Raw genomic sequence first — 144,179 nt, 5'->3', positions numbered from 1 at the left:
GCTGGGCGCACCCCAGCTGGTGACTCCTGGATGCTAGCCCATGTCAGGGACAGATTAAGGCAGGGCCCCCCAGTGAATTTGCCCCCCACCAGGAAAAATGGGTGCCCCAGCCCTGGAAGAAGCCCCTACTGGTTCAACACAAACCCTGCTGGAACAGCAGGGGGAGGAAGCTCAAGCTCAATGCCTGGAGCTGTGGCAGAAGCTGGGGGGCGAAGGGCGGGGAGACAGAAACCCAGAGCCCAGGCTGCCCTCAGCCCTAGCTGGAGTGGCAGGGGGCAGAAGTCTCAAGCTTGGCACCGGAGCCGCAACAGCAGCTGTGAGGGGCACAGAAGCCCAGAGCCCAGGCTGCCCCAGCTGCAGCCACCAGGAGCGAAATCCTCCAGCCCAGCAGAAGCCACTGTGGGAGATAGCCATGAGGCCTGGACCTAGAGTTGTGGCAGCAGCCACAGCAGGGAAAAGGAAGCCTGGAGCCCAGCTCCTGGGTTGCTGCAGTGCAGAACTGAGAGTGTACCACTCTCATTTCTGCGCTGCCTCTGAAGGTGGGTCTGATCTTGCCACCAAGAGTGGCTGCGCAGGGGAAGGACAATTTTCCCCATCCCCAGCGTGGCTGGACTAGCTGCTGGAAGCCCCAGGCTCTCAGCAGCAGGAGAGATCACATTTCACAGTCCGGGACATGTTTTTCACGGCACTGAAATTGGTAGGGCCCTAGGCATAGGCCTTTGGACAGGGTAGACCTCTGGAGAGGGGCGGATTTCACTCAGACTGAGCAAGGTTACATTGCTAACCTTACACAATACACACTGAATGAGGTATGGACTTCTGTATAGTCTTGCTTTATTGTCTGAATCCATTACAAGATATGCAGTGAATAAGGCACCAGACAGAAATTTCATTTTGAAGATACTATATCCATGTCACAGGGCAAGATTCCCTCACCCCAGATTCCTTGCTGTAAACAGTCCTCATGCACTCTTATGTAGGTTCACCACGGTGTGCTTTTTTTACGATATGCTATACGAGTCCTTGTCCCTCTACAAGATAAGGCTGTTACCCTCTTCCTACACATCAGGAAAAAGGGGAGGAGAGAGCTAACCTCCCAGAGATCCTGGACTTCCTTGGCTCTTCCTGTCTGTCTGAAGTGTCCTCAGCTGACAAGCTGAATCACCTCGTTAATGGGTTAATCACCTTGTGCTTAATCAATTATCTCATCAAATTGGCCCATGTGGGGATGCTTACAAAGCACACAGAATGATGAATCAGCCTTAGACTACTCACTCTATCACAACCCATTTCAAAAATGCTCCCACGGAGCTCAACCTCTTTCAAGGTACATAAAGTTGCATTGTGTCATGCAGGCTTTCATGCATTAGACCGATATACTCTTGATAAAGAGGGTGCATTCCCTAATGCACATATAAGATGCATAGACTACCTTTGCTTTGAACATAGCTAAAAAATGCTAAACAATCATCCTACCAACCTCATTGTGTACAAAGTTGTTTTCAAATGCAAATAATTTTGTTAAAGCAAATCCAGTTTTTGCCAGGACAGATATTTCTCTGCAAAGACCCTGCCAAATGTTTACATACACACCCGTTGACATCCAGAATGAATAAAAGGCTGGGAGAGAAATACCCAATTTCCTCAATCAAACTTGGCCACTGTATTTTGGCTCAAACTTTCACAAAGTTATTCATGTTCATGCAAAGACCAAGAATGGAAAATTTTAGCCTGAAAGATGAAAAATTTGGAAAAGCTATAGGCAGCTGAAAATGGGGGTTTATAGTAAACAAAAACCAAAACAAAACCAAAAAACCCTTCAATGAAATCCTGACCTTCATTGTGACCAGGATTTGTGTCCTTGTCTTCAGCTATTACTCTCCCCAGACACAATGCCTTTATAAGCTGGGGAATTCATTCAAAGGACCCCCAAGAGATTTACAGACTTATTAGACCCCAATCCTGTAAGTGACTCTGAGCAGATGATCCCCTGGATGATAGAGGAGTCAGTTTCAGGATCTGAAACTTAATGACTATATAGGCTACACACAGGGATTACTTCATTTTCAACTGAAATACAATCACTAGTGGAATGAGAGGTAGCAGCTGTTTAATTGCATGCAGCAGTAATTCTCAACAGTTTAGGAAAGGGATTGCATTTATAACTACACCAACCATCCTAGTTAGGCAGAATGTAATTACTGAAATTTAAATTTGGCCAGAACACCAGACCGCTTTTGTGAAAGGTGCTATAGGATCTTAAATGACCAAAAGTCTTTGTGGTTCTTGGCTTTATATCTTATCAGAAACAGGTCATCTCCAGCAACATACGATTCCTCAACATTATGATGGAGCAGTACTTCAATATGAATTCAGAGGGAAGAATGCCACCTGTCAAATCATCCCAGCGTTCCAGTGAAATCTAGCCAAGTAGGCAACACTGCTTGATTATGAAAAGTGGCAGGATCACAGAAATGTGCACTATGGCTGCAGGAACAATAGCTTATTTATTCCTCCTTAATATTCAGCCCAGAAATATTTTTATTGTTTAGTATTTGGATTCAGATAATGCTAATAATTTATACTAATGGGTAAAATTCAAGAAAACCAATTGGTAAGCACCAGGGAACACTAACAAATGAAAAACCCTCCATATACCTTCGTAGGTCCTTGGAGAAGGTGGGGGACAAGGAGGGTGAGAGAAACGAACATAGCCCCTCGGAAGGGAATGTGTTCAGCAGTGTTCATATCAAAGAAAGTAATAAATCACCACACATGCACTGCATGATCCCCTTTGAGAAACAGAGCAGAGGATATTTGTAAATTAATAGTGGTGCTGCAGAATAGGAAAGTTTATTTTTGGAAACGCCAACTCTGTACTTGACTTGGGAATAACTTTGAAGGATGTGGAGATACTGCATGCCCTGTATCACTAAAAAAACCCTTTGAGGACACATTCATCAGAGACTGGGGTGAGAGATTGGAAAGGCAAGAAGTGTCAATGAGAAAGAGAGTTTTCTGCAGAGTGTGTGCCCTGATCTGATGAGAGAGAATGAAAGGGTTCCTCAAGGGGCATCTCACATTAATATTCACTGGAGATGTTTGAACGGTTACACTGTTGACCTCCCATAAGCTACAGGGATTGAGGCAGAGATATCCCAAAGGCCTATGGCAGGAAGAAATGCTGCATGCAAGGACATGGGCATGATGAAATTAAAAGATTCACAGAAGCCCAAGGCAGGGAAGCAGACCCACAGGGAACAGGAGTAGAAACATTCAGGACTGATCGGACAGAAGCTGCTTTGGGCATTATCTTACAAATTGGTTAAAACAAACTCCAGGGCTGGCCCCATACGCTTACTAAATCCTCTAGATGACAAAGTATACACACAAATAACTACATTTAAAATGTAAATGTGTTTACTGGAGTTTTGTCTGTATAGGACTGTTTTCCTGAAAGAGGAAGCCATGAGTTTTACTTGACCATTCCAATATCCATATCACAATCAAAGATATTTCTCCCACAGTCTCAAGGCAACAATACTGTGCAAGAGTACTACACTATCCAGTGTTCACACTCATACACACAGCACCACTTATAACACCTGTAATTATCCTTATTTCTAGTTTAAGCACTGTTAGAGGTCCATTTCAGACAAGTGCAATTTTAGTGACTGGAGCTTTAACAGATGCATCAAACAGTATAGTTGTTGCAATCTGAACTCACATAAAATGCACAGTGAGGTTTCAAGACAATTTTTATGATAATTCCATAAGGGGCTTTTTTTTGGGCCATCCTAGAACTTAGTTAATTTATTGAAGTCAGATTAGATATTTCTTTTAGTTGGTTTGTTTGTTTTCTGGTAAAAGCTTTGCTTTTATTTTAATGAGACCAGACACCATGTGAACTATACAACTCCTTTTAGAGAGTATGCTCTTCTTCAAGAATGCAGGAGAGTGAATTCTTGACTAGTTTTTTCTTCCCAAGTGAAATATTCATTTGTAATTGACTTTGCTATTCCAGTAAATTACAAATGGACAAGACCAGCATAGTTTATAGAGATGGGATTTACTCCAATTTCTGTTAGATTGATATGGGATTCTAGCAGTGAGATACCTGTAAATCAGTGCATACTTTCTGCAATGAAGAGAAGACTACTATCTGAAGAGGAAAAACAAAAACTGTTTAAATGTAAAAGACATGGTGAGGAAGATATACTGATGCTTTTTATCTATTTCATTGAGTGACATGACAAAGTTTATTACCTTATAGTACTTTGGGATGAGTGGCCCCTCTACCTGTATTCCACTGTCAGTGTTCATATGCTCCATGTGCTCGAAGTAGAAGAATTCTTGCAAGCAGTATCCATTGGTCCACACATGCACCCTTGGTCTCCTTGTGCCACAAATGAAGCGTATAAAGGGAAGAGTGGACTGATTACCTATTCAGTTACTTTTTGTACCAGGAATCCAGGAATGATCTGAAGCAGAGGGGAAGGAGGGTGGCATAGGGACCAAGGAATGTGTTGTCAAGTCTAATGGTTAGAGTCAGGGGCTTGGAATAGCCGGAGTGGGAGCCATAGTCAGGTGCCAACTCAGGATCCAAGCGTCAGGGGTAGGGCATATGAGCAGGGACCGACAGTGAGGCAGGAAAGCAGAAACTGGAACAGAGGTGGAATCTGGGATAAGGAGGGCAGGAACCAAGAACAGGGAAGGCAGGGCTCAGGAGTCAGGCAAATAGACAAGGTCCTGTAGTAACAGCCAGCCAGGGATTCATCTAGTTGCATGGACAAAATTCCTGAATTTCTTTCTGGTTTAAATCCTGCATCCTAGACAAATCGGTGGGGCTGGACATCTCTTCCAATCAGGAGCTTAACGGGCAGGGTCCCATGAGCTAGAGCTTTTCTAACCCCCTTCTCCACTGGTTTGGGCAAGCTCCTTGGTGGCAGCCATGGTCTGAGCATGACCTGGGAGCCTGGGTTCCAGGCCTACGATCCCTCACAGGCAGGTAGTGGAATACAGATGGCAGCCACACATCTCAAAGAACCTCCAGTTACTATAAGGTAAGTAACTTTTTCTTCTAGTGCTGGTCCTTATACATATTCCAATGCCAGACAGAGAGTAGTCAGGTAAGAGGAAGATGCAAGAATTCAGGCAGCAGAATAGCTTGAAGGACTGCTGTCCCAAAGGAAGCATCAGTAGAGGAGTCCTGTACTAGAATATCTCACAAATGTGTGGATGAATCTCCATGTAGCAGAGTTGCAAATGTCAAGTAGGGTACTTCCTGAAGCATTGCAACTGATGTTGCTTGTGCTTTTGTAGAATGAGCCTTTACCCCATTAGAGGGAGGAAGATGTGACAGCCATTAGCAGAATAGGATGCAGCCCACGGTCTATTTAGAGACTCTCTGGGAACATATTGCTTGACTGGTGAGAAACAAGCTAAGTGATTTTTTGATTGTTTTTGTCCTTTTGGGTAAAAAGTCAAGACTCACATGTCAGGCAATGAAATCACCTCTTCTCCTGAGATGCATAAAGTTTCACAAAAACCACAGATAAGGAGATGGACCAAGGTGGAACTCTGAAAGTACCTTGTGGGTGAACTTTGGGTGTAGTTGTAATGAGATTTTGTCCTTATGGAATATAGTGTACGGTGGATCTGCCTCTAGGACTCCAAGCTCACCTATCTTTCTGGATGAGGTGTTGATCACAAGGAATGCAACCACTGATAGGTGACACATGGAAGGTGGGACAGTGGTTCGAAGGAAAGCTTAGTGAGTGCCAAAGTATAAGGTTAAGTTCCAGTGTGGGGTAGGCTTCCTTATTGGTGGGAAGGTTCTGATTAGGCCTTTCAAGATTTTGTCAGTCAACAGGTGAATGAAAATTAAGGAACCATCTAATGGTGGATGGTACACACTGATTGCTGTCAGGTGGACTTAGAAGTGTGGGAGAGAAAGATGATAGTCCAAAATAAGAGGAATATCTGCTGACACAGGAGATATGTGTTTCAGCTGTGCGCAGATGGAAAAAACCACTTCCACTTAGTTGAATAGCATTTCCTAAAAGAACTTTTTCTGCTGTTACTAAGGATAGTTTTATGGCTCCACAGAAGGAACATTCTAAAAATCAACCCATGAGTTTAAGTAGAAGTGCTTTGGGGCTGGGAAGCTTGATCCTGCTCTTTTTCTGGGTCGAGAGACTGGGAAAGGAATGGGTGCTAATTGGAGGACGAGATTACATTAGAAGGAGATATGAGACCCAAAACTGTCTAGGTAAACTGGGTGCGATGAAGATGACTCATGCCCTGTTCTATCAAACATTCTGTAGTACTCAAGATAGGTGTGGTAAGGGAGGAAAGGCATAGCTCAGATGTCCTGACCAGGGAGGAGAGCATTGCCCTGAGCATAGATTTAGAACTTCCCTGGAACAATAGATGTTGCATTTCCTGTTTATTTTGGAGGCAAACAGATCCCAAATAGGGGTTCCGCATTGAGCAAAGATAGTTCACTACCATATCATGCATCTCCCATTCATGGTCAATGGTGAAATACCTACTGAAAGTATCTGCCAACACATGGAGTTCCTGAGAAGGTAAGCTGCTGATAGGTTGATTCGATTCCTGATAGACAGAGTATCCCAACTTTGTAAACCCAAATTGTCAATCTGATCTTGACAAATTCATACACCCCTTCACCAGTACCATGAGAGAACCTTTCCTAATGAGTAGAGGCTTGCTCATCCAATTCTGAATTAAAAACAGTTACTCACTGTAAATAACCTTAGTCCCAGATTTGGACCTTAGCGTCCAAAATATGGGGGTTAGCATGAAAACCTCCAAGCTTAGTTACCAGCTTGGACCTGGTACCTGCTGCCACCACCCAAAAAATTAGAGTGTTTTGGGGCACTCTGGTCCCCCTGAAAAACCTTCCCTGGGGACCCCAAGACCCAAATCCCTTGAGTCTCACAACAAAGGGAAATAATCCTTTTTCCCTTCCCCCCTCCAGGTGCTCCTGGAGAGATACACAGACACAAGCTCTGTGAACCCAAACAGAGTGAATCTCCCTCTCTGTTCCCAATCCTGGAAACAAAAAGTACTTTCCTATTCCCCCAGAGGGAATGCAAGGTCAGGCTAGCAATCCAACACACAAATCTCCCCTTGATTTCTTCCTCCCACCAATTCCCTGGTGAGTACAGACTCAATTTCCCTGAAGTAAAGAAAAACTCCAACAGGTCTTAAAAGAAAGCTTTATATAAAAAGAAAGAAAAATAAGTACAAATGTTCTCTCTGTATTGAGATAATACAACACAGGGTCAATTGCTTAAAAGAATATTGAATAAACAGCCTTATTCCAAAAGAATACAAATCAAAGCACTCCAGCACTTATATTCATGCAAATACCAAAGAAAAGAAACCATATAACTTACTATCTGATCTCTTTGTCCTTACACTTAGAAACAGAAGACTAAAAAGTAGAACTACTTCTCCAAAGCTCAGAGAAAGCAGGCAGCCAGAAAACAAAGACCATAGACACTCAATTCCCTCCACCCAAAGTTGAAAAAATCCGGTTTCCTGATTGGTCCTCTGGTCAGGTGCTTCAGGTGAAAGAGACATTAACCCTTAGCTATCTGTTTATGACACTCACCTTCTCCTAACAGTTGGTCTTTGAGATGTGTTGTTCACATCCATTCCAATCAATCAGGTGTTTGCGCACCACATGCATGGTCGTCAGAAAGTTTTCCCTTAGCAGCTCCTCTTGGGTCAGCTGTGGAGTCCCTTAGAGTGGTGACTTCATGGCACTCAATATATGACCCTGCTGACTCCCCTACAGTTCCTTCTTGCTGGCTACTTTGACAAAGGGAAAGGAATGGACATGAACAACACATCTTGAAGAACAGTTACAAGAAGGTGAATAATGTTTTTTTCTTCTTTGAGTGCTTGTTCACATCAATTCCACTCAGATGACTCCCAAGCTGTACCCCGGAGACGGTGTCGGAGTTAAGGAAACACTGACTGGAGCAGTGCCCTGCCGAATGCTTCATCTCCTCTGGCATGTCAGGCGATAGACTAGTGAGAGGTAAACGCATGCACCGTTGCTCAAGTTGCTGTCCTGCAGATCTCTTGTATCGGGACCTGGGCCAGAAACCCAGCTGACGAGGCTTGTGCCCTTGTGGAATGTGCCATAAGGGTTGGGACTAGGACCTTGGCTAACTCATAACGTGTGTGGATGCAGGATGTGATCCAGGAAGATATTCTTTGAGATGAGACCAGGAGTCCTTTCATCTGGTCTGCTACTGCCATGAACAGTTAGTTCGCCTTCCTGAACAGCTTTGTGTGCTCAACATAGAATGCTAGCACTCTCCGAACGTCCAGTGAATGCAGCCTCTGCTCTTGGGTACTGGTGTGAGGCTTAGGATAGAAGACAGGTAGAAAAATGTCATGACCAGTGTGGAATTGTGATTTTGGGAAGGAAGGCTGGATGAAGCCTGAGCTGCACCTTGTCCTTGTGAAAGACTGTGTAGGATGGGACTGGAGGGCAGAGCCTTCAATTCGGACACTCAGCTGGCTGATGTGATGGATATCCAGAAGGCCGCCTTCCCCGACAAATAAAGCAGGGGGCAAATTGCCAGTGATTCAGAAGGGGACCCCATGAGCCTGGAGAGGAGCAGGTTAAGGTCCCATGTGGGAACCGGTTGCCTAATCTGTGAATATAGGCATTTCAAGCCCTTGAGGAAACATCCTACCATGGGGTTGGCAAATATGGAATGTCCAGACGTTCCCAGGTGGAAGACAGAGAGCAGCAAGGTGCACCTCGACAGATGCTGCTGCTACGTTCTGCTGTTTGAGATGCAGAATTTATTACATGATGGGTGGTATAGACACCTGGAGTGGAGGTGTGTGTTGCTGGGCACACCAGCAAGTGAATCTCTTCCACTTGGCTACAGAAGTAGTCTTGGTGGATGGTTTCCTGCTGCCAAATATAACCTCCCTTACTGGCTCCAAACATAGGAGCACCATGGGGTTTAACCCATGTGGTTTAACTCCATGGGGTTAAACCCCATGTTAACTCCAGGCTGTGAGGTGGAGGGACTGGAAGTCTAGATGATAGAGGCGACCGTGGTCCTGAGTGATCAGATCAGGGCAGAGTGGTGTCCACTAACAGCTCCAGAAGTGTGGTGTACTAGTGCTAATGAGGCCATGCTGCAGCCAGCAGAATTTTAAGCAGCAGCTTGTGTACAAGTGGGACTGGTGGGAAGGCATACGTGAGGTGGTCTCCCCAGGATAGCAGAAACATGTCCTCAATTGAACCCAGGCTGTGTTTCTGGAAGGAGCAGAACATTGGGCACTTCCTGTTGCTCCAGATTGACCTGGGGAAACCCCCACCTTTGGAAGATGGGATGAAGAACATCTGGATGGATGGACCATTTGTGGTTGCAGAACGATCTGCTGAGGTGATCCACTAGCTCTTTCTGCGCTCCTGGGAAATAGGACGCCTCCAGGTGAATGGAGTGATCTATGCAGAACTTCCATAGTTGGAGTGCTTCTCAACATAGCGGGGAGGAACGGGCTCCTTCCTGTTTGTTGATGTAAAATAGGGTAGTAGTTTTGCCCATCATCACTGCCATGCTTTGGCCTTGCAGCCAGGACTGGAAAGTTTGGCATGCCAGTCACTCTGCTCTGAGCTCCTGATATTGATATGAAGGGAGAGCTCATCCTGCCACCACAGGCCCTGTGTTTGGAGATCTCCCAGATGTGCCCGTTACTAGGGACAAGGAGGGCAGTGGACTGTTGAAGGGGACATCTTCGCATACCATCTGAGGGTTGAGCCCCCAGTGTAGGGACTCGAGCATGTGCCTTGGTACTGTTATTACTGAGCCCAGACTGTCATGCCCCAGGTGGTATATCTGTGCAAGCCATGCTTGAAGGGGTCTGAGCCTCATTCTGGCATGTCTGACTACGTACGTGCAGGCCACCATGTGTCCAAGGTGACTCAGGTATCCCCTTGCAGTAGTGATCGAATACTGCCTGAGGCTTTGAATAATGTGTGTCGTGGCCTGGAAATGGGTCTCTGGCAGGAATGCCCTTGCTTCTACCGAGTCCACTAAGTCCAGTTCCAATTAATTCTATTCTTTGGGTTGGTGATAAGGTTGACTGGTTCATGTTGAGGAGGAGTCCCAATCTCTCCAAAATGGACCTAACCAATCATACATGAGACTCTACCTGCTCCCTCGTATGGCCCCTGAGCAGCCAGTAGTCTAGGTATGGGTATACCTGCACTTGCCTCCTCTGGAGGAAGGCTGCTACAACTGACATGCACTTGGTGAATACTTGGGGGTGCTGCAGACAGACTGAATGGGAGGTCCATGAACTTGATACTGTTTGTGGTTGAGCACAAACCGGAGAAAATGTCTGTGCTCAGGTCGAACGGCTATGTGAAAGTATGCATCTTTCATGTCGAGGGCTAACAGAGATAACAGTGCTCAGGGAGACCATGTGGAACTTCAACTTCAACATGAACTGGTTGAGTTGTCACAGGTCTAAAACGGGTCTTAGACCCACCCTCTCTTTGCCTTGGAGATTAGGAAATAACGGGAGTAGAAACCCTTGCCTCTTAGCTCCAGAGGAACCTCCTCCACTGCCCCTATGGTGGGGAGCGATTTCACCTCCTGGATAAGGAGTTGCTTGTGAGAGAGGTCCCTGAAGAGGGATGGGGCAAGGGGGTGGGAGATAGGGGAGGAACAGAATTGGAGAAGAATAATATCCCACTTCTACCATGTGAAGAACCCAGCGATCTGGTGACCAAGGATGGTAAAAGTGGGATAGATGATTCAGAAAACATGGGTAAGGATCCAGTGGTGTGACAGGTGCACCAGCCTCGGGTGCATCTTCAAAAGGCCTGTTTAGAGCCTGATGAAGGTTTGGACTGGCTATGACCTTGCCCCAAAGGAGGGTTGGAAGGTTTTCACCTGCCGTTCCTGTGCCTTCATCTACAAAAATCCTGCCTCAGCCGAGGAGGATATATTGTTGTGGTTGGGGCTTAAAGTGGTTGCCCTGGGTTGCCGGTGTGTGCATTCCCAGTGACTTCATGGTCACCCTGGAGTCTTTCAAGCGATGCAGCTTGGAGTCTGTCTGCTTAAGAAGAGCCCCACGCCCTACAAGGGAAGATTCTGCAGAGTTTGCTGCATTTCCGGGGCTAGCCTGGATGCTTGAAGCATGATGTTCTTCTCAAGGCTATGCCTGAAGAAAGAGTACGCACAGCCACCTTCTCTTCCTCTATGATGGCAGAGAATTCGGCCCTAGAGTCCACGGGGATCAGCTCTTTGAACTTTAACATGGAGGTCCATGAATTAAATTTATACCTACTGAGGATAGCTTGCTGGTAAGCCCCTGGTGGCATAGAGCTTTCTACCAAATAGGTCCACCCTCTTTGCCTCCTTAGATTTTGGGGCTGGTCCATGCTGTCCCCAACGCTCTTTCTTGTTAACCACTGATACGACCAGAGAGCGTGGCTGCAGCTGTGAGAATAAGTATTCACAGCCCTTGGAAGGGACAAAGTATTTGCGCTCCACACCCTTGGTGGTCAGAAGAATTGAGGCCGGGGTCTGCCATAGGGTCTTCATGTTATTTTGAACAGTCTTGCTCAAAGGCAGAGCTACACATGATGGGTCTTTGGGAGTGAGAAGATCCACCATGGGGTCCTCGGCCTCCACCACCTTCTCTGCCTGCAACTTGGGGTTGCAAGTGATCGCCTAAGGAGGTCCTGATGTGCCCTATGGTCAATTGGAGGAGGGTCTAAAGCTGACGCCCCAGCACAGCTTCATTGGGGAAGAGGATGAAGTGGCCAGAGGGGGTACTGGGTTCCCCTGCCCCTTTGGCTCTCTGACCTCCTCTTGGTCACTGAATGCCCCTGCAGCAATTACTTTCTGGGGGGCTGTAGCCTGACTCTGTGGCTGGTCCTGTGTTGGAGTCGCCTCTGCTGTGACCAAAGCCTGAAGGGGCGGTTGGGACAGAGTGGCCTCGGATCCCTGAGGCCTGTCCCTGGGAGAGTGGAGTTGCCAGTGTTCTGAGGCTATCGATCTCGACCCCCTTGAAAAGGTATCCTGGGCCTGATAATAAGCCCAAGGGGTCCAAAAGGGCCACTGTGGCTGCCAGGCTGGCAGCGGCTTCCTTCGTCACATCTCGGACCTATGTCAACTGCGCCTTGAGTAGTATGAGTTGGCATCAGACTACAAGGAGGTGTATCTCAATTGCGAGGACCATGGCAGTGCCAAGGCACCATGCACCAATGACTGGTGCCACGATGAGGTGGGCAACTGGTGCCTGGAGAATCTAGCCGGGGACTGGTGCCTGGGATCCAGCGATGGTGACTAGTAGCAGATATCCAGTGCCGGCAATCAAGAACAAAGGTCTGGTGCTGCGGGTTGGTGTCAGTCCTCTGATGTCATCGTGAGTTAGTGCTGGTCCTCTGCTGGTGCTGGGGCTTGGTGCTAGTCTGGCCTCAGTGCTGGGGAGGGGAAGTGTCACATCGCCAGTGACAGAGGTGCTGTTGTGGGGCTCGATGCTGGGGAGTGGTGTTGTGACGAAGGCGACCGACAGCAGTTCTGGGTATGGTGCCAAGCCGGGGACTGTGAGAGCTGCATCATAGCGGGCTTGCCTCTCAGAAGTATTGGTCTTATTGGCACTAGAGGCTTGTCCCTGAGAACCAGGGCCGTGCAGCTCTCATCTCAATGAGGTCTCTGGTGGCTTCAAAAAGTGTCTGGAGTGGAGGTTGTCTCTAGCATCTCTACCTGGTACTGCCCTGCTAGAAATTTGTTATATGCCGGACTCAACAGTTCCCTCTAGGGCACCCAAGTCAACGGTACTGACTCATGCTGACTTGGCACTAGATCCTTTCTGAGGAGCACCTGTGCATCCCCTGACGGTGCCGTGGGTGTCGGGGCTGATGAGTGCCCTCTTTCAGCCTTCTTGTGTCTCTTGTGCAGCACCGGGGAAGTAGATAGGTGCCGGGCTGCTATCCCTGGATGCGGTGCCGGAGAGTGCCAGTGCTGAGGGTCTCTTGTGCTAGAGTCCTTCCTTGGCACCATGTTGCAAACGGAAGGGTCTGGTACCGGATCCTGGTGGTCCGCAGCTAGCTGTGGGCAGAGAGCAGATTCCATTAACAGTTGTTTTAGGCAGAAATCATGTTTCTTTTTGGTTTCTTGGCTGAAAAGCCTTGCAGATGTTCTGTTCCAATGGCCACAGATAATCAGAAGGAACTGAAGGGGAGTCGGGTCGGCAGGATCCTATATGGAGCACCATGAGGGCGCCACTCTAGAGGGCTCCACAGCCGATCCAATGGGAGCTGCTAACGGAAAACTTTCTGACAACCTTGCACAGCGTGTGCACAACTGATTGGAATCAACGTGAACAAGCACCCGAAGAATTTAAACTTTCATTAAAAAATAAATGTGGGATCCTTGAATTTGAGAATCAGGGATTCCAGAACAGGAAGTTTTCAGTCAGAGTGACTAAGTATGAAATCCTGGTCCCATTGAAGTCAATAGGGCTTTTGATACTGACTTCAGTGAGGTCAGGATTTTACCCTAAAACCATAACAGCTGTAAAGGTGTCATAAACAGATAGCTAAGGGTTAATGTTCTTTTACCTGTAAAGGGTTAACACAGGGAACCAAACACCTGACCAGAGGACCAATCAGGAAACAAGACTTTTTCAAATCTGGGTGGAGGGAAGTTTTGGGTGTGAGTTCTTTGTTCTTGGTCTTGGGTCTGTGCCCTCTCGGCTCAGAGTGATTTTTCTATCTCCAGGTTTTCTAATCTTCTGTTTCCAAGTTGTAAGTACAAGGATAGTAAGACAATAAGTTTATATTGTTTTTTTTGTATTTACATGTGTGCAGTTGCTGGAATGTGTTAAATTGTATTCTTTTTGGATAAGGCTGTTCATTCATTTTTTTTCTTTAAGCAATTGACCCTGTATATTGTCACCTTAATACCGAGACCATTTTATGTTCTTTTTCATTCTTTTTATATAAAGCTTTCTTTTTAAGACCTGTTGGAGTTTTTCTTTAGTGGAGACTCCAGGGAATTGAATCTGCAGCTCACCAGGGGATTGGTGGGAGGAAGAAGTCAGGGGGAAAAATCTCTTTGTGTTAGATTTACTAAGCCTGACTTTGCATACCCTCCGGGTGAGGGGGGAGAGAGGTTAGATCTCTCGGTGCTTGTGTTTCAAGGACTTGAAGCAGAGAGGGTGGAATCCCTTTGTTTAGATTCACGGAGCTTGCTTCTGTATATCTCCCCAGGAACCCAGGGAGGGAGCACCTGGAGGGGAAGAAGGGGAAGGGAAATGGTTTATTCCCCTTTGTTGTGAGACTCAAGGAATCTGAGTCTTGGGGTCCCCCAGGGAAGGTTTTGGGGAGACCACAGTGAGCTAGGCACTGTATAATTCCTGGCTGGTGGCAGCAACTACCAGGTCCAAGCTGGTAACTAAGCTTGGAGGTTTTCATGCTAACACCCATATTTTGGACGCTAAGGTCCAGATCTGGGAAGAAATGTTATGACATGGTGGCACCGGTGGGATCGATAGAATCCAGAAGCCAGTAGGAATATTATTTTCTTTTTCTCTGCTAGAGCTTTTATGCAGAGAGAGAGAGGGTGGTTTTAAACAGAGCCAGAGAGAATTTTTTTTTCTGCTCTCTCTTGCAGTTTTTGGCTTGCATGTTAAGCAGGGAACCATTAAGAATTAACAAAGGGTCTTTTGTTAGACAATAGCACTCCAATTGAGAGTCAAGTACCCAGCACAATACACATGCAAATAAAGTGGTTTTTCCGGTTTACTTTACATTTAAAAGATTAGCAAGAGAAAAAAAAAGGCACTGTTGCTAGGCAGACCCCAGAAGGCAACAGAGAACCTGCATTTCAGGCAGTAAACACCAGAGGGTGCCTCAGCACAAGAAAGCAGGAACCATGAGTTCCCAGGAAAGCCTGAGACAGGAGCGAGCACGGCAACAAGCCATGGACAAAGAAAATGAACATAGGAAACGGATGGAACTAATTAATGCAGAACTAGCCAAGGAAGAGGCAGCCCACAAAAGAAAACAACAACAAGAAGAGGTGGCCCACAAAAGAAAACAAGAAGAAAAAGAGATGGCCCTCAGAAGGAAACAAAAAGAAGAAGAGGCAGCCTACAGAAGACAGATAGAACTCCAGAGGGAGACCCACCGACAGGCCATGGAATTAGAACAGGCTAGGCAACAGAACACAGCCAATCCTAACAACCCTTCGCCAATACTTGTTCCACAGCACAGGAAATTTCCCACCTACAAGGCAGGTGATGACACCAAGGCCTTCTTGGAAAATTTTGAAAGAGCCTGTCTTGGGTACAGCATCTCTGAAGACCAGTACATGGTAGAATTGAGGCCACAGCTCAGTGGACCTTTAGCAGAGGTGGCAGCTGAAATGCCAAAGGACCGAATGAACGATTATAAACTGTTTCAAAACAAGGCCAGATTAAGAATGAGGATAACCCCAGATCATGCCCGTCAGCATTTCAGAACCCAAAAGTGGAAACCAGATGTGTCATTTCCCAAACATGCCTACTACGTTGGAAAGAATTATGAGGCCTGGATATCAGGAACCATGGTTAAATCCATAGACGAACTGCACCTCCTCATACAAATGGAACAGTTCTTGGATGGTGTTCCTGAGGACATAACACGGTACATACAAGATGGAAAACCCAAAAATCTCACCGAGGCGGGGGAAATTGGAGCCAGGTGGATGGAAGTGGCAGAAAGCAAGAAAGCTACTGTCAAGGGGAAAGAATACCCCAGGGGGCACACCGACAATAAACCCTACAACCGAGGGCAGTCAAAGACCCCACCTACAACCCAAGGAAAGCCATAGACACCCTATTCGTCCACCTCACCAGTCTCCAGTAACTCACCTCGACCCAGTGACCAGTCAGCTGGAAGATGCTTCAAGTGTAATGAACTGGGACATATAAAGGCCAACTGCCCAAAGAACCCCAACCGAGTGCAGTTCATTACACCACCATCACACCAAAGATCCCGAGGCCCAGATGCCTCTCAAATACCCTTGGAGCGAAGGGAGCTTTTGAGAGTGGGCGGAAAGAAGGTTACTGCGTGGAGAGACACGGGGGCACAAGTGTCAGCTATCCACCAATCCTTCGTAGACCCCAAATTCATCAACCCAAAGGCCCAAGTGACAATTTACCCCTTCATGTCACAAGCTGTAGACTTGCCTACAGCTGAACTGCCTGTCCAGTACAAAGGCTGGTCAGGAATGTGGACTTTTGCAGTCTATGACAATTATTCCATCCCCATGCTACTGGGGGAAGACTTGGCCAACCACGTTAAGCGGGCCAAGAGCGTGGGAATGGTTACACGTAGCCAAACCAGGCAAGCTTCCAGACCCATTCCTGTTCCTGAGCTGTCCACAGGGGCCCCGTCTGTGTTACCAGAGACCCAGACAGAGGTAGTGGACCCTGATCCCATGCCAACAATGGACACAGCCACAGTGCTTTCAGTCCCAGACCAGGAACTGGAAAAGCAGCCAGCACCAGAACCATTGCCAGCACTGACGACAGTGCTTGCAAATCCATCTTCAACCCCAACGCCAGAGGGCGCCAGCGAGCCTGAACTGGCAGAAGCAGCAGACAACCATACCCAAGAGGCTCAGCCAGAGCCTGAAATAACCCCTGGTGCACCAGCGGAAAGCGGCTCACCAGCAACGGAAACAACCCCATCACCTACATCGCTTCCAGAGGGACCAAGCCCAAGTCCCCAGTCTAAGGAAGAACTGGTGTCCCCAGCCTCAAGGGAACAGTTCCAGACTGAGCAGGAAGCAGATGACCACCTTCAGAAAGCTTGGGTGGCGGCACGGAGCACCCCACCGCCTCTCAGCTCTTCTAATCGATCCCGGTTTGTTGTAGAACAAGGACTTTTATACAAGGAGACTCTTTCTGGTGGACACCAGGAAGACTGGCATCCGCAAAAACAGTTGGTGGTTCCAACTAAGTACTGGGAAAAGCTCTTGAGCTTAGCCCATGATCATCCCAGTGGCCACGCTGGGGTGAACAGAACCAAGGACAGGTTGGGGAAGTCCTTCCACTGGGAGGGGATGGGCAAGGACGTTGCCAAGTATGTCCGGTCTTGTGAAGTATGCCAAAGAGTGGGAAAGCCCCAAGACCAGGTCAAGGCCACTCTCCAACCACTCCCCATAATTGAGGTCCCATTTCAGTGAGTAGCTGTGGATATTCTGGGTCCTTTCCCAAAAAAGACACCCAGAGGAAAGCAGTACGTACTGACTTTCATGGACTTTGCTGCCCAATGGCCGGAAGCAGTAGCTCTAGGGCTACTGCTACACCAGGGCTAAAGCTGTGTGCCAGGCACTAACAGACATTTTTGCCAGGGTAGGTTGGTCCCCTGACATCCTTACAGATTCAGGATCTAATTTCCTGGCAGGGACCATGAAAGAACTATGGGAAACTCATGGGGTGAACCACTTGTTTGCCACCCCATACCACCATCAAACCAATGGCCTGGTGGAAAGGTTTAATGGAACTTTGGGGGCCATGATACGTAAATTCATCAACGAACACTCCAATAATTGGGACCTAGTGTTGCAGCAGTTGCTTTTTGCCTGCAGGGCTGTACCAAATCCCAGTTTAGGGTTTTCACCGTTTGAACTTGTGTATGGTCATGAGGTTAAGGGGCCATTACAGTTGGTGAAGCAGCAATGGGAGGGGTTTACACCTTCTCCAGGAACTAACATTCTGGACTTTGTAAGCAACCTACAAAGCACCCTCCGACACTCTTTAGCCCTCGCTAAAGAAAACCTAAAAGATGCTCAGAAAGAGCAAAAGGCCTAGTATGACAGACATACCAGAGAGCGTTCCTTCAAGGTAGGAGACCAGGTTATGGTCTTGAAGGCGCAACAGGCCCATAAGATGGAAGCATCATGGGAAGGCCCATTCACGGTCCAAGAGCGCCTGGGGGCTGTTAACTACCTCATAGCATTTCCCAATTCCTCACTAAAACCCAGAGTGTACCATGTTAATTCTCTCAAGCCTTTCTATTCCAGAGACTTACAAGTTTGTCAGTTTACAGTCCAGGGAGATGATGCCGAGTGGCCTGAAGGTGTCTACTACGAAGGGAAAAAAGACGGTGGCGTGGAAGAGGTGAACCTCTCCACAACCTTGGAATGTCTGCAGCGGCAACAAATCAAGGAGCTGTGCACTAGCTTCACCCCTTTGTTCTCAGCCACCCCAGAATGGACTGAAAGGGCATACCACTCCATTGACACAGGTAATGCTCACCCAATTAGAACACCACCCTACCGGGTGTCTCCTCATGCCCAAGCTGCTATAGAACGGGAGATCCAGAACATGCAATAGATGGGTATAATCCGCTCATCTACCAGTGCATGGGCATCTCCAGTGGTTCTGGTACCCAAGCCAGATGGGAAAATACGCTTTTGCGTGGACTACCATAAGCTAAATGCGGTAACTCGTCCGGACAACTATCCAATGCCACGCACCGATGAGCTATTGGAGAAGTTGGGACATGCCCAGTTCATATCTACAATAGACTTAACCAAGAAGTACTGGCAAGTACCGCTAGATGAACCTGCCAAGGAAAGGTCAGCATTCGTCACCCATGCGGGGGTGTATGAATTTAATGTCCTTCCTTTCAGGCTCCAAAATGCACCCGCCACCTTCCAGAGGCTGGTAGATAGTCTACTAGCAGGACTGGGCGAATATGCAGTTGCCTACCTCGATGATGTGGCCATTTTTTCTGACTTCTGGCCCGAACACCTATAACACCTGGAAAAGGTCTTTGAGCGCATCAGGCAGGCTGGACTAACTGTTAAGGCCAAAAAGTGTCAAATAGGCCAAAACGGAATAACTTACCTGGGACACCAGGTGGGTCGAGGAACCATAAACCCCTACAGGCCAAGGTGGATGCTATCCAAAAGTGGCCTGTCCCAAAGTCAAAGAAACAGGCTCAATCCTTCTTAGGCTTGGCCGGGTATTACATGCGATTTGTACCACACTACAGCCAAATCGCTGCCCCACTGACTGACCTGACCAAAAAGACCCAGCCAAATGCAGTTAAGTGAACTGATGAGTGTCAAAAGGCCTTTACCCAACTTAACGCGACGCTCATGTGTGACCCTGTGCTAATGGCCCCGGACTTTGACAAGCCATTCCTAGTAACCACGTATGCATCTGAGCGTGGTATAGGAGCAGTTCTCATGCAGGAAGCAACGGATCACAACTTCCATCCTGTCATGTTTCTCAGCAAGAAACTGTCTGAGAGGGAAAGTCACTGGTCAGTCAGTGAAAAGGAATGCTACGCCATTGTGTACGCCCTGGAAAAGCTACGCCCATATGTTTGGGGACGGCGGTTCCAGCTACAAACTGACCATGCTGTGCTAAAGTGGCTTCATACTGCCAATGGGAACAACAAGAAACTTCTTCATTGAAGTTTAGCTCTCCAAGATTTTCATTTTGAAATTCAGCACATTTCAGGAGCTTCTAACAAAGTAGCTGATGCTCTCTCCCGTGAGAGTGTCCCAGAATCCAGTAGTTAAAAAGTGTTCTTAAAATGTAAAAGTCTGTCAGTTATATACTTAGTGGTATATGTAAAGGTGTATGTGTTGTATTAATCTGTTTATTTTAAAGTTCTAGGAGGAAATCGCCGCCAGTGAGGTTCCTCACTGTCTGCAATTTGGGGGTGTGTGTCATAAACAGATAGCTAAGGGTTAATGTTCTTTTACTTGTAAAGGGTTAACACAGGGAACCAAACACCTGACCAGAGGACCAATCAGGAAACAAGACTTTTTCAAATCTGGGTGGAGGGAAGTTTTGAGTGTGAGTTCTTTGTTCTTGGTCTTGGGTCTGTGCCCTCTCGGCTCTGAGAGTGATTTTTCTATCTCCAGGTTTTCTAATCTTCTGTTTCCAAGTTGTAAGTACAAGGATAGTAAGACAATAGGTTTACATTGTGTTTTTTTTTTTTATATTTACGTGTGTGTAGTTGCTGGAATGTGTTAAATTGTATTCATTTTTTTTCTTTAAGCAATTGACCCTGTATATTATCACCTTAATACAGAGACCATTTTATGTCCTTTTTCATTCTTTTTATATAAAGCTTTCTTTTTAAGACCTGTTGGAGTTTTTCTTTAGTGGGGACTCTAGGGAATTGAGTCTGCAGCTCACCAGGGGATTGGTGGGAGGAAGAAGTCAGGGGGAAAAATCTCTTTGTGTTAGATTTACTAAGCCTGACTTTGCATACCCTCCGGGTGAGGGGGGAGAGAGGTTAGATCTCTCGGTGCTTGTGTTTCAAGGACTTGAAGCAGGGAGGGTGGAATCCCTTTGTTTAGATTCACGGAGCTTGCTTCTGTATATCTCTCCAGGAACCCAGGGAGGGAGCACCTGGAGGGGAGGAGGGGGAAGGTAAATGGTTTATTCCCCTTTGTTGTGAGACTCAAGGAATCTGAGTCTTGGGGTCCCCCAGGGAAGGTTTTGGGGAGACCACAGTGAGCTAGGCACTGTATAATTCCTGGCTGGTGGCAGCAATTACCAGGTCCAAGCTGGTAACTAAGCTTGGAGGTTTTCATGCTAACACCCATATTTTGGACGCTAAGGTCCAGATCTGGGAAGAAATGTTATGACAAAAGGCAACTGAAGAAATTTAAAAAAAAACAACAACTATATTAAATCCTGAAAAGACTCCAGGGAATATAAAATGATGCTTTCCCAAGACCCAGATGGGAGCTGGAACTGTATTTGTTTCTGGAGGAATAGCTGATTATTATTATACCTAAAGAAAAAGCTGATATACCCCGATATAACGTGACCCGATATAACACGAATTCGGATATAACGCAGTAAAGCAGCGCTCTAGGGGGGTGGGGTGCACGCTCTGGCAGATCAAGGCAAGTTTGATATAACATGGTTTCACCTATAACATGGTAAGATTTTTTGGCTCCCGAGGACAGTGTTATATCGGGGTAGAGCTGTATTCCAAGAATTAGAAAACATCTACATGGAACTGAAAATACTTATTTTCACACATGTACAAACTGTTAGAGATCACATTTAAAATGCTGACATTACATGTATGGATATCTCAGAGGTGGATTTAAGAATTAAGCCCAGTTCAAATTAACTGGCAGGGAAATGGGAGATGGCAACGGCAGGACTGAATATGGGATTCTACATGAAGTAAGGGAGGTGGCCATTCTTGCAGTAGGGTGAGAGATGTTTGCATGCACTTTACACAAGCTAGAAAATGACCTGCCCACAGATTAATTGTATCTATCCATTGGCTAGATTTGCTCTCATATAAGCTTTCACATATACTAAAAGGTCTGACAGCTTGAGAAATCACAATTCAAACAAACATAAAAAACAATCTATTCTGATAATCTCATGATATTCTTGTACTACCTCTTAGTGACTTAAAATTTGAGTCCCTGACACTCTCCATTGCTAGATTACGACTGTTCCAACTTTATACAAAAGTTTCCAGAAATTAACGTAAATTTATATAAAGCCCTAGGAGAATATTTTAAGCAGACAACCTAACTAAATTGTTTCTCCAAGCTCTATTTTATACCCCTGTGCTTTGGGGAAGAGGGTTGTTCCTCTCGCAATCCTGGTGAAAATGTGTCCAAATTTGGCCAAACCTTTGAAATAAATTGCAGTTCATACTTGCTAGAGATAGGAAATGCCATAATTAAAGTTGCCTACCTTTTAAGTGCTTGACTTCGCAACCTGAATGTTCTTTTAGCATACTGTGTGTGTGTAATTTTATATACAGCAGCACTAAAAACCATACATATTTTATAGAAAATTTTATTAAAATGAAGGTTACTCAGTTGTAACTGGAGCTCTTTGAGATGTTCTCCACACTTTCGGGATGCACTGACAGTGCAGTCTGGACTGGTGGAATCTTCTTATGTCAGTGGCTCTTGGAGCCCCCTTGCAGCTACGGACATTCAAAGGGCAATATTATAAAAGGGGGAACGGCTCACCAACTGTTTCAGTTTCTTTCACCATCTCCTTCGATCCAAAGCTGTAACACACACTTTGAGGAAGAAGGGAAGGCAGGCAGGGAGTGTGAGTGTCTGAAGTCTACCTTGAAGAAATCCAGTTACAGAAGAGTAGCCTTTATTTCTCCTTCAAGTGGTCTTGGCACATTTCTGCTCTTGGAAGTCTGGCAAGCAGTACTCCTCTGAAGAGCAGAGAACTATAGGAGAAATTTGGTGCCCTACCTACAGCTCCAGAAGAGTGATAGCCTTTTTGACCATGCTGGAATATGCTCCCCACTGCTTGTTCCCATAAAATATCATTGCAGTGTTCTCGGGAACTACTTGGATGACTTTCCCATGTAGGTGATGAAGAAAAGACTTAAGAGCAACAAATTGGGCTTTCAATTTTAGAATGCTGATGTGGAGTATTTTCTCCTGGAAACCCCAGGGACAGTGAATTGTCAAATTCTTGCAATTAGCTCCCCAACCAGACTGGAGAAGTGAGCCAGTCACCTCTGACTGAATTGGGCAGTTGAATGCAACTCCTTAGACAGCATTACATTGTTGAGTTTACAGCATAATGGATAGGAACACATTCCTGGCTAGGGTCAAATTTCATAAATATGCTCTCTGTATTTGGAATGTAGTGTGCTTGCCAGTGCTGTAGAGGGTTCATATTTAGATGTGCATACAAAGTTATGTCTGTTGCTGAAACAGTAAGATCCATTAGTTTGAGGAAGAACACTGTGAGACATGAACTCTCCTGCAGTATTTTGATTACTGCTATAGGGTAAGCATGTGGAATTTGAACTTCCTGATCAGAGCTGAACATCTGAAGGTCTAGAATTGGTTGGAAAGCTCCATCTTTCTTTGAACCAGGAAATACCTGGAATAAAATCCATTTCTCCAGAACTCTTTGGGAACTTCCTCTATGGCATCCTACTCTATTAGTGAACTTCTGATCTTAGCAAGAATGATGTGAGGGGCAAACAGCTCTACTGAAGGTATCCTCTTTCAAATGAGATGCCAAACTAATATCCAGTCCAATTGTGGTCATTTAAGAGTCTATTTACTTTAGGGGGAAAAAGTTAATCCTGGTGCTCTGGCCAAATTCAAAATTTAATAATTACATCAAGGAAATCAAATGATCTCCTACTCTGCTGAAGTCTTATGGTGTAAATGTTCAGCAGATTTATTTTGGCAGATATTTTTACTGACTAGGGAGTTAGCCATCCTAATGAACAGCAACAAACAAAACCAACTCACAATGTATAGATAGTTCATTTTTTAAAACAACCTCATGGATATGTAGTTAGGCATGATGACAGATATTGACCAACAGAGAGTGAGCAGAAGCCACAAGTCTGTTCAGACTGGTAAATGATTCCTAAAGTAATTTTGATACAGCTAATTAACAGAGTATTTTTTCTTTACTGACAGGGTTATGGAAAAAAATCTTTAACTTTATTGTTCTTATGGAATTTTTGTGATTAGAGTCAAGGTTCTAGTATCCACATAAGCTAGAGACAAATATAAAGCAAATTCAAAACTCAAAAGAGTTGATGATCCACAAAATAGCTGGAGAAAATAAGAATAATGTCTTTCTATAATTTTTGGGGTAAAACATCTATTGAGAGTTTCAAATAAATATTAATCACTATATCATTACTAAAAGTGCATGAAGATTTTCTTATTTGTAAAAGCAAGCTACACAACATTTCAAGTCCAAAATTTTGTGAGAGAAATGGAAAACAACCATTATTGGCATAAAACAGGATTTTAATCTATTTAGGTATGTATTAGTAGCCACATGCAATTAGTATGCAATTTATAAGCCAATATGCAATATGTTTTTAGTCCTTTGATGCTCCTAGGTATTTTTCTACACAGACCGTCCTTTTGTGTTTGTACACACCCTAGCATAATGCAGTCTTGGTCCCTAGGCACTATCTTAATACAAATAAACATATTTATTTTGCTGAAACAAACGCCAACATATCATCTAAGATATTGCGTTTCAGTAATAAAGGAAATTAATTTAATGGAAAAAATTACAAGTCTAGATAAAGAATTAGGGTACTGATGGGTGGAAGACTAACAGTTACCACTCATTATGATACAGATAGCTCATTTTGGGGCACAGTCTGCCACTCTTATATTGATTAACATTTTATTCCCCAGTTGCAATATTATTACTTACTCAGTAAGGATCTATGCAACAGAGTAAGGATGGCAAAACCTGGCCCTTGGGAAAATTATTTAATCTGAGCTGTTTAGATAAATTTACATTATTAGACATCCATTCAGAAAACTGTGCTGTTTGGCTTCTGGAAAGAGTCATGCACAATTTTTTTTGTACTGCTAAAAGAATTTTTTTTTAAACTCAGCATAACTAATTTCTACTTAGCACTTACAGGGCTTTGCATCTTCAAAATACTGTACAAACATTAATCCTCACATTGTTATCAAGTTGATAGGTTTCATACCCATTTTACTGACAGGAAATAGGTTAGGTGATTTGCCCAAAATCATGCAGCAAGCCATGGGCATCAAAACTCATGAGTTCGTCTCCTAGTCCTGATTTAGTGGTCAGAGCATCACGTACCCTGATGAATAGGTCATCTTAGAATGCATTTAGAGGAGACTGTAGATTCCTCATCTGATTATTATCACTATCAAGATCTTCACAAACACTCTGTAGTGGATAACACACCAAAGGGCAATTGTATTAATAATTAAAATTTCCAAATAACTTATTAGTGACAGGGTTTGACTGGAATATGCAGATAAGCACCTGCCAGGTCCACATAGGAGAGATTGTAGTGAGAGTAGTAGTTAATTAGTTTTCATCCTGACTTTCATCTTCATTGACCAGTCAGCCTCCTGAAATTTAAGATGGCAGGACTCCTCCTGATCTTTTTCTTATTATAAACATGAAGTAGAAACCTTAGCACCTTTCTGGCCCAGTTACTAAATCACTCATTTTAGAAAACAGATAGTAAAGATAGCATGCATCAACATTATCCAGAAGTTAGCGGGAACGAGCTGGGGATCAACTGTCCCAGTTCTATAAACATCAGCTTTGGCCCTGGTGTACTCAGTTCACTGGTGTGAACAAAAAGCTGCCATATCCAAATTGTGGATAGGTAGGCTGAATCAGAGCATGCGAAACATTACAGAAACTTTAAAATCAATGCCTTTACCATGGCTTTCTGTATTAACAAATATTGATCCTCCATTTAGTTATATAGCCACAGCATGAGAACTTAAACATGTCAAAGACTACCCAGAAGTTCCCATCAGGCAGGTTATGGACAACATACACCAACAACAGATGAAATTGTGAAAACCACTATGGACTTGATATGCAACCACTTCATGTCTTTGGATCTGCCCAGGGAATGGCAAAGTGCCTGGACCTCATCCACCATTCCAAACAAGCACATTATCACTGACCCAGCAAGCCACCCTCTCAGTTTCGATCTGTCATGCAGACTTTGGACCACACTGAACTGCACGCAAACAAACCATGGCAGATGCAGCTACTTGATGCACAAATGGAAATTCAAAGTCTCCCCTTTGTGCAATCACAGTGAACATCCAAACCATCACACGTCGTAATGCAGTGCCTCAAATAAAGATTCCAAGGTGAAATGGATGATATCCACATCACAGAGATCTTGAAATGTCTTATGGACTTTCAACTGTATCTACAGAATGTTGCTCTGCAGATACCATAGGCATGTGGAAGAGAGAGCGTAGATACATCCTGAGTTCCTTCCCCTGACGCAACAAGACCCTGTGGCCTGGAAGCATTCACAACAAAGCTCCTCTTCTCCTCTCTCGAGAGGGTGTCTTGTAGATGGATATTTCTTGACCTTTGGCTTGCTCTGTTTGGTCTGCTCCATTATGACAGGTAAGGAGGAACAGACACATGGAAAGAATTTAGTGCATGGCCCATTCAGGGAGTAAAGCCCATGAATTTTTAGTCCCCCAGGGCAAAAATGAATGTAAGGAGAAGTATTTTGCATGCTGCTGGATCCAAATAAATAAATAAACATTAAAAGCTAGGATTGCAACTGATGAAATACAAAGGCTAATACCCACGCTGCACTGCCATAGCATCTGCTGCAAGGGAAGAAAAGTGGCTACATCCTAGAGCCTCATCAATAAATTTGAATTCCCTCCAGTATTTGCAGAAAGCGAGGCATGGGCCAAACAACTCAGAAAAGGGGAGAAATTGAGACCTAGAAAGCCAGTGATATATTTGATACAAGACAAGCTTGAACAAGTTACTCTAAGCAGTTTCTCCAACACTCAACTAAAATTGACACTTCAATTTTATCTGGGTTCTCTCCCAATATTAGAATTATAGTATGATAAAACAAAGTCATTTCAATAAAACATACCTGTAAAAATTCCTGGTTTTGTTCATGTACTTCAGAAAGTTTGCCCCACTGGTTGTTGGATTTCCTAAAGCATATGACTGTGTAGATTTGGATTGCTGTGGGGTTCATATATTTATCAAATAATATTTAAACTAATCATCACACTCTTCCCCCCATCCTAGTGAAGGCAAACAGCTTAAGGCAAATTTGGGAGTTTCTAGGCAAAGACATTTGATATATTGCAATTTTTCAAAATGCTCCCCATGTGAAAGGTCTGATCTTTTGAACCTTGCCAAAAATAATAGTGTAGAATTATTCAAACTTTCCAGAAAAAATTTACTGTGGTTTAAACTGTTAAATAATGTATTAAATATTAGTAGCGGAAAACCCATGCTGTCACAGGTGTGGGCTGTTGGGCCAGCTGTACAGTCCTCCTCATACAACCAATGAAACTGTTGCATGCAAATTAACTGAAGAGCAATGTTGGGTGATTAGCTGAGTTACCTCTGATAGTACAATAGTCTAGGTCTCTTGGCATGGCATAGATACATGCCTTCTGTCATACACGTGTAATCTGTAAAGTCAAAATGGCTGGGAACTTAAAATTCAACAGCAACAGACCACAAAACTCTGTGCAGGAAGCAGCAGCCAGCACATCCCTTGGCCTGTGCCGCTTCCCGCAGCCCCCATTGGCCTGGGGCAGCAAACTGTGGCCAGTGGGAGCAGCGATCAGATGAACCTGTGGACGTGGCAGGTAAACAAACCAACCCGGCCCACCAGGATGCTTACCCTGGCGAGCCGTGTGCCAAAGATTGCTGATCTCGGCTTTAGACAGACAGGACAAGATTCCCTCCTGAAGGTGTTTACAATCTAAATACTGTGAGGGCATGCATGCTGTGCATCAGTTACGGTATTTCCATAGTCTGTCCTTATAAAGAATAAGCTCTTTAGTCCAGACAACTTAAATTCACTATTTACGTAAAATCTAATGAATACTTAAAACTATCTTAATTGCATTTTGCCTCAGTTGATTTCTTGTTTCTCTTTCCCTATTAATGTAACCAAAACCCTACAAGTTTGTTTGACACGTTCTGTAGTTTGATTAGTTTTCCCAGTATCAGCTTTATTATTTATTTGATAACAACCTAATTTTATATTTATAGTCAGCACGTGCTCTAGATTTGGTTGTGATGTTCCTTATTTTTGCATCCCAAATATATTTCTAAATTGCCTATCCCAGTAATATCTGGAAGTCAATGTTATACATGTAGAAGTACATCTCCTACCTTAAGGACATGGAACAAAGCTACCAACTCCTCACCATAGTGCATCCATTTAAGGAGACTCAAATTGAGGTGGTTTATTTTAGCAGAGTGTGGTCACCTGAAATTATGGATACCACTTTTGATTCACTTCTCCAAAGAGGAAGTATATACAATTTATTTTACAAGTCTAAGGGAATTAGGTGCCCAAGCCCTATTAAAATTCAATGGGAACTGGGTGCTTAACTCCTTTAGATTCTTGTAAATTCCAACCTTAAGATTCAGTTTTAAATCAATACAAATCTAAGTACTGTCAATGTCTACAACAGACATCTTACAGGCTTCATTTAAAACTTTAAAAAGTACTTGCTGTCTAGCTGTCATAGAGGTCCATCTTTAATGTTCCATTAGTGTCAAACTGGCTATGCTTCATCAGCCAAAATATAGGTATTTATTTATAGCATTTTATGATTTACAAAGTGAAAAGCTTTATTAATACTAAGTACTTTCAAAAAAAGGAAAATATATGTATCAAACAGTAGTGACAACACTGGTAGAAAAAAGTTTTATTCTCCATCTTCTAAAAAGGAGTTACATATAGAAAGTAAAAATAAAATATAAATAGTGCTTGATAGTATCATTTAAATACAATTGTATTCAAAATAAATTTTGAGGAGTCATTATGAAATGTTCAGTCTCCATGCAATCGTATCAGAACACAGCTGAGCCTCAGCAATTTTCAAAGTAATTCGTCTGTAAAGGGTACCACTCACTGTTCGGTTCATACTCAATGCACTTTGCTTCTGTTCGTTTTGAAGCTCCTCTCTGAACTGCTGCACTGCTTCCTTTTTGTTAGACAAAGATGACCCTGTAACCCTGCTCATTTTCTTGCCTGCCTCACAGCTCAATGTCAAGTTGTTTTCAACTTCACTTACTGCAGAGGAGAAAGAACTCCGAAGGGTGTCCATTTCCTTTTCCAAAGCTAGTGCAAACTGGTCAGTAAGGATGTCCTTGCTTTCTAACCCCAGAGGTTTTACTTTGCAGGTTGGTGGGAGAACTCCAAGGAGGCTATGAAGACACTGGAACAAGACAGTTTGATTTCTGTAAAATAAAACAATCATTAACACAAGGATACAGTTCTTTCAAAATTCGTTACTGGAACTGTACAATGAAGCTACTTTAAATTGACTGAGGAAATTACCTATACATCTTATTGTGTAAATTTTCTAAGTTATATTTCCTGCAGGTGGAAAGGCAAGCAAGATCTTCCTTTTGGAGCCTATGTCAACTACTGTATAGTTAAAGAATTAATGCTAAGCAGACTTGTGCAAAATCAGCAAATACTCAGTGCTGAAATATACACAGGTCTGTCGCATCTTAGGCACATTTAACATGCACAATTTCAGCTTTACGCGGTCAGCAAAAACAAAAAATAAAAAAAGAGAAAAATAATTTAAGTACAGTTTCTGTAGTGCTGGCGATTCCGCCTGCCATTACACTAAATGTAATTTTGACTATATGCGATTTTCGCTTTAGGCGCTGACTGCGGAATGCAGCCCCAGTGTAAGATGAGACCAACCTGTACCCACAGTTAAGAGTAAAGTGTTATATCTGTTTCCGGGAGAAGTACTGGACTGTAATTAAGGGGGTGCCTATAATGTGAAGGAGATTAATGTGTTGAGTTAGTGTGTTTCCTTACATGCTGAGCCAGAAAGAAGTTACAATGTGTTTTGTGTGGACATTAAAGAGTTTACAGAGGGAATGGGTATGTTGCACTTAACCAGCCTTAATTCCTTTAAAAAAGTGTTTTAGTTTATAATTTCCTGTTTTTTTTCCAACACAAGAGTAGGAAGGTATAGGAGTGGGCAGGGATGCTGCTGCCACAATTTCCGTTATGGCATGCGGATGTAGACTCATGGGCCATATGAGACTTAGGGAAGATAGAATAGCCTGTCAAATGCTACATCTGCTGTGCTGGGCCAGCCCCAGATCCTCAGAAGAGAGGAATCTTTGATGCCACAGAGCTTAGACAGAGACTTGAAAGTGCCCAGTATATTGCATGCTATCCCTGACTGAACTGGTGTTTACATCATAGGCTATCTTCAGTTTCCTGTACATTTTTTTAACCACAGAATAGAGGGTCTGCCATTTTTCTTCAAGGCATTCTGATTTCAGTCCATTTGAAGACAAGGGAAGATGGAGAAAGCTTTATTTCCACATGACAAGGCTTTAATGAAATAGTGGCCATCTTCACCAAAGATGGCCTATGGCTTCAGTCTCATAAATTATATGAAATGACAACTATTAGAATGAGAGTTAATTACAAGTATAAGGGCAAAGTGATACAGTGAAGTTAATAACTTTGATTAGAGATATAACCTGAATTCCTCATATGTGCACTTGGGAGTAGTTTTCAATGAATTAATTACATGGAAAGTTTGAAGGTAACTCGCCAGTGGATTACTAGCAAAATGGATGATAAAAATGGCGAGACACAGTTTCTTAAAAAGACTGATATTGAATCAGTTTTCACTAGTGGATTTATTCAAAGTTTCTCAGATGATTCAATCTTTACTCAAATAATGTTCTTTAAATTTGGTGATGATACACTGTATTCTTCATATGAAACAAAGAGGCTAATCTCTACTTTGAGCGAAAACTGAGCCCACTATAGTTATAAAGGCACATGAGTAATACCTTCTCTTTACTCTGCCTTTTAGACCGAATTCTTCAGGGCAGGGAAATGTACCATATTTCATGTCTGAGAAGTATCTAGCATACTGTGTAGGCTACCAAGCCAAATAATACTGCTATTATTAACATAGTACTTGGCCTGATGGAAGAAGTTCTGTGGCCTACCCATTTCTCAAACAGGTAAGATCCAAACATGGATACATGCTAGTTCAACTGATCCACACTGAAAAAAATAACGAAGGGGCAATAGTGACTATTCAGACAAAGATCTATACTATCATTTATTAGATTTTGAGGACAGGAATTAATCAGCATTGCATGCATACAGAATGTTGAATTAAAAGTCACTTTGAGGTGTTAAGTGAAAAAATGGTTAATAATCAGATCATTGTTTGTAGATTTCTTATTTTTAATCACAGTGTTAAAGATAAGGGCAAATTTAGTTTTATTTAAATAAGAGTTATATTACTACCTTTTAGTGAAATTCAGGACTTTCCTGAATTGACAATCTTGCAATTCAAACTGAACTGCTATAAACTGAAAAAAGTAGGGAACTCATGAGAGTTGCAGATATTTTCACTCTCCAAACTGCCTCATGAAGTTTGCATATTAGAAACCCTACAGGAAAGCTTGCAAACTGCTAAACTTCATCTGTTTACTGAAGATCTATGGTTAGCAGTGAGAAGATTCCAACTCCTAGTGCCAAGGGAATCTAGCCAGAGATCTGACTCAGAGACATGTATTATTTTCCAAGGGTAGTAAGCAAAGACAACCCTTAAAGTTGCTGAACATACATTATTGCACGTTCATGGAACTGTAAATTTTGACATATTAAATAGCATTAGTCCTGTATATACTTTGATTTTATGCCCAGGTGTCTGGGCAGAGCACAAATGATTGCAAAAGGTAATCCAATCAGATCTACTAATAGGCACAGGATGGTAATTTAAAAATAGTCCTAAATGGCTGTCACTGCTATGCTATTCATATTATACTATGGCAAGATAATTACAATGAAAAAATGATATTCTGCCTCAAACTCAAGTTATAGAGGATGTGACAGTGCACCTCATATTCTTCATAGTGATATTGCTATATGATCATAGCATAATTCTGATGTATTTTATGCAAGATAAGCCGTGTGAGGTGGCACTGGAAAAGTTATGATTTGCTGAATATGATTTCTTAAAATCATGTATATCATTGCATGTATGATGTATCATTTTTGTATCTGAAGTTATATATACTATGTATCTATATTTCAAATGTACTTACACCTGGGTAACGCCCACTAGACAAGATGCTTTCAGTCTAGATAGCTCGTTGAGAAGGGCCTATTCAGAGCAATAAGCCATTAGGGATAACAACAGGCCTTAGGAGAAGCTTATCACCCACCTGGTGAGCTATCCTGAGAACGTTAGACAGCCTATGAGTGATGGCTGCTATGACTCTACAAGGACATGTGACCAGGCCCTATGATGCCGAACTCCACCTTAGAATGTCAGTATTTCTCCACAGACTGGGCTGGGAACCAAGCTTTGGAACAAAGGATTCCCACCATATGCAAAAGCTATATAAGGCAGGGAGTGACATCATCTGGTCTTCTTCAGTCCCCACACAAGACTACACCTGGAAACACCTGAGGAACAAAGACTGAGCTGAGGGGAAGTGCTGGACCCAGGCTAAAGGGATTTCTAGCCTGTGAATGAAACACCTGGGCATTCCAAGCTGTGAAGCAAGTGCAGCTTGCCCCTTAAAAATCTGCAGCCTGCTTGTATCATCTTTTATGGTGAGAATCTGCTAATTCGTATGCAATCTATCTAGTATATTAAGCTTAGTTTGTGTTTTTTGTTTCTTTTGTTGGTAATCTGCTTTGATCTGTTATCCCTTATAAATCACTTAAAAAAATCTCTCTTTTGTAGTTTATTAACTTGTTTTGTTTTAATCTAAATCAGTGAGCTTTGACTGGAGTGCTTGGGGGAAAAAATCTCTCGCTTGGTTACCACAAGTGTGCATTGTTCTCATCACACTGAGGGAGAGGTGGACCGAGTACTAAACCCTTATACTGGCCAGATTTGACCAGGGCAGGATGGTACTGCTCTGGGGTCTCAGGCTGGGAATCTGGTGGTTAGAGAGCCTGTGTGTAACTGCAGCTGGGTGTGTCCATACCTGTATGAATGCTGGTGAAAGTGCAGGCCGGGGGGCTTTGCAGCTTGTCACAACAGTACAGTGTGAGAGGGAGCCCAGAATGGTGGATCAGCGGGCTCAGTGGTACCCCAGCTCCAGGTAGCACCCCAGAGGGAACCTATCACATAGGTCTTGGTATTCCCTAAGCTTTTCAACTACTATTACCTGCAAAACAATGTTAAAGTTCCTTCAAATGGAGTTTTTAAATTCCAGTTAAAGACAGTGCCATGCAGACTTCCCAATTTATGACAAAACATATTTTCAGGGCATTCCTTGATTGGCATACACTCCATTTGTGACAGAAGCCACATGTTCACTGGAGTCAGTGTGCAGTCTGATGAGACAATCTGAAAGGAGAATTTGAGAGATACTGCAAGAATAGAAAATATATCTTCCATGGTGCCTGTAAGAGAAAAAATGTGAAAGAGTATTAAATTTAAGTATTTAAATACACCTCTACCCCGATATAATGCTGTCCTCGGGAGCCAAAAAATCTTACTGAGTTATAGGAAAAACTGTGTTATATCGAACTTGCTTTGATCCACCGGAGTGCGCAGCCCCGTCCCGCCCCTCCCCCAGAGCGCTGTTTTACCACGTTATATCCGAATTTGTGTTATATCAGGTTGCGTTATATCGGGCCAGAGGTGTATTTTACTAGTTAAATACTGATCAAAATGTGTTTTTCTTTCAGATTTCAATATCTCTTTTTTTACTGCATTTTCAAGAAAGCTGGAATTGGGAAGTTTCAATGTTTCCATGGTCACAAATGATATCTACCTTGCTTACCTAGCAATGGTATGTCCCTCTTGCTTGATCTTACATCAAAAACGATCACCCTTGGATTCTACTTCATCTCAGAGGTCTACCAAAGCATCCAGCCCTCCCCAGGGAATTCCCATCCCACTACCTTACTGGGGTTCTTAGCAAGCATCCAGGTCAGCTGACAATGGGCCTCCTAGATATTAGAGAGTTGTAGGGAAAAACATTGGTTTGCCAAGAGACTTATCAATAGCCTACGTGATATTAGTGTGATTGGTGGACCTTGGCTATTGACACAGTAGCTCCTAAACAGTTTCCTCTTCCCTGGCTTTGCCTTCAGAGATGACAGAGAATTTTGGATTCCCTCCAGCTGATTGAGAGACGAGAGATAACTATCACTGGAGAGGGAGGTCTGATTCTAAAATGGTTTTAGAGGTATGGCTGCATTTCTGAATAGGAGTTTCTTCAATTGTTTTAGTGTCATTTGTATGAGGTAATTTCAAAATGTTTTGTTAGTTATTTCAGGAAAAATATTTTGTTATATAAATTGTATATATGAAAGTTAAATATCTCATACTTAGAGGAGATAAGCAGCAGAGTCTGTACCTTTAAAGACATTTTGCTCTCCCTCTCCTCCTCAGAGCAAGCTCTAAGATTTGCCATATAAACTTGTTTGTCAGCTTCTTTTGAAGAATGAGTTTTAAAATTGGTGCCCCTTGTTCCTCTATTGAACAAGAATAAACTGGAGCTCCCAAATTACCTTCTGTATATCATTCTCTCTTTGTATACCTCTTTCCTATCCCATCATCCCCTTATTTAATTCCTCTAAATTAAGAAAATCTCAGCCTTTTCAATTTCTACTCATGTAGAAGTCTTTCCATGCCTCTAGAGGTGTCATTTGTCTCTGGGCATCTTCTATTTCTGCTACATCTTTTTTTGTGAGAAGACGACCAGAATTGAATGCAGTATTCAGGGAGAAGGCATTGATTTATAATAGGATAACATCATTATATGTAAAATTGATATCCTAAACATTGTTTATTTTTTGATCATCAATGTGCATTGAACAGAAAAGTGGATTATGGTTATTTTGATCCTGGCAAAGTTTAAGCAGAGCTGGTAAGAAAATTTCAGTCACAACTGTATACACTAGTTTGCCAAACCTGAAATTTCTTGTGAAAGTGAGTCAAGTTCAACAACCTTTTGATCAGCATTTGCCAAATCACAGACAGTTGCCTGGTTCCCTGCCTGCTCACTTGGTCAGCTGCTGGGGAGCTGTGCCATACAGATCATGAACCCCAGGATTCCAGAGTCTGTGGTTCCAGAGCAGCCCCACTATGTCAGGGTTCCCAGGATTCCTGCCGGTAGCCTGAAAGCCCTGAGGACTCTCAGGATTTCCAGGCTTCCTGCTGTGGAGGGATTAATTGAGTCTCTGCTCCTGGTGCCGTGGCAGGGAACCTGCCAGACTGGAGAATCCTGGCTGAAGCCAGGGATCTCAGGACTTCCAATGTTTTCTGTCATGGAGCTGAGAGCCTGGAATGAGCTCCCAGGGTCTGCAACTTTGGGGCACTTTCCATGGCAGGGCTGCCCCAGCACAGTACACCCTGAGCAGGCCTGGGAGCCAGGCAGCTGCTGAGTGAAACTGACAATCTCATTTTTCACACAACAGCAGCTGGATGGGAGACTACATTTTATTTTGGAAATACCATGTGTCAGCATTTCTGAAGTGACATTTTTTCAGAATTTTCAGGTCACAAGAAGTTTTGAAAAAATTTGTTGTGTTCCAATATGGAACACAACCAAATTTCAAAATGTCAAAATTTCTCAAACCAGAAATTCCTCAACTAGCTCAAGTTATATGACGTTCAAATTATTCTTTCCAGGATATATTATTCATCATCTGCCATCACAGTGCCAACTGACTTAGTTTTGTTAGATCTCTTTGAAGTTCCTCAGTCTTTTCTAAATAAAGAATCTAAATTTTATGTTATCTCCAAATTGTGCACTGCTCTCCACCTTTTTAAGATCACTAAGTATGTTTAAACACTAAACCTAGTACAGAACCTGGGAGCAACTCACTTAACATTTTTCCACGTTGAGAACACATTTTTCCTACTGTTTTCTGTCTCAGTCAGTTTCTAATTCATGACAGACTTTGTAATGAAATTATACATATTTTGATAAAAATGATCACAACATGAAAAAATGAGAATATGGCTTGAAAACAAAGATGAGGATATTAAATTAACCAGCTCTTATGACTAATGTGAACAAGTCAATGCATTACATATTTACCTGTAGAATGATTATTATTTCTTAGCAAGCTTACTGAATATTTTCCACTTGAAATATCTTCCAGACATAATGAAATTTTCCCACATAGTAAAGTCAGTTGCCTGCTTTCCTGCAGGTTGCCATCTTGATATTTTCTCTTGTTAGCATGCAGTAGTATCACACAACATATATCACGGAATGCCAGCAGCGGTGAAAGGCGGGTAACAGCGACAAACGTCTTTGCCCCATCTGACAGAATTTTAAGTCTTTCAGGGTACTCTTTTTTCAGATCATTCTTGCTATGGAAGTCCAATTTTATCCTTTTTGGTTGTGGTTCCATTTGGCATGAGGAGATAGACAATGCTGAGAAAGTCTTATTCAGTTTAACTATTTTACTCTGACACTCAATAACTGGAGAAACTGAAGTGAAGTCATGCTCCATTACCAGGGATAAGCTGACATCATTCAGTGACCTGTAAAACCCATACAACATTATTGTACTTCAAATTCACATTTTATAGTCAGACAAAATATAATCAAAGCTTTGCAAAGATGGGAACTGACAGTTAGTGCTTTAACCTCTTGGAGAGTCAAGATTTTATACTGTCAGCCGAATTACCAAAGAACAGATGAACTGATCAAAAATCTTTAACATACTTTCAGACTAATTCACGTGATAGTGCAAAGGTGTCTGGTAAGAACTTTGAAAGTACATTTCAGCATATACTTTACCCAACACAGTATGCATGGAGTTAGGTTTCGAAAACACAGGCTGGGATTTTCAGAGGAGCCTACAGAAGCTAGGTGTCCAATTCCTATTGGAAGTTAATAGGATCTCTGTGCTTAATTCTCTTAGATGTCACTGAAAATCCCAGTCACAACTTTGTGTAGATGAATAAGTTTATTTTTAAATTTTGTTTTAAAAAGTATATTTACTTATAATGCAGTACAAGGATACCTAACATGCAGAACAGCAACATTCTTTCCTTCTTTAAAATCTGTTGAAGGATAGGGCCCTTCTGCTACTCCATACTTAATTTTAGAAATGTCCACGTAGTTTTGTTCAAATAGCGGGTGAATTTTAAATTAAGATTCTAAATTACTACACTATTTAACTTAACAGATATGATACAGTGCTCTGTGAAATTTGTGAAATGCTCTATTCACTTTAATATAACTATGTACTGTTCTCTCACAAGGGCCCTTAAATGACTTGAAACAATGTTTTTGTTAATTTCGTCAGTCAACTAAGCTTCAAGGTATAAGTCAGATTTAAAAGACTCATGTTTAAGAGTTTCTTTGCAGTGAGGTAACATCTTATGCTACAATACAACATTGCAATTTTGCTCAAAAGGAAGGGGAAATGTTCTTAGACACAGGCATCACTAATTAAATATTCCGTGGTCCCATTAAAAACAATTACTATGTTAAATACAAAATTACTACCATCAGAGCTAAAAATTAAAACTTAAAAGTGAAGACAATCTCTTCCCCCAGTGGCTCTTACAGATGAAGATGAAGTCAAATTTTTTTTTTTTTTTAAATAAAGCTATAGCAATCTGGCAGTTGAGAGAGACCATACCTATCACTCAGGCACAGTGGCTAAAGGGCTTAGCAGGTCAGTTCTCTCAGTCATTGGACACATTTTCAGTGCCATCCTCCTAAAGTGTAACTTTCTGAACTTCTTCTACATTGCTTATGGGAATATACATAGGTCAAAAGGTGAGAGAGCTGCCTCTAACAAGCAATATATGTTCCTGTGTCAAGTTCATGAGTTTCAAGTATTTACTTTAAACCAAGTTTTCAAATTAAATACTTGCTAATTATATTTTTCTAGGACATAAGTGATATTAGTGAGCACCCTCTAGGGATGGAAAATGTTCAACTAACTATGAAAATGAAGATACATAACAGAATAAACAAGCCGTTTTAAAGAAAGTTAGTTTTATTTAATTTATTTATACATACAGGAAGTGCTACAAATTTATTTACACTTGGTTTAAATCATGTGGGAATACCAAATTTTTATTTGACTTCATACCAAACTGTAACATAATTCAATTTAGAAGACTAACACGGAGTATCTGGATGCATGTCACATGGCCAGATGTTACAAACGTTATGGTCAACAAAAAGTCTGCAATATTTTCTACTGTACTTTTCCCTTAAAAATGACATGGACTCTTGCCAAGAAAGGAAACAGAAACAAACATTTTTAGATTTACTGAAGGAACTATGCTAAGGCAGCAGTAAGGGTACAGTGAAAAATAAATCCAGAAATGCAAACGTTAAGGAACTTTTAGCATTGATGTAGCCACATTGCACATAGGTAGTGTATAATTACGTTCAGTTTTCTTGCTTCCTATGTAGTTTAAAATTTATTTAAATTTATAATGGGGTTGCTAATCCATGGCTCTTTTACAGTTGAAGTGCAGCTTGTGGAGCTCCCCACATCCCCTCTTCCCCTCCCTATTCTCCATACACCAGGCTCAGGGGGAGATCAGGGCATTTGCCCTGCAGCAGGGTGGTGGAACTAGAGGTTCTGCCAGAGACAACTGGTGCCTTCTAGTGGAGGGGCACAATCTAAAGGTTTGTTCCCTCTCCTTGCAACAGTTTGATTCACCCCCCACCCCACGCCGACATGCTTCCCCCCTTACTCTCAGCTGCCCCTTCCCGCAGCTTCCAGATGTTAGCTCTCCAGGGAGAGGCAGCAGCAAAAGCAGTAGCTCTCCTTGCAGCTCTCAGCTGTTTGTCGCTACCTCTCCCTACATATATAGCTCCCAGCTTGCCAGTTCCAGCAACTGCCATGCAGAGAGTGGGCCTAGCGCCACCATGTGACTGAGTGGGACCAGCAAAATCTGGCAAAGATCAGGGAACCCTATGTGTCTCCCCCTCATGCATCTTTGGCTTCTGTCCAATGGGGAGGAGGGTCTTGGGGCTTCAGCCCAAACGGGGCATGTCTGCTAGGGCTAGTGGCTTCAGCAGGAACAGGGATGAAGCCCTGAGCCTGGGCAAACGTCTCCCGCACTGAAGCCCCAAGATCACCCTACCTGCAGGGTTGAAGTCTTGAGCTCTGGCAGATGCCTTCTGTGTGGCTGAAGTTCCGAGACCCTCCCACCCTGCAGGAATGAAGCCTTGAGCCCCGGCAGGTGCGTCCCAGCTCTTGAACTTCTGAAAATTGTCATATGTGACCCAGAGGGTAAGTAAGTTTGACCACTCCTGGTTTATAACATAAAAATATAGATTTCTAAAGCATAGAAAGTTACAAGTCCAATTTTTAACTTTGTAACTGCAGGATCCAATTTATAGACTAATTTATTAGAATGTATTTACTTACAGGTTAGGTGATTCTGTTAATTTTATTCCAATTACCAAACTGTCATCCACCACACGTTGCCATAATTTCTCTATGAGATATTCTGGAACCTCAGATGTCAATGTCTTCTTTTTACCAAGAGGATGAAGATTTTCTGTATCATCCCAGAGTGAAACAAGACCTTCCTTACAGAAAAAATATCTGTTTAAATAACTGAAGTGCATATAGTATAATTCTTTTACTACAGTAACTAAGTGTTTTTACTTTCCTGTTTACCAAAAAGTATTCAGCTGGTCATGAGGATGAAACAGAAATTTACCTGGAATGTGTTATACCTGAAGTATTAATGGAAATCTACAGAAACTAATTCTATCCTCTATAATAAATGTAAGATGTGTTTATCTAACTGTGCTTTGCCATGAACTCCTCAAAGGCATTAAGAAACTCAAAATTCATCCTTCCATTGTGAAACTGATTATACTTCAACAACCCTGGACTGTCGCATAACTTAACTGGCTTATGTGATCAGAAGTTGTCTTTCCCTATTGCCCTCTTAATTTCTTAATAGCTTTTGGTACCTAAAACTATTAATTAGCTAGACATTGACTGAAAAGTGAGTCTTGAGACACCCTAAAACAGAGATGCTCCAGTACAAGTTAATTGAATATTCAGCATATCTAGGGCAATATACTAAAGAATCAGTTTCCTTAAGTCTGTCACCTTTTCAACCCACAACTGAAAAGTCAGTTTTCTACTATATACCCATCTCCAGTTAAAATAGATCATATTTCATTTTGAAAAAATATAGAAACCATGACAACACAATCTTTTTTACCTCTTCTGCAGTTGGTAGGATATGCTCTCGCTCTTGGACAAGATCTATTAATGCGCAGCAAGATTCAAAAAGAACCTTCTCCTTGAGCCGTAAATGCTGCTGTAGTTCCCGAACAGAAGTGCAACCAGCCTGTGGGGTATAAAAAAGGATGGCGATTAGACTTAAGTCAGCAAAGTATAAGTGGAGGTGCCTTTGGGCCTTTCAGGTTTACATTCCACTCTAGACATTTAAGTCAAGATTTTAAAAAAATAAGGTGCCTGAAGTTAGGCACTGAAATTCATGTTTTGAAAATCAGGCCACTTTGTTGACAAAACAAACTTAAGTGCCTAACGTTTAAAAAAAAAGTGACTATCTTGGCTTTAAGATAGTCTTCTGGATCATCAAAAAAATCACAGATCCACACAAGTAGTTAGTCATCTCTTCCTGATTCACTTTTCCTATCTAAATAGAAAGTTCTTTTTGCCTGTTTTGGTAGGGATTATTGACTGAACAAAGACCTTACACTTAACTTGATAGCATTTCTCTGTATTCAACATGATAACTTCTGAATGCCCCATCTGATCAATTTCAAAATTGCCTGGAGTCTTCTAGGCAGAAATTGGCAGACATCTAGTATTTTGGTGAAAACCAGAAAGGGTGGAGAGAAGAGAAGGGGAAGCAAAGGACCCATCAAGTTCCTTGCATCTAGTTAGTAGACTTAGCCACTTGAACCACCTCTTTAATCGTCTATTGATCAAAAAAACATTTGATGGCAGCTATTCAGCCTTCTGGCATAATCTCAGCTCTGCCCATCATCGCATTAGAGTTTGATGACACCCTGAATGCACCTATCTCCGGGACAGGAATGAAATGAGTAAGAATGGTCTGGAGGAAGACTGAAGGGTCATGGAGCACACAGAGGCGGGAGAGTCAACGGAGGAATGTGTGGTGTGTGCAGCTCAGCCTGAAGAAGCAATAAAGAGTATGACTCTCTGGTAATCTAATTTAAACTGTAAAGCATGATAAATTATTGAACCCTAATTTGCATCTTCTATGCTTTTTCTCCAGAAATCTTGGCACAGAAGTCTGGAATGTGCTCTGCCTCATGACAAAGCAGCAGTATTCAAGTATTTGTTTAGTAAACTCTTTGCTGTGTCTTCACCTCTGTCCTGCTTTCTAGAAGAGCATCAAGAGAATTTTAGACAAGATTCAGGACACAGCTATCTTTTCAAAAGGGTAAGGTGTGAAGATATAAAAGTAGGGGTTCATTAGCTTAGTTGTTTCTGCAGACCGAACTCCATGCACCCCGCCCCACTCTTGCTCCTAAGCTCCCTGTTTGGAACCTTCACATCCCTTTCTATTTCAGGAACTCACCGCAAACCCTTCACCATCCTCATGCCAAGGGCTCCATGTGTCCATTTCTCATTCCCCCAAAGACTCTCTGTGACTCCTCTATTCTAGGTGCTATGCGCACCTGCATTCCCCAGTCTCTCTCCATTTCCCCCCTTCCACTCCATACCAGGGTCCACCCCCCCTTTTTCCCTCTTGCCAGGATCCCTGTGGGCACCTCTTTTCACCCACCATTATTTCTCTTTTTTCTATCTGAGAGATATGTCCTTTAGGATATCTTTCAGAGTAGCAGCAGTGTTAGTCTGTATCAGTAAAAAGAACAGGAGTACTTGTGGCACCTTAGAGACTAACATTTATTTGAACATAGGATATCAACATGTTAAACTGTTTTGGGACAATGGGCAGAGGTGAGATAGTAACTTTCCAGCAAACATATCCCTAATTGGTGCTATCAACCAACTATAGTAAAAATTGTGTTATCCAGCACTTTATCAGCCAGAAAGCTCCATTAACTGGCATTTCCAATATCTCCCAATACAAATCTTCAGTCTAGTAACTGGGACTAGTATAGTGCCCAGGTTATGCAATTGCACATTCTGCACTCTGTTTTTATGCAAAAGAGGCAGAAGACAAGTAAGCAAGCTGATATCAGGGATTTATTCAAAAAAGCAGCTTCCAGGGTATGTCATAGGATCATTACAGATTCAGCCCAATCTCTTACACCTTCTACATCTACAATGATAATGGATGTTGATCATGATGACCCTGAGGCACTGCAAGATCCTGAAGTGCCTTCTTAATCAAAGATTAAATTATGTTCAGTATCATTTTAGTGTTAAGTGTATTTTTAGTGATCTGGGTACATGCCATGCGCTGCCCATTGTGATATGTAGTGTCATAAGATAACCCTACTGTATAGAAAACTTTACCTGTATTCACTTAAGTGCTTCAAGAATTCAACTACTCTGCAGTACAATACTACTACTGGATAGCTCAGTGGTTTGAGCATTGGCCTGCTAAACCTAGGGTTGTGAGTTCAATCTTTGAGGGGGCTATTTAGGGAAGTGGGGATTGGTCCTGCTTTGAGCAGGAGGTTGGACTAGATGATCTCCTGAGGTCCCTTCCAACCCTAATAATCTGTGATTGGTGAGTACCTGTACACTACTTTATATCTTATTCATTTTATTGTATTCTAATTATTTGAAAATTGGTATTCCATCGGTAAGTATAACTAACTGGAATTTTTACTAACTGCCCCATTCCCCTAACACGCCCCTCTCTGCCCCATTCCCCTAACATGCCCCTCTCTGCCCCATTCCCCTAACATGCCAAATAAAGCTTTTACTGAAATTTGATCTATAGACAACTGCAGAGGTGCTTGAAGCTATGGCTCTGCTAAACATATTCCAAGGGCTCCACGTGTCCTCCATTTTCCCCCTTCCAGTTTTCTGATTCTTCATCCTCCCCTGCTCCCCGGCCCAAAGTAATAGGGTTCTGTCTCTTGAGGCCTAGAAATTCCCTGAGATTTTGGAATTAATCAATGTGGCATTCAAAAGTTATCACGTTACATCCAAACAGTGAAATACCTTTAAGCTGAGAGTAGGATCTCTAAAACTTGTCCAATAATACTAATCTAAGAAATTAAGATGCACAGAATTTCAAAGTGGAGAGCAATGTTTTGAATAGGAATTAGTCTTGTGTGTTTCACATAGGTCATTTCCCTCTAGTGTAAATGAAGCCCTGGGACTTTTCTGGTAAAAATGATGCATTTCATGACTGTCGATGAAATCTACACTCGAGCAAGAGACAAAGTTGCCAATTACATTATATAAAATAATAATCAGCAGGAGGATGGAAATTTTACAATCCCAGGGTTCTCTATCTAGATTGCAGGTCTATGAAGATCAAAAAGCACTCAAAAGGAAATTTTCAGTATAAAGAATCTTACATGGGAGGAGTCAATGGGTCCATGAGGCTCAAAGCAAAGATTATTGCCTTCGAGAAAGTAGGAGAGACAGGAAGGAGGCACCTATAAAACTTCAGTGGCCAGACAGGAAGGTACTGACCTATAAAGCTTCAAGGGTCCAGGCTACTTTCGGGGCTTATGCAAAGATTACCCTATGGATATATTTTTCTATAAGCATTTTTTTCTGTGGCCAGCACTCGCCTAAACCACTATCTAGACTAGAAATGGGGAAAATAAAGCCCTGCATCATCAAAGGTTGATGAGCATATGTTGCACCTACATACAGCTTATATCACATTATGAGTACAATGTGGTCCTGATCTGATTAGGGCATCTACGTACCACTACACATACAACAAAAGAAATAAATCACAGTGCAGACTGCTTCATTATCTCTACCAGTGGCTTCATATATGTTGAGCAGGGCTTATAATAGCAGAAAACTATAGAACACAACATAAGTGATCCTCTGAGGCAAGATGAGCAAACTATTACCTAAAAATACCCCTTGCAATCTCAGAAGATCACAGAGCCACTCCAGGAGTGTTTCTTAGCTTGAAAAGTTAACAGGTAGAACAAATACTTGTGATAATTCTCATAAATTAAGCAGGGTTATAAGTACTCATACCACAGTGATGGGGTCATATAATAACCAAGAACAGTAAGGTAGTTTTCTTTTAGAATGAGATCATCAAATAATTCTACAGATTCTGAGCCATATCTATCACAGAGCCAGATTGAAAGAATGAGGGGAAGTGGGGGAGAGAAAAATCAAGGAACTCTGAGGACTCCAGGCACACCAAATTTTCTTCACCATAACATTACTGGAGCTTATGAAAGAGGAATAAGATGGTGGCCATAAGGTTCCAACAGAAAGCTGAGGAGATAGAACTGAAGAAACTGAATGTGTTCTGGACTTTGGAAAATTACCCCTCATGCTTGCATTATTTTTCTTAGTCAATTCTGTTTAGGCATTTTACTTTTGCTTATGTGTTTCGCAAGCCTACCCCCACAAATCAGCTGCTGACACATGGGAAAATATCATCACGAGGTTAATTGTCCCGTCCGTGGTCAGAGACCAAGTTGGAATGAAAAACAGAATGAGGACCCAAATCACTTGACTGCTAGGCGTGTGCAAAACCTAAGAGACCACTGTGACCTCCTTTCTCTCAAGGCAAACCATCACTATTTAGAGAGCCTACGATTGCCCTGCCAGAAAAGAATCTCAAGCAACAAGAGTAACCTTTCAAATATTAAGTTGGTATTTAAACACAGTGTGTATATAATGGCCACTGTGATGGTCTTAGGTATTTTGATAGACTAGTTTCAACATTACCCCCAAATTCCTTTATTTTCTGGATTTAAGTTGGAAACAAGTAAACTCTCTGAAAATGTGATTTTTTTCTATTGCACAGAAATTTTATAAATTTCCATACCACTGGTTTTGTTTCTGATGCAAGAACATTTGCAATTTAGTAGGTTCAAGTTCTGCTCTCAGGTACACACATACAACCTGTAGTAAGGTATGTGAGGAAAGACAATGAAGATTACTTGGCTAACAGAGTAATGAAATATGGACCACCACTGATGCAAAAACAGAATATTTAATATTTATTTCTCCCTGCACAATACTATATGATACAATTAACAGTAGAAATTATTTTCTGCTTTTTTTGGCATAAATTTATCTTGTGTTCTACAACAGGTATACAATGTAAGAATGGTCATACTGGGATCAGACCAACAGTCCATCTAGCCCAGTATCCTGTCTTCTGACAGCAGCTAATGCCAGATGCTTCAGAGGGAATTAACAGAACAGAGTAACTATTGAATGATTCATCCCTGGTCATCTAGTCCCAACTTCTTGCAATCAGAGACTTTGGCATACCAAGAGCTTGGGGTTGCATCCTTGACCAGCTTGGCTAATAGCCATTGATGGACCTACTCCACATGAACATCTCATTCTTTTTTGAGCCCAGTTATACTTTCGGCCTTTACAACATCCCCTGGCAATGGGTATGCTGATTGAGTGTTGTGTGAGTAAGTACTTCCTTTTGTTTGTTTTAAACCTGCTGCCTATTAATTTCATTGGGTGACCCCTAATTCTTGTGTTATGAGAAGGGGTAAACAGAACTTTCTTATTCACTTTCTCTACAGCATTCATGATTTTATAGACCTCTTTCATATCCCTCCTTAGTCATCTCTTTTCTAAACTGAACGGTCCTAATATTTTTAATCTCTCCTCATACAGAAACTGTGCCATAGCCCTAATAATTTTTGTTGCCCTTCTCTGTTCTTTTTCCAATTCTAATAAATCTTTTTTGAAATGGGATGAGCAGAACTGCATGCAGTACTCAAGATGGGGGCATACCATGGATTTACAAAGTGGCATTATGATATTTACTGTTTCATTATCTACCCCTTTCCTAGCAGTTCCTAAAACTGTTAGCTTTTTCGACTGCTGCTGCACATTGAGCAGATGATTTCAGAGACTTGACTCCATAATGACTCCAAGATCTTTTCTGTGAGTGGTAAAGGCTAATTTAGATCTTATCATTCTGTATGGTTTTCACCTATCAATACTGAATTTCATTGGCAATTTTGTCACCCAGTCTTATACAATCCCTTTGTAACTCTTCACAGTCAGCTTTCGACTTAACCATCTTTAGTAATTTTGTATCATCTGCAAAACTTTGCCACCTGACTGTCCACTTTCCCAGATCATTTAGAATGTGTTAAATAGCACAGGTCCAAGTACAGATTCTTGGGGGACTTCACTATTTACCTCTTCCTATTGTGAACATTGACCATTTCTTCCTACCCTTTGTTTCCTATCTTTTAAGCAGTTACTGATCCATGAGAGGACTTTCCCTCTTATCCCATGACTGCCAATTTTGCTTAAGAGCTTTTGGTGAGGAACCTCATCAAAGGCTTTCTGAAAGACTAAGTACACTAGATCAACCAGATCATCCTTGTCCACAGGCTTGTCGACGACATCCTCAAAGAATTCTAATAGATTGACGAGGCATGATTTCTGTTTACAAAAGACATGTTGACTCTTCCCCGACATATTATGTTCATCTATGTGTCTGATAATTCCTATTCTTTACTATAATTTCAACCAATTTACCTGGTACTGAAGTTAGGCTTGCCAGTCTATAATTTCCAGGATCAGCTCTGGAGCCTTTTTAAAAACAAACTGAATTACTTTAGTTATCCTCCAGTCATCTGAGACAGAGGCCGATTTAAGCAACTGATTACATACCGTATTAGTAGTTCTGCAATTTCATATTTCAGTTCCTTTGAAATTCTTGGGTAAATACTGGTGACTTATTACCATTTATCAATTTGTTCCAAAACCACCTCTATTGACCATCTCTAGTCTGGGATGGTTCCTCTGATTTGTCACATAAAAAGAATGGCTTGGGTATGGAAATCTCCTTCACATCCTCTGCAGTGAATATTGATGCAAAAAATTCATTTAGCCTCTCTGCAATGGCTTTGCCTTCCTTGAGTACTCAATTAACACCTCGATTGTCTAGTAGCCCAATTGATTGTTTGGCAGGTTGCTGCTTCTGATGCACTTAAATTTGTTGTTAGTGTCTGTGTGTTTTGCTATTTGATCTCCAAATATTTTTTGGTCTGCCTAATTGCACTTTTACCCTTGACATGCCAGAGTTTATGCTCTTTTCTATTTTCCTCAATAGAATTTGACTTCTGATTTAAAAAAACAAAAATAAAACAACAAAAGCAAAAACAAAAAAGCCACCGCCTCCTCAGCAATTTACATATTAGGAAATACAGAGAGTGCCACAGAATGCAAACCTGTAACCTTGCTTCGAGAGCTTGGATGGTAAGAAAACCATTCTCTTGTAGTTCTTCCGTAGGAGGAAAATCCTCTTTACAATTGATGGTGCTCTAAAGAAAAGAAAACATTAGTCTACCAGCTGAAAGCAAGATGCAGCTTATTGACATACAATTATAGAAGAATCTGTGATGAGAAATTACGAAGCCACAAGAACCATAATGTGCAATAATAAAAAAAAAAATCTTATCTACCAAATGAAATTAGAGGTTAATTGTAAATATTGCAAAGACCAATTTATGAGAGGTTAATTAACAAGTGTCAGGCTCTTAATTAAGTGTCTTTGGTTGATCAGAAAATAAACAGTGTAGCGAGTGTTGCTATATGAAGTATCAACACGAAGCCTTTTCAGCAGCATTATTTTAATTTCCCTAAAGATCTTCTATCATTGACTGTCACGTCAAGTCAGACAGTTATTTCAATAGATTCTTGTTTGTTATAACTTCACTATTAAAATCATAAGGCATTGTATTCAAATTCAAATTTAAGGGGATTTGATAGCATATCTACAGCTTCACTTTGCAGAAATATTTTTATTAATATATTGAGGTTCTGTTAATGAAATTTCATTAGTATGTACTCAATGGGTAAGAAAAGGTAAACTGAACTTACTTCATAGCTGACCTCTCCCAAATCGGTTATAATGAATGTACTTAAACTATCTGTATTGGATTCGTTCTTAAAAAGCAATAAAATTTGTTCAGTCCCAGTGCCAATAAAGTCATCTACCAGAACAGACTTCACTTCTTGCCATCTGGAAGCAACCTGCAGTTAAATGCAATATTAAAAATGTATACACCTTTTTCTAAGACATCTGTATTTGAGATTCAATTTTGTTACAGTTTGCCTACGATTATTCACTTTTTAAAAGAGCACATAAGAGAGCAATTACTTCATTTGCACAAGCAGGTACTTTTAGTCTAGGGCTGGGGTGGGCAAACTTTGTGGCCTGAGGGCCACATCAGGGTTCTGCAACTGTATGGAGGGCCAGGTAGGGAAGGCTGTGCCTCCCCAAACAACCTGACCCCAATCCCCTCCCACTTCCCGCCCCCCACAGAACCTCCAACCCATCCAACCCGCACTTCTCCTTGTCCCGACCGCCCCCTCCCGTGACCCCCACCCCCATCTAACGCCTCTGCTCCCTGTCCCCTGACTGCCTCGACCCCTATCCACACCCCCACCCTCTGACAGCCCCCCACCCTGGGCTCCCATCCCCTATTTAACCGCCCTCTGCTCCTCGTCCCCTGACCACTCCCTCCCGGGACCCCCCCATCCCTAACTGCCTCCTGGGATCCCACTCCCTTATCCAATGCCCCCTGCTCCCTGTCTCCTGACTGCCCTCCCAACCCCTATCCACATCCCTGACCCCTGACAGGCCCCCTGGGACTCCCACTCTCAACTCTCCCTGTTCCCCATCCCCTGACTGCCCCCTCCTTCCTGACTGCCCCCCAGGACCTCCCGCTCCCTTACCCAACCCCCTGCTCCCCACCCCCTTACCAGTAGCAGGAGCTCGCAGCTGCAACACCTGGTCAGAGCCAGCTGCGCTCCCCACGCTGCCCAGTGGGAGTGGCAGGCCAGAGTGCTGCCCTCAAGGCAGCGTGGCTACAGGGTAGGGGCCAGGGACTAGGATCCCTGGCCGGGAGCTTAGGGGCTGGGCAGGACTGGCCCGCAGGCCATAGTTTGCTAACGTCTGGTCTAGGGGCTGGACCATGGTTCTGTGAGCTAAAGTCTCAAATTCTGTTCCCAGCTCTATCACTGACTAGCTGTGTCACTCTGGACAAATAAATTATCTTCAGTGTCTCAATTTTCCCCATCTGTAAAGTGCATATAATGTCTTTAAAAGAAAAGTCCTCTTTTCCAGATAATGTCTTTCAAATACTACAACTTTTGAGTGTTTATTCGTAAATATAATTTACAGTAAGAATTTTCAGAATTTATTTATACCTGTGATTTAGTCATGCGATTCTCACCAAAATTAAGATAGTTGTAGAGCTAAATTCTGCACCATGTATGGAAAAATAGCTTATACACAGAACAGTTAAGGAGATGGTAACTTCAGGCATTTAGAGCCCTCCATATTCCCTCTCAAAGCTCAAATTACAAACAAAAATATCAAATTAAATGTTTATGTCAATTAGGTCCATTAAATGCAGGAAACTGAACAAAAAGAGTATTTTGTGCACTTTGAAGGCAAACGAAGAGTTTCCAAATAAAGCAAAATTATGCAGAGCTTTGGCAGCATATCAAGAAAGCACTAATAATTCACACTGCCTCATGAATTTACGAAAACTAAAGCCAAAAAATGTCCATGGGCTTCACCTGCTGCATTTCTTTGTTGCCAAAATGTCAGGGAAAGTTAGTAAAATTCAAGCAGCAAATTTAAATCTGGGGTCAATATCAATTCAGTTCAGTTTTCTAAAATGGATTATGTAAAAATATTCATAACAGAGTCTTGCTATATGGGCAATTCTTATTCTAAACAACTTTTGAAACAGGGACACTGGCCAAGTCTCAATTTTTTAATTAAGCAACTGAATCATTTACTGGTTTTTTTAGACAAATCACAGAGCAACACTTGGAAAGATGTACTCTACTGTATTTTAGGTCATTTTAGTGGATGCAACATAAGGAGGAGCAAAGGGTGAACACTAACCTCTCTCTTGGGGGAACCTGACTTACAAATGTAAATGGGAAGAGGAAATAGAACTCTTAAAAACTTCCATTGTTTCTAGCTGTATAAAACCACAATACCTGAAAGCTGTCTCTCTGCACAGCACAGACATTTCCAGAAACAAATGACACAACATACAGCACGTCATTTCTGCTTGTTGTCACTACTTGTATTGAACAAGGCTCCTCATATGGAAGCTGGCAGGTACCTTTAGGAAGACCATTTTGGAACCAAATCAACTGTTTTTTGTTGGTGACGGCAACAACTGATGTTCTGAATTGGCTTCTTGATATCGCAGTCCTGCAGACATGCACACAAGATATCACGCTGCTATAGGCATGAGGCAGAAAACAGGTGCCAGTTAATATTTTCTGATTTTCAATTGCATATACAACAAACTCACTACCCCAGATGGCTCCATCTGATAACGAAAGTGTTTGCCCATCTTCTTCTTCTGGCAAACAAGCAGTTCTTGTCCCTAATACTATGATGCCTTCATTCTCAATCTCATCCGCCCACTCAATGGAAGAAAACTGAACAGAAGCACTTAGCACTGTGCAAGTTTTGGTAGAGACATAAAAGAGTTTTTTTGTGTGTCTCCATAATACTGTTGGACCATTAAGCAACCTTATATCATCTTTCAATTCATAGTCCAATTTAAAATTTAAGCATTGTTCAAATTTGTTGGAGCTGTGAAGCAACAATAAAAAGTATTTGAAAACACTATAATTTTTTTTCTCTCTCATCAAAATACAGGGGAGATTAATTCCTGTTCTGAAGTCTGCTGTACAGCTGCAATAAACAATTTCAATATTCAAGCTCCCACCATGCATGCTGAATAGTCCTGAGGATTTTTGAACAAACATCTTAGTGCCACTGTCATATGCCATTCTGTTGACATGTAATCTTGTTGTTTTTTCAGCCGCACATTTTGCTTTTGACAGCTGAAAAATGAGGACTTCTCCATTGTAAGGTAAGATGTTTTCTTGTTCATCTGATAACATTTCCCTTTATGGTTATTCCACTACATGGATTCTGGATGTCTCTCCATTTTTCATTAGGATAATTTTTCTGTTGAACAAACTTTGTAATCCAATCGATCTTTTTCAATCTACAAAAGAAATAAAAGCTTTTTAGATTAATTGAATATAAGTCACAAGGACTGCATATAGAATCATAGAATATCAGGGTTGGAAGGGAGCTCAGGAGGTTATCTAGTCCAACCCCCTACTCAAAGCAGGACCAATCCCCAGTCAGATTTTTGCCCCAGATTCCTAAACGGCCCCCTCCAAGGATTGAACTCACAACCCTGGGTTTAGTAGGAAAATGCTCAGACTACTGAGCTATTGGTTACTAGTTACAAGTCAATCATATGGTCCCTACTATAAAGTTCTGGTGTTAATGTGATGTTTGCCACACTTACAAATGCAGGACTAGAATCACACTTAGCAACTTTTTAATCAAATATAGGTAACCAGTAACATTTTGTGGTAGAGATTTAATATTTTTACTCTTAATATGACAAAATATCTTTTACTTAGTTTTTGACAGTATTTATCAAAATTATTAATTTACTGGCTGCCAACAATTCTACAACATAAAATAATGTATTTCATTTAAGCTATTTGATAACAAAATTCTATTAAGTTGTTTCACATGTATGGAATCACGAAAATTCAAGAAGGTAGCTCTAGGAAGAAATTAAAAAGATCAGGAAATTGCAACTCCAAGAACTCCCAAACTATTTACTTAGGCATAATTCTATTTACATTTAAAGAATTTATTACATAAGAATGGCCATACTGGGTCAGACCAAAGGTCCATCCAGCCCGGTATCCCGTCTGTGGACAGTGACCAATGCCAGGTGCCCTGGAGGGAGTGAATCTAACTGGTAATGATCACGTGATTTCTCTCCTGCCATCCATCTCCACCCTCTGACAAATAGAGACTAGGGACACCATTCTTTACTTATCCTGGCTAATAGCCATTAATGGATGCTTGAGCACAGTTACATAAAAAGGTCTTTTAAACAGACTTCATTTACAGAATAAGAATACAACCATCATTGTTGCCTGCAAAACCTTTTCTAGACAAAATGTATGAATGGAGGAAACCTAAGCCAAGTGACAGGTCACAATTTATATCCCAAGTACATATTCTTAGCAAGCTCCTGAGAAAAACAAAGGTTAATTTCCATTAGCTGGTCCCACAAATCAATAGCAACTGAAAACAGCTTGATTTATATCTAGTTTATTTTTAGCAAGGAAACAAGCAGATATTGGGAAAGTAAATTGAATTCTGAGCTGCATTTTAAAAAAAAAATCAATACTACACATTGTGAAAAGTATAGGTTTTAAAATATGTAGCAACCATTGTAATAATACTGAGTTACTTCCACACTAAGCCCTATAATTCACCTGCTCAAAAGCTTCTCAAACAAAATTGCTTTTCATGTAATATTTCTCATTTTAACTTGATGTAGTTTGAAAGCGATTTTTTTCATCCAAATCTGGGCCAAGTTAGTTGAGCTTTTCTGAGAAAAAACAACACATTTTCCCCATAAGTTCCCTTCAGAAGTTTTGTTCTTGGACAACAAACACATCCAAACCAAGACGCTTCAAACTTGGCATATTAGTTTTTATTGAAGCTTAAAAAGCAAACCAGGTTTAAAGAAAACTGATCAGCAGTTTGAGACAGTTAGGAGCTTTTATGTAGACAATTGCATGTATGTGCAAACTTTCTTCCAGGTGTGCACTGAAAGAAGGGAGGACGATTCCACTCCTGTCCTCACTTCTCTACCTATTTCTTTTTTCTAGATGAAATTAGAAATACATGGAGAGAATAAAAATCAATGATTAAAATTTAAAAAAAAAAATCAGACTTCTTATTTAAATTGGATTTTTTTGATAAAATGCTTTTTGAGGAAAAAACCTAATTTTAATTAAGATACATTATAGCTCAAAGATATCTCAACATGGAATAGAGAGTATAAATTCTAATTCTATACTATGAGACAATATATTCATGTAATGTTTAAGAAAAGCGTTGTAAATGAATTCTAGTAGTTCATGGATTAGGGACCCAATTTTATGAGGTTCCAGGGGTTGATGTATAGATTATTTAGGTTAATCTTTCTATCTACCCAATGGTACTCAGTGCTCAGTCTAGAAGATACTATCAGAGATGCTTAGTTTTGCAGTTCTCAAACTGTGGATTTGTGTCTCCAGAGATAACATGCTTGTTAACCGAAAACATGTTTTTAAATAAATAAATATATAGAGGTAAGAAATAACAGAACTCAACCCTATTGTCCCCCTGCAAATTTGCATATACAGAGTCAATCCCTTAATCTTTCTCTAAAAGTGCAAAGTTTCAAGAAGTTCAAGAACAGAAGATCATTGGGGGCGGAATAGATCTGGACAAGGAAAAGAAGTTTGGAGATAAATGTGAGGGATAGACAGTAGAAACAAAAGTGAAACTGTTTGAGCAGCATATTCCAGAAGTTTTGAAGTCTTTCTGAGCATAGCCTTCATTGATTTGAGATCTACCATATCATTCTCTCACTAGAAGGGAAAACCTGTAATGGCAGCAGGCTATAAAACAGACCCGGTTTAGGAATATTTGAATGAAGTTCCTCTACCTGTGGGTAAGACAGGCATGCGTGCAAAATGAAAACAGTGCAACAAAGAAATGCAAGGCCTGGTTGCCCGAATGAAACATCATCATGAAAAGTGTTCCTTCTCTGGAGGAAGCTGCGTTGAAGATGATGAAAGGGACATGTCTGAACATGCAGGATTTTCAGGGTTGTAAACTTTTTTATTTCATACTTCTTTCTTAAGGACTGCCTGTCTTCCTTATCGACTATTCTTTAATTCTCATGTTTGAACCAAAAATATAGTTGTTACTCTAAGATACTATCATTTTAGATACAGTTGTGATAAAAAAAATAGCTGAAATAGGCAGATCTTCCTTTTACAATTTCACCTTTAAAGTCATATTGAGTGTCAGTGAATGCAGTGAGTAATACTAAATGAGCAATATGGTAATTAAATAACTGCATTGCCTTATTTTGTTTAGGAGAAGCCATTCTCAACATACAGGATTCTCAGTACTATCCACCTTCAAAATCACCACCATTTTCTATATTTTCAGAGTTATCTGCCAATGATAGTGTTTCAGTCACATCATGTATGTCACAAGCCACAGTATATCACCTAGAGCAAAAAGAAAAAAAAAATCGGCATCATCCAAAAACCACCATAGATAAGTTTGTGATAAGAACCAGCAGATTAAAAAAAGAGGTAACTGATGAAAAAATTGCCCAGTTTGTTTACGTAACAATCTCTCCTTTCTGTATGATTGAGAACCCACACTTCATTAACATGGTTCAGTCACTAAGACCAGGATACAGTCCACTCAACAGAGTAGATGTCGCATGCAAATTGCTGGATAAAGTGTATGAAAGAGAAATTGAGCAGTGTGCAAAAGGTCTAGAGGGTAAAATTGTTAACCGAAGTCTTGATGAGTGGAGCAATGTCCACAATGATCTTGTTGTATGTGCTTGTGAGACAAGAGAAGAAGGAAACATCTTCCTTACAGAAACAATTGATACATCAGGAAATGCACACACAGCAGAATACTTACAAGTAGCAGTAAAAGCTGTAACAAACTCTGAAAAAAAATTCAAATGTCTAGTACACAGCTTGGTCACAGAAAATGCTGAAAATGTATCCAAGATGAGAAGAAGTTTAGAGGAGAGTACCAAGCTAATAACATATGGTTACAGTATTCATCTGATGCACCTCCTAGCCAAAGATGTCAGTGTTCCAGAAATAAAGGTTAATGTTGTTGAAATTGCAAAATACTTCTGTAACAACCACTTTGCAGCAGCTGCTCTGAAAAAAGTGGGTTGAACCAAGCTAACTCTCCCATAAAACGTGCGATGGAACTCAGTAGTGGACTATTTTGAGCACTGTATCAAGAACTGGCCTAATCTAATGACAGTTTGTGAACAAAATCATGAAAAAATGTATGGCACTGTCACAGCTAAAATTCTCAGCATTGGGCTTAAGAGAAATGTTGAACACATTCTGAGTACCCTGAAGCCTATTTCTGTAGCCTTGAACAAAATGCAGGGAAATAGTTGTTTTACTGCTAATGCTGTTGAAATTTGGAAGGAACTGAGTGAGATCTTAAAAAGAGAAATATGCATTGATAGAGTTAAATTACAAGCATTAAAAAAAACAAATGAGACAAGCACTACCTCTAGCTCATTTTCTTGCAAATATTTTCAATACTGAGTACCAGGGTCAAACCTTAACTGCTGAAGATGACGAGTTGGCTAATGCCATGGACATCCAAAAATCATCCCTCCCATAATGACACCTATAATAAACTTCAGAGCTAAAGGTGAACCGTTCAAGAAATATGTTTGCTGATGGTGGTTTAAAGAAAGTCACACTAGTGAATTGGTGGAAGTCACTTAAGCACTTGGATTCAGAGACTGTTGAAGTGATAACCTCACTTAACTGCAGTAGCTTCTTCTGCTGGTGTAGAAAGAATATTTTCTTCCTTTGGACTAATTCATTCCAAATTGAAAAATCGTCTGGGACCTGAAAAAGCAGGAAGGCTTGTTTTTCTTTTCCAGATTATGAACAAACAGGAAAATGAAGATGAAGATGACTGAGTTAGCTACAGAAGCCAGTATTTTAAATTTCTCATGTTGACCTGGCTGACACAGTCAATTTAATAATTTTTTAAAAACATTTCATTTAACCATTTTAATAAAAACAATTTTAACAAAAACAAAACCTGATTTTAAAAAACCTGAATGTTTAACTAAATTCAAAAATTCATATGCTTTTTTTGTTAAAATATTATGTTTGCTGTTGAAGAAAAAAATCCAGAATACATAACGTTGTTGTTTTAGTTAAACAAAACCATGTAAATGTCTGTCTGGTTATGGTCTCCTTCTAAACCAGCATGGCAAGAAAATCTTCCAAATACTAATGATTAACCTGTCGAGTTGGAGATATTTGTGAAGTCATTGGGAGGTGAACTATCTGCTTCAATTACCTTTGGTAAATGAAATAACAAATCATTCGTTTTCTGATATAGCTGTAAAACTAACCAGACAAGTTTTCAAAATAAATCACGTAGTGAGTACCTTCTAAAAATGAAAACTTCATCTATCTGTGAGTTGTGAAGAATATGTATTAGGCTTATAACAACCAACAAGGGTGCACTTTTATGTACAAATCCATGATTAAATCGAGTCTTCCTGATAGTGATTTAAATCAAATCCACCCTGGAAATACAACATGGCTACAAGTTACCATTCACAAATTGCACAATAATAATAAGAAAGAAAGAGATAATAGATAAAGAAATTGATTGAAATTTGTTGTAAAACATTTATAGTAAAAATTTAGTTCAAGTTTTCGCGGATACATTTTTTTTCATTAACAGTCCCACAAAAACAAAAGGGACCACATTCAATTTATAAAAGACCATGTTACAAGTAATTTGTTAACCTGTATTAGTACATGTACTAGTAACTTGTACAAACAAAGTTATACCCATCCAATGAACACAAATTAACATTACCACAGGAATGGGCAAGTCATTCAGTCACTCGGTACATTAGTTCCCCATCAGCAAAACAGGAATAGTAGAAATTCCCTACTTCACATCAGTGTTGTGAAGATAAATACATTAATGATTGTGACAGTTAGATATTATAGTAATGGAAAACATTTAAATACCCAAGATTTATAAACAGTCTGCAAAAGTGAGGTTCCTATTTTCTATAGATTCTTATAACATCCTCATCACTGTAGTATGTGTGTGCTCTTTCCTATTTTTCAAATTCAGTGTATCTAAAAACCCAGAATTTGCAATTAATTCACTCTTGTGTTGAAATGGTACCTGTCTGTGCAGAGCAAGTTGCAAGAGAAGCCTTAAGGTTGTGTCAAAATAGGTTTTTCCAAGTAACAAACTTTGCATAAACAGTATTTTCATTTAAAAAGCAAGTTAACTCCTCTGATAACATTTCTATCTAGGAATGACCAAAAGGAAGGGAACTATTGTTCTAGCCATCCAGTGAGGAACCCCCGCCATTACTCCAAGTACTTCATATGACAATCTTACAAAAATGAGTGTTCTAAACTACATGTAAAATCTTGGCTGCAGCATATTACAGTATATTCGCATTAAAGCTACAATACTGGTTACAGTCTTCTACTCTATTTAGCAAAGTGCTTTTTACAGTAGCAGATGTTCACTGGGCACATAGGATTCTTTCTAGCCCCAAAATCTGGAGATCATCCAAGGTTTTCCATTTATGGCATTGTTTTGTCATGGATTCCAACAGCTCTCCTATTCAGTCATACTTTTTGATCAAGATGTAAGATATCAATAAGCTACTTATAAATACATGTATTAAGGATGTATAATTCACAAAAAAAAAAAACTTGTGGAAGTAGAGCAAGAACTGACAGGGATTTGAAGGGTCTTCCAATGCAAACAGTCTCTTCTGTGAGCAAGAGTCAGGCTAGCTGTAACCCTAATAACGCAAGACTTGTAGAAACGAGGATAGTGTGAGGCAAGTGGAAAAGAACTGTGTGAGAAGTTGCTGCAACTTTGTGTAGATAAATATAGAATGTAGACTAGAGTCTAAACAGATGTGAAAAATAAGATATCAGGATGACCTATGTATAAACAAAATGCAGTTGCTGCTCATTATTGTATGTAACAAAAGGTATAAAATGCCTGCTGTAATTGTTTATGTGTAGAGACCCGTTTAGCTCTCACCTTCTAGGCAATTGCTAGAGATAATAAAGTATCTGATTTGCTGCACCCAACCAGAGCGTGGGAACTGTGATTTTCTCTGACTTTACTAACTCGTACACTTTAGATAGAAAAGTAGCTCTCTGCATACCAAACCATCCTTTGACTTGCCAAGCTGAACCAGACAAATATAGCAGAAGACCACATTCAGAAATTACCAATTGAGTGGTTGCCACTGGATCTTGCAACTCACACCATCAATGTGGTGAGAAATGCAAGTGACTTGTCAGATGATGTGTATATTTTACAACTTTGAATGTGAGCAGAACATTTAGATTGTCTATTCAGTCTGATAGTTCAGCTATCAACTAGGGAAATGCTGTTCTTGTAAGTTAGGAGAGTCCGATACAAAAGCTAGATAAGAGTGGGCAGGCACCTTTCCCAATCTGCCCCATGCCCCCAACACACTTTACTAAAGTCCTTTCCTGAGAAGTGCATTAATTAAAGTAAAACTCATCCCAGACCACAGCTACACATTTCGCTGCACTGTGGGTTCCTCCCTAAAGGCTGCTCAGCCCACACCTGAAGTCATCGCTCTTTACACAGCCAATCCCTTACTTCCAGGCAGAGTAACCAGCCACCTACCCACGAGAGGGAGCCCCGCCCCGCAGCTCAACACATGCCCCCCAGGGGCTGAGCGTTGCCAGGGGCAAGGACTGTGTGGAACACACGGGGGTGGGTGGGGGCGCTCGAGGCGCTCGGTATCTGTTCCTAGGCAGTGGGCAGAGGTGGCCGCGGCTGGGGCCGTTACACAGGCACGCAGGGCTGGCTTTAGGCCGATTCGCCTGATTCCTGGGAATCGGGCCCCGTGCCTAAGAGGGCCCTGCGGTTTAGGCACCTTTAAAATTTTTTTTACTTACCCTGGCTGCGGTCTGCTCCGGCGTCTTCCATGGCCCCGCTCCCCTGACCAAAGAGCCGGCGGGAGCGGGGCTGCCACACAGCCCCGCGGCCCCGGCCGGAGCGCGACAAGCCCCGCGGCCCCGGCCGGAGCTCCGGCCGGAGCGCGACAAGCCCCGCGGCCCCGGCCGGAGCTCCGGCCGGAGCGCGACAAGCCCCGCGGCCCCGGCCGGAGCTCCGGCCGGAGCGCGACAAGCCCCGCGGCCCCGGCCGGAGCTCCGGCCGGAGCGCGACAAGCCCCGCGGCCCCGGCCGGAGCTCCGGCCGGAGCGCGACAAGCCCCGCGGCCCTGCTCTCCTGGCTGGAGCTCCGGCTGGAGCGCGGCAAGCCCCGTGCCCCCGGTTGGAGCTCTGGGCCCTTTAAATAGCCCCCAGAGCCCTGGGGTAGCAGGGGGCTCTGGGGGCTATTTAAAGGGCCAGGGCTCCAGCTGCCTCTCCCACGCCGGTCCTTTAAATAGCCGCCGGAGCCCTGCCGCCCCCATGCATTCCCCAGGGCTCCTATGGCTATTTAAAAGGTCCGGGGCGGGGTAGAAGCAGGGGAGCCCTGGGCCCTTTAAATAGCCCCCAGAGCCCTGGCATAGTGGGGGGCTCTGGGGGCTTTTTAAAGGGCCGGGGCTCCAGCTGCCTCTGCCACCCCGGTCCTTTAGATAGCCGCCGGAGCCCCGCCACCCCCATGCATTCCCCAGGGCTCCCACGGCTATTTAAAAGGTCCGGGGCGGGGTAGAAGCAGGGGAGCCCTGGGCCCTTTAAATAGCCCCCAGAGCCCTGGCATAGCAGGGGGCTCTGAGGGCTTTTTAAAGTGCCGGGGCTCCAGCTGCCTCTGCTGCACCCCCTGCCCTGCCCACACCAGCCCCGTCCCCCGCTGCCTGCAGCCAGCTCTGCACCCCCTGCCCACAGCCAGCCCCTACCAAACCCTCTGCCCTGTCTCTAGCCAACCCCTGCCACACACCCCTGCCCGCACCAGCCCTGCACTGCCCGCCCTGCCCTGTCTCCAGCCAACCCCTGCTGCATCCCACTGCCTGAAGCCAGCCAGTCCCATACTCCTGTCTCCAGCCCTGCCAACCCCTGCTGCACCCCCCTGCAGTCCTGCCTGAAGCCAGCCCGCCCCACACTCCCCTGTGTCCAGCCAGCCTCGCACCCCTTGCCCAGCCTGCAGCTAGACCCTACCTGCAGTCAGCCCCTGCCCTGCCTTCAACCAGCCCCATGTCCACTGCTGCCCTGCAGTTCCCAGGGCTGTAACCTGCACACCTGCTTCAATGAGGGGGGCAGGGAGCAGCTGGGGACCCACTCATGTGTACACCCGCAGGGAGTGGCGGGGACCCACACATGTGAAATGGCGGTCATCAGTAACCAATCAGCAGCATACATGATGCAATGTACGTAATATATAAATTTATTCTGTATATAGTTATGGGAAGTAAATAATACATGGAAGAAACGGAAGCCTTTTTTTTACACTTTTTTCTTTTTAAGTCATCCCTGCCAGGGCCCAGCCAAAAGTGTTCGAACTGGGCCCCGCACTTCCTAAAGCCGGCCCGGCCCCACAGCGTCGCTAACTGCCCCCCGGCCCCGCCGCCGCTGAGGGCAAAGAGCCGCAGACCGCACCTGGCGGCGCTCGGGCGCTGCCCCCTCACCCCCGGGCGCGGCCTTACCCGCCCTGTGCGCCGCGCGCGCGGACAGCTCCCAGCTCTGCTGCTCCTGGCCGGCTCCGAATGGCCCGCCACGCGAAGCATTGTGGGAGAGGAGACTCTCCCGGAAAGGCTGGCGCGGAGGGTGGGGAAAGAGAGAGAGAGACAGACAAGAAATGACGGGCAGGCGCTGGGCGGGGCTTAGGGAGGCGCGGGGCGGGGCTGTCTCTCAGGCGGGCGGTGACGGGCTAATAGACCTGTTGGGGTAGTTCCGGGAAGCGCGTGGCGTCATTCCGCGCTCCCTTGGCTCCGCCCCCGACACTCCCTTCGTCACGCGCTCCCCTCCCCCTTCCGCCCTGCTGCCTTGTCACCAGCTGAGGAAGCTCAGCGGGACCATGGCTGGCGTGAGTATCTGCGCGAGAGCCAGACGGTCTCTGTTCCCCCCTCCCTGCTGCGGAGCCCGCTGACCCCGGGGAAAACCAGGGCGTCCAGCTTGCGGGGGTGGGGACAGGAAGGACTGGGGAGGGGGACACCTGCAGGGTATGGGGTCGGGGACAGTGGAGAGGAACCACTGGAGGGCATGTGGGTTGGAGGACACAAAGGAGTGGGGTGGGGGATCAGTGGAGGGCATGGGGGGCCCTGGGGGATACCTGGGAAAGGGGTGTGGGGGTTTCATACCGGGTTTATCCTCTTGTTTCTCAGCAGCAGGACAAGGCTGCCTTAATTAGCGAAGCCAGACGGCGCTTTGAGACTGAATATCTGCCAGGTTGGTACCATGCTGGTGGTGATGTCCATCTATTTTAGGGTTTCATGTGCTGTCCATCCCCAGCTGCAATGCTGGGGTACTGTTAGGACAAGTGATTTTTTTTCACATAGATTGCACATCACGTGGTTTGCACTACCCTTAGTTATTTTGTAATGCTTGTGTCATTTTACCATTCTCTTTTCCCCATGCACCCAAGTGAGTTGATGTCTTGTCCTTCTTCAGGTGAGTTGATATGCAGAGCCCTTCGTTTCCCAGATCATGGGGTCTAACACACATCCATGCTGTACACAGTTGGTGGTTTCTGTGAAATGAGTTGCTCCTGTTTATTCCATTTTCTACTACCCAGGTGACTGCATCATAAATCATCACTGCAATTGGTGTGCTTCTAGTTGACAGTGTTAGAGAGGAGGCCAAGGATAAAATGGACATAATCTTGATTCACTTTGACTCCTATTATTATTATTATTATTATTATTTTAGTATATTATATTATATTTTATTTATATTATACTAGGACCTAAAAGCCCTAGTCATGAATCAAGACCTCGTTGTGCTATGCACTGTATAAAAAGACAATCCCTGCCTCCAAAGAACTTACACTCTAAATATAAGACCAAACACAATAGGTGGTCTTAAAGAGGTCTCTCTGTGTCTGTGTTTATTTCCCCATGTCTACACTGGGGAAGTACATAGGGTGACAGCACATTAGTTAACACAACATCAAACAACTCCATTTAGTATTTAGCATTGAGTTATTAGAAAACATGCTACTTATGTTTTCTAACACAGCACTTCTAACCTATTTACCATTGTGGGCTTCATATGCAGCTCTCTGTGTTGTGTGGGCCGGTACATCCAAACACTATATATACTACCTGTATGTCCCTTAGGAGGCCACATGGGCCTCAGCTGTCTGCTGACTGGGCCAGAAGCAATCTGTGGGTTAGGAACCACTGCTCTAACTTGATCTCAAACATGATGTGGCATTTTGTGTAGATAACATCTGTCCCTGTTCTTCTTAGGAATTTTAATGTAAATCCATGAATAGAAGAACCCAGCAGCATAAGAACTATAATAGTATGTCAGACCAATGGTCTGTCTAGTCCAGTATCCTGTCTCCAACAATGGCTTGAACCAGAGCTACAGGGGGAGCGTACAGAAAAGGGCAGTCAGAATGATCCACCTGTCTTCCCCTTCTCGCTACCCTCTGACTTCTGGTAGAGGTTTAGGGTTGTTCCGAGCATGGGGTTGCATTCTCAGCCATCTTAGCTAATAGCCATTGATGAATCTATCCTCTGTGAACTTATCTAGTTTTTTTTTTTAACACAGTTATCCTTTTGACCATTGCAACATTCCATAGCAATGAGTTCTAGAAGTTAATTGTGCAAAAAAGTATGTCCTCTTGTTTGTATTAAACCTGCTGCCTATTAATTTCACTGGGTGGCAGCTGGCTTTTATTTTGTGAGAAAGAGTAAATAATATTTCTCTGTTCACTTTTTCTACACCATTTCTGATTTCGTAGACATCTATCATATCCTTTTTAGTTCTGTCTTCTCTGAGGAGAACAGCACTAATCTTTGTAGTCTCCTATGGAAGCTGTTCCATACCCTTCATCTTTGTTGCCCTTCTTGGAATCTGTTCCAGTTACGTTCTATCCTTTTTGAGATGGGGCAACCAGAAGTATTCAAGGTATGCATACACCATGGATTTATAGAGTGCATTATGCTATTTTCAGTGTTCTTTACTATCCCTTCACTAATAGTTGCTAACATTCTGTTAGCCTTTTTGACTGCTATTGCACGTTGAGCTGAAGTTTTCAGAGAACTACCTACAAGTGATTCCAGTATCTCTTTTCTTCAGTGTATATATGCAGTAAATTGTGTTAGTTGTACACCCTGGACTCTTCCCTTTTAATATAGGCCTCAAACCTTCAAATGCACATGTGCTTTAACTTTACACCCATGAGTAGTCCTATTGAAGTTAAACATGTGAATAAGTGTTTGTGGGGTTTGGGCCATAATAAGAATTCTTGTGACTTGATAGTGAGTGCTTATTGCTTCCTGTGCAGTTCTGTTTTTAAAACAAACAAACAAACAAAAACCTTGAATGCTGCATAATTGGACTAAAATTTAAATTTGGGGCACATTAATCTTGTTTTTTTTGTTACAGTAGAAGTGGAAGGCAGTTATGGTTAAGTTTGTATAATGGCCAGTATTCAAACTCCCTGTCGTCAGTAATTATGAAAGATTGTAACTTTCATCTTTTCGGGCTGCAATATTTTGAGCTTTGCCTGAAGGTGAATTTTTCTTTACTAATTTGGGAGGGCAGGAGAGGGGGTGCTGTCATTGAGCTCAGTGATTTTTGAGTTCAGGGGGACTGGAAGGTGGATATATATTTCCCGCTATGCAAAAGAAATACATTTTGCCACTTTTTAAACTACCCAAGCTGCTGCAGTACTTATAATGAAAAATTGAACTGTGTCATGAAAGTATTCCTGATTTAAGAGCAGAACTTTTGAATTTCTAATTATATCTTTTCAGCCAACAGCTCTCACTAATAGATTATATTTTATTTGGTAAAACCTCTGCGTATATGTACCTTCAGTATATTTTTCTCTGCACAACTGTTTTAACCATGCACTTGTGCATAGTCAGCCTTCCTTAGCTACAAGTTTTGTGAATTTGTTTAAAAAACTCATGATGTAGAATGTACTATATGAACACAGCATGCAATATTTACAAAGCTTTCTAGCTCAATCAAACCAAAACCGAATTTCATCATAACACCTCTCTTCCTTTCTAGGGTTCAGTCCTCTCTCTTTTTAGCTATGGAGCTGTTTTAAAATAAATAACAAACGTCATTGTCACTTTAATAGCAAAAGTTTTTGTTCCACTCATCTTATATTCTAAAATGTCTTTGCCTCTGTTTAGTCAAAGAGAAATTATATACTGCTCGAGTGCTGATAGAATTTTTAAAATATGTACCATAGAGCAGAAGGAACTTACCATACCATATGAAATCTCTATGTAAGTAAAGATGACCTTGTCAGTTCCATAACGGAACTGTGAGACATTAGGGTTGTTGTTTGGATTATAAAGCCTCTTGAATATTGTCCTTTTCCGATAAGAAACAATTCCTTCCCCCCATATTCGTATCGGGAAAGGAGGATTACTCTTTATCAGTGTGATATTATCATGAGACCATAGCCATGTTAGGATGGTCGTGGTGGTTATCTAATGCTGATTTGGTCCTTTCACAATCTCTGTTGAGAAGTAGTGTTTTCTTGGGACAGGGAGAAGCCTCCCTGATCATAGCTAGAGAAGTCTGTGGAATTTCCATGGGCTATTAGCTACAAAAGCTGTGTTGGGCTGGCTAAAACCCTTAAAGAAGCAGCTTATACCATTGCTACTGGAATACAAATAGCTGTTATACTACAGTACTTGGAATTCCTTTAGAAATATCTTCTCCATAAGCCCCTTTTCTGGTCATGTTCCAGAGTTTTTTCTTTAGTTCTATTTTTTTCCCATGAAAGCAGGATTATGATTTCTTCAGTTAATTTTCCCCAAGGTTGTAATTCTTTGTTTGTGGCATCATAGTCCTTCATGCAGTAATCAAATGCAGTGTGAAAAAATGAGGATTTTGGCTTCAGAGAGGAATAATAAGCAGCAGAACCAGACAAGTTGTTAGGAGTATAGAACATGTTATACTTTCCTCTTCCCCTTATCTGAGAAAATGTGAGGAACTGTGAGTGAGATATACCTGTGAACACCTGAAACAAACACGGACAGCTCTGTTATAAAGGAAGAAAACACTGCTTGATATCTATTTCTGTTAAACTGTCTTAAATGTGGGCACCAGCAGTGCAGGAGGTAGCTTGAGAGGTGTGGGCTGCTGCTGTGTTCAGAGTGTCCACTAAACTTGCTTGGAGTATTATAGTTACAAAATGAAAAAATGGTCTACTTCCCATTTACAGAGGGGCTAGGAGAGGTAAAAGCTAGTCATTGTGTGATATTGTTAAATTCTCAGCATATTTGAGTAAGAGAGAACTGCAACTCTCACTGTTTCACTGCTTTCTTTAATTACACAAGTAAGTCGGTGTCTTTGATTATACTGGGGAGAGTTTTTTGCCCCACAACACAAAGGTACCATACCATAATGCAGAATTAATGATCTCTGTGTTGTCTCAGCAGAGAAAGCAGACTAAAATTGAGGTGTCAGTGTCATGAATATGATTACTAATGTTGTAATGTGATGTTATATGGTTGTAGTGTTGTTTTTTGTTATGATATGAAAAGTTGGAGAGCCTTTGAAATATTAGTTTAGTGAAAACATTTAAACCTATATTGGCTGATATTCAAGCTTTCTTTCACATTCCATTAAAAAAAGGAGTAAAGTAAAAATATATATTCCTTGTCTGCTTACCTTTAAAGATTTTAAATATGAAATGTAATCTATATTAATTGGTATATCTAACTACAAAGACTAAGGTCAGGTCTATACTACCACTTACTTCGGTATAACTAACATGGCTCTACGGTGTGGAAAAAGCCACGCCCCTGAGTGATACAAGTGACACCGACCTAAGCACCTGTGTGGACAGTGCTATGTTGGCGGTGGAGCTCCCACCGTCATAACTATCGCCTCTTACAGAGGTGGATTCATTATGCTGACGGGAGAGCACTCTCCTGTTGGCATAGAGCATCTTCACCAGACGTGCTGCCACGGCACAGCTGCATCGGTGAAGCCACACCGATGTAGTGCTTCTAGTGTAGACTAGCCCTTCATCACATAGTTTTTGAACCATCTTAGATCTAAAGAATAATCAGACAGAGTATACTGCTGTGTTGATAATTTGCAGTGTAGGTGTTAGGAATCAAATTCACCATTTGAGAAGTTTTTCAAAGTTTTTAAAAGGCTGGTTCATCGATGTGGTTAAAGTAACCAGCTGTTTCATAACTAGATATAGTTTGAGAAACAATACAAAACTTAAGGCATCATTTAAATATAGGATAATTTCGCTCTCATTTCCCCAAAAAAGGGTACTTGCATGAGAGTGCCTTTTTGTCCATGTCCATGAAGCAATCTGGAAGGAAGATTAGGCAAATGTGAGGTATCTGATCTGGAAAACATGTTTTCATGTTCACTATCATCTGAGTTTTTCTTACATTTTTTGCAACATTGATATATTGTTATCTTCTGTCTTCTCTGTTTGAGTTAAAGGAAACAGTCTGTGCCTATGACCAAAAATATATATTCTAATATCAAAATGTTCTGTATTTAAATATTGGAAATATGCTTTTAAAAGTTCCTTTTGCTCAACTTGAAGGATTAGTGGCTGCTATCTGAGCAGTACTGATATGCAAGATTGTGGCAGTGCAGGTTGGTCCGTTGGGGTGGTGAGACAGAAACAATGAGAACAAGATTATTTGCCAGTAAATAGCAATATCTTCTGTCAATCAGTCTTACTTTTTCCTCTTCTTTTTTTCTTTCTTTGCTAATACTTTTCACTGCTTAGGAAATTTCTACAACTGGCCTTATGGCTTTGTGTTGCTACTGTTAGTGTTCCTTTCCTCATGTAAGTAGTGTGATCCTGAAAGACTAATACAAATTGTTTTAATGATAGCTTAATCATTCCCATGCAAAGTCTCTAGTAATAAATGAGGGAGGGGAATTGAAGAAAACATATTAGATGAATTGATAATTCAAATAGAATTACATATATGTTTTTCCTTTGGTATCAGTGCATTTTCAAATACAATTTTGTAACATTAGTTTTTGAGATTTTTCCATTTGTAGTTTTCTTGCTACACACAACTCATTTCAAATGTAAGATTTGTTCCTGTCCTCATTTAAGGCAATGGCAAATCTGTAGTTGTATTTAATATGAGTAGGATCAGACCCTTCATGTTTTGAATTCTTTGTGCTGAGAGAACCATGATACATATATGGGAAGGGCTCACGGAGGCTAGTGCTGTGTCTTTTTAAAAAAAAACCAAAAAAACAGCCCAACACTCCTTAAAGGAAAATGTGTTGCTTCCCTGTTCACGTCTGTTCAGGTTCTGAAAAACGTGTTTTTCCAGGCTCTGACTCAACAAGCTGAAAAATGAGATATTTACATTTGTATCAGTGCGGATAATGAAAGAATAAGGCCTTGTCTACACTGCAAAGTTTTGTCAGCAGAAGCTGGGTTTTGCTGACAAAATAGGGGAGGTTTACACACTACAAAGCTGTTTTTTGCGGCAAAATAAAACAGCCTCAATGAGCAGCATAAAGCTTTTTGTGGCAAAGTTAAAGTGACAGAGCAGCAGTGTAGACACTACTGTTTGTTTTGCTGACATAACTAGCTTCCACCAGTATCCCACAATGCCTGCTGTGACCACTCTGCTCGCTGTTTTGATCTCTGCTGCTCTGCAGCCATGCACCTCTCCCCTTTCAAAGCTCCAGGAAGTATCTGACAGCTGAGTGTGCTGCTCCATTTAGGGAACAAAGAGCAAATCATTAATGTTAAATGCTTCTGTTCTGCCCTGCACTAGAAATACAGACTGAGAGTTGGGGCAGGGAGAGACTTCTGTGCTGCTTTGACATTCCTCAGCAGGGCAAGCTCACAGAGTGGCTCAGGATGCTGCTCCCTGCAGCTGAGGAGGCTGTGGGAGAGGTCTGAGGGAATTACAGAACCACAGGCAGGCAGAGCAGGCTGCTCTGGGACAGATTGTTGTGTCTAAAGCCCCTTTCAGAATGCGGCCCTGCAAGCACGGGCCGGAGGACTTAGGAGGAGCAGGGGCAGCCAGTGGCCGGAGAGAAGCGGTGCTTTTCCCTTCGAAGCCCGCTAGAGAGAAGCGGTGCTTTGAAGGAGAAAGCGCCGCTTCTCTCCGGCTGCTGGCTGCACGGCTGCCCCTGCTGCTCCTCAGTCCTCCAGCCCGTGGAGGAAAAGGGGCAGCCAGCAGCCAGAGAGAAGCGACGCTTTCCCCTTCAAAGCCCACCCACATCCTAACTCCCTCCCAGACCCTGCACCCCCAGCCCTGAGACCCAGGGATAAGCTAGGGCATGTTCCCACCACAGTACAGTGTATAATGCCTTTTGTCTGCCCCCCAAAAATTTCCTTGAAACCTAACCCCCTTCATTCCTATTAAAACTTATGGGAAAATTGGATTCGTTTAACATTGTTTCACTTAAAATTGCATTTTTCAGGAACATAACTACAATGTTAAGCAGGCCTGCACAACATATGGCTTACTGTGCGGCCTGCGGGGGGATGAGTAGGTGGGCTCACTGTGCCGCCTGCATAGGGTGAGTAGGCAAACCAGTGGCTGGCCAGCGGGTAGGTGGGGTGGTGCAGAGGCCAGTGTCAGACTGGACTCTGGAGAGTGAGGGTGAGCCAGTGGCAGGAGGCAGGGTCAGCGGCAGAAGGTAAGAGGCCAAGCAAGTGAGCTGGCGGTGGAGGAAGGGGGCTGAGGAGGCGAGCAGGGGGGCAGGCGAGCCGGCAGCAGGGGAAGGGGGGGCTGAGGAGGCAAGCGGGTAGGGGGGCAGTGTTGGGGGTGCAATTGGGAGGGGGAGGTTTTTCTGTTACACAGGCAGCTGAAGAGGTGAGTGGAGGGGGTCAGGTGAGCCGGCGGTGGGGGAGGGGTGGCTGAGGAGGCAGGAGGGCAGTGGTGAAGGGGCACAATTGGGAGAGGGAAATGGCAGAATGCCCACGACAATCCTAAATGTTCAAGTAACTGCCCCAGGGTGGTAAAGAAAACTGGGTCATTAAGGCTTGACAGCCTCTGGGAAGAATCACTGCTAATCCCAGGACCAGACAGGCTGCTGTGTTTGGATCAGGGGTTCATGTGCCTGTTGTCACTGCAGCAACTGCTTCCATGGAAAAGCCACTTTAGGAGGACCCTTAAATGTATATTTAGCTTGTTTCTATCTCGCAGTCAGAAGAAGCTGGCCCCACGTGCACACACCCAGCTCTCTGGACTCAATCCCACCACATTTTGGGAACCTGTGCAGTCGAGTCGGTCTCCAGCAGTGCAAAGGCAAAGTGAGGACAGGATCAAATCACCACTTAACCTTTTCTTTGATAACCTAAATAGATTGAGCTTCTCAAGTCTCTCACTGTGTGGTTTGTTTTCCTGTCCTTAAATCATTCTTATGGTTCTTCTCTAAACCCTCTACAATTTTTCAACATCCTCCTTAAAGTATGGACACTGGAACTAGACACAATACTCCAGTAGCAGATTCATTGGTATTGTAGTTAAAGGTAATATAATCTCCTTATCCATTGTTAGCTGTTGGCCAGCACACCATCCCTGCACCAAGTGCAGAGGTGGGCAACTATGACCTGTGGGCCGCATGCGGCCCACGGGACCGTCTTGCCCAGCCCCTGAGCTCCTGACTGGGCAGCTAGCCCCCAGCCCCTCCCCCACTGTTCCCTCTCCCCTGCAGCCATGCCGCCATGCGGACAGTGCTCTGGGCGGCGGGGCTGTGCGTTTATGTGAGGCAGCACGGCAGTGTGTCTAGATCCAGCCAGGAGGCGCAGCTTCAGACATGCTGCTCTGAGCAGCATGGTAAGGGGGCCGGGCGGTTGTGTAAGGGACAGGGGGTCTTGGAGGGCAGTCAGGGGACAGGGAGCAGGGGGCAGTTGGATGGGACAGAGGTTCGGCAGGGGGCAGGAGGTGGGGAACGGGGGATTGGATATGGGCGGGGCCCCAGGGGCCCATCGGGGACGGGAGTGTGGATAGGGCAGGGCAGTCGGGGCAGGGAGCGGAGGGGTGAAATGGGGGGGCACGGTCCCGGGGGCGGGGCGCGGCGGCAGTCCTGGAAGTGGGCGGTCAGGGGGCAAGGAGCGAGGGGAGGGTTGGGGGGGAGGGTTTCTGAGGAGAGCACTCAGGGGGCAGGAAGTGGAAAGGGTTGGATAGGGGGCAGGGGCCAGACTGTTTGGGTGGCACAGCCTTCTCTACCCGGCCCTCCATACAGTTTCGCACCCTGATGTGGCCCTCGGGCTAAAAAGTTTGCCACCCCTGACCTAGTGCCTTAATCTCTGCAGGCCCAAGATGTGGGGAAGGTCCTGATCCTGGTGAAGCAGAGCAGAGACCTGGGCTAGGACTGAGGAGCAGGAGAAGGAGGAGGATGGGGCCCTGCCTTCGAGGGAGGTGATCCTGTTGCGAAATGCCTTGTGCTTGGGGATGTCCCCCTTCCCTGGCTGATGAGTGAGTGAGCGAGCAGGTATTGACAGTGGGGCTGCAAGGGGCTCCCTGCACAGCCCTGGGGCCAAAGACAGCAGTGTGGTCTTCCCCCCACAGCCAGGTGATCCTGGCTTTGTCCCACCAAGATTGTGGTCTTCTCCCATTTTACTTTGTGCCTGCAGGAATTGGGTGTCACTGCCTGCAGGGAACCCCCTGCAGTACCCACTGTCCCAGTGCTGCTCACTCACTCATGGTTGGGAGTGTGGGAGTCATTCTGCAACAGGGTGGCCTCCTCTGTAGCTGTGGTTTGCCCTCCCTTTAATCCTGGGGGGATGGGATGGAGTGTCGCTGCTCTGCTATGGTCTCAGCTTTTTCTGCATTTTGCACCTGCAGGGACTGGATGTCATTAAAGAATTATTGTCTGACCTCTGCCCCCCGCCTTGATTTCCCCCAACTCTGAAAATTCAAGTAGATAAAAATAAAGTAAGCAAAGCCCCAAAATTTCATTCAACTGAGAAAATTAAAATAAATAAAAATCGATATTATCCATTAAAATAACAAAAACAAATATTGAATTCTGCCAAGCCTAAATATAACTAGGGTACATAGCTTGTCTAGCAAGAATATTTTACAACTGTGTAGTTTATGGTAATTCTCAGTGGTTAAAAATTTGAGTTAAAAGGAGCATGTTCTCACTGACAGTAGTGTACTTGATCTTAAAAAGTAAATGTCACAAGACCGAGACTCTCTCCTTATCACTTCAGCAAAAATTTAGAGGAACTTAGCGCGTGTGAGTTGTACAAATAACCATGCTAAAAAACCATGCTAGTCCTTTTCTTTTTCTATATATTGTCAATTCCACAAAATTACTTATGCATTAGCAGAGTGGACATAAATTAATGTCTACTTGAGACATTCAGCAAATATTAATCCATTTACTTGTTTCATTACTTCTGTTGAACAGTGGCTGATAATAAGGTTAAACCATATTATCTGGATACTTTCCCATACCCTTTAATTTTTTTTGTGGGGTATCCAGATAATATGCTTTTTGTTTTGAGGTGCAATTCCATGTTGCAAAATAAATTTTCTTTACTACTTTCATTTTAAACCATTTTTATGGAGGTCAGCGTTGATCTAAAAACTGAACCTTCTCATCTGAACAAGTCAACAATAATATCCCCAGGTCATTTTCAAAGGTAATTGTCTAAAGTTAAGCATCAAAACCCATAATTAGGTACCTAAATCAATAATCTGATTTTCATAGGCATGGAACCCTCCAGCTCCCATTTGACCTTAAAATAATTCCAATAAAATGTCTACCAGTTTATGGTTTCTTGTGTAGGAAGATTTGTGATGTTTTTTGTAATCTAAACGAAAAATTACATATAATGGGAAAATAAGATAAATGTATAACCAGTAGGCCCAAGATGTGGGGAAGGCCCAAGATGTGAAATGTTTTTTGAGATGTAGCACTTAATTTGGTTTTATATGATGGCGTAGAGCACAGCTGGGAATGGTAGTCAGTTTTTATATATTATGCTATTTCTTGAGGGATCATAAATGCCTATAATAAACTAATTTGGAAAATCCAGGCATCAACTGATGTGTGCATGCACTTGCAAACTTTTGAGACTTCCAGACCTTTTAGGCTTAGTATTCTGTTAAAAACAAGTCAGTCTTTCTGTGTGTTTCCGAGGAAAAAGATTGGAAGAAAATTATCCGCTTGTCATGCGGATACAATTATTTTTGTCAATTTTTTTTATTTTGATTTAAAGAAAAATACTTGCATAATGCATGTTTTTCCAACCCCATTCTGTCAGTTTCTTAATAAATTCCACTTTTTAATGTAGTCAATAAACATTTTCAATAGCTTATGTTATTCCATGCTTGCTTAAATGTGCTGAAATCTTGAGATCTTTGTATTCCCAGGCAGACTGCTGCCATAAAACTTGCCTAGTTTCGATTTTGTAATATTTCTGTAGCAAGTGTTATATGTTTACAATACTAAAAATTTCCATTTCTTAAATTAGATAAATCAGATAAATATGATTCCAGAGATGTGGAAAGATTGCAGCAAGATGATAATTGGATTGAAAATTATTTGATTTGGCGTCATGATGTTGTGGATGATACACTGAAGATGATTGATGAAAGCTTTCAGTGGAGGAAAGAATACATGGTCAATGGTAAGATGTCATTTACTGCTGATTAATATGTTGATAATGTGTGTCAGTTTCTCACTTAATTATACCTAAGGCCCTATATACAGTTTCATTAAGTACCAATGCAAATAACTATATAAATTCTTCTTTGTCAAGTTGACATATCAATCACTAGTTGTGCTTTGTAATTTGATGTGGCTGAGTTGTGGGCAGTGGAGTTATGCAATAGCTTACTGGATCAAAGATAATTTGGGATTTGAAAGGGTTGGGGAGTTTTCTGGACTTCAGTTCGTTGTGTGTTCTTAGATGCAGACCACTACAGGAATAAAAGTTCCACTCCTCTGGTCTGAAAATTAGTCAGGAGAAAGTGGTCCGTAGCTGGGAAGACACATGTTCTGCAGGGGTCATAAGCTAATAAATGATTAGCTCCTCTACTACTGAGAGGAAAGCAGAATCTTTTCAGTTTAGTAAAACTAATTAAACCTGTGAAATGCGATCATTGCAGTTATTACTGTGGAGCCCATGGACACTAATCAAAATAGGGTCCCATTGTGCTTTTTGCTGCGCACGTGCGCGCGCACACACAGTGTGAGTGCCTGCCCCAGATAGCATACAGTATAAATCAGGAGTCTCAAACTCAAACGACCACGAGAGCCACATGAAGACTAGTACATTGACCCAAGGGCTGCATTACTGACACCTCCTCCCTGCTGCCCTTGGCACTGCCCCTACTCCACCCCTTCCATGAAGTCTCACCCCTGCCCCGCCTCTTCCAACCCCTTCCCCGAAATACCCACCCCAACTCCGCCCCCTCTCTGCCCCAGAGGTGAAGGAGGGGTGTGGAGTGTGGCAGGAGCTCAGGGCAGGGAGTTGGGGTGTGGGGTGCAGGAGGGATAGGGTACGGCAGGGAGTCAGGGCAGGGGATAGGGGTACGGCAGGGGCTCAGGGCAGAGGGTTGGGGTGCAGGAGGAGAGTGGCAGGGGGTCGGGATGCAGGATGTGGCAAAGGGCTCAGGGCAGGGGGTTCAACTGTAGAAGGGGTTCGGGAGGCGGACTCTGGCCTGGTGCGCACCGGGGGCGGGGTAGGCTGCCGGCCTGCCGTACCCCTGCGCCACTCCGGGAAGTGGCTGAAATGTGAGGGAGCAGGGGCACAGAGATGTGTGGTGCTGTTGCTTCAGGCACCGCCCCCAGCATTGCCCATTGGCTGGGAATGGGGAACCGTGGCCAATGGAAACTGCTGGGAGCGGTGCCTGCAGAAGCAACAACAACACACTCCTGTGCCTCTCCTCCCCTAGGTTCCATCCGCTTCCCGGAGCAGTGCCGGGGCAGGGCAGGCAGGCAAGGAGCTTGCTCTGCCCCCAGTGCGTGTTGAGTCAGAACCGCTCTAGGTAAACACTGGGGAAGGCAAGGGGGCCACAAGGAGCTCACGGGCCGCATGTGGCCCACGGCCTGCGTGTTTGAGACCCCTGGTCTAAATGAAGAAAAGTCACAACAAGTGAGTATAACGGAGCGGGAATGCAGGAGGGAGGCCAACGCTAACAAAATTTGTAGTTTTTTTTCCTCCAGCTATCTATATCTACTTTGTTTTCCTCTCTCTTCCTATGTAGATACTAACCTTTTTCTAGAATAGTTTAAAACAAAAAAGAGGAAAAAATATTAGTTTGCAAATAGGTTTATCCCTCTATTTTACAATTCATTTACTCTCACATATGAAGATTATTTTGAATATGAAGTTTCTTATTGTTTTAAGATTAAATGGTAGTTTGTAGTGACTTTTAAACTTTTAAAAATAATCCTTTTGTTTGCTTTGCAGATTTGTCTGAATCTGCCCTTCCAAAATGGTTATTTGAAAATGGTGCTCTTTATCTGCATGGATATGATAAAGAGGGCTACAAGTTATGTAAGTTACATGCACTCTTGCTTTTCTTCAGTTATCTATCAGTGTTATCTCTCTATCAGCGTTATGAACATATATATATATGTTCATAGTAAAAGACTCTTGGACTCAACGAGCATGGCTAAAGGTCTTAATAATACATGACGAAAAATGCAATGTAACCATATATATATATGTTCATATTGGAGACTGCTAAAATGCTGGAAGTAATTACTTATCAGGAACTACCTTTGTGGAAATAAATGAGGAAATCAAGTGAATTTTCAATGCATATCTGACAAGTAGATCATGAGCAAATGGTTACATTGCGTTTTTCGTCATGTATTATTAAGACCTTTAGCCATGCTCGTTGAGTCCAAGAGTCTTTTACTAGAGAGGAAAAATCTTTAGTATTTATATTTTGTAGCTTGAAATTTAGCTTTCTCATCGTAGCATTCATGATCCCGAAAAGCTCATTGTTAAGGTTACATTCAGTTTTCCTTCATAAACTTTACCTCCCATCCCAGTTTTGTAATGCAGTTTTAAAGTATGCTATTATGTTTCAATCTCTTTTGCTGCAAATATATAGCCATCTACAGGACAGCATGTTGTCATTGCAATAAGCTGGTACAGCTGTAACACACCATGCTTACACATACTTGAACTGGGGTGCACAAGTTTTCACATCAATGTTTGAATTGAACTTGTTCTGAGAAAGGCCTTGGCCCTCCATTACTGTGTACTACCCCTGTGTAGTAACAGTACAGGCAACAAGCACTGGTATTGCCGATGCAATGGTGTAATCAGTTTTCCTTGTTTAATCCTCCAGTTCTCCTGACCATCTTTCCAGGTTACCTTTGACAGCCCAGAGAACTGTCTCTGTCATATGGCAAAACTCTTGGTTACCAGCTGCATGCAGCCCAAGAATGCTCAAAGTACTGTAGTATCCACTCAGGTCTCAGATTTGTCTACCTCCTCCTGCCTCCCCTTCCCCAATCTCATTGACCGTAGCAGCACTTGAAGAGGTATGAACCACCCCTCCTCAACTTGTTTTAAAATAATAAAATAGGGAATGAGGCGGGCGGGGAGGGGAAACAATTGTTTGTGCTTAATAATAGCACTTAAATGATCCCAGTTACCCATTGAAAAAAGTCAGATTGCAAAGATGTGTGAGGTCCCTTTTTTGCTCCTATTGTTGTATGTTTGGAAACAATTTTCTATTTATTTAGGTTAGGATGGCTATATCTTTGCAGTGGAAAAAGATAGAGACTTCATTTAAATGAAAATATAGAATTTTCAAAGCATAGACTATAGCAAAAAAATTCAGTGAGACCTGACTGAAAATAGCAGATGAGCTTTTCTTGTCTCCTCTCTCCCATATGTGTTGGGGATATTTTGCAGGGTCAGTTTATTTCAGAAGTGTATGTGTCTCTATGTAAATGTAATTCTAAAAATCTGCTTCACCTTTCTATTCCTGCCAGAGTTACCTAATGATAACAGACAGTGAGAACGTGGGATTTTATTACTCTGTGCCTCCCACAGAACTCCAACTTCCCCCAAAAAAGGTGTCCAATGAGCATGCTCAGAAAGTATTTTGTAGTTAGTTAGGCTTTATTTTCCCCCAAATCAAATATAGACACTAGTTCTTACTAAGTGTTCTAAGGTGGATTGATTTAAATCATCCATTTTAATCAGCTTTTCCATTTGTACTTCAGTTATTTTCTAAAGAAAGCTGCTTCTCATTGATTATAACATATTGATTTACAATTAAATAAAGCCATTACACTAGATTTGGTGCACCTTTTTGCTACCTAGCAGGTACCCTATAAGTATATACATTTATTTAAGCAATTTATAGCTTAATATTTTCAGATTCTTATTGTACATTTTCCATATGTTACAAAATGATGCATGATATATTATTTATTTGCTAAATAATTACCTTTTTGCTCATGATTTGTATCAAGTTGTGTTAGGATTGTAACTAGAATTTAAACAAACACAACAGTATATTCATCTTTTATTTAAATGTTTTAAGATATTAGGCTTTAACATATTTTGTGTTAAATTCAGATTTCATTTTAAACAGGTTTATTTTTTTGAAAGAAAAACTTCTAATTTAAATTTTAAAAAAAATCATAGGTTTTTATCCACCCGGAAGGGTTCTATCCAGACCAATATGAAAATTTTAAGAACTGTTGGCAGTTTGCCTCAGAGGCGTGAGCCAAGTTTGGGAGTCAAGAATTTCTAATTTTGATGCTTGCACTAAAATGAAAGTTAGAATAGACAGTGCCTGGCAACCTTAACAATAGTGACTGTATCCAGAATCTGGTAAAATTAGTTCTTAGTGTCTGTCTGACTATATACTTTATTCAGGAAACAAATCATGGCAGATGCAGGTTTTGTGTAGAAGCCTTGGGGAGAGAGAGAGAATGTGTGTTCATTTGTTATTCACTGTACTGCTAGCATTCAGCTATAGTTTTTAATATGTATATTTTTTATTTTCCCTTTTGTTCTTCTATACCTTGTGTTCTGTATGAAAACACCAGCATCAGAAAGATCATTATTTCCCACTGTTTCTATAAGAACAGCTGTGAAATGGCTGAAAATATAGAAACTGTACATAGCTGTATCAAGGAGTTAGTGGATTTTGTAAGAGGTCATTTAACACTTACCGCTAATATGATCTGGTGTTCTGATAAGTTGTTGACATTTTTAATATACATATGTTTTCTTCATAGTCTGGTTCAGGGTGAAGTTTCATACAAAAGATCCTAAACTGCAGTTTGAAAAAAAGAAGTTTGTAGCCTTTTGGTTAGAGCATTATGCCAAGAGAGATCATGGAAAGCCTTTAACAGTGGTGTTTGACATGGCTGAAACTGGACTCAGTCACATAGTAAGCATTTTAATTATGATTTCTGTTTAGACTGTATAGCTTAATCAAGCAGATCCTGTGCAGCACATTAGACCTAAATTATACAGCAACGGTCCTAGAATCTTGATCTCATAACTGCCTCCTTCTCTCAGGCAGTCATGGAAGGTAACTTTTACACAGCCTGGTGGCAACTAAGGCTTTTTGTTCTGTATTTTCTCTTCCTTTTTTGAACTAACGGAAAGGTTACTTCATTTACTGGGAGGAGGGAGAGTTACCACAGTCACACTTAACAGCAACTGTCTACTCTTCTATACCCTGACCCACTAACTGCCACTGCATCCAAAAATGCCAAATTAGTATGTTAAGTTGTTAGTATTTTTGTTTCCTGCAATGAAATGGCACCCAATATAGCAGTTGTAAATTTGACCCATACAGCCTGCCTCTAGTTACTGACATCAGTCTGTAACTTTCAAGAGCCCCAAATTCACAAAAGTATATTTCCTAAAGGAGGGGGATAAAACACACTCACTTAATGTTGAGTCTCTATTTGTAGTGTAGGAATATAAATGGCAAAGTATAGATGTTGGGTGTTCTGTAATTTGTTTATGATCATGATCTAAAGCTTCAAGTCAATGTCTTTTGCATTATACTGAAATAACTATCTATTTCGAGATGAAAATCATGAATTTCATTAGGTTTTTTTCATTTTAAAGGGTCCTCCGATAATGCATATTTCCAACTCAATTTTCAGGATTTCAGTTTGCAAAGGTACAATGACTAGTTATAAGTTATATTTCTTCTCTTGCATCCTCTTCATATTCCCACCAATGGGATGTAACAGCGGGGGCAGCCTAGATGTTGGAACCTTCTCATAGCAGTATGCATTGGAGGGCTCATGTGTTCCTCCTGCCCTTCCCCTCAGCATTCCTATACGTTCTGAGGGGGCGTTTTGCTCCTCACTGCCTCAGTTCCTTCCGACCACAGCAGCAGACAGATGTGAATGGATACAGTTCCCTTCCACTAAAAAGGATTTAGTGCCCTTACGGGTAGTTTTACTGTTAGGTATGGTTCAGAGCTATTATAAGTTTAGATTGTTAGTTTAGGATAAATTTTGTTTTAAACTTAGATCTTTTATTCCAACTACTGGTTACATGCAGATCCAAATCTGAAAAGATCAGGTTTTAAAATATCCACCATTTGCAGTGGTCTTCGTGGCATCGGATTGCTTGCACTCAATGCCTAATGTGCCTGGGTGAGCTTCATTCTCCTTTAAGATGTACGAACTGCAGCACCTTTACCCCATGAGCAAGAAAAATGTCAGAATAGGCTACAAGCCTTATGTTTACAAGCAGCTCTGGCTGCACATCCTATCTGTTTGAACTCTTCTGAAGGGTCTGAGACTAAGAACAGGAGGCCAGCGTCAACTCTAGATACTTCTAGATCTAAGCAGAAAACAGTTCAGCACAGGACACGCAACTCCTGATCCAAAGCGATTGTGCTGATACCAAAATCAGCAGATTCAACATCTAGATACGTACTACTTTTAGGGGTGGTGGCCCTGTACATAAGAGCCAAACCATGTGAGTGCATCATATCTGAATACCCTGGCACCATTGCATGTGACAAAGCTGGAGATTCTTCACATCTCTTGGAGCAGGATCAAATCTAATAAATCCACATGTAGCAAGAGTGCAAGCTCTCAGGAGACTTTGTTTGCCCATTCCTTTCTCACATGGTTCCATCGTATCTGAAGAAGCGTTTTGGAACCATTGTTGTCAGTTTGCCTGGGTCCTTTGGTCATGCTTGTGATGCAAGTGCACATGGAGAAAGGAGAGAAGAGGAAGACTCTCTTGTGAGTCACCCTCTTCCTTTGCTGTCTAGACAGAAGCATGTCCTGCGATAGGGATGGATATTTATCTGAAGAGGAAGCTGCCTGTGGTACAAATGGAATATTAGCAGCTAGACCCAGAATTTGATTAATTCTTCTCCTGATGAGAATGTTGGTATAGCTTGCAGGTTTTCCTAAATAGAATGGTGCCCATGTTAAAGCTCTGGTCAGGTACCTTAGAGGAGACTTCTCACCAAGTCTTTGATATTCTCAGCTCTAACTTTGAGTAAAATCTCTGTGCTAATTTTAGATAGATTCTGCTGGTTGCCAGAGACTATCTGGTCTAATCGTGCTTCTTGTCAACTGCTCTCAAAAATGCAATTCCGTATGAAAGATTATCTTGCTTCCATATTCTTCCTACTGGTAATTCATTGGTAGTAGTTGCAGTGACCAACAGGTCAAGAGGTGGATATTTGCATTCTACGGCCTCTGACAAAGAAGGCAGGAATTTGGACTTGGTGGGGAGGAAAATGATTTCTTCTTTCTTCACCCGCAGTATGAGAGTGGCAAATTACCAGGCAGTCACGTTATGGTATCAGTACCACTTATGGGACAAAATGTTGATGTTTGCAAAGCCACTTTCTGAAGACCAGTGCAATATAGTAATTACATTTATACAGATGGATGAAGGACAGTATAGCACACAGTATCCTTTGATGTTTTTTACTTGGTCGTAAGATTGATTGCAGTATGATCTTCCACTCTCCTGCCACAAACAAAATCTAAAATAGTGCATCTGTTTTGAAGGAGATGGACTGTTTAATAATACGAAAGATAAAAATTTGGAGAGAATTAAGGATAAGAATCTTACAGCCAGCCAAGTTCAGTGTGTCTTTTTCAGTCTTGGAGGAAGAATTCCATGACCTGTGTTCAGATCCAATTAAAAGCTTTGTTCAATATCCTCTTAGGCTCAGAGACATCACTCATGCCATCACAAAGCTTCCTTCACCTACGTCTGCTGAATGTCAAGCCTGAAGTTTGATAGGAGGATCAAAAGCTGCAAACAAATTGATAACATACTCACCTCCCTACCCTTTGGAAAACTGGCTTTCTTAATTTCTTGATTCATACAGTTTCATCAGTTTGGACAAATGGGTTTTGAGGATAATAAAAAAGTGTTATGCCCAAGTTTATAAACTATTCTCCTTGAAAGATCTCCTCCTCTCTTCTCCCCTGCCCCTTTTTCAATATTCAGGGATTTCTCCCTCAACAGTGTGCTAAGATCAGAAATCCAGTCTCTGATTCAGGCAGGAGCAATAGAGGAGTGCCAGGGGAGTTCAGAAATCAGGGATTTTACTCAAGCTATTTCACTAATACCAAAGAAGGATGAAGGTTCATCTGATATTACACATGAGGAAGCTCAGCACTTAAGTCAAGAGGTTCTGGTTCTGTATGTTGACTGTAGACTCGTGTTATCCTTCCCTTTTAGCCCTAGCTTGGTTTGTAGCTCTCAAGCTAAAGGATACATATTTCTAGAAGATCAAATCACTGCAAATATCTCTACTTTACTATTGATCATGACTATTTTCAATACAAGGTCTTAACCTTTGGTCTTTCTACCACTTGTAGGGATTTTACAAAGTTCCTCTTTGTAGCAGGAGCTTGTCTTGAGACAATATGGTATTTTTGTCTCCCCATACTTAGACAATTGGTTTCTTAAAGCCCCTTGAAAGGGACATACACATTAGATTTTCTCTTTTGGAAGGATACGACTCTTGATTGACTGACTAGGAAAGAGAGAGGTCTTTTTTTTCATATCTAAGATTCCATTCATAGGAGCAGTCCTTGACTCACAGGCAGGAATTCCTGTCAATGGAGAGCTTTCTGAAACTACTCTCTACCATATGGCTATTACATCAAAATCCTTCTGAAAAGATCATTTTATTTCTGCATCTGTGTGGTCTTATGCTCTTGCAACATACATCACAACTTATTCCGGACTCAGAAAGAGGCCTGTTCAGCATTGGGGTGGTACAGAACTATGACATACCCCAAGATGACATTTTTCAGGAGGATTTCTATCTCCAAAGAAATTCTTCCATCTTTGTCACAGTGGACCTACCCAGAGAATGTTCTGAAAGGGGCACGTTTCAATCCCCCAACAATTTAATTGAAAATCACTTTGGAAGCTTCAAAGACTGATGAGGGGGTGCAACTTGACTATCTCTTAATTTGGGACCATTGGCGTTACCAAGAAAAGAGATTACATATGGGGGCACAGTAATTGGGAACTATCTGTTTAGCTCTCAAGTCATTACTACCGCAGAACAGAACAATACAAGTCGTTGTGGGCAACAAGGCAGCAGTATATTAACTGAAGAAGCAGGGAGGAGCTCATTTGTTTCAGCTGTACAAGGAGGTGATCAAGTTATGGGACTGGTGTATCCATTTCAACATCTACCCAACTGCCTTGCTCTTAGCAGGCAAGGAAGTGACAAAGCTGGCCAACTCAGCAGAGATCTGATGTGGATGCATTCATGGTCTCTAAAGGACTCAGTAATTTATAATGTAATGAATGTTTTTGAGGTTTCTGGACATAAATCTCTCTCCCACAGACAGAACAAAAAGTGCCCTCTTTTCCACTTGAGAGAGGGGAAAGACAATCTCCCAATGTCAACGTGTTCCTTCTGAATTAGTGGATGGGCCTGTTATGTGTTTTCTCCTCTTTTACACTTTTTTTTTTTATACAGAGGGTTTTGCAAAAATAAGATGTGAGTGGGCCAGGATAACTTCAATTGCTCCTTCATGTGAGAGACAACAGTAATATACGCACCTTCGTCAACTCTCCAAGGGGATCTACATACTTATGCCAGTGATGTACTTCTGCAGCGGGACAGGAGGACTTATCACCTGAACCCTCTTTCACTACATTTAGCTGCATTGGCTTTAACAGATGTTGAAATATCTTGCATTTTAGATGTGCAGCAAATGTTATGAATATAAGTGGTGTAGATTTGTGAAGTGGGTAGCTGAAAAATATATAAATCCTGTACAGGCACCAGTTCATTGTATCCTTGAACATTTACTGCATTCAAAGTCTTTGGACCTGTAGCTACCTTCTCTGAATCACATAATTATAGATTTAAAAAATTAAAATAAAATCTTGGCACGTGATACAATTTAAAAATGTATTGACCAGTAAAGGATACGGTTCCATTGTGAGATTTTTAGTTTGGTCCTGATACAGCTCATAAGCCTTCCTTTGGAACTAATAGCAGGTTGCTCTTTATTTTATTGGTCTGTTAAAACAGCTTTTATAATAGCCATTAAATCAGCAAGCTGGATTAGCAAATTGTATGCCCCATGACAGACTCACCATTTACTATGTTTCATAAAGATAAAGTTGTACTTGGACCTCATCCTAGATTCCTTCCTAAAGTGGTTGTTGAGTTTCATATTAATCAGTCAGTCAGTATGCTGGCTCTCTTTCTGAGACCTCGTGCTCATAAAAAATAATCCAAATTACATACTTTAAATGCTATAAAAGTGCCTTAGCTTACTATCTAAATAGAACAAGAAAATTTTGACAATCTTCTAAAACTTTTTATATCTTATGTTATAAACCATAGAGGTCAGAATATTTCTGCTCACTTGTTATCTAGAGGCTGAGACAGTGAACAGAACGGGCATATAATCAGAAATCATCAATTCCTCTTTTTGCTGAAGTTAGACCATACTCAACTAGAGCAGTATCTGTCTCTATAGGGACACGTTCCCATTGTTGAACTCTGTTCAGACCTTTACAAAACACTTAATTAGATTTGACATGTGAGTCAAATGCTCCCTTCGGTAAGGCACTTCTGTATTTACTTAATTAGACCCTTAAGTCCTACTGCCCAGTCAGGCATACTGCTTACTAAAGTATCCCTGGAATGGCAATGTGCAGAGTACATATGAAGAAGAATTGGAGGTTGCTTACTTTTGTAACCAGAATTCTTTGGGATGGACTCTGCATATTCACACTCTTGACCCACCTTCCCCTTTTCTTCAGAGTCCTAATAAAGTATTAACCCTGCAGAAGCTGTGAAAGGACTGAGGTGGCAGGAAGCATTTGCCCCTTGGAATGCTCAGGAATGGTGAGGGTAGGGACCAAGAGTGCTCTAACAGGCACTGCAAAAAGTAGATTCCACCATTGTATCTGTTCCAGCCAGTGCATCTCATGAGTGTGAATGTTTATCTTGAAGAACTCTGGTTGCAAGTAAGTCATCTCCATTTGTCTCTGCTTCATAAGATATGAAGATTGATTTATTTTTATTGCAAAGTGCCTCAAGTATGTACTTATTTTAACAAAAAAAATTCTGAGTTCTGTTGTGGTTGTGAATTTTCAGCAGTGACCAGATAGTGTTATATTCTTACTCTTTTGCCGAACTATGATCATAAAATTTTAAATGTTAATTTTTGTCTCAAAATATTAGTGAACTATGATTTCATTAGAAATCAAGACAGACAAAACTAAAAACACCCTGATAAAAGGCAAAATTTTCTTAAACGTTGTACTGCCAACGTACAGAACTTACATAACATGCTTGTCTTACTTCAGTGCAAGTAAGTGTGTAAGAAAGGCTTAGAACACTGCCATTTGGAGACAGATTTGTTTCTTCTGTTAGTCTGTAGTTCTTAGAAAATCTCCTGACCCTTTCCTGAGACCCCAGTTCTTCAATGACTTCATACATCTGCTTAACTTTATGCAGTGCGAGTAGTCTTAGTAATGTCACTAGAACTACTCTCAGTTTACAGATTTAAGCATGTGTATAAATCTTTGCAGGATCATGGCCTTGCATTCCATTGGAAGTTGAGGCAGTGTTTGAAGTTTAATATACTGTATATAGCCTATGTACATTTATTATGTTTTACTTTAATTGTGAACTTATCTCAGAAAATTATTACAAAAGTCATAGTTTTTATCTAATTTGTTTTTAAATTATAATTTGTACTGCATTTATTACTAATTTGCCTTTATTTTAGGACTTGGACTTCATTCGGTTCATCATCAACTGTTTTAAAGTTTATTATCCTAATTACCTCTGTAAGTAATGTATATTATGCTTTCTAAGGGGATACAGTTTTATAGACATTATATTATCCAATATGTTGTTTTCTATAACTGATAAGGAGAGAGGTTTTTTTTTTTTAAAGGTTTGTAAATATTACTTTTTGCATGTGGACTGCAAAAGTAAAACCAAAATAAAGTCAAGAAATATGTGTTTGACATGCCCCTCCTCTATATTACATGATGGAACTTCTTCCAAATAATACCTGGAGCCTATCTTTTGGAAGAACATCCAATCTTGGTTTAAAAATTATCAGTGATGGAGGAATCATTACAATCATTGGTAAATTGTTCCAGTGGTTAATTACGCTCACATTTAAAAATTGACACTTTATTTCCCGTCTGGACTTGGCTAGCTTCAACTTCCAGCCGTTGGATCGCATTATATCTTTTTCTGCTAGACTGAAGTGTGCAATATTAAATATTTGTTTCCCCGTATAGGAATTTACAGAATGTGATTCAGTCACCCATAACCTTTTCTTTGTTAAATAGCCTCAAGGAGCTAAATCTATTTAGCTATCATAAGGCACATTTTCTAATCCTTTAATCTTTCTGGGCTATTCTCTGAACCTTCTCAATTTTTTAATATCCTTCTTGAACTGTGGACACCAGAACTGAGCACAGTGTTTCAGCAGTGGTCACAGCAGTTCCAAATACAGCGGTAAAATAGCTTCTCGTCTCCAACTTGATATTCCCCTGTTTATGCATCCAAGAATCCCATTAGCCCTCTCAGCCACAGCGTTGCACTGGGAGTTCATGTTCAGCTGATTGTGTACCATGACCCCCAATTCTTTTTCAGAGTCAATATTATAGTTGTGTTGTTGCCCTCCTTTGTCCATTTCTGTCCCTTTCCTCTTCAATTTCAGGGTTTTGCCAAAAGTTGGAAGATACTGCCATGACAATTGGCACTCTGTATTAGCCAAGAGGCTAAAGATTGAGTGGAAATGTACTTTCCCCTATTGTCTCAGAGATGATCCCTCCATGACAGAGTTGAGGCATATTGGTGGGGCTGTATGGGGGAAAAACTTGCACATTGTCCATGTTAACCCTCATTCTGAATAGATACAAAGCTTCAGTCAATACTGCCATTTTTCTCTTCCACAACTTCTACATTCATTTAATTTTTTTCAAGTGAAAATGTAGCTATGAACATTTTAAAGTTTAGTTGTTTGAGTGGCATTTCATCCCTTAAAATAGAAGGTACCATTCTGTTATAGTTGCTAGTATTTTGAATTGTTAAAGTTAGTGTTATAATATCACACAATGATAAAGTTATTAGAATAAAGGTGCATATTATTTGCATCTTTCATCTGACATTTTATAGAGTAATTTAAATAAATTCTCTGAATTCAGGGTGTGGGTAACCATTCTGACTCTTATGGGATAATTTTGCCTTTTTTTGTATACCAATACAATACATGCCATAGTTTCCAATGGGCTTCCTAATACTTCTATTCATCTTACCATAGGGATGGTTTTGTATATATTGATTATTATTTGAGAAATGGAGGAAAGCTAATTTTTTCCTAAAGAAAGTAAGCATGGAAACTGAGTGTTCCGCTTTTAGTAATCCTCTAATATTAATACCTTCTCCCTGTTTAGTTATTAAAATACAATATCTTTCATTTCAATTATCTCTTCTTCCTATTTATTGTCTTTGCAGCAAAGATAGTGATCTTTGAAATGCCATGGATAATGAATGGTAAGTTAAAGTAAACTAAAAATATTTGTAATTTTCTGTAATAAATTTTAAAAGCCCTGTCCTGATATGATATTAGTTCAAACGTAAACTGATGAGGGGGGCGGGGTTATAAGATGTTTTTAATGTTGTGGGGGGTGTGTATATATGTGTGTGTGTATGTGTGTGTGTATGTATATATATATATATATATATATATATATATATATATATATATATAACTAATGCATAGGCTAAATTCTTCTTTTAGTTAAGCACATGGTACCTTACATTTGTCAATTATTAGGGCATTGAATGCTTTAGTGTGCAGCTTCCTGGCACATTGTGCTGTGACTCAAAGATTAAATAAATAGTCATCTTCAAAGTGCAGCTCAAGACCTGCATCCGCCTCGCCACTCTCATATCTTGGAAGCCCTTGATATGCAGACTACTTCTTGAACCCTCCATTTTCATGTTTCCTGAACCCCAATCCATTCCAGGTCCAGACTTACATGGCTTAGTAAATGGTTTTCTGCTATGACCAAATTCAAATAGTGCATTATGCGGGTTAGGGCATATGTATGACATTGATAATTGCCGTATCTATATATCTATCTATATATGCTGATGCGTGTGCACCAGTAATCAGCCTAGTCAACACACTTAGTAGACATGTTTTATTCCTCTATATTTCACGTGCGCATATAGCTATAAAAATTATCCTTTTGCTGCATGTGCACAGTCCATCTCTATTAAGACTATATTTTAATTTTACATTAAGCGGGTTCAAACTGCTACCATTTAAAACAACAAACCTGCCAGAGAAATGCTTCATTCTCCCAACTTTTCTCCCACCCAAAACTGGGAACTTACCCACTTCTCCCTCCACCTTCCCTTTCCTCTCCAAAATAAATTACTGGTCTGCGATTCAAGAGGGCTAAATGTTTAGTCTTTGACCTGTCACTGCTTCAGTTCATAGCCTGATGAGGTCTTGGGAAGGATGTAAGTAATCATGTTAGTGTCTGGGTCATGGAACTTGAGCTGGCTTGCTTTAGGTTCATAGAGTCCATTTCCAGCAGTCCTCAGGAGCAAATTACCATCAGAGAGACACAGTCTTGTGGAAATACTCCAGAAGCCTCACTTCTTCCCCTACTTCAGCTACCTTTGGAAAAACCGGTATTGCACTAAGGCAAATTTGAGGATACAGTGATGAATTCCAAACCAGCTATAGAGGATGAAGATCCTCTTTTTACTCTACTTCTTTGGGATTGTTTGTTGCCTTTTTTTTTTTTTCTTTTACATGTGTAGCATAGGTCCTGGTGCTACTTTTGAACGGTGCTACTTTTTCCAGTAGGAAACTGTGCCAAATCCCATTCCTTCTTTCCTTTTCAGAGATCCCTTTCACAAGCAGAGGTCCTGGCCTTTACCTAGGGTAGAGCTGCTGCATGAAGTTCAGTACACCCCTTCACCAGTCACTATGCCAAAAACAAGACTAGGTGCTTATTTTTGGTGGGCAGTACCTCACTTACTGTTCAAGGAGCTAGTCTTCTGCAGTGGGGCGCTGGGGAAACAATGCTACAAACTGACTACTTACCAACAATAACTTTTGCCTTCACCAAACCTCTTCTCAGTTTTGGAGTACGCATCCAAATGAGGTTTCTGGGTGTAGAGGGGTACTGCTTCAAGAAGTGGGCTGGAGGTGAGGCAGGCGCACAGGATATATATATCTTGATATGTGCATGTGCTATTTGCCTAGTGGGACGTTTTATAACGGGTAAAGAAACCCTAGCTGGACATCTAGCTATTTCACTGAATTCCGTACTTAGCTTAACGTTTTATGAGTATTTATTTACATGCTATCAATGGCAGATAAAACTGCAGTATTTGTTTCAGGCAGTTTATGTATTGTTCTTTTTTTGTCTAGCTGCTTTTAAAATTGTGAAGGGTTGGCTTGGTCCAGATGCGATAAGCATGTTGAAGTTTACAAACAAGAATGAAGTGCAGGAATACATCAGTGTAGAGTATCTGCCTGCCTACATGGGTGGAATTGTAAGTATATTGACGTTTTAAAATACCTTGTAATGATTAATATCTTCATGCAATTTTTGTGTGCATATAAATTGCACAATTACACACTGTAGTAGATCCAGCTAGCTTTTTTCAGATAAGTCAGAGTGTCCATTTGATGTTAATAACCTTACAAATTAACTGTTAATTAATTAAGTTCTATTAAAAATCTCAACTGATACTTTTCAAATTTTTATATTTTTTAAAAAAGAGTTTTCATAGCTCTTTCTGTAAGGTAGGAAGTAATTCTGCAGCCCTAATTTGGTGACTTCATTTTGGGAATTTTAATGGTGTGAATAGGAAAAAGGGGGTTTTTAGTGCATACAACTGCTGTTTCTCACCTCCCTCCAAAGCCATGATTGAATGAAGACCCTCCAATCCTTTCTCTGGCCTTCTGCCCTTTCTAGCTCCTTCTGTTGCCCTCATCTGAAGTGTCCTAAAACCCTGGCGTACTTGGCAACTTCTTTAAAAGGAAGGTAAAGCCCAACTGGTTATACTGCACTCCAGTACTGTATTATTGTCAGCTTTTACACACCCCTATTTATACACATTATAGTGCATTCTAAATGCTGATACAGGATAAGCAACTTGTGTAAGGGGCATAAATTTGTCACCAAGCTAACAAAAGTAATTAATTCTGTGATTTCATACCCTTTTCCCTTAAACTTTGTAACTTTCCTTTAATAATTTTTTTAAACCCAAGCAGGTTTAAAGTAATTCTGCTGCCATAGAGGGAGATGGCATGATCTATTCTCTCTGCAGAAGAGATGAAGATAGGCAATGACAATCTGCCTTCCCCTCTGCGACATATATTTGAATATTAATACGCCATTAAAGAATAACACACCAGTGTGCGATCTGAGGGACCCCCTTGAGAAAAGATAGCCGCTGGAATGAGGCTTGGCGGTTCTGTTCCTTGGACTCAAGGGTATGGAAGTATGAGGGACTCACTTTTTCCTAAACTCCTGTTTGGCCAGGATGTCTCTCTGGATCCTCTTCTCAGTACCTGCAAGAAACATCCAAAAGGAATCATTTCCCAAGTAGTGAGAAACAGTAGCTAGCCAGAGATTGAAGAGGGGTGGCTGAGTGTTTTCTGGGTGCTGAGGGAGATGCTGAAACAGAGTATGTAGAGAGTGAGGATTCTGCTGTCATCAGCTTCCCATATCTCTCTTCCCCAGGCATATGTGGGTAAAAAGGCTTGCTGCTACATAGGAATTCTGGTGGTCAGCATCAGCAGGGGTGGGGAAATCATAATGATGAACCTTAGCATTTTATATACATTTTGAAGGCTTCATTGTTAAAAAGCTTGGGACCTTATTTAATTGAAATCTTGATTGCAGTGTCTTTTTTTTTAAATATTTTGTTAAATCATAAATAAAATACGTACCACAGTCATAAAACAAAACAGCGGTAAGCAGTTAGTGAGGAAATCCTCTAACTTCGTATCATTTTTGTTCAGAACCATCCTACAAACTAGTTCTCTGGAAGGATCCAAGGCATAACAAATTTGAACGTTTAAAATCAAGTCCTGTATTAGTCCTCGCTTCCCAGAAACTTTCTCTTTCATTGGAATTGGCTACTCTGACATGTTTAGAAGCTATTTGTTTCCACCTTTTCCAAGTCTTTGAAGCAGAACAAGAGGAGCCTCTGAAACTCTTTTGAGCAGCCTGCCTTTAAGTAACTTCTGGTGACTCTTGAACCTCTGGTTCAACGGAATCTGTTCACTGGGGAAATTGACCCAAAAAATCAGTTCAACCAGTGTTGAAATTGGTTGGAGGTGCAGTGTAAAGGAAGTCCCATGACTGACCCTGTTTTTACCATCATTTGAACCAGTATGAACTTCTTAATAAATTTCCTCAACGTAGACATGGCTTACGTGTGTTGAACATTGTGTTTAGATTAGTATGCTTTCCCAGCTTTCTTTTTCCTTTTTAAAAATAATCCACCATAATTAAGGCTAAGTTTATGTCACAGAGGTCATGGAAGTCACAGAATCTGTGACTTTCTGAGACCTAGGTGACATTCTCTACTTCAGCCCCAGGGGCTGCAGGACTCTGGAGCTGGCAGTCAGCAGGGCCCTGGCAGGGTTCCAGCAACAGGTGACAGACTCCTGAGGGGGCCCTTCTCAGAGTTTTAGCGACATAAGGCAGCCTTCTGCAGGGAGAGGGTTACGCCTTGGGCAAGCACTGGGGGTGCCTTGGGCAAGCACTGGGGGTGCCCTGTTTTCTCTTTGGGAAGTATTGTCACCCTGCAGCTCCCAGCTGCTAAGGGTGGGGGCAGAGGGGAGGGGCGGCGGCTTCCACTGCTGCAGGCAGAGGGGGAACCCCGCAGCTCCCAGCCACCATAGTGGCGGGGGAAAACACAGAGATGCAACAGCAAAAGACACAGACAGGTCACAGCTTCTGTGAATTTTTGTTTATTGCTCATGACCTGTCCCCAGCTTTTACTAAAAATAACCATTACAAAATCTTAGCCTTAACTATAATCCATGTATAGTCTTTGTGATATGAGCTGAAAGCCTGTATTAAAATAGGTAATGCACATATGTAATGCTAGTTCTTTTTAAACATTAATAAATAGGCTATCTGTTTTATTTTTTACAAATCTAAATCATGGACTAACTGTCTGCATAATATTTTCTTTAAAACCAAAACTGTTATAAAGTTGCAGAAGTACAAAAAACATCTGAAGAGACACTGTTTTTTCTTATTTTAAGTTTGCCTTCATGTAATGTAGAAACAAAATTTGATTTAATTCTCCCCTGCAACCCTTCTAAGATTTTTTCAATACCAAATTTCAACTCAGAACAAATTCTGCAATCTCTTTGGGGATATGTAAACATTGCCACTAGCTATAAATTAGTGGCTGTGTTAGATGATTATCATATTTGATTATTATAGAGGACAAAAACCAACATCAACTTTTTGCCCATGGGTCAAATGGAACTGAAAATGTATACATGAAATATGTACAAGGTGTAAAAGGACTAACCCCCCCGATAGGATCTGTATTTAATTATGCTATTGAAATCACTTTTCCTTCCTTTTGATACACACATGAATTCAAGACCCTTGTATTTTAGGATACTTTCAAGTACAGTTACCCTCCATTGGTTGATGATGATTTTCAAACTCCATTATGTGAAAATGGACCTATTACTACTGAAGATGAAACTGAAAGTAAAGAAGAGGTGGAAGCAGACAGCAAGGAGGCTGGAGAATTCAGTGAAGAGCAAATTCTCAATGCGAAAAAGGTATCCATTAACTCTAAAGGCTAAGAAGGAATGAAAATATTAAAAGTTGGACATGGTTTATTTTTTATGGCAGATTTTTTACAGTCTGTTGTAGTTGCATGTCTTTGCCACTTACAGTGAAAACCCAGTAAAACCCTGAAGACTAGCTTCACTATCATGGATGGATTACAGTACACACACAAAAATCCAGTATTTGTTTATTCTGGTATTGCTCCGTTAAATGTACAATGTGAAAATTTAAAAAAATATTTTAACTTTATCTCTAAAAAGTTAGGTTTCTCTAGAGTTATAGTCAGTTTTTTATACTTCCCTTGGAGCAATCATTGTATTGATTTTTTTTCTTTTTTTTTTTAGTACCATATATGTAATTTTCTCAATAGATATTTTAATCAGCTCCTGAGGAGAGGGAATACTAAATAAACAATTGAAAACATGCTATTGAGAGCTAGTGTCTAAAGCAGTATTATGTTTTTAATTTATCTTATCAGTTATACAAACGCCAGTTAATCTTGATATAGTCACAAAACAAAGTAAAGCCCTGAATCCTGCAATCTGATCTATGTGGTTTTAACCTTACACCTGTGCAGAATTCATTCCAGTATCGGGGGGGCAAGGAATACATAGTGGTAGCCTATGGGAAATGTAAACTTTGTCCATTAGTATTGTTCTTGAAAAATAGCTACTGTAGTCCAAAATCTGGAATTCACTGTTGTTGCCATAAGTTCTGAATCAGAATATAAATTTACTAATTTATTGTATCATGTATGTTTAATATTCTGAATGGTATAGTATGCAAATTTTCAGTTTGAATTAGTATTTTAATATTTTGTCATATTTTGAAATGTAGGGAGCAATTTCTTTTTTAATTAAGGTATTTTTAAAACTTGGCCAGCCAAATTAATATGATGGAGTCATAGAATTTAAGGTCTGAAGGAACCATTAGATCATCTACTCTGACTTCCTCTCTATCACAGGCCCTTAAATTTAGTCCAGTTATCCCTGTGTTGAGCCCAGTAACTTGTGTTTGGCTTAAAACATATCTTCCAGAAAGACATCCAGTCTTGATTTGAAGATGGCGAGAGTTGAAGAATCCACCGCTTCCCTTGGTAGATTGTGTTCCAGTGGTCAATTACCCTCATGTTAAAAATATGTGCCTAATTTCTGATTTGAATTTGTCTGATGTCAGCTTTCAGCCATTGATTCTTATTATGCCTTTCTCTACTAGATTAAAATCTTTAATACCTGACATTTTGTCCCCATTGTAATCAAGTCATCTCTGTCTTCTCGATAAGTGAGGCTGCACTCTATAAGTCTCATGCTTTATCATTTTCTCCAGCCTTCCAATCATTTTTGTGGCTCTTTTCTGCCCTCTCTAATTTTTCAACATCCTTTTTAAAACATGGGCACTGAAACTATATGCAGTATTCAAGTATTGGTCTCACAAATGCAGTATACAGAAGTAAAGTTACTTCCCTACTCCTGCTCACTGTTCCATTGTTTATATATCCAAGGATCACATTAGTCCATTTTGCCAATGCACTGGGAGGTCGTGTATAGTTGCTTGTCCACTGTGACCGCTCAGTCCTTTTTTGCAGAGTCACTGCTTTCCAGGACTCAGTCCTGTATTCTGTAGGTATGTCCTGCATTCTTTATTACATTCAGATGTGTTAAAATGCATTTTGTTCAAATGGGCTGAGTCGACCAGTTGATACAGCTTGGTTGATTGTCTGACTACTTTCTCATTACTATTTACCACTCCACCAATCTTTATCTGCATAGTTTATCAGCAGTGCCTTTCTATTTACTTCCAGACCATTAGTGAAAATATTGACTAGCATCAGACCTAGTACTAGTCTTTGTAGAACCCTACTAGAAACAGACTACTACTTCCACGGCCAGTTCTTAATCCATTTAATGTATACTCTTCTGATATTTTATAATGCTCATTTTCTAGTTAGAATGTTGTATGGTACTAAATCAAATGTCTTGTGAAAGTCTATGTATAATTACATCTATGCACTTAACTTTATCAGCCAAACTTGTAATCTCAAAGAATGAAATCTGGTTTGTTTGACAGGACCTGTTTTCCATAAAATCCCATTGACTGGCATTAATCATATTAATATCCTTTATCAATTCTATGTTATATCAGCTTTTCTATTATTTTACTAAGGATTTATGTCAATCTAACCCACTGATAGTTACCTGGGTCATTCTGCTGACCTTGTTTGAATATAGGCACTAGATTCACCACTTTCCAATCTTCTGGAATTTCCCCAGTATTCCAAAGTTTAATAAAAAATTAACGTCAGGCCAGAGATCTTCTCAGCCAACTCTTTTAGAACTCCTCAGAGCAAGTTATTCGGGCCTGCTGATTTTAAAATGTTTATCCCTTGTAGATGATGTCAACATCCTCTTTGGTTATTAATGCACTGGAAATTACTTCATTATCCTCATATGATGGGAGTACATCATCCTGTTTGTTTCCAAATAAACAACAGAAATTTATTTTGAACACTTCTGTCTTTTGTGCATCATTAACAGCTTTGTCATCTCCGTCTAGTAATGGATGTACGAAAAGGGTCAATTTGACCCCAGAATATGCGATTTTGATATTCTTTTACTTAGAAGTTATAACGTAATGGTATAAGGGAATAGCTAAGTTTTGAATCGTGGATTGAACCAAATCAGAGGCATGTCCTGAGTTTCAGGCCACAGTTACCTGCAGATGAATTGTGGATGTTACAGACTTGGTTTATTGTCTTCTTCCTTTTTTGTGTAACTGAGTCTTTTCAGTTACTTTCAAAGAGAAACATATGGTTGTAAGGAAGGACATCACGTGTTCCTCATTTAACACCCTTAGCATTCCATTGCCTAAAGAAAGGTTAATTCACTCCTTCTTACTCCCCCCCCCTTTTTTATTTTATTTTTTTTATTTGTCTTAAATTCTTACTCTGACCCTTTGGATAATCTGATATTTAACTAATATGTTAACCAAATTGGAAAGTAAGATGTAGTCCAGCGGATGTTTAGGTTTAATCCTAAAATAAATATATTAAACCATCTCCTAAAAAGTTGCATATAAACTCAAAAAGGCTGTAATTTAAGCTCCATGCTGAGGTAAATACTGCTCCAGTTTGGCTATGGAGAAGCAATAACATGATGCTACCAAGGAAGGATAAGACCATAAATGGTAGGATATCTGAACGTAAACGAACTTCCAAATTTATTTCTGGAAAAATTCCTTACGTCTGAACCAACCAGACATCCTGGAGGTCATCTTTGTAAATTAAATACTTTCTGCTATACTTCCTTACTTTTTTTTTTTTTTAACATAAATGTCTTCCACCAAAGAATCTCAGGTTTTGAGATTAGAATTGCTACACAAATGTGTTGGCTATTCTGAGAACAGGAACTATTGAAACCAAATAATGGCATTTTTGTTAAGTTTCAAGATGATAAACTTGAATTCCTTTCTTATAATAAAACCAACTTGTATAGAATTAAGTTTGCTATAATCTTAATATTTGTAAGTAAATATTCTTATCCCTTTAGGATTATACTCAAGTTATTAGCATAAGTGATTGTAAGTATGTGAATAAATATTTCAGCGCTGGGAAGGTTGTGCAAAGTTTGGGAATAGAAGTTGTGAATTAGACAATATTATTAGTTTTAGAAATAAATTTCTTGTTTGTTTTACTAATGTTATCAAGTACAGTGCCTAGAATAGCTAAAATATTTTAATAGTTGGAAATTAGGATATTTTATAATGAGCCTGGAAGTTGTTTAAAATTAGAATCAAATTGAGAATACCTTCCTACGCTTGAAAGATGGGATAAACTCTTCGCAAATTGCAGTTAAGTGAAAGAAGAAAGAATAAACTTTAGAACTTCAAAATGAAGGAAAACTTCAAGAACATAGTCACCAAGTTACAACAAAATATAGGGAAATTTTATCCAGTTAAATGTTTCAAGAAGAGTTAACAACAGAAAATAAAGCTAAATGGCCTCTCAAACAGTTCTGTTAGTGTTATATTTTTAATGAATAATTCTAAATAAGAAATTAAAGAACTCCAGGAAAAGAACTACAGTAGAACCCAGAGTTATGAACACCTTGGGAGTGGAGGTTGTTCATAACTCTGAACAAAATGTTACGGTGGTTCTTTCAAAAGTTTACAACTGAACGTTGACTTAATACAGCTTTTAAACTTCAGTACACACAAGAAAAATGCTGCTTTTAACCATCTTAATTTAAATGAAATAAGCACAAAAACAGTTTCTTTACCTTGTCAAATCTTTTTTTAAACCTTTTTCCTTTATTTCCTTTAGTAGTTTACGTTTAACACAGTTCTGTACTGTATTTGCGCTGGGAGTATCAATAAACTGAATCCTTTTAGAGCTGGGCTAGCCTACCATTACAGCTGAATGGAATATTAATGTATGAAAAGAGATTCTAAATACAGCGGAGGAGTTTTTTGTCTTTTATCTAAGCAGTCCTGAGGGTGAGTCTTCACTGAAAGGTCCAAAAGTCCCGAACACACTCACTTCAGTCCTGATTCCACTCTTCCAAGAGAGAGTGATTTTCTTTAACCAGAATCCTTTATGAACAAGAACTTGGGTTTTGGACCTGTAAGCAGCTATGGGAAAGAGAGAGCTTTCCTAAGGAGCAAATATGTCAAGAAAAGATGATCACCATACCAAGATACTCCTCTGATAACAGATGGCAAGGTCTGATTTGAAAATTAAATATTTCTCTTAGATACCATAGGAATTTCTGTGCTTTGAAGGAAGTCAGAATTTGGCCTTGGAGAACAAAGGTATTGATTGTCTTTCCAGAATACTGAATTCTTCTGAAGTTCAGATCTTTGTTTCTTTAAATCCAGACCTTTGTGCTGATGGGATTTATATATTGAAATATACCAAATTAATAAACTTAACTTCTGTGGATGCTACTGAAGTACCTGATTCCAAATAAATATCAAGCAAAATTACACTCAGAACAGGAAAGAAAAGAGAGCACTGAAGTAGCCTTAACATTTGAAATCTTCTAAGAACCATAGCTGGACTATTACAGGAATTAAACCTAACACCTTGTAACTGAATTGCTATAGTGTTTGATTCAATTGTCTGTTTTTCATCTAGATAACACTGTAAATGTAGGAAGATATTATGTTTGCATTTGTATACGTTTACTCTGATCTAATCATCACCTAGATTACTAAAGTTATTTTGTTGCTTAAAGAATTAATCTTGAACTCAGAATTGTCTTGCTGTGCGCTGCCTAAAATCTGAAACTATGCTGTGTCATATCTTCGTTAGAGTTTGTTGGTTAACTTTTGACCAGTTAAAATTAATCCCTAAATTTAAGCACCACTAAAAACTGATTGATATACGCAAATCACTTTTTGTTTTTCCTCCACTGTATCTGACTTTCACTCGCTCCCAGCAGCTGTGATGCATCTGCAAGTGTGTATGATTACTTGCTCTTTGAAGAAATCCTCAGATCTCTCCCTCTGACTGTGTGTGTGTGTGTGTGTGTGTGTGTAAGAAAAGCGCCCTTCTAACCTCACTTCAAACTTAATTTGTATGTGTTATAAAATCTAGAATACTTTTGTATACTGATCTTAATTGTGTTGTGTATTTCTCACTAAAGAGTTAATACACCTCTACCCCAATATAACGCTGTCCTCGTGAGCCAAAAAAATCTTACTGTGTTATAGGTGAAAACACATTATATCGAACTTGCTTTGATCCACCGGAGTGCGCAGCTCTGCCTCCCCAGAGCACTGCTCTACCACATTATATCCAAATTCGTGTTATATCGAGTCACGTAATATCGGGGTAGAGGTGTAGCATGTGTGAATACCTCATGCTCCATACTCACCTCATTTCTGTTTTTGTGTGGCAACTTATTACTGGTTTACCTTTTGTTTATTTCAGACAGAAACAGCATTGTGGTATTATTACTTTACTTTTCTGCATATCATCTTTGTATCGCAAATCTGGTCAGGTGCCCCCTTGCTAGCCGCCCCCTGGACTGCTGTGAAGGAAATCGAAACCTCTGTGTCCCTGGATCTCTGGGTGTTTTAAGCCTCCCGAATGGGAATATAGTTAGTCTTGGAGTCTGCAGGCACACTTAGGCACAGACCTTCTATCGGGCATGTTCTGAATGCTGGCACCCGCTGTTTAGGTTCCTAGCCTCTTTGAGCATGTTGCTGACCCATCAGACAGTGCCATATGTAAACACACTTTCTCCAAGAACTCCACCCTAAAGGTCTGAAGCTTCTGGCTTACAGTTTAATTCTCTGGAAGCAGCATGGTAGTTGTAGTTGTAAAGCACCCACTGACACTTTGCCCATAGTCTAACCCAGCTGCTCTTTTGCTTTAATTATATAAACATACAAGAGTACAGATCCCCAAAACAATAGACTGTACACACCTTTCCCTACACAGTTTCCTCACCACTCCAGGGCCTTCATTGGGTAGGCTCAGAGTACCTGTAAAGTTCAACTCTTTCCAGGAAAGGGTTTGGGTTTTCCTGCTTCATGCAGGCTGGTACGTGTTTTGGGGACTTTTCGCTAATGAAGTCTCCTTTCCCATCATCTGTAACTTTGCTCTCTCCCATCCAGTGCTTCCTCTTCCCATCCGGCTTTCTTGGTTGTGTGTTTCCTTATTTAAACCCCTCCTGGTCACCTGGCTTCTTTCTTTTTGGGATGTAGTTGCTCTTTTTTGCATAAGTTTTGCACCTGAAGTGCTTTCCATTTGACCTCAGGCTGTAGTGTTACTGGTGCATTTCCTGCCAGCAACGGTGGAGCCACTTACAGAGAGGCATTTGTGATGGAGCAGTTTTAAAGAGGAACATTTTATAATAACTCCTGGTTGATATGATAAATTGATTGGTTCTTCAGACAAATTCACATTTCTCCCTTGTCCAAAAAATAAGCAACCCAAAGTAGGGGTACTTAAGTATTCTGGATGTGCTCTAACACCCCATTTTTAGACATTGTCTTTTGTTACTATTAATTTTGAACTTCATAAATTGATTAAACAATTCTACTGATCATACCAAAGTACAATTACATGTGAATTTATAGGTCAGTTCCTATCTACATCGTATAAATCTTCTCCCTCATTATGCCAGGAAAGGGATCAACAGCGGTGGAGAGTTCCTGGGACCTCCTCATCTAATTCTAGTTACCCCAACACCTCTGAGAGGTTAGGGTGGCCACAACAGGCTTTGGGTGCTTGCAGAGTGGGTCTTGGCACCACAGTGTTGCTGTGAAGAGCAGTCCCTGTCCCCTGGCAAAGTGGACTCTATGCACAATCCCCTTCTTCACACCTCCTGGTGCTTCCCCCACCTCCCTCTGATTCTATTGCATTGTAAATGACCACACTGAAGCTATAGATTAAGGGTCACTTTTCCTTCTACATGTCCCCAAGCAGTCGCTTCATATTCTTTTGGGGCTTTTCCAACCCTCTGGTAGGTATCATGAATTTGGCAGTACACCCTCCATATCCGTTTTCCTAAGGGAGTTCTGGCACACAGCACCTTTTTAGCTTTGCTTCAGTCTCTTTTCTCCCAGTGGAGTTCTGGCTGCGGCATCTAACCCTGCCAGTGTCTCAATGCTCCCAGCATGATTCTGAGCCACAGATGCAGTGAGTACTGACTTAGTTGCCCCAGGAAGGATAGACAGCGAGCTTGCCCCCTTGGGTACTGAGTCTTACCTTGGTGGGTTTGCACTTGAGCCCTCTGGAATTATCCCTGTTATATCATTACACAGAATAACACATTAAGAAAAGTCACTTCCCGTAGTCCTGCAGTTGGCATCCCAGAATTGAGACTCAGGCTACAAGCACGCTGAAGGGCTTCATCATACCCGCATATATTTGTCTGCTAACACCTGATTAGATATGCCCTCATGTTCCTCCTCCTGGGTCCCATGAATGTGACTTGACCCTCTTCTCCTGTTTTGAACTGGTGGCATTTGTCCTGGTCAACAAGCTTCTGACCCTCTTGCTCTGTCTGCTCACTCTGATGCCAGGCCTCCAGCACCATCTATCTCTCCTTTACAAGCAGCCTTTTCCCCTCCAGCCTCCATAGCTCTGGACCTATCACCATTGCCACTATGTCTTCTGGATCATCTGTGGCACCGTCTGCTTGGTCATCTGCCTGCCCTGTAGGAGAAGGGACCTTGGTTTGGAGTGTGTCCATCCTGCCTCCAGGCATGGGAGTGCAGCAGTGCCATCAGCGCCATCTGTGTCTCCTTCACAAGCGATCTTCACTCCAGCCTCCACAGCTCTGGGCTTCTCGCCATCACCATTACATCTTATTGACCATCTTGGGAATTGTCTGTGACACTGTCTCTTTGGTTACCTGCCTACCCTCTAGGAGAGAAAAAAGGGATCTAGTCTTGCCCCTGGCTTGGAGCAGGTGCTCCATCCATCCCATGATATATGTATGCAGTGTGGCCACCAATTCCAATTTTTCTGATCAGCAGAAGCCAGACCTCACTGTGCACACAGGCTCAGAATCTGCTCTTTCCTGAGCTGTTCCTAATTCATATTTGGCATCTATTTTTACCCAAGGCAATTAAAAGATCTGCTCCTGGCTTTCAGACTAACAGCAGAAGTGAAGTCCCTTGCAAAAGTGTTTTTAAAAGCTTCTTATACTACACTAATCCCAAGCACTGCCATAGATTCTGCCATAGATCCGGTCAGACACCCCCTTGCTGGCCACCCACCAGACTGCGGTGAAGGGGGTTTAAGACTCTGTCCCTAGATTCCAATCTTCTAGAGCCTGAATGGAGTCCAACCACTACCCCAATTTTGGGGTCCCTAGGCACACATTCAGGGCACAGACCTTCCATCTGGCATCCCCTTCTGAGAGCTGGAACCCATTGCCCAGCTGCCTGCCTCTGGGCAAGTCACTGACCCTTCAGACTCTCCCATACTTAAGTACATCCTCTCTCAAAACTCCACCCCAAAGGTGTGAAGCATCTGGTTTAGTTTAACTCTCTTTAAGAGGCAACATAGTAGTTGTAAAGCATTCAGCACACACTGGCAATTTGCCTAGTATCTAAGGTTACATCGACACTACAAGCAAGGGGTGTGGTTCTCAGCATGTGAATGCATACTCAGGCTAGCCTCTTATGAACTAGTGTGAGTATAGATAGTAGCATAACCATGGTAGCATGGGCAGTGGAGGTACAGCTTAGCTGGGCTGAGTAAAAACCCACTTGAAGCCAGCGGGTACATACTGGGCATGGCTAGCCTGTATTGCTACTGTCACTGCCCATACTACTGTGGCTGCACTACTGTTTATATTTATACTAGCTCAGGGGTCAGCAACCTTTCAGAAGTGCCGTGCCGAGTCTTCATTTATTCACTCTGATTTAAGGTTTCGCGTGCCAGTAATACATTTTAACGTTTTTAGAAGGTCTCTTTCTATAAGTCTATAATATATAACTAAACTATTGTATGTAAAGTAAGTAAGGTTTTTAAAATGCTTAAGAAGCTTCGTTTAAAATTAAATTAAAATGCAGAGCCCCCCAGAGCAGTGGCCAGGACCTGAGCAGTGTGAGTGCCACTGAAAATCAGCTCGCGTGCTGCCTTCGGCACATGTGCCATAGGTTGCCTACCCCTGCACTAGCTCAAAAAGAGCTAGCATAAGTCTGCAGACATGATCTGTGAGTCACACCCCAACCTGTAGCGTAGCTATAGCCTAACGCAACTGCTCTTAATCATATAAAGGGCAAGAAAGTACACGTCTACAAACCAAAACACTGTACCTGCCTTTCTCTTCTTCAGTTTTCTCACCACTCCAGAGCATTCTTTGGGCTTGTGTCAGAGTTCCTTGCGGCTGTCTCTGTCCAGTAAAGCAGGCAGTTTCGCTGCTTCATGCAGGCGGTCACATGTTGGATGGCTTCTCCCTCAGAGAGTCCTTCCTCATTTTCTGTGACTTTGCTGTCTCCTCCTGCCCAATGCTTCATCTTGCAATCTGACTTCTGTTCTTTTGTGTTTTCTTATTTAAACCCCTCCTTCTCAGCTGCTTTCTTTGTTCTGTCTCCTGGTAGCTGCCCACTGTTTTTAAAAAAAACACCACCTCAACCCTCCCCTCAAATGGAGGAGGAAGTCGCTTTTCCCTTGGGATGCAGTTTCTCTCTTTTACATAACTTTTGCCCCCTCATTTAGCCTTAAATATCTTCCTTTTGTCCTCAGTAGTGCACCTGGTGCATGTTCTGTCAGCAGTGGTGGATCCTCATAAAGTGAAGTGTTCATGATGTAGCAATTTTTTAATAAGAACATTTCATAATCCATAATGTCAAACAGAATTCAAAAGTTGGATTGATTCCCAAATTATCATGCATTGTCCATGCTTACTTTCTGTGTGTTTTGTCTGTGACAAAATATACTTCATATAGAGAATCGCTTGTGCAAATAAACTGAATGACAAAAGCACCTCATTGCACTTAACTGAAGCTTACCAAATTTTTGCTTTGCTAATTTCAGCTTTCACCTTATACTCTTCCTAAATGAACTGCTTTAGCCCTATCACCAAATTAATCATTTAGTTCTGGGTTGTGACATTAATGGGCAAAAGTTTCCACTTTGCGCTGTTGTAACAATCATGTTATATGTATGAAGTTACTGAAACCTCAGCTTCTTTCATATTGTTAAAACAACTAGGAGTCCTTGTGGCACCTTAGAGACTAACAGATTTATATGGGCATAAGCTTTCATGGGATATAACCCACTTCATCAGATGCATGGAGTGGAAAATACAATAAGCAGGTATAAATATACAGCACATGAAAAGATGGGAGTTGCCTTACCAAGTGGGGGGTCAGTGCTAACAAGGCCAATTCAATCAGAGTGGATGTGGCCCATTCCCAGCAGTTGACAAGGTCTGAGTATTAACAGAGGGAAAATTATTTTTTGTAGTGACCCAGCCACTCCCAGTCTTTATTCGGGCCTAATTTGATGATGGTAAGAATTGTCAAGTCAAGAATTGTAACATTCAAAAACCAGTAGGAGAACACTTCAGTCTGGACACTCAATAACAAACATAAAAGTCGTCATTCTTCCACAAAAAAACAGACTTTGAGAAACTGCAGAACTGGAATTAATTTGCAAACTTGACACCATCAAATTAGGCCTGAATAAAGACCTCTTCTTGTCAACTGTTGAGAATGAGACATCATATAAAATATGTAATTTGTTAGAAGCCTGATTGTGTGCATATATTTCAAAGCCATCATACATGATTCATTCATTGAATTACAGGGAATTCAAAAATTAACAGATTCAATAACGTAAATTTGGCGGAATGAGCATCTTGCCATTACGTTTACTGCAGAAATATGTACATGATTGTAATGTGTGTGACTCATATTTTTTATTCCTTTATTTTTACTCAGGTATGTTCTGTAGAACAAATTTCCAAACCAGAAGAGAATGACAAAACAGATTCCAAAACAAAAAATGCAAAGAAAGCGTTAACCATTTTTAAAGGACCATTATTACATATAAGGTAATAGTGTTCAATAGTAATTTTGTTTGCTTTGTTGCATTGTGTATCACTCCCTTAAAATTAATTTAATCAGTTTAAAACCACAGGAACTGAAATCAAGAGTTAAGCGATTTGACTAATCTTTAATTTTTTGTCTTCTAAAAACTCTTACTTTGTCTGATATGAAATCTTGTCAGCCTTACCTGCCTTCCATTCAACAATTCTAAGTATCTGTAGCATACTATATTTATCTCTGTGAATGAACACCTTCAGTGATCATTACTTTTTTCACATAGATCAAAAGTTATTTTTTGGTTGTTTTTTCAGTGCTGTGTCTGTGCCTGGCACTAATTGACAGTCTAATGGCTTAACTGTATTAGCAAAGTGACCAATTTAACTAAATTTTAAGTGATCTAGTTAGACCATTGTAAACTCCATAAACTTAAACTAGTTTAACCCTTAAATTGCTTAGCTTAAGTAAGATAACTAGGTTGATTTTTAAAACGTGTTTCATTTTATGCAATTTTAGTTTCTGATTTAAGTTAAAACCAAATATAAACAAGGGTTAAAGTAGTGTAAGTGTGTCTGTTAAGATTTGCACCAATTAAACTAGATCAATTTAGTTAACTGATGCAAGTTTTCCAGTATAGACAACGGATGTGCTGTCCGCCCTTCCTGCAGCTCCCGTTGCCCAGGAACGGTGACTGCAGCCACTGGGAGCAGTGGTGGGCTGTGCTTGCAGATGGTCAATGTAAACAAAATGTCTCGCGGCCCGCCAGCAGATTACCCTGTTGGGCTGCGTGCCAAAGGTTGCCAACCCCTGGTATGAGGGGTGAGTAGAGGCATAAGGTAGCTTTGAGGGAGAAGGGTTCAAAACAAGCTAAATTACTGTTAAGAAATTGGGGAAAAGAAAGGAACTGACCATGATTACTTAACATGACCCTCACTTTTCAGAAAAAAATTGTCAGGAAAAAGAATAACACTTTTATGTGAGTCTTTCAATTATTTTATCTTTTTAAAAAATACTAATATTTTCTTGTGCCAGTTCTCTTCCTTCCATTACTCATCTTTTTCTTACTTGGCTCATGCATTTGCCCTGTTTTCTCTATTCAAGAAGAATGTCAAATTCCAGAACAATAATACCTGTGTCATACAATTTTGAAAGAGAGGCATAACCAACTTTTTTCCAATTACATGAGAGTATCAAGGAATGGGAGAGACAAACCTTTAGTTCCTAGTGCATGCAAAACACTTACACCTTTTACTGTTACCATCTCCAGATTCTATCAGATTTAAATATGCTGCAGAATATTGTGGCAGCTTGCCCGTGAAGAACTTAATTAACAGTGACTGTAACTGATGGATAGAAAGCACTTTTTTTATAAATAAACTCGGATTTGTGTTATGATAAATGATTTAGAAAGATTATTTGTGTTAAAAATAGTGGATTGCTCAATGAAAATGGTATAATCCAATTTTTATTTTATTTTCAATTAGTCCGGCAGAAGAGCTGTTTTTTGGATCCAAAGAAATTGGAGAGAAAAAATGCTTGATAGTTCTGACAAATGTGACTAAAAATGTAGTGGCCTTTAAGGTAAATATTATTTGTGTCTATACATTGTTTTGTTTTGCTGTCCACGTGCTTTTCATTTGTACGGAAATATAAATTTGTTGTGGCAGATTTTGTGCAAAGTCCCAAATCTTTCATGGAATAAAGGTCAAATGAGATAATTAGCAGTAACAATAATGAAAGGGTAGTGTCTTAACACATATTTGGGTGTCCAGCCATTGCTGGATCTCCCCTCCCTCCCCTTTATTCCAGGAACAAGTCATCAGCATTTTGTGATCCACTATGTCAAAGCTGCTGAAAAATCCATTCCCCATTAGATCACCTTCAGAGGAATAAGTGCAGTCCCGGTTCCATGTTCGACTTAGTAGCCATATTTTTAGGGATGAAGGAAATTAAATGAATTTAGGTGTGCATTGACTTGGTTTACCACCACTTTGTACATGTTCTCTGCATATATACATGATTCAGGTTTCAAACTTGTCAAACTAGCAACTTTCACGGGTATTATGTTCAGTATTTTTGTTGTTGTTTTATTTATATTAAAAAAAGAGAAGAAATCAGTCTTTACCAAGTAGGGAAGGACAAAACTGATAGAGGAAGAAATTGGAAGCTTCTAAGACTACTCCCAGAAAGGAAATGGGTGTGGGGTGTGTTTTGGTTTTTTTAATCTATTGTCTTCATTACTCCATCTTTTGGCAATAACAGAGGTCTGATAACATTTTAGGAACACCAAACCCTGTCTCTTCTCCTTTTTTGTAAATTAGCAGTAACAGAACTGGTAGGCAGAATGTGTTTAAACTCTGACATATACCATATGCTTGTTTGTTTTTATTTTTAGGTGAGAACAACTGCTCCTGACAAGTATAGAGTTAAACCAAGTAATAGTAGCTGTGAACCTGGTACATCAATAGACATAGTAGTATCCCTCCATGGTGGTAAGTAGAAACTCATAGGACACACTTTTCAAACAAGTCTACAGGAGATACATGCACAATTAACAGCTCTTCTTTGAATTGGCCTCTATATATACTCAGTTGTGGGACACACCTCCTGGCACTGTGAGCTTTGGGGCCTGCTAGAAAAGCAATGGACTAACCATGGAGATTTGCTTAACGTAACAAGGCACCCAAACTGCATTTTTTTTCTTCTTGGTACTGCTGTAGTATCACAGTTGACACTGCTTCATTATCAAGTTTTTTGCTGCTAAAATTGAGTGGGCCCATGTTAGGTTATCTGCAAGAATGGCTGAAAGATGTTTTAATCTGTTGCAGTAGTCCCTAGTGAAGGATTTAAAATAAGCGTCATATTTAGAGATGTATATTGAGGCAATTTGGTTTGAATTATTTTCTTCATCCAGTAGAGAAGTGTTCTGTTAATCACTAATGCAATTAACAGTAGTCCTGTCTTTTTACCCAAGTCCCAGGATTTTGAGTGTAAAACAATAAAAATGAGATTGGCTTCTGGACAAGTTGAACAAAAACAATGTATTTCATTCAGTACAGATAACAATGTTAATATTTCATCCTTGTGATTTGTAATTATACTGAAATTGTACTGCTTACTGATATTTGATGGAAAAGAAATTCAAATTTTGTGTTATGGAAGTAAAATGTAAGTAATTTTGGGAATACATTTCTATAAAGAGCAGTTGCATCTTTCTGCTTGGTTAGCTCTTTTATAATGAAATAATATGAAATCTTTTAAACAAATTTTAGAGAGGAAAGTTTAGCATGAGTGAATACTAAATTCATTCTTTATATTTCCTATCAGATATTGCCAGATATGTCTCCAAATGAGTTCTCATTTAAAATATTCCTAATTAAAAATGCATCACTGTTTAATTTTCTTTTTAAGGTCAAAGGGTCCACATGTCTAAATAATTTTAAGGATAATTATGTCAAATTATACCATAAATCTACTAAAGTGGTTGTTAGCTTGTTGTCTTATGCCTCTATTGCTATCCAGCTGCTTTTTTACAAATCTTACCAAATGCAACAAGTCTGTTTTGTGAAACAGCAGCAACAAATACGTTTTGGATTGTTCACTAGCATAGATTTGCTGTTGCATTTTAACTAAATAGTCTCCATTAGGAAAATTTTAATTCCTACTGTTTAATGTGTTTTCTCCTTCATTCATGTGTGACGTCACAATTTTTTGACACCTATCGTAGTTGCAGTATACCTGCCTTCTTCGAGTGATAGTCCCTATGTGTATTCCATATGTGGGTACGCATGGATGCCATGCGCCCAAGTCCGGAAGTGTTTTTCAGCAGTGTCCGTTGACCTATACATATATAGTGAGTCTCTTCGTGGCTCCCAGGCAAGGATAAGTAGTAGTGTCGGTTGATGCCACTCCAGTTCCTTCTCACCTCTTCCTGGCCTCAGTCAGAAGCCCTATTCCTTCACGCTCAGTCTGCTAAGAGAGTGATTTTACTTTGTATATAGCATGTAAATAATTTTGTTAGTATAGGAAGATAAGTTAACTTACAGTGCTAGGCAAGGCTGAGAGCTTCTTAGTGAGGCTTTGATCCCCAAGCTCTTTAGCACCCGACAACCCTTAACCGGGTATGGGGCTACTCAGGAAGACATCCCTTAGGGGAGTGTCTATTAATGAAGATCCTCTATGGATATGTCTACATTACTAAATTATTCCGATTTTACAGAAGTGGATTTTTGTGAACAGATTGTATAAAGTCGAGTGCATGTGTCCACACTAAGCATATTAATTCGGCGGTGTGCATCCATACTACCGTGGCAAGCATCAACATTCCAAGCTGTGCACTGTGTGGTAACTATCTCACAGTCCCCACTGCCCATTGAAATTCTAGGGTGAGCTCCCAATGCCTGATGGAGCCAAAAATTTGTTGCTGGTGGTTGTGGGTAAATGTCGTCGGTCAACCCTCCCTTCGTGAAAGCAACAGCAGACAATTGTTTTGCACCCTTTTCCCTGGATTGTCTGAGCAGACACCATAGCACGGCAAGCATGGAGCCCATTCAGCTCACCACAGCAGTTATGAGCATTGTAAGCACCTCGCACATTGTTGTGCAGTTTATGCAGAACCAGAAGCTGAAAAACCAGGCGACGAGGTGATGTCAGCGTGGTGACGAAGAGTGATGAGGACATGGACACAAACTTCTCTCAAAGCGCGGGCCCTGGCAGTGTGGAAATCATGGTGTTAATAAGGCAGGTTCATGCCATGGAATGCCGATTCTGGGCCCGGGAAAAAAGCACAGACTGGTGGGATCGCATAGTGTTGCAGGTCTGGGATGATTCCCAGTGGCTCTGAAACTTTCACATGTGTAAGGGCACTTTCATGGAACTTTGGGACTTGCTTTCCCCTGCCCTGAACCGCAAGAATACTAAGATGAGAGCAGCCCTCACAGTTGAGAAGCGAGTGGCTATAGCCCTGTGGAAGCTTGCAACGCCAGACAGCTACCAGTCAGTCGGGAATCAATTTGGAGTGGGCAAATCTGTGGGAGCTGCTGTCATGCAAATAGCCAATGCAATCACTGAGCTGCTGCTATCAAAGTTAGTGACTCTGGGAAACATGCAGATCATAGTAGATGGCTTTGCTGCAATGGGATTCCCTAACTATGGTGGGGCGATAGACAGGACCTATATCTCTATGTTGGGACCGGACCACTAAGGCAGCGAGTACCTAAACCGCAAGGGGTACTTTTCAATGCTGCTGCAAGTACTGGTGGATCATAAGGGACCACAACATCAACGTGGGATGGCCGGAAAAGGTTCATGACGCTCGCGTCTTCAGGAACTCTGGTCTGTTTAAATGGCTGCAGGAAGGGATTTACTTCCCAGGCCAGAAAATAACTGTTGGAGATGTTGAAATGCCTATAGTTATCCTTGAGGACCCAGCCTACCCCTTAATGCCCTGGCTCATGAAGCCGTACACAAGCACTCTGGACCAGTAGTAAGGAGCTGTTCAGCTATAGGCTGAGCAAGTGCAGAATGGTGTTAGAACGTGCATTTGGACGTTTGAAGGGTCGCTGGGGCAGTTTACTGACTCGCTCAGACCTCCAGCGAAACCAATATCTCTATTGTTATTGCTGCTTACTGTGTGCTCCACAATCTCTCTGAAAGTAAGGGGGAGATGATTATGGCAAGGCGGGAGGTTGAGGCAAATCGCCTGGCCGCTGATTATGCACAGCCAGACACCAGGGGAATTAGAAGAGCACAGCAGAGCACGCTGCACATCAGAGAAGCTTTGAAAATTTGTCTGTTTGTTCCCGCAGTAGCCCCAGTGTTGCATCCTGCCTCCTCTGATCTTCCTGCCGCCACCTCTGCTCACATTAACTGGCTGCTTTCCTGTCCTATGCTATTGTGTCCCTCCACACTTTCTGCTGAGCTCTTTCAGTGCGGGACGCCTGCATGAGCTCAGAGAACATTTCATCACACGTGTGGTTTTTTTCACCGCCTTATCTAAGATAGCCGTTGGGATGGAGGAGGGAGGCTTGAAACATTCGCAGCTTCGGGAGGGAAAAAGAGTGAGAGAAATATTTAAGATACATTTTACAGAACAAGGGGTATACTCATTCATGGTGAACAATATTCACGTTACATAGCATATGTGATTTCAGTACAAGGTCATTTTTTGCATCTTATAATGAGTGCCTGTGGCTTTGATGTTAGAGATCAAACACGCTGGGCAACAGAATTTGGCTTGCAGGCAGCCATGGTAAGTCGTAGTCTTTCATAACAGCAGCGCCCTCCTTTTCCATACCAAGCAAATCCCATTGAGTTGTCCATTTAGGGCTGAGGTTTTTATGTTAACGTGCAGTAGCAGAAACCAAACTAATACCGTCCACGCCCACCCCCTGCTTTTCTCTGGAATGACCGCTAGCATGGCGTGGTAAAGTGTCCTGCCATGGAGGACGGAATAAGGCTGCTCTCCCCAGAAACCTTCTGCAAAAGCTTTTAGAGTACCTCCAGAAGAGCTTCATGGAGATGTCCCAGGAGGATTTCCATTCCATTCCCAGACACGTTAACAGACTTTTCCAGTAGCTGTACTGGCCACGAATGCATCCCAAGTCCTCAGAGCAAATTAATCATTAAACCCTTGCTTTCAAACCATGTTTTATATTTACAAAGGTACACTCACTGGAGGTCCCTTCTACAGCTTCATGGTCTGGGATACCACCTTGGGAGAGTTGGGAGGGTATTTCAGTCAGGGTGAGAAAAAGATCCTGACTATCAGGGAGAATGGTGTGCTGTGTGCTCTCCTCAATGTTGTCCTCCTTCTCATCATCATCTTCCCTGTCCGCAAAATCTTCAGGCATGGTGACTGAGAGTACCCCATCATCAGAATCCATGGACGGGTGGGATGGTGGTGGCAGACCCCCCGCCTAGAATTGCCTGCAGTTCCGCGTAGAAGCGGCATGTCTGTGTCTCTGTCCCAGAGCATCCGTTTGATTCTTGGATTTCTGGTACGCTTGTCTCAGCTCCTTAAGTTTCACGCAGCACTGTGTGAAGTCCCTGTTGTGGCCTCTGTCCATTGTGGCCTTGGAGATTTTTTTCAAATATTTTGGCATTCCGTCTTTTGGAAGAGTTTTGATAGCACTGATTCATCTCCCCATACAGCAATCAGATCCAGTTCCTCCTGTACGGTCCATGGTGGAGCTCTTTTTTGATTCTGGGACTGCATGGTCACCTGTGCTGATCAGCTCTCCACACTGGGCAAACAGGAAATGAAATTCAAAAGTTCGCGGGGCTTTTCCTGTCTACCTGGCCAGTGCATCTGAGTTCAGATTGCTGTCCAGAGCAGTCACAATGGTGCACTGTGGGATAGCTCCCAGAGGCCAATACCGTCGAATTGCGTCCACCCTAACCCTAATTCAAACAGGCAATGTCGATTTCAGTGCTACTCCCCTTGTCAGGGAGGAGTACAGAAATCAATTTTAAGAGCCCTTTATGTCAACAAAAATGGCTTCATTGTGTAGATGGGTGCAGGGTTAATTCGATTAATGCTGCTAAATTTGACCTAAACTCGTAGTGTAGACCAGGTCTATGTCCTAGTAAGGAGGAGAGGATTGAAGATGATAAAATACGGGTAGGATCTGATGAGAAAGTCATATGAAAAAGAGTCCCATTCAATTACATCATGTAAGTGACAAGTTTTTAAAGTGCTTTTATACAAATGCTAGAAATCTAAATAATAAGAAATGAAGATATTGATATAATAGGTATCACAAAAACTTGGTGAATGAGGATAATCAATGGGGTATAGTAATACCAGGGTACAAAATATATCAGAAGGACAGAACAGGTCGTGCTGGTAGGGGAGTGGCACTATGTGAAAGAAAGCGTAGAATCAAATGAAGTAAAAATCTTAAATGAACCAAACTGTACCATGCAATCTCTTTGGATAGTGATTCCATGCTCTAATAATAAGAATATAGCAGTAAGGACCTATTACTGACCACTTGACCAGGATGGTGATAGTTACTGTGAAATGCTCAGGGAGATTAGAGAGGCTATAAAAATAAAAAACACAATTATAAGGGGGACAAGTATCAGGAATGGGGAATTTCAACTATCCCCATATTGACTGAATACATGTCACCTCAGGACGGGATGCAAAAATAAAGTTTCTTCACACCTTAAATGGCTGCTTCTTGGAGCAGCTAGAGCCCTGGAACCCACAAGAGACGAGGCAATTCTTGATTTCGTCCTAAGTGGAGCACAAGATCTGGTCCAAGAGGTGAATATAGCTGGATGCTTGGTAATAGTGACCACAGTGTAATTAAATTTAACATCCTTGTGACGGGGAAAACACCACAGCAGCCCAACACTAGCATTTAATTTCAGAAAGGAGGACTACACAAAAATGAGCAAGTTAGTAAAACAGAAATTAAAAGATACAGCGCCAAAAGTGAAATCTTTGCAAGCTGCATGGAAACTTTTTTAAGAAACCATAATAGAGGCTCAACTTTAATATGTACCCCCAAATTAAAAAACATAGTAAGAGAACTAACAAAGTGCCACCATGGCTAAACAGCAAAGTAAAAGAAGCAGTGAGAGGCAAAGAGGCATCCTTTAAAAAGTGGAAGTTAAATCCTGTTGAGAAAAATAGAAAGGAGCATAAACTCTGACAAATGAAATGTAAAAATATAGTTAGGAAGGCCAAAAAGAATTTGAAGAACAGCTAGCCAAAGACTCAAAAAGTGATAGCAAATTTTTTTGGGGTACATCAGAAATAGGAAGTCTGCTAAACAACCAGTGGAGCCACTGGACAATCAAGTTACTAAAAGAGCACTCAAGGATGATAAGGCCATTACGAAGAAACTAAATGAATTATTTGCATTGATCTTCACAGCTAAGGATGTGAAGGAGATTCCCAAACCTGACACATTCTTTTTAGGTGACAAATCTGAGGAACTTTCTCAGATTGAGGTGTCATTGGAGGTAATTTTGAAACAAATTGATAAACTAAACAGTAATAAGTGACCAGGACCAGATGGTATTCACCCAAGAGTTCTGAAGGAACTCAAATATGAAATTGCACAACTACTAACTGTAGTTTGTAACATATAATTTAAATCAGCTTCTGTACCAAATAACTGGAGGATAGCTAATGTGACACCAATTTTTAAAAAGGACTCCAGAGGTGATCCCAGCAATTACAAGCTGGTAAGCCTGATGTCAATACCGGACAAACTGGTTGAAACTGTAGTAAAGAACAAAATTGTCAGACATATAGATGAACATGATTTGTGGGGAAGAGTCAACATGGTTTTTGTAAAGGGAAATCATGCCTCACCAATCTACTAGAATTCTTTGAGGGGGTCAACAAGCATGTAGACAAGAGGGGCCCAGAGGATATAATGTACTTAGATTTTCAGAAAGCCTTGGACAAGTTGCCTCACCGAAGGCTCTTATGCAAAATAAACTGTCATGAGATAAGAAGGAAGGTCCTCTCATGGATTGGTAACTGGTTAAAAGATAGGAAACAAAGAGTAGGAATAAATGGTCAGTTTTCAGAATGGAGAGGGGTAAATAGTGGTGTCCCCCCAGGGGTCTGTACCGTTCAAGATATTCATTAATAATCTGGAAATAGGGGTAAACTGAGGTGGCAACGTTTGCAGATGATACAAAAATACTCAAGATAGTTACGTCCTAAGGAGACTGCGAAGAGCTACAAAAGGGTCTCACAAAACTGAGTGACCAGTCAACAAAATGGCAGATGAAATTCGATATTCAGGGGGGAGAGAGAGCTCAGCGGTTTGAGCATTGACCTGCTCAACCCAGGGTTATGAGTTTAATCCTTGAGAGGGCCATTTAGGGATCTGGAGGGGGAAAAAAAAATCTGTCGGGGACAGTACTTGGTCGTGCTACTGAAGGCAGGGGGACTGGACTCAATGACCTTTCAAGGTCCCTTCCAGTTCTATGAGATAGGTATATCTCCATATGTGATGTTGATAAATGCAAAGTAATGCACATTGGAAAACATACCAACAATAGCTATAAAATGATGGGATCTGAATTAGCTGTTACCACTCAAGAAAGAGATCTTGGAGTCATTGTGAATAGTTCTCTGAAAACGTCCACTCAATTTACAGTGACAGTTAAAAAAGCAAACAGAGTGTTGGGAATCCTTAAGAAAGGGATAGTTAATAAGACAGAAAAGATCATATTGCCTCTATATAAATCCATGGTACGCCCACATCTTGAATACTGTGTGCAGATGTGGTTGCCCCATCTCAAAAGATATATTAGAAATGGAAAATGTTCAGAAAAGGGCAAAAAAAAATATTAGGGGTGTGGAACAGCTTTCATATGAGGACACATTAATAAGACTGGGAATTTTCAGCTTGGAAAAGAGACAACTAAGGAGGGATATGATTGAGGTTTATAAAATCATAGAGAGATGTGGAGAAAGTAAATAAGGAAGTGTTATTTACTCATAACACAAGAACTAGGGCTCACCAAATGAAATTAATAGGCAGCAGGTTTAATACAAACAAAAGGAAGTATTTTTTCATACAACATTCAGTCAGCCTGTGGAACTCTTTGCCAGAGGATATTGTGAAGGCCAAGACTATATCTAGTTCTTTTTTGAACCCTGTTAAATTCATGGAGGATAGGTCCATCAATGGTTATTAGCCAGGATGGGCCGAGATGGAGTCCCTAGCCTGTTTGCCAGAAGCTGGAAATGGGCAGCAGGGGTTGGATCACTTGATGATACCTGTTCTGTTCATTCTCTCTGGGGCACCTGTCATTGGCCACTGCCTGAAGGCTGGATACTGGGCTAGATGGACCTTTGGTCTGACCCAGTATGGCCATTCTTATGTTCTTATCTAGTGTAGTTGATATAGTAGGTCTCTTCCCTGTTTGGGAACCGCATCCCCCTACACCCTTCCTCGGGGACTATCCCTGTGATCCCAGGTTTCAAAAATTGTGTCTCCTACCCACACTCCATCTGTGTGAGTCTCTACTGCCTGGATGAGGCACACACCGTGGCATGCTGCGCCCTTTGTAAGTCCTTCCTGCCGAGGACCAGGGAAGCCCACAAGCTCTGCCTCCACAAATATCTTATGGAGGAGGCCATGCGGCCCCAGGCTCGCTCAGATCCCGGCCCAGGAGGCCCCACCACACATACCCAGTACAGTGGCCACCATCGGCAGTGAGTGCCTGCTCCAGGCACAGTGCCTGCCTTGGATCTCCATAGGCTAAGGACAAGTCCTAATACGAGAGCGAAAAGCTCTGACAGGCACAAGAGTCAAGTCTCTGCAAAGGACTGCACCCAAGTTCAGTGTTTCCTCCTCAAGCCGAGTTGGGGATGGTGTCACATGTAGATCCTGCTGGACCAGCACCCAAGATACCCCATATGCAAGGCAAGGCCAGGCACCAATGGAATCCAATGGTACCGACGGTCACCTGGGCACCCAAACATCTGGAACACTCACCGGCATGCACAACACCACCCATCCCTCTGTGTTTATTCACCATATCACTGTCCACTTCATGAAAGAATTATTCAGCATTTTTCCACTAGTGCTGAAGCCCACACCCTCGTGTGACCTTAATCTCATTCTCTTTGCCCTCACAAGACCACCCTTTGAACCAATGGCCAATACTCTTTCTCCCACTTCTCAATGAAAGTGGCATTCTTGGTAGCCATAACCTTGACCAGAGAAGTCAGTGAGCTTGCAGCCATGATACCAGACACCCCTCCCCCGCACACACAGATGGTGTTCCACAAAGACAAGATGTCCTTATGGCTGCACCCCAATTCCTTCTAAAAGTGGTATCTGAGTTCCACCTCAATCAGTCCATCCACTTGCCAGTATTCTGCCCGAAGCCACACGCCTCCCCACTGACAGGGTTTGCACTCCCTTGATGTCTGATGCACGCTAGTGTCCTTCCTCCACAGGGCTGGACCATTTCAAAAATCACTTAAACTATTGGTGGCCATTGCCAAAAGGTCAAATGGACAGGCCCTCTCATCCCAGCCCATCTCCAAATGGGTCTTGGAGCGCATCCTCAAATGCTACAAACATTTCAGCTATCTCTGCCAGGCAGGATCATGGCCCATTCTGCATAGGCACAAGTCGCCTTCTCAGCCTCACTGGCAAATGTGTCCTGGCAAGACATCTCTTGAGCTGTGACGTGGCGTTCTGTCCACACTTTCATGGCACACTACGCCATAACACAAGTGGCAACGAGAGACACAGCCGTGGGCAATGCTATACTACAGATCGCAGAGCCATTAGTATCCTCACACCCACCTCCGTGTTGATCATTGCTCGCAAGACACCCACATGTGGAATACACATAAGGACCATCACTCAAAGAAGAGAAAGTTACTTACCTGTAATTGGAGGTTCTTCGAGTTGTGTGGTCCCTCTCTGTAGTCCGCTACCCGCCCTCCACCCCTCTTCTTTGAACTGGATTTTGTAATGGTAAGAGGGGAACTGGAATGGCATCGACTTGCACTCCATCTTATATCCTCGTCTTGGGAGCCACTAGGAGACTCCCTATGCATGTGCAAGTCAACGGACATTGTAAGAAACACTTCTGGACTCGGGTGCATGGCGAGCATGCACACTCGTGTGTGACATACACACAGGAACCACACATCTCGAAGAACTTCCAGTTACAGGTGAATAACCTCCTTTTTCTAGTATTTGTGTTGTTCTGTTAAATTTACTTAAACCACACAGTTCACTTTTTCCTTAGTAACTAAAATTACTTTTTAATTTCCTTCCTAGAGAGGTAAAACTGGTGTTTTAGTGTAAATGTACAACCTCCGCTAAATTTATTGTTTTGGATTTTTTGGTTGAGGGTAGGTTTTGCCGCTTCCCTGCAGGACCGTTTCCTGATAATGGCAGCAGAAATGGACCAGGCTTCTGCAGCAGGTGTACCAGAATTAGCTCAGTTTTGGAAAGAAGTCCCTAGAAACAAAGTGATGGAACTTAGGTACGCATACAGTTGGCTTAAAGGCTTTTCTTATGTGGGTTTTGTATTCTAATTTCTCGTATTTGTGCATCATCACCAACATTAAAGATTCTACAAGTTGAATTATGCTCTTGGTGTCCCCTGTTCATCCCCATTGCCTGCAGTGGGTTTTACAGGTAAAATTGATTGGCACTTAGTTTGTTATTGATGCATAAGCTGCAATAGACCTGAACTCTCACAATGTTAAGTGTTAACACGAGTAAGTAGCAGTAGGAAAAATTATTTTTGTAACAAAAGTGAACAGATGTTACTGCATAGACAGAGTAGATATGCTGAGTAAGAGAGTGCTATTTTTATAAAATCACTTTTTAGACTAGAACTGCCATTCAGCATTCTCTTGATAGTCTTTTTTTTTTTTTTTTTTTGAGGAGGGGCAGGGTGGTATAATTTCATAGGTGTTTTCTAAAGAGCAAATAGTTAGAAAGAAAAAATAGATAATATAGAAATATTTTCTAGCCAATGCTAGAACGCTCTTTTCCCCCATCAGATGTGTACTGGTAGAAATGTCTCCTGCAGAGCCACCAGACCTGCTTTAATGAGCGTATACCTTAATCCATGATGCAAAGCTTCTCCAGAACTCCACTTTATTTCATACACACCTTAATTACCCTTACTAACAACTGTTCTTCTACACATTTTTGGGAAAATGTTATGCATAACATAACATACACTTTCACTTAGAACTTCCGGAATTTAGCTAAATCCAAATCAGTTTTCACCAGGACAACAAAAAGCATATCTCATAACATTCATTCTCTAGTAGAAAACAGGTCTGGAAAATTTCATCCTACAGTGTGAATGTTGGAAAAAGTTAACAGCAATTAAAGTGAAGTCTGGAGGATGGAAGCACTTGGCTTTAATAAAATTGGCAAGTTTGTTAGGGCATTACAACCTAAGAACTCTCTTCATCATACGTTTTCCTCCTCCCTCGTTTTACTGAAATTCATGTTTTACTAAATTGCTTCTTTGTGGTTTAATTAAATCTGTTTTTCCAGCTCATATATGTTTGAGATGTGAATGTTGAACCTAGCCATGTAATTCAAAATGATACATAGATGCACATAAGAGAATATTTTATGATAATTAAGCAGTTGGTAAATGCAACCATTAGGTAAATTTTCTGTTGCTCTGTCATTCAATAAACTTATTCTTTCTGGAAAGTGTAAAAGCAATGTCACTTTTCAAGGAATTGTGGGATTATTTCTCACATTTTAGCTGCTTTTTTTCAAAATACAAATCGTGTAAGGGTAGATTCTTCCAAAATCCCCACAGAAAAGAATTAAGTTTTATATAGGAAAACATGACACAATTTTTAGATCATTTTTGTTTACACATATTGGAAAGGTAAACTGTGTGCATTTGCACACTGAGTTTGTAAAATGTAAGTAAAATGCTTTCTTGCTTAGACACTAGTATTTTGTTTGAGTAGACTATTGAGCAATAGTGAGAAATTGCTTGACTATATTAAAGCTGCCACAACAGCCTTCAAGGGATACTTGACTAATAAACCAATACAAATGAATTCACCAGGAAGCAAGATGTTTTGAAATGTGCTTGATCCAGTAATGTGGAATGTGGCATGTAGATTTATACAGTGCTGACCTTTTCATTTTCAAGGAAACCTATATCAAGTGCAGTAGAGCATGTCATTATTGCCCACCTAAAATCGTGCATTGTTGTTTGAATATTTATAGACGCAGACGAATAGCTCCATCTTGCTAAGACCTCTCCCAGAGGAAACCAGTTAGCATTTTGTTTTTTCCAAAACAAGTTATTCCAAAGCATTCTGTCCTTTTTATTCTGCTTTATTCTTCTCTCTAAAGTTTTAATATTTCCATTCTTCTCACATAAGAAGACTGAAAGTCTCATGATAAGCTCGATTTTTCCCCACTCACCCCACCCCCCGCAAGCAAATAAATGCATCCATCTCTTCTAATGGGCTTAAATGTTTCCAAATTGGTTCCTGCTGTGTTTTTTATAAAATGCTTTAATTTTCAATATCATGTGTGACATCAAATGCATGCACTGGTTATTTTTTCTCAAGTAACGTTTCTTTTTTTTTACCTTGTTATTGTAAACCATGTCTTGAAGCTGGTAACTAAGTATATTTAGGCATGCTTTGAAATTCTGTTTCTGCTTTCTCTGAATATTTTATACTTAACATAAATGAAACAACATTTTTTTGGTATTGAATCATGGGCTATAATCAGCTATATAATCAGCTATGTAAGATTAAAAGCATAAAGGTAAGTGATATATTCTGAGGCAGTGGTTCTCAACCTGCGGCCTGTGGGCCACTTGCGGCTCAATCAGCATACAGCTGTGGTCCATGTGACAACCTCAGGGCCATACCTGTAGTGTATATATATTGTGTGGCTGCAGCCCAAATAACACATAAAGAGCTGCAGATGTGGCCAACCCAGCAATGGTAAATAGGTTGAGAACCACTGTTGTAAGGGGTTATTCTGTTCCTGTTCTGCCTTCATCAGGGCCAGCGTTACCATTTAGGCAGCCTAGGCAATCGCCTAGGGCGCCAGAATAATTGGTGGGCGCCGTTTTGCCAGAGGGGGCAGCAGACGGCTCCAGTGGAGCTGCCGCAGTGGTGCCTGCGGAGGGTCCGGTACTCCGCGGCTCCGGTGGAGCTGCTAGAGTCGTCCCTGCGGACGGTCGGCTGCTCACGCGGCTCCGGTGAACCGCCCACAGGCATCACTGCGGCAGCTCCAGCGGAGCTACGGAGCACCGAGACCCTCTGCAGGCACCACTGCGGCAGCTCCAGTGGAGCCGCGGGACCAGCGCGCAGGGCGGTGAAATTGCCGTCTGCCTAGGGCGCTCAAACCCCTAGCGCCGGTCCTGACCTTCATACTTCAAAAGCTGTCACAATGTAACCATGGTATTTTGGGCATGATCTATCTCCTGTCTACTTCATTGGAGTCAGAATCATCTCTTTGATAAGAATGTTGTACTGAACTATTCAGTGATAAAATGATTGAACTGTAATATATTACGAATAATGTGTTTTAGGTTTTTTGTCCTTTAAATGATTTTTTTGTTTTAGTTAAAGCAACAGACTTTATAGTAATATTGATGAACTGCATTTAAATTTTCACAGGTTAAGATGTCATGTTGTAGAAAGTAGCAAGCCTTCTACTCTGACATTAAAAGAGAACTCATTTAATATTCCTACAAAAACCAATGAAGATTTACACTTACAGGTAAGAGTATTCTTTCATACAAAATGGTCATTGAACAGAATTATAGATTAATAGCTTGCCGCTATAAATGGCAGTAGAAGATTTAATGAAATAGTACAAAACAAGTTCAAAACTGAATATATTTTCAGTGGAGGAATTGAATGCTTCAGAGTAACTGTAAACTAAATACAGTGACATCATTATTTTAATTATTCTTGATATAATGAACTCGGCTACATTTTCCACTTACAACACACTACTCTCATTCCTTTTATATGTATTACATACCTTGAGGAGTAGAATTGCTAAGGGTCCCTATCTGTCGATTAGTAGAAAAGTGTCGTTTTTTATATACATGCATACATACCTACATACATAGATCTAGCTAGCTAGCTATAGGTTAAGATAGAATTGCTTATACCTCTGAAATAATATCTTCTACAGATGTGATCCAAATTATGGGAGCACATTGTGATAGAGGAATTCTTGAAGATGTTTTGTGTGTATCTTATAAAATATACTGTTGGCTAATTTAGTATTGTAACTGCTTCTCAGAATTACGTACAGCTAAAATCACTGGAGATAGGAGAGTTCATTCAGAAAAAACTGTTTAATATCATATAACCTGTTTTTCTTTTCAGCTAACTCAATTATTACAGGTTAATAGAAGGCTTCAAGAGCAGATTGATTGCTGTGTCTGGTTCCAGCAGCTAATAGTTGTATTAGCATTGTTCTTAGTTGCTATTGCTGCCTTTTGCTTCTACGTGTTGTACACTCAGAGATGCTAAACAGCAATGCTTTGCACTACCCCTGCTGGCTGTGTTAATCGGTTTGAAAGGAGAGATAATCCAATGCTGCTCCATTAAACCCTGAAACTACCAAAAACGAGAGAGGTCTGTGCTGTAAAGTACAACGCTGAGTCATACTATTTGCTGTTAAAAGAAGAAACGAAAGACCAACAAGAGTTCAGAAATTTACTGAAACTGTCTTGACGCTTACAGTACAGAAAAAAGAAGATATTAAAAGAGCTAGGAGCTATGTTCACTGGACAAGTTACTGAATATTACCAAACAGAAAAGATGAGTAAATGTAACAATATACCGTAACTTTAAAACTGCATAGAATATATTATTTTTCTCTTTTTAGTTGAAGTACTTTGAATGTCACCTTTTTAGTTTCATTCATTCTCATGCTTACAGGATATACTAAAAGGTGCAAGCAGGCTGCTTAAATTTATTTAAAAAAATAACTTTTTTTTTTTACAGAATTGTTATATAGTACAGGTTACATTTTTCTTACATGATGTGTGTATGTATATAGTGTATATGAAAATAGGGAGACATGGCCCTATAGTACACAGTAGTTAAATGGTGATTCTTTTTGAAATTCAGGAACAGCATTCTTATCACGGCTAAGTCTTTATTTTTTTCTGAATGTAAAACTATTGTATAAATATTTCATGCCAAATAGTATACACAGTACATCAGTTTGTAGCCGTATTCCCCAGAGAAAATTCCTGCCATAATTCCGAAGAAATTTGATAAAAATACTTCTTTTGAGATGCTGTCTTAATTATAGATATTTTGTTTTATTAAATTTTCCTACTTTAATGTTTACTAATTTCACATTGTTGTGGAAGGAACTCTTTATACGAACTTCAAAGCAACATTCTGTTAAGTAGGTCAGGAATAGTCAACTGCATGATTCATATAAAAGCTAAAAATCAATGTAAGAAACATTTCTGAGAAATGTGCAATCATTCAATCATGCATGAATATTTGGAGGAAACAAGCCGGATCAGGAAAAGATTGAGTATATTAGATAGACTATGAAAAATATAGTATCTGCTGCTTCTTTGAAAGCATTTTAGGAATGGTATATAAAACGAGTGAGAATTTATTCTAGCAAAGATTCTTTGTACTCATTTCTGTAAATATTTATATTGAAATGATCTAAAAATTTAAAGCCTAAAAGAAGACATGGTATCTTTCATAAATTTTTAAGGGTCTTCCCCCTCCACCTTTTTTTTTTTTTCTTTTTTTGACTGACCATTTATAATAAATGCTTGAAACTTAAAACTGAAATCTGGTTCTTGTTTTCACCACAAATTGGCTTGTCTGTATAAGTCTCTTTATTAGTGCTGGGCCAAATGGCTTTGATTTTTTTTAATCAATTAGAAAAGATCATTGCAGAGTTCATGTTATATTTTGAATGTACTGTTCCCCCCCCTAAAAAAAAATTTAAGGGGGGGGGGGGAACAGGACAAACTGGGTGTCAGTGTCTCTTTAATGATTATAGGTGTGGTATCATTGACATAAAGTAAAAGAAAATTGTTTTAAAAAATTTGACCAGTATTTTATTCTACAAAATTGGGTAGTGAACTAATAGACTAATTCTTATTAAGCAGAATATCAATCCAATAAGATTACTGAAAATTTACTATATAAATGGAAAGCTTTTGCAGAAATGCCTTTGTTCTTGGTGAGCTATACTGAATTAACTCATACGTCACATTACTTTATCACAGTGTTCTCTTTATTTTTTCATTATTCTGGATTTTGTTCAGCTTGCTTTCTGCTGTTCTTGTATTTTCTATAATATTTAATACATTCAAACATAAGTTACCATTAACCATATTTGTTTAAATTATTTTTTTGTACTTCAGATTCCAAATATTTCACTGTTAACAAAGCATTTGATGGAACATCCTCTGGAAAAATAAGCTAGAGTTCTGATAACATACAGTAATTTGTAAATTAGAGACAAGTTTTACTAACTCTGTTTATAAAATGCTTATCACTAATTTTGACTGAATATAGTAGCACTTTTTGTAAAATTGCAAGAAATATATTCTTAGAATCTTTGCCAATATAAATATTCTAATGCTCTGGTGCTTTCATATATTTTCAGTATTTTTAATACAATGTTAGTATTTACTTTGTATAATTGATCAGATGAACATGTTTTCTATTTTAATATGTTTTAGAGGAATAAATGCGCTTGTGAAAGATAAGGAAAAAATGTGGCATTTACTGTTTAGTGTCTTAAAAAATTGATTGTAGAGTTAAAAATCTGTGGGTTTTGCAGTAGGAGTTTGTCCTTTTAGGGTACAGTTCCTAGCACAGTGGGACACCAACCTAGCAATGGCGTCTAGGTACCAGGTTTACCCTGTGTGTGTGTGTGTGTGTGTTTGTAATGTACACACAGCACACACACAGTCTTGTTAAACCTAACCAGAATTTCAGTACCATATAGCATATGAAGGTATAAATGTAATCCAAAGAGCATAATGAACCACATTAATTTCACTTTTGGGGCTAGGTTTATTTGGTACTTCCTCAGTGCAAGGGGCTGGACTTGAGGACCTCTGAAGGTCCTTTAGTGTCCTACATTTCAACGATCACGCAACATACGGTTACTCTTTGAGTAGTGTCCCTATGAGTGATCCACTTCAGGCACACTTGTGCCTCTTGAGCCTTGATTGGAAACTTTCAGCTAGAAGTGTCTGTTTGGCCCATGCATGTTCCTTATGCCTCCTCATACCAGACACCGAGGCTATATAGGGGTGCATGGGTGATCTGCCCTCAGTTCCATCTCAACTGCCTCGACCTGAGACAGAGACTTAGCGTGTCTGCCTTGAGCATGCCTCAGCCTTTCTAATATTTCCTTAGTGTTAAAATACTTAGTCTAGTAGTTGGTGGTAGTGTGTGTAGTTATAGTTAATTAGTTTTTATACATGTTGAGGGGTTAGTTTGTTCTCCTCTTCCTTTTCCCTCTGGGAGACTCGTTTTCATGGCAGAGCATGCCTGGCTTGCTAGGCTTCAAACACTGCCTCTCCTTCCAAGAGGCCATTCCTGTAATCAACAGCCACTCTAAGCATGTCAATTGCTTAGAGGAGTCCCACGTCTCCTAGAAGTGGAACTTCTGCTTGGCCCTCAATTCTAGGGGAAGGAAGAACAGGGAGATCAGTTAAATACTGTTCGTGATGAAACGCTCCCTGTGACCAGAACCAGGTCAGGAGACCCTCTCCCCTACACACGCCATACATCTGGCCCCAGACAGACCCAGCGCCCCCTCTGCCTTGGGGCATGCTTCCTGTAAGGAAGGGCAAATTTTGGAGGCTTCTGAGAAGACTCTCAAAAAGAGGAGTGTGGACTCACTCTGGGAAAGCAGCTCCAAAAAAGATCAGGTCTCCAATCAAGTCTATGGTCTCTGAGTGTACCATTGAGACCAAGGACTCCTCCGCTGGTACGAGTTAGGCTGTGAAGCCCCAGAGCTCTGAAGAAAAGAGACATCCCTTCAGTAGGGCTCCAGTATGCTCTCTCAGTAAGAAGAACTGTCATAGGGCATTATTGAGTTGGGCCCAGCCATTGATATAGACCCAGCCTTCCATACCGTTGCAACCCTTATCCCAGCCATTGACATTGATGCAGTCTATCCAGTCATCCGTACTGGTGCATTTGGAATCAAACAACGACACCCATCTTCAACTGCAGTGTTGCCATCATCATCTTTACCATCAACTTCCGTGACCAGGGCCTTTGCTACCACGTTAATGCTGGATCCTTTCTCAGTACTGCATGATCCTATACTCTAAGGACTCTTTGGTATCGGATGAACTGGAGTATTTGCTTTTTTGATGGGTACAATGTGGCTTTCAGTGTTGAGACCCATGTACTGGCTACTATCCTCTAGCACTGCAGGACTCCACCATTTTCAGTTGGTGCCCTCTCACCATAGGATGATGTGAAGAAGGAAATTTCTAAATGGTGGTGTTTCCTAACATACTCCTTCAGGAATACCTTTTCAGCTTGTCAACAGGGAGCATTATACCGGTCACCAAGGGTAGTGGAGCCAGTGCTGTATGCCACCTCTACTTTGTTGTAAATTGATAGCAATTTACCAAACCACTGGTAGTGTCTTATAAGGAGACCAGCGTTATGCAACCTTCACCTTGCCAACCAGCCTCCTCACAGGAGACAGTCGAGGAGCAGGAGGCTAGGCGGATGAAATTCCAAGTAGTCTTTGTTGGTGGACTAGGCGGTTATGCTTCCATTGCTGACAACTTCAGACAATTTCAAGACCTCATTAGGAGGATAGCTGCAACTCTTAACCTTTTTGAAGGGATCTGAAGGTTCTACAATACAAAGTGCTGGATATCTTGCAATCAGCAACACTCTCCAAAATGGCACTACCTATCAGTGAGGCTAAAATGGTGTGGCAAACACCCGCCATTTTTGTGCCCCCACCCCCCTTGTAAAAGGATGAATAAAAAGTACAATGTCCCCCCCCCCATAGATTCTGACTTTGTTTTCCTGTCTCCTACCTAACTCATTGGTGGTACGTGCAGTAAGTGAATGGAGTAGACAGCATTTTTCTAGGTTTATCTTACCATAAGGACTAGAAAAGGTTGGATCTCCTATGCGCGAAAGTCCTATTCATCAGCAACCCTGCAATTTTTAATTGCAAATTAGCAGGCAATCATGGCTAAATACAACCTCACCAATTATAACAGGCCTGTGACCTTTATTGAACAATTGCCACAAGTACACAGGGAACAGTTCCAGTCTGTAGTCTCTGAGGGCCAATTAATAGCCAGAACTGCTCTTCAAGCATCCTTAGGTGCTGCAGACATTGCAGCCAGATCCATCTACCCAATGGGGAATGGGGCATCATGACTCCAGCTCTCAGGGTTTCCAAAAGAGGCACAACGCTGTGGGGGACTTCCCCTTCGACAGTCATAAACTCTTTTAGGAACCATGAAGTGTTCCTGCACATACTGAAGGACTCGAGAGCTACCTTACAATTCCTGGGTATATATACACCTACAAATAAGAAGAGTTTTAACAGGCCACAGACTGCTCAGAGGTCACGTTCTGCTCAGTTTTCTGGATTCCATAGATCCTCTGAACACCCCAGAAAGAGAGACAGATTCCAGAGAAAAAGAGCTGCTCAACCACCCTACTCGGCCACCCAAGCCTCATCCAAGCAGCAGTTTTGATAGGTTTGTCAAGAGTTTGAATCCTCCCGTACCTCTGGAGTTATAGTTGCATCTATTGACCCAGCTTCCCCTTTGGGGACCACCGAAGCTTGGGGACAAGGGGGTCATGGAGGTCATAACATCAGGCTATACCATCCATTTTACATTGCTCCCTCCCTTTCACCTCCATTCCCTGTCACTCTTCAGGGACCCTTTTCAAAAGCTTATGTTAAGACAACAGTTGGACTCTCTCCTCCAGCTTGGAGCAATAGAAACAGTCCCTTCCCCTCACATGGATACAAGAGGTTTTACTCAAACTGTTTCCTGGTGTCAAAGTCTTCCATCCTCTGTCATATCTTAGATCTAAGATACTTAAACAAGGATGTGAAGCCTCAAAAGTCTAGGATGATGACTATGGCAACAGTAAGTCCTTTACTGGAGGAAGGAGATTAGTTTTCGGCTCTCTATCTACAAGATGCCTATTTTCATATATCGATACACACATCACACAGGAAATACCCACGCTTCACTGTAGGCCAGGATCATTTCCAATACCGTGTGCTTCCCTTTGGCCTGTCGTCATCCCCAAGGGTGTTCTCAAAGGTATTGGCAGTAATGGCAGCTTACCTTTGGCAGGAAGTGATCCTGGTCTTTCTGTACCTTGACAACTGGCTGCTCAAAGGTCTCTCCTACAAAAGTACTATTATCCATCCACATGGCCCTTGCTCTGTTCCAGGAGTTGGACCTGCAGCTGAATGTAAAAAAATCCACATTGACACCTGTACAAAGGATGCAGTTTGTAGGGGCGTATTTGGACTCATTAACAGCCAGACCCTACCTTTGTTTGAACACTATAGGACATGGCAGCTTGCACCTGTGTGATGGATTACACAAGGCTGCATTTTTTATGCTTCCAGCGTTGGCTCAGATCAACCTACTCCCCAGTCAGGGATACTCTGGACAGGCTGTGATGGTTCCCCTGCAAGTTTAAAAAAAAACAAACAAAAAACAAAAAAAACAAAAAACCTCCCTAAACTGGTGCAAATCAGTGTCTGTGTGATGTGTCACACAACGGAAAAGTATGTCCAGAGACTTTATAACCAATGTATTCCTGTTAGGATGGGGAGCCCATCTCAGTGCCATCACAATTCAGAGCAGGTGGACAACCCAGGAAACAAATATACATATCAGTCTATTTCAGGGCTGTCCGGAATGCTTACAGTCATTTTCTACCCCTCATCAAGGGCAAATCAATCAGAGTCGTGATGGACAACATATCCTGTGTGTTCTACATCAACAAGCAGGGAGGAACAAGGTGCCCCATGCATGGAAGCAATGAAGCTATTGAACTGGTGCATAACCCATCAGATCTGTATTCCAGTTGTCCACCTCACAGGCATTTGGAACACCACAGCCAATGCCCTCGGCAGACACTTCTCACAGTACTATGGATGGAAGTTGGGCACAGATTGTCTACAGCATATTCCAAAGATAGGAACTGCCACAGATTGACCTTTTTGCTTCCTCCGAAAACAAGAAATGCCCTCTTTTCTCCTCGCCACTTCTTGGGAGACACCTTTCTTCTATGTTAGAAGGAAGGGTTTGTTTTATGTTTTCCCCTATACACCCCTAATTCTATGGGTCATAAACCAGATCAGACATGAGAGCCTTATAGTGCCTACCTCTCCAAGACAGCCATCGTACTCATATTGCTTCACCTCTCTAACTGCCATTCAAGCTTCCAGCCATTCCTTATCACCTATCTTTGAATGTGGGGTGTGTGCTTTATACTAGCCTGGTGGTTCTGCATCTCAGGCTATGGTTCCTCAATGGTTCTGTAGTTAGAGGCTTCCTGCTCTGTGGAAGTACAAGAAATGCTACTAAACCGCATGCAGACATCAACCTGTAATACTTACCTTCAGAAATGAAAAATATTCTCTTATTGGTGTGGTCATTGCTCCCACTGGCCTGTTCTGTTCCATTTCCACTTATCCTGGATTACCTGTTGGATCTGAAGAAATTGGGATTATCCATCAGCTCGGCCAAGGTACATTTGGCTGTATCAGCCTTTCATCCCACAGTGGAAGGATACTCCATATTTTGCTCACCCAGCATTTCTAGATTCATTAAAGGTAGGGCTATCTGTACCTCCACATTATATAGCCAACCCCAACCTGAGACCTCAACCTGGTTCTCAATCACCTAATGAGACTTCCATTCAAACCAATGGTAAATTGCTCTGTACTCCATTTATCTATGAAGATTTTCCATCATGTTAGTCTGTAGGGTTGGGAAAATCAGGGCCTTACTGGTGGATCCCCCCCACTTTTACAGTGTTCTTCAGAAATAAGTTCTCCTACATCCACAGTCTAAATTCCTACCAAACGTTCCACTGGATTGCTACTTTAATCCATCCATCCACCTACCAGTGTTTTTTCTGAAACTTCATAGTTCTGAGCAGGAATACTATATTACCATACCATGGATGTTAGAAGAGCTTTGACTTTCTATTTTGGCTAGGCAACTTTAAAGATCACCTAGGCTTTTCATCTTTATGGATAGATCCAGGGGATAGTCTGTCTGTGTCTCTCTCTCTCTCTCTCTCATTTCAGAGCTTATCAAAATGGATAACTGGTTGTATTTTCACGTATGAGTCTACAGATTCTAACTCCCCCCCCTCCCCCCTTAAGGTGATAGCACATTCAACCAGATCTTGGGCAACATCTATGGCATTACTGAAGAATGTACCAATTTCTGAGATATGTAGGGCCACTACATGGGATTCAATACATGCATTTATGAAAGATTGCACCCTTATCCGTGACATCAGATCTGATGCAGCACTTGGTTGTGAAGTATTATCTTCAGTTCTAGACTCCATTCCAAATCTCTCCCCTCCTAAGGAAACCGCTTGGAAGTCACCTGAAGCAGAATACCAGTAGGGATGGAAGAAGGAGAAATGACACCATATGCATACCTGTGGTCTGTCACGGTGTGTGTCTCTATGGGCGCTCCATTACCCACTTCTTTCTCCATTACTGTGGACTGTTCTTTCAGAGATGTTTGGGTAGAGAACCGAGAGCTGTTCACCCACACAGCCCTATAGAGCCTTGTTGTCTGGCACAAAGAGGCATAGGTCACATGCATGTGCCAAATGGGCATGGCTAGATAAAAATCTCTGATCAAAGGCCCTACAGGCACATGTGCACCTGAAGTGGAGCACCCAAGTGGGGACACATCTTGAGCAACCTCAGTTATAGTGCAAGGTGAGTAACCTCTTCTTCAAGCATGTTTAATTCTAAAACAGCAGGTTAAACTAACTTTATATGAGTTTCAGCTAAAGACTATGTACATATTAGTGTTTTCAGTAGTTTTAATGTCTTGTGATTTATTTACCCAGGGAAGTACAATTTATTTTTACTGTTCATTTTGCAGAACTTCCTATTTTTGAAGCTGAGTAGAGTTGTATAGCACACAATTATCAGGCTAGGTGATTTGAAGTGAGTGGCTTAATTTAAAATAGCATACGATGGAAGGATCATTTTGAGCATTTTCTTTTAAGTTCATATGTATATCTAAAGTTCTGAACCAAAACACATTTTAGGCAACATAAGCCCATTTATTAAGTAAATTAGCAAAATGTAGAAAAGTGGGTCTGTATTTTTGCTTATATTTTCCTCATCACAGCTAATGCAATGGATTCATGTGTTACAAATACAACAGTTACTAGATGAATCATATATATTCACACTTGGGGAGCTAAGATTAGAACCCTACTTCTTGATCTGTAAACACTCACACTTGAACTAAAGGAGAGCTCCCTTATTTTTACAAAAGTAGCAAGCCCCTCACACTATCTAAGGGCCAGCTAGTTGAGGGCACTATTGTACCGCTTTGTGTGCACATGTACATTATGTAGTAGCAACCTAATGATGTATTGGAACACAGATCTCTTCAGTGGTAATCATGCAGGGATTCAAGATATAAAAGAAGAATTCTTCCATTCTCTTCTTACTAGATGAAGGACCATGATTTCACCAATGTCATTGCAGAGTATGCTTGATGCCTTCTGATCAAGAGACCTGTTTAGTCATGAATTGTTCTGATTGAATAAATAAAGTGTGAGACAAGTTGCATTTGGGGTGAAAAATGTGTTAAAAGGAGCAAAAATTAAGACTCCTACCCCCCCAAAATCTTTTATTCAGTGGAACAGAACAGCAGAATAGAATGTCCCTCTTTTCCCCATTGATCTGTAATCTTCCATAAACCAGGCTTTCTGGAAAGGTACTGTCAGAGGCAGATTAGGAGTTTATGGGGCCTGGGCCCAGAGCAAGTGGGGGCCCCACCCCTTCCACCTGCAGTCCCCCCCACCGCTCCCCCAGTGCTCCTGCCAGAGAGCAGCGTGAGGGCACAGGGGCTTGCCCCTTACCTGCCTGCCTGCCCAGTGCTCCTGCTACGGAGTGGGGTTGGGGCATGGGGGGGTGCTCCAATTGACCGAGGCCCCTCGGCTGAGACCCATTGGCCCAGTGGCTAATCCACTAATGAGTACTGTTTGTAATTTTCCTCCCCCCACCCATGGGTCCTGTCCTCATGTCTGGAACTGGAGATGATTAGCGACTCGACTGTAGTCAAGGCTCATCATAACCCCTGCGCACCCCTCCTTTCTTTCCTCTTACTCTGTTCTCTTATTACATCAACCCACTCCACTCTGCCAGTGATTCCTGCCTTTAGTGCCCATGTATCATTTTCTCCCAGAAACATCTCTGTGCCTTCTTCTCTGCTGCCCCTTATGTGTGAAACACCTTTTCAGAGCTAGCATACCAGGGTACTGATCTCTCCTGCCAATATCTCCTCAAAGCCCAATTCAACTGTGACACTAGAACCTGGCCAATTTGTATGACCAGGTTGAGCAGCATTTGGAGACAGCTGATTATACTTTGATAAAAGCTTCCAAATGGTTTGTCATCATTATGTAATACATTTTGTTAGCCTGTCTGATTGCTGCTGTTGGTGGCTGGTTGGGTGTGCCATATGAGTCTTCATGATGTCAGTGTGCCTCATGGGGGATTCCCCTAAATTGGGTGAATTCTAAAATGGAAGCATTAAGGTAGTTTTAGATTAGCTTTGTGCTATCAGAGTTGTGCAGGGCAGGATCTGGCCCAGGAGAGTTATCAATTCTAGTAAGGTTTGAATTTACTCCGTAATTAGACCTCAGATCAGTCAGCTTGATTGAGTTTATTAGACAATTAGTCAATTGGCACATAACAGATAAATTACTACAGTCTGTGAGACTACAGCTAGTGCTCATTAGCTTGCGCTGTTGTCTAGTTCTGCAATTGGTTTACAAGTTGGCATTCTTACCAACCTGTTTACTGTTTCATTATTTCCTCTTTTTCACAGACAATCTTATTTTTAGCATATTATATTCCAATAAACTTCCAACTGCATAATCAAATAGCTGTTGTTTACTTATGTCTTACGATGGATTTACCTCTCTCACAATGAAGAGATGTAAAAATAAAGTCCCCAAGCAGGGGCGGCTCCAGACCCCAGCATGCCAAGCGCGTGCTTGGGGCGGCAAGCTGTGGGGGGTGCTCTGCCGGCGCTGTGAGGGCGGCAGGCAGGCTGCCCTCGGCGGCTTTCCTGTGGAGGGTCCGCTGGTCCCGCGGCTTCGGAGGAGGTCTGCTGAAGCTGTGGGACCAGCGGACCCTCCGCAGGCAAGCCGCCGAGGGCAGCCTGCCTGCCGCCCTCGCGGAACTGGCAGAGCTCCCCCTGCAGCTTGCCACCCCATGCTTGGGGCGGCAAAATTCCTAGAGCCTGTCCCTGTCCCCAAGGATCTGTACTGGGACTTGTTCTATTCAACAGATTCATTAATGATCTGGAAAAGGGAGTTTATTCTATCTCTTCCACAAGCCTGAACCAAGACTTTGCCATTTCTGTATGTAATTGATTCCATTTAACCAATTCTAGCTCTCATCTGTATCTTTTTCCTTTTATGAATAAACATTTACATTTTAGATTCTAAAGGATTGGCAACAGCGTGATCTGTGGGTAAGATCTGATTTGTATATTGACCTGGATCTGGGGCTTGGTCCTTTGGGATCAGGAAAACCTTTTTGCTTTTACTAGGGTATTGGTTTTCATAACCATTTTTCCCCATAGTGAGTGGCACTGGTGGTGATACTGAGAGACTGGAGTGTCTAAGGGAATTGCTTGTGTGACTTGTGGTTAGTCAGTGGGGTGAGACCAAAGTTCTCTTTGGCTGGTTTGGTTTGCCTTACAGGTGGAAAAACCCCAGCTTGGGCTGTTAACTGCCCTGTTTTAAGCAGTTTGTCCTGAATTGTCACTCTCAGGTCCCACCAGAAGCAGCAGTATCATATGGGTATTTTACTACTGTTTGCTAATGTGGATTTCTTTAGTGGAGTGGGATGAGCAGTCCATTTTGGTATTGTGAAAGTTAATTAAGATTGCCCAAACTATTACTCAGGAGAGAGAGCATTATCTCATCTATCAAATTCCCTTACCGTAGTACCTGGTACTCTAGAAGGTTACAAAATACAGCAGCAGCTGCCTGAGGAACAGTCAATTCTGTTTTCTCTACCAATCAAAGTCTCTTGATTGGTTTATGATGATTGGTCTACATCCAGTCACTTCAGCTGTGCAACCTTAATGTTGCTTTGGGACTTGTCGCATTTATACAAGATGGAATGCCTCTGCAAATACTTGCTTATAGCTTCTGCACATATAATATTCTTTAGTCAGCAATAAAACTTTTATTCCTAATTTTACCATCAACACTTTTTGTTTTTGTTTTGCTAACAAAGTATTATACAGAGGTTTTGCCTCCAATCAAAAATGTATATTGTCCGCAACCTCAGGGCAGACTGTTAAGAAGCAAAGTACAAACCCCAAACCAGGTGTGGGTTCTATACTTACATTTCACCAACCTAGTAACAAGTGTGAACTCCTCAGGCACTATAATAGTCCTAACATGGAGTCACAGACAGTCCCCTGGGACATGCCAGTCTGTCTTGCCACCAGGACAAGCTTGACTCTGTGATAGATGGACACTATACAGCAAATATCACCAAATATTCAGGTTACTACCAGTCCCAAAGGACTAGTCATTTACCCTAGGTCAGCTTGCACCTCCAATCTGACACCAACGACAATGCTTGTAACCAATCCTATAGTAAACTAAGAAGAATTTATTAACTAGGAAAAATAAATGAGGTTCTTTACAAGGTTAAAGTAGGTAACATATATATATACACACACACAAATGAGTTAGTCTTAAATTCCAAATGATAATAGAAATGTCTATAATTAGCAAACTTTGTGTCTTTTAAGGCTAACCCAAGCTAAACATTTGGGAACGCCTTGCTTATGCTTAGAAATCATCTCCCCTCTGAGTCCAAAAAGCATACAAATAATCAGTTATCTTTTAACAGGCATTTTCATTCCCTTCCCCCCAGCATTCAAGCCGAGGTAGGATGAGGGCCTGAGCACATACCCTCTTCAGGGCTGCGGGGGGAAGCAATCAAAAAAGTATTTGTTCCACAGTGGCCCATTTGGATTCAATAGTTCTTCCTGATGGGCAGGAGGTAACACCTCTTGTGGTGAAGTGGTGTTTTGCATTTGGTAACATTCCTCTTACTCTGGGGAACGACGGGGGGTTACAGTCTTAGCAGACATTTTTGTATTTACAAAGCAAACATTTAAACATTACCATATAACATGAGATACAGATATTATAGGTAGGATTAATACATGCAGCCTCCTACAAGCATTCCATAAAGTCTAAACACATTCTTATAACTCTAATATTGATTTTAACTGTAGTAACCCATGGGTGAGCCAGACTACTTTCCAGCTATGCATTTGTCAGTGTTTAGTGAGGCTTAGGTGCCTTGACATGAGCTGGCACCTGGTCTGTCAACATCACATTGTCAAAAAAACTATGCATTTCATTCTTCATTCTGTAACCCCTGGGGTATCACTGAGCACACCTACTTTACCCTGTGAACTCTGCCCAGTGAGTTCCATTGAAATAAACTCTACTCAGAGACTTGCACACTCTTTGCACCTCAGCAAGTCTTTGCAGTGACAACCAAGCAGCCTTTTCAAAACAGAATAGGGTTTATTACCCAAATGGAACACTGCATCAGGAAGTCCATAGGTTAGCGTAGGGAAATAAAGTTAATACAGAGTCCATACTGACCAACCCAGTGCCACTGGCCAGACAAGCTTCCATGGACTCCATTTCAGGCTCTGGCTCTCTGTCCCTTTTTCAGGCCTGGTTTACACTACAGGGTTAGGTCAATGTAAACTGCCTTTCGTTGACCTAGCTATGGAAGTGTCTTCACTTAAATTTGGCTCCTGCCAAGGTAAGTGCCTCTCTACATCAATGTAGTAACACCACCTTCCCAAGCAGCAGACAGTCCCAGTTCATGTAATAAGGTTGACACAGTATTGGTGTAGACACTCTGTTGCTTACGTCAATCATTAATGGCTTTCAGGAGCAGTTCCACAATGCCCCACACTGACACAAGCAATTTTATAACTGTGGGGGCTGTATGCTGATGTAAGTTAGGTCAACATAATTCTATGCGGTAGATGTGGCCTCAGTCTCTGGTGAGAAATATCAATCCTCTTTCCAAAAGCCCAGCCTTATCCACTGTCTGTCACCTCTGTCTTTCGTATTCAAGCAGAGCCATGCCGAGTTCACATACCCTGCCTGCTGGAGCTTCCCACTGTTAAGTATTGATTGTTTGATCATTGAGGCTTCTGTTGGTCCATTCTTTCTGGATCCTCTGTTGATTTGGGTTAGTTTGAACCAGTTCTCTAACAGCCCATTCATTCCACCTAGACAGCGAGGTGACGCATATTCTCCATGTCTCCTGCAGTGCCCAAAGAGCAGACTTAACCCTTGTTTCCCTGACTGGGTAGCAATGTGAAATACAGAAGGGGACTGAGTCACACTTAGGCTTCATAAAAATATTGCAGAAAATTCCCACTTTGTGACAGCACTCAATAAGGAGCAGTGATATTCGTGAGCTGTCTTTTCAAAACATTATGATTCAGGATGCCTCTTTTCTCTGAGCTCTGACTGAGTCTTGCTCAGAAGAATCTCTGCTGACCATACACGTGTGTCTGTATGTATATGTAAACACTCACTATTTATATATAGTTGGGTGTATAGGTATTGTTTTCTTCTTACTGGAATCCTGGAGATGGTGTCTAAGTCTTGCCAGAAAGGGTAGGTAGTTCAGTAGGTTAGTGTACTTACCTTTGGAGTCCTCCATTTAAATCCTAGGTTACATTTAGTTGACTCTCCCTCGTCCTTTTATGTACCACAAAGTAACCATGTGATTTAGCAGCTTCTGCATGAAAAGCCAAAGACTAAGATTCCAGCCCTTTCCTTATCTTGGGTGAGCATTGAGCAAGTTTCCTTGAGAGGGAGCATGGAGAGCGCATCCTGCATAGCATCATTCTCCCCACTGTCAGGGATGACAGCAGCTTCTCCTCTATTTCTGCATGGATAGAGCTCCATAGAGCTGGGGGCCGGGGAAGGCGTGGTTGCAGGAAAGATTCCCATTGGCATTTTTGGGCTTTGGTTCAGGCCTCAAGAGACTTCCAGTGTCACACAGGAAGTCTAGCAGAGCCAGGAACAGAGTCCCAATCTCATCCATCTCGGTCCAGTCCCATGACAACCAGATCCTCCATCCTTTCATATATTCCTTACATGACTTACCTCCCCCGCCGCAGGTTCCTGACATCTCCAGATGTGAACCAGTAATGGTGTGTATGTGTGTGTGCGCACAGCCACAGCTATGAACTTGAAAGAACCAGCACAGAGGTCTAATGGGTCTGCATATTGGAAGCAGTGCTGGTGGTCCTGTGAGGTGAGTACATAACATGAAACTGTCCACTTCTTTGGAGGGGCGCATCTGCCATTCTCTGAAGGGATTTTGGGAGGGAATAGAAAGGCTTGTGAACGGGGGTATATCTCATTTTGTTCATGGAGTGAGGACTTCTGGTGGAAGAGAGGCTGAGGGACTGAAAATTAGTGGATAAACTCAGTTCCATGTTGAAGAACCAATGTGAGGGTGCAAGAGGTATATAGCTGTTATGGGACTTGTTCATGTTTGTGCAGTCTCTTCAGAATGGGAAGCACTATATCAAATCTAAATAACACATTTGCTTCAGCTTTATTTTAGCAAGGAGTCAGTATACAAGTATCTTTAAGAATTTTGTTTACTGTACCTGAAAATGACAGTCCTAGCCAGAGCCAATGTGGGGCGGCAGACATTCATGCAGCTTTCCGATATAAGGTTGCCTCCTGTCCAGGTTTTCCCAGGATCCTCCCTTTTTTGAGGTAACGGGGGGTCCTGGGAAATCTATAAGGGTGTTCAGTACACACTGACAGCCAGCCAGTTTTATGGGCTCAGGATCACCTCAGATGTCCCAGTTGTTTAGTTTGGGGTGGCAGCCAGAATCCCCACACAGCTCTATTTGTGGTACTTATATGGTCACTACCACAGAATCTGAGTGCCTCGCAATCTTTTGATCTATTAACCATAACAACACCCCGTGAGGTAGGGAAGTATGAGAGGGAGCATGGAAGTTAGGAGCCTACATATGTTTGAGAGTCTGTGCCAGAGAAACAGAGGGCTGTCTAAACAGCATGGCAATGTGCACTATGGGAGTGTGATTTCTACGGCACACCAATGTCTTGTGCATTAACTGGCCCTTGCAGACCCTGCTAGCACACACTAGCAGTTCCCCAGGGCGCATTAATGTAGTACTGCAAACTGTTCTATATTAAAGCACTCCAGGGAACTTTTAGTGTGTGACAACAGGGTCTACATGGGCCAGTTAGTGGGCAAGACATTGGTGCGCTTCAGATATCACGTTCCCATAGTGCTCACTGCTTTGCTGTCTAGACAAGCCCTACGTGACTTGTGAAAGGTAACACAAGTCCGTGGCAGAACAGGAATTGAACTTGGGTTTCCTGAGTCCAAGGCTAGCCCCCAACCACTGGATTTGAAACTGCTGCATTTCTCTTTCAAAGAAATGAGTGAAGAGAATGTTTATGTAAGCTCATGGTGTGCCAAAACAGCTCTCAGTCTATTAATGATCCGGGTCAGGCAGATTTACTTGTACATGAAAACAAAACAATACACTTAGGGTTCAAAATGAAGCTGGGAGAAGGTTGGGCAGCTGTGTGGTGTAGCCATACACTTTGTTCTTTTTCATGAGGAAGTGACAGAGGGCAGCAGTAATTTTCCCAAGCATGTCCTCTTCTCCGACCCCATTTTTAAATGAGTCAAAAGGAGACAAAATAGCACATGGGCCATCTTGGTGGAATGCATATAATATAGCAACTTTTTATCATTTGCCTCCAGTCTTTAGCCAAGTGAATCACTGCTGTGGTGCTGAAAAATTCTGAAATGTAGCATGATAGGGTTCGAGTCTCACATGATAATTGAGTGGTTGAAATGAGCTCATTTTTGGATGCAATTTGGACGGAAAGACTTTCAAATATTACTCTTCCCAAAGCCTGTGGAGAAAGACATTTGCCCAATATAATGCCTACTGGAGAGAAGCTGAAAGTAATTATACACAATTAAACAAACACTTTAATGTTTTATGACATATTTTACTCACCAAAGACTCTTACAGAACTTCCTACTTGAGTTATTTTGCAATATTCAGGTAATGTGCACCACCAGCTCATTCTGGATACATGATTGCTGTACAAAGTTTCCAGTAACTCAGGGGGGAACCGTTCAGTTTTCAGGAACATTTTAGAATACACAATTATGTGTTAACCTTGCAAAGAAAGTGCTCACCTTGTGAACTATGGGTTATTTGCCCTTTGAAGCACAAGCATGATTCCAATTAAGGCTAATGGAAATTACACATACTCCACAAAGGGTGAATAAAACCATTTAATTAGAGGCCTTGTGATTTTGAGAAAGCTTTAAGGAATCAGCTGAAGTAGCAATTTGAACAGTATCCTTGATTATATATTTTACCAACTTTGGTTTGCCATAGAAAATACACTTTACCTTATACATTTTGAGCAATAAATGGAAGCAGTTTCATAAGGTGAGAATATTACAAGAGGGTTTAATGTAAACAAGCATAGATTCAAGATAAAGTAGATTTAAGCCAGAAGCTTAGGGAAAAGTTTGCAGGATCACAGATAGGGGAAAGAGAGAGAGAATTCACATAGTTTTATTGTGCTCTAGACTGCAGCTGGATTGCCTCGAGACAGGATAACATTCCCTCATTGTGACACATTGCATTTGTGACTGGGAGCTACGGGCGGCTGTGCCTACAGATGGTCAATGTAAATGGTCAATGTAAGCAAACTGTCTTGCAGCTCGCCAGCAGATTACACTGATGGGCAGCAGGTTGCCCACCACTGCCCTTAGCGATGTTACAAGCAAGCTGAAGATTTTTAAGAGGCAAGCTGCACTTGCTTTACAGATTGGAATACACAGGTGTTTCATTCACAGGCTAAAAATCCCTTTAGCCTGGGTCCAGCACTTCCCTCAGTTCAGTCTTTGTTCTTCAGGTGTTTCCAGGAGTTTTCTTGTGTGGGGAGCAAAGAATCCAGGATGATGTCATTCCCTGCCTTATATAGCTTTTGCATATGGCAAGAATCCTGTTTTTCAAAGCTTGGTTCCCAGACAGTCTGTGGAAAATCACTGACATCCTAAAATGGATTCTAGAGACGTGGTCAAATCACATGCCTTTGTAGAGTCATAGCAGCCATTACTCAAAGGCTGTCTGTAGCATTCTCAGGAAGGCTCCCCAGACAGGGGCGGCTCCAGGCCCCAGCACACCAAGCATGTGCTTGGGGCGGCATGCCGTGGGGCGTGCTCTGCTGGTCGCTGGGAAGGCGGCAGGCAGGGCTCCGGTGGATCTCCTGCAGGCACGCCTGTGGAGGATCCGCTGGTCCCGCCCTCCACAGGTAAGCCTGTGGGAGGTCCACCGGAGCCATGGGACCAGCAACTGGCAGAGTGCCCCCTGCAGCATGCCGCAGTGCTTGGGTCGGCTAAATGTCTAGAGCCGCCCCTGTCCCCAGATGGGAGATAAGCTTATCCTAAGGCCTGTTGTTTTTTCTAATGGCTCATTGCCTTGACTAGGTTCTTCCCCACCCAGCTATCTAGACTGAAAGCATCTTGTCTATTGGGCGTTACCCAAGTGTAACTACATTTGAAATAGAGATACATACTTAGTATTCATAACTCAAATACAAAAATGATTAATGCATATAAATAGGATAATCATATTCTGCAAATCATAGCCTTTCTAAGGACATCTAATGTGACTTATCTTGCATAAAATACATCATAACCATATCATAATCAGAACATCATAATATCACTGTGAAGGATATGAAGCGCAGTGTCACAGCATTATCGTCACATGCTCACGTTGCTTCACCACCCAGTAACATGCTAATAGTCCAGTGCTATGATGCAACATCTCAAAGCTATTATGACATTGTGTGAGGATGCAATGTTGTAATCTAATGGCTGATATTACAGAAGAGCAGGGCCCTTTACCTCTTGAACTCCCTGGACCACTGTAACTTTTCCTTATAAGTTTGTATCAGGGGACTGATATGTATCAGGGGACTGATATGACAACAATCTTTTAAAAATGGTAAGGTGGTGAACACAGCTGTGTTTGAACTGGATGGGGAGCGGGGGAAGAGTGATTCTCCTAACTTTTTATTGTAACAATAGCTTTTCATTTTCCCAGCTAGACGTGTGGGTATGGCACATCCACTCACATGCCCCCTTCCCTCCTCCCACAGTATATTAATCATGATTTTAAAATAATTTCTATATCACTATATATTTACTTGCTGCTTTACAAACATAGGCCCTGGTTCTGCACACACTTATGAATAGGTCTAATGCAACCTTTGGCATGCAGCCTACCAGGGAAATCTGCAGGTGGGCCGGGACGGTTTGTTTACCTGCAGCATCTGCAGATTCAGCCGATTGCAGCTCCCACTGCCCATGGTTTGCTGTTCCAGGCCAATGGGGGCTGTGGGAAGCAGTGCATGCTGAAGGATGTGCGAACCGTGGCCAGTGAAATCCTCACTGAAATGATTCATTATTCTGAGGAGAGCAAGCAGTGATTGTCACATAGCAGAATAACCCTAAATTAAGGAGGGTGGGTGAGTGTTTGTAGCATTGCTAGACCCAGTCTTGTAAACAATTACTTCAATAGGACTGCTCATGATAGTAAACACTATGCTTGGTACCAGTGTCTGCACCACTGGTGGTACATCTGCAGCATCTCTCAATTTGCCCCTTAACTTGTTCCACTTGGCAGGATACAAAAGCATCTATTGTTTGTTGGTCTCATTTCAAAAGACTGAAGAACACAGGCAGGATCTGAGCTGAGTTTCGTTAAAGAGCTGTTTATTTTATGTATCCATTTTGCTGGACTCGCCAAGTTCATTTCACTTTAAAACTGCACCTCCTCTCCCTGCTCTTGATGATCCTGATTTTCAGTTTTAGCCCTCTTTGTCTTTCCCTGTTATCCTTCCACAAATACATGGATTAATATACACATACATACACACACATTAGTTTTCTTGTATAGTTAATACTGTTATGGCAGGAGTTAACAGGTGGCACTGTTATAAATTGCCAAACAAGTTCTGAGTCTGAGTCCTGTTCAGTCTTTAAGAAATGCTCGTATTGTTAGTTTTGACATCAGTTTCTACTGTGGAGCTGTGGCAAGTATAAATGGAGATTGCTGCCAAAATATTAATACCGGATTCTCAGTAAGCATTTCTGACTAAAAAAACTTGCTCTAACTAGAGAGGTTAAAGCAAAAAGCAATTTCCAGCAGAGGCTAGTGCTTATATGCTGTTTGACCACTTCTGTTCCAGGACTGGTGTATATGTGTAAATAAACAAAGTTATATTAAAAATATACCCAGACTCCATGACAGATTTTTCCTACTATGGGAAATTGATATGCAAGGCCTGGACATCTGTAACTGCTTGGCAAAGAGGCAATGATATTAATACCCAATATGTACATATTTTTCTGATAGTTTTTTTCCATAGACAAAACTTTCTCCCACTGGTGTCTGCAAATGCAATTTGCACCTCCTTGCATTATTGCAACCCTTATGGGGAGCTTGCTCCTGAGGAATGGCAGTTTTAAGTTTTGATAGCAGCCCCCCAAAAGCTTCTCCATAGAGGTTACACCAGTATGCACTCAATCAGTCCTTTGGATGGTCGATGAATGTCCCTCCTCCACCAGGCCTATCCATTTCTGGTGTGTTGCTGGGTGCTTGCAGACTTCTGAGTGAAAGGTTGATATAAATCTATCCCCAGGGATTTTTTGCCTTAAATCCTTCCTGTTTGCTATAGTTTTCAAAGCGATTAAGTACAAATCACTTTGATTCTGGTACTCTAGCCCTCACCCAGGCAAAATTCCCATTGAATTTTGTCAAACAGTGAGAACTGCAGCAGGAATGGATCTGAGGTTCTACTCTGTATGAAGAGTACCATGTAAACATGTATCGCTGTGATAATCTGAGCACACTGCCTGCTAGTGTGAGATTTAGGGTGAATAAACCCTGGAATCCAAGTTTTTAACAGCAGTGCAGATGATTTTTACAGAGTTAACAAGAAGTACCCTCAGGCTGTTATTGTACTGAAAGTAGCTTTAATTATGTACTCAACTTGTAAATGAAGGAAACCACTAAAAATAAAAAATGAAACAACTACAATGAAACAAAACAGACAAACAAAAATCCAGCAACCTGAATGGGCTCCAAACTACTATCTTTTTAAAGATGGACTATTTTGCTTCTCCCATCCATGGCAAGCCTACCTCCTCCAATTCCTTCCCACAGCTTTACCTTTAAATCAGCTTTTCTCCCCAAAATAACTGCACTATATTTTAGTTTTACCTCATGTTGAACATCTGAATTGGAACGGAGTTTTTGAGTATAAACAAACAAATTACAGTCCATCCAGTGCGAGTGCAGGGAATTGCATTGTTTGGAAAACTCCATAGATTCATAGACTTTAAGGTCAGAAGTGACCATTATGATCTTCTAGTCTGACCTCCTGTACAACGCAGGCCACAGAATCTCACCCACCCACTCCTGTATCAAACTCCTAATCTATGTCTGAGCTATTGAAGTTCTCAGCTTGTGATTTAAAGACTTCAAGGTGCAGAGAATCCTCCAGCAAGTGACCTGTCCCCCATGCTGCAGAGGAAGGCAAAAAAAAACCCAGGGCCTCTGCCAATCTGTCCTGGAGGAAAATTCCTTCCCGACCCCAAATATGGCTATCAGCTAAACCCTGAACATGTGGACAAGACTCACCAGCCAGACACCCAGAAAAGAATTCTCTGTAGTAACTCAGATCCCATCCTAACTAACATCCCATCACAGGACATTGGCCATATTTACTGCTAATAGTACAATTATACATCAGAAACTTTAAGGGCATCTCCATATTCTCACATTGGTTGAGATGATTCCAATTCAGCACAATGTGCTATATACAGAAGTGACCATAGAATGGGGGAAACTGTGACTATTACATAATATTTCACTTGATTTCACTGCATTCAAGAAGCTTTGGCTGGTGGTCTGATGATGTAACTGAATACATTTATGTGAAATCATATGTCATATGCTTATTCTAACCATTAATGCTGTGGCCTGAGCTACTTCCCTATGCTGAATCACAGGCTCAGAGTGGAGTATTTAGGAGAGAAGTCAGTGAGTCACTTAGCAAGCTGTGTTACTGCTGTTATTATTTTTAATTAGTATTCTAGTAGCACCTAGAGGCCCCAGTCAGGATCAAAGCTCATCTGTGCTAGTTACTGTACAGGCAAGGTCCCTGCCCAAGAATCTGGCACCAGAAAATACCCAGGTGACCCATATTACCACTTTCTAAATTCAAATCGGATTTAACAATGGATGCATTGTGACTAATCCGCAGATTGTCGTGTTTTCACTTGGTGTTACTGACTGTTTTTGCAGACTGAATACATTCACAAGCAATAGGACTGGTACACAAATTCCAGCTACCCCCTTCACCCCAGAATTTTCCCAACACTGTGATTCATGATCCAAGTATAACACCACATTCTTAAAGCAATACAGACCAGGACCATTCTCAGTATCTTCCAAATGTATATTTTAATTATTTTTAATTTCTAATAATTCTTTTGGTTTCCCAGACATTTCAATTACTTGTATCTTTTAACACTTCTTCATCGTGGTTGAGGCACTCTTAGTGAAATTAAGAGATTCTCTAATCCTTGCCAGTGTGGGACTGTGCAGTGTGTGATAGGAAGGGTAAAATGTTCAAAAGTGGCTAAGTAATTTAGGGTAAAAAAGCACCTAAGTAAGCAGGCCCCTAAGATCCATTCAAAGTAGGGTGTGACTTTGAATAGATCTTGTGGGCCTGTGTTACGTAGGTACTGTTTTACCCTACATTACTTAGCCATTTTTGAACATTTTACCCAGTATCTAATCAGTGACCAGTGACATGGGAAATCTGAATAAAGCAAAAGTTTGTTTGGATTTCAGTAACATTTATAACATGCTGTGCTTTTCAGCTTTTTGTCAGGGTATCATTTTTCAATGCAAATTTTATTTCCCTGTCTGTCAAAAAGCATGCCCCCCAAATATCCCAAAGTATGACATATACTATTAAGAAATCCAAGTGCTGGGTAAAGTGTATACACAATGACAATTCGTAGTTTTGAACTGAGAGATTGGGTGGACTCATTCTGAATTTTATCAGAATTCAAAATTAAAACTAAACACCAATTTCCACTTCCTTGTGGAGTGCTTCATTCATCCAAAACAGGGCTCTGCTTCTCCATAAAAGCTGCCGTAGTGTTTCTTTTTCCCAGAAGCATATAGTGCATAGTCACTTTAACATCTCGTAAGTATAGACTGGTCCTTCCTAAGGCACCAGATGCTATCTCAGGTGCTTTCTCTTTTAGTAGAGTGATTGAATGGAGCTTTGTCTACAAAAACAAAATTTGTCCCAGTGTCCAATGTAGCCTGTCTACATTAGCTGCTTGAACCAACATAACAAAGGGTATGTCAACCCTGAAATCAGAGGTGTGATTGCAGCTTGGGTGGGCATACCTGTGTGACAGATTTATGTTACCAATCTGCCTGAGGTGTCAGATCATCAGGCTAAGGCCGCAGGATTGTTATGGGAGGTGATGAAGGAGCACACCAAGTCTCTAATTTTAAAGTTTTATTAACAAAATAACAGAGGTGAGTGTGGGGGCTCCCCACATCACTCAAAGGAAGGAAGAAAGCTTTAGTGCCTGTGCCCTAACCCACTTTCATGCTCACACACGAATAACCTAAGGCTGGCCAAGCCTGGGTGTAACGTAAGAAGAATAGGGGGAAGGGAGGATGAATGTTCTTTCCTATGCACCGGCCATCCAGGGTCCGCTCTTGATCTCTGATTTGCTTCAGCTTTCAGGAGGGTTTTAAGTCCTGGGATCTTTGGGGGGCATTTAATTCAGGGACCTCTGTCCCCTGTGCTCTTTGTCCCAGTCCAAACCAGCTTTCTGTGGCCTCCTCAGCATTCCCAAAATACACTGGCTTCAGGAACATGAGACGGTTGCTTTTCCTCACGCTGGCCTTCACCGTCTCCCTAGTCTTTGCAATCCCCTGCAGTCTGGTTCAGCTTACTTCTCTTTTCTCACAGTTGGCTGGAGTTGGGTAAGATCCAGGTACAGCTGCAGGCTTCTTGGCTGCATAGAGTCTGTTAGAGTGCAGTGACCTTGGACTGGAGCTGGTGTCTTATCTTCAGACTGAGCTGAGGTGTTGTGTTAACCTGTTCTCGTCTCCCTTCCTCCCCCTTTGGCCTCTCACAACCTGCAAAGGAGTCTTCCACTCCACACTTACACTTTTAACCCTTTAACCCTTCCCAAAATGCCTTGCGATGCTTGCAACAGTGTTAGCAACATACAATGCTGATCTGCCCCCCCCTTGGAGACCCCCTGAGGGTGGGGGCCACTGGGTTGTGACTAAGGGAGGGGACCACTGAGTTGTGACATTCCCCCCCTTGACCCCAAATCAACATTGTATTGGGAGGGGTCACCACTTAGGTTTCTGACATGGTAGCTAGGGTTACTGTTGGTCTCCTATATAAACAACAATATAGCACAAAGTTGTTAGGGCCAGTAGTGGCTCCTGGCTTCATTAGTAACACAGCATAACATATCCCCCTGTTGGCATAGATGCCCCATCCGTATGGCTGTGGCAAAGGCAGCTATCTCCAGATTAAACGTGTGCTGCAATACTGTAAAGGAGGAGGCTTCTGTCTGGAACACAGTCAGTTGTTCCTGGGTGTGCATCAGTGGAAGGAAAACATTGGGCGTGATCCATAAACATTATACAATTAAACATTATATAATTAAAAACATAAACACTACTTTGGATAACAGCAGGCCAATGCACTGAAACATTTGTGCTTGAGATTGCAAAAACAGATCTAGGGGCACCCTGGGGTAGGTGGTTTTCCACACACATGCAGAGGTATTGGTAAACAAATGTGCCTTAGTGGGGGCATATTCTGATGCCTCCCTCTCCCAGCAGATGTGTTGATCCACCTTATAGAAGTGGCCCAGCGTTACCTGTTCTTTATACATCATTCAAGGGGGCT

General features: G+C 41.6%; 2 protein-coding genes across 6 annotated transcripts; one reads left to right on the top strand and one right to left on the bottom strand.

Moving 5' to 3' along the window:
- Positions 1–28,250: 28,250 nt before the first annotated feature.
- On the bottom strand, positions 28,251–60,113 carry FANCB (FA complementation group B). Of its 4 annotated transcripts, none has more exons than XM_050963550.1 (10): positions 59,991–60,113; positions 52,013–52,128; positions 49,676–50,706; positions 47,537–47,689; positions 46,885–46,977; positions 39,765–39,893; positions 38,951–39,114; positions 35,635–36,086; positions 32,746–32,983; positions 28,251–28,800 (listed from the first exon to the last, which is right to left on the bottom strand). In XM_050963550.1, exons 3-10 carry the CDS (start codon positions 50,597–50,599, stop codon positions 28,380–28,382), a joined length of 2,574 nt encoding a protein of 857 aa, XP_050819507.1. In that variant the 5' UTR covers positions 50,600–50,706; positions 52,013–52,128; positions 59,991–60,113; the 3' UTR covers positions 28,251–28,379. The 4 variants fall into 4 exon arrangements, 3 of the variants coding, with proteins under 3 accessions (XP_050819507.1, XP_050819497.1, XP_050819516.1); XR_007775678.1 differs by lacking the exon at positions 52,013–52,128 and adding an exon at positions 31,789–32,032 and having other exon boundaries at positions 28,729–28,800; XM_050963540.1 differs by lacking the exon at positions 52,013–52,128.
- Positions 60,114–60,284: 171 nt separating this feature from the next.
- Positions 60,285–121,512, top strand: MOSPD2 (motile sperm domain containing 2). 2 transcript variants are annotated; one of them, XM_050964134.1, is made up of 15 exons: positions 60,285–60,370; positions 60,669–60,732; positions 71,933–72,088; positions 73,877–73,963; positions 76,681–76,835; positions 83,668–83,728; positions 85,416–85,454; positions 87,355–87,479; positions 90,580–90,750; positions 102,167–102,279; positions 103,756–103,852; positions 104,667–104,763; positions 115,132–115,261; positions 118,410–118,512; positions 119,133–121,512. In XM_050964134.1, the coding sequence occupies exons 1-15, from the start codon at positions 60,362–60,364 to the stop codon at positions 119,277–119,279; spliced, it is 1,554 nt and encodes a 517-aa protein (XP_050820091.1). In that variant the 5' UTR covers positions 60,285–60,361; the 3' UTR covers positions 119,280–121,512. The 2 variants fall into 2 exon arrangements, with proteins under 2 accessions (XP_050820091.1, XP_050820099.1); XM_050964142.1 differs by having other exon boundaries at positions 60,287–60,370; positions 60,672–60,732.
- Positions 121,513–144,179: the final 22,667 nt, after the last annotated feature.

Source organism: Gopherus flavomarginatus, chromosome 1 (genome assembly GCF_025201925.1).
Source record: "Gopherus flavomarginatus isolate rGopFla2 chromosome 1, rGopFla2.mat.asm, whole genome shotgun sequence".
Lineage (NCBI taxonomy): Eukaryota > Metazoa > Chordata > Testudines > Testudinidae > Gopherus > Gopherus flavomarginatus.
This window is presented reverse-complemented; position numbering and strand designations above follow the sequence as displayed.

Excerpts from the sequence above, each read along its gene's own strand:
- MOSPD2 (XM_050964134.1), top strand. Across the intron at positions 85,455-87,354 it reads AATGCCATGGATAATGAATG|CTGCTTTTAAAATTGTGAAG; the intron begins GTAAGTTAAAGT and ends TTTTTTGTCTAG. Across the intron at positions 118,513-119,132 it reads ATGAAGATTTACACTTACAG|CTAACTCAATTATTACAGGT; the intron begins GTAAGAGTATTC and ends TTTTCTTTTCAG.
- FANCB (XM_050963550.1), bottom strand. The coding sequence starts at position 50,599 with ATGTTATCAGATGAACAAGAAAACATCTTACCTTACAATGGAGAAGTC. Across the intron at positions 32,984-35,634 it reads AAATAATAATCATTCTACAG|GCACCATGGAAGATATATTT; the intron begins GTAAATATGTAA and ends TTTCTCTTACAG. Across the intron at positions 28,801-32,745 it reads ACTTTAACATTGTTTTGCAG|AAATCAAACTGTCTTGTTCC; the intron begins GTAATAGTAGTT and ends TTTATTTTACAG.